Genomic DNA, 142,384 nt, shown 5'->3' with positions numbered 1-142,384 from the left:
TCGGGGGCCCGCGCCCGCCCCCTCACCGCGCCCCCCAAGACTGACCCTCCTCTCCATAACGATCGAAGATGTCCCGTTTGCGCGGGTCGCTGAGCACGTCGTAGGCCTCGGCGATCTCCTTGAATTTCTCTTCGGCGCCGGGATCCTTATTCTTGTCCGGGTGATAGCGCAACGCCTGGCGCCGGTAGGCGCGCTTAATCTCCTCGTCGGAAGCTCCGCGGGACAGGCCCAGCGTCTCGTAGTAGTCCTTGCCCATCGCTCCCGTGCCAGCCGGCCCTCGATCACCCCCCGCTCCCCGCCACGGCCCAACCGTCCCAACGTCGTCCCGCACTCGGCCTCCGCCCCCTTCTCCGGCCCTATATACCCGCCCGGAGGAAGCTTCCAGATTCCGCCAGCCCCCACCGGAACCTTCCGCCCCGCCCCCTTCCTCGCCTCGGCCAATCGCCGGCGGCCGAGCGGGCTGAGGGGGCGGGGCCTGGCCACTCAAGTCCGCCCGCGCGACGCGTCTGGCCACTCAGAGCGCGTGTCCCGGCGAAGCCCCGCCCACCGGCGAGGAAGCCCCGCCCATCGACGGGCGACTTTGTGACTCTCCACGCGCCGGGAAGTATCCGACTTCGGGGTCCCCCTCCCCTCCCCACTCGGGAAACCCACCTCTCTCGCAACGATAATACGAACAGTTCAAATCGTGCTCATTTATGGTTATTACGCCTGTCCGTTCATTCAATCGTATTTGAGAAGCAGCGTGGCTCAGTGGCAAGAGCCCGGGCCAGGGAGGCAGTGGTCACGGGTTCTAATTCCGCCCCGTTAATAATAATAATAATAATAATGTTGGTATTTGTTAAGCGCTTAGTATGTGCAGAGCACTGTTCTAAGCGCTGGGGTAGATCCAGGGTCATCACGTTGTCCCACGTGAGGCTCACAGTTAATCCCCATTTTACAGATGAGGTAACTGAGGCACAGAGAAGTGAAGCGACTTGCCCACAGTCACACAGCTGACAAGTGGCAAAGCCGAGAGTCGAACCCATGACCTCTGGCTCCCAAACCCAGGCTCTTTCCACTGAGCCACGCTGCTTCCCTAGGTATAATGTTGGTATTTGTTAAGTGCTTACTATGTGCCGAGCACTGTTCTAAGCGCTGGGGTAGATACAGGGTATTGTCAGCTGGGTGACTTTAGGCCAGTCACTTCACTTCTCTGGGCCTCAGTTACCTCGTCTGGAAAATGAGGATTATTCATTCAATAGTATTTATTGAGCACGTACTAGGTGCACTGGACTAAGCGCTTGAAATGGACAATTCGGCAACAGATAGAGACCATCCCTGCCCATTGACGGGCTCACAGTCTAATCGGGGGAGACAGACGGACAAAAACAAGACAACTTCATCACGATAAATAGAATCAAGGGGATGGACACCTCATGAGGACTGTGAGCCCCACGTGGGACACCCTGATGACCTTGTACCGCCTCCCCCCCCCAGCGCTTAGAACAGTGCTTGGCACATAGCACCCAACAAATGCCAAAATTATTATTATTTGTTGGGCCCTTACTGTGGGCGGGGCTCTGTACTGAGTGCTTAGAAAGTCCAACACGACAATAAAGAGAGACAATCCCTGCCCACAATGGGTTTACCAGTCTGGGTTGGGGGTGGGGGTGGGAGATGGACATCAAAACAAGTATGGAGATATACATATATACATAAATGCTGTGGGACGGGGCGGGGGGAGAGCAAAGTGGGCCAGTCGAGGTGACGCGGAAGCGCTTACTATGTGCCAGGCACTATTCTGAGCGCTGGGGTGGATACAATCTAATCTGGTTGAACACAGTCCCTCTCCCATGTGGGGCGTGGCTCAGTGGAAAGAGCCCGGGTTTGGGAGTCAGAGGTCAGGGGTTCTAATCCCGAGTCCCCCACTCGTCAGCTGTGTGACCTTGGGCGAGCCACTGAACTTCTCTGGGCCTCAGTTCCCTCATCTGCAAAATGGGGGTGAAGACTGGGAGCCCCACGTGGGACAAGCTGATGACCTTGTATCTGCCCCAGTGCTTAGAACAGTGCACATAGTCACATAGCGCTTAACCAATACCAACATTATTAATAAAGGTGGTCCTCCCTTGCCCAAGCCCCCTCTGCCTCCTGAACTGCCTATTATTGAGAAGCAGCATGGCTCAGTGGAAAGAGCCCGGGCTTGGGAGTCAGAGGTTGTGGGTTCTAATCCCACCTCCACCACTCGTCAGCTGTGTGACCTTGAGCAAGTCACTTAACTTCTCTGTGCCTCAGTTACCTCATCTGTTAAAAAGGGGGATGAAGACTGGGAGCCCCACGTGGGACAACCTGATTACCTTGTACCCCCCCAGCACTTACAACAGTGCTTGGCACATAGCACCTAACAAATGCCATCATTATTATTATTATTATTACTCCCCTAGAGCGAACGGCACAGTACTTTTCCTTCTGGCTACCAAAGTCCCCGGTCCCCGGGCCTAGCCTCGACCAAATGACACCCAAGTCCAGGCGCGATTATCTGTTTCTAGGCTTGGGGGTTAGAAAAGCAGCTGGTTGGAAAGATTACATCCCCCCGAGAAAGCACTATGCCACTCTGAGACTTTTGGAGGGAGTACGGGTTGCTTTCAGAGCTGTAATGTGCACGACCTTAATCTCGTGCTCTTCAAGTTCAAGTTCAAGTTCAAGACAGTACTCAGCACTCAATAAAACAGTGTGTTCAATAAGCACCATTAATTGCTTGATTGACCGGAGCGAAGGGGCCCATGAAAATTGATGCCGACTTAATCTGGGATGCCACTAGCGAAGTTTGCAAGGTGCGCGATTCAGTCATTCATTCAATTGTATTTACTGAGCGCTTACTGTGTGCAGAGCCCTGTACTCAGCGCTTGGAAAGTACAGTTCGGCAACAAGTAGAGACAAACCCTACCCATCAATGGGCTGGCAGCCTAGAAGGGGCGGATTAATTGGAGGGAAAGGGTCTTGAGAAGCAGCGTGGCTCAGTGGAAAGAGCACGGGCTGGGGAGTCAGAGGTCATGGGTTCTAATCCCATCTCTGCCGCTTGTCAGCTGTGTGACTTTGGGCAAGTCACTTCACTTCTCTGGGTCTCAGTTACCTCATCTGTAAAATGGGCATTAAGACTGTGAGCCCCACGTGGGACAACATGATCACCTTGTAGCCTCTCCAGTGCATAGAACAGTGCTTGGCACATAGTAAGTACTTAACAAATGCCCTTATTATTATTATCATTATTATTAATGGTGTTTAGGAGATTATTATGGGTATATCCCCAGAGATCAGGTGTATACCCCCCTCCAATATATTGCGTGGACTGCTTCCTTCTAAATCCCACCCCAAGAAATCGACACCCCTGCCTGTCTCCACTTCAGTGCAGGGGGGGATGGGTACCGACCATAATAACTGTAGTATTTGTTAAGCACTTACTATGTGCCAAGCACTGTTCTAAGTGCTGGGGTTTATAATCAAACCCGATGCAGTATCTGCCCCATATGGGGCTCATAAGGGAGAGACAATAGGTATTTAATCCCTGTTTTACAGATGAGGAAACTGCGATTTAGAGAAATTGATTTGCCCCACCAATCAGTCAATCAATCACACAGCAGGTGTGAGCTCCCCCTCTGGATTGTGAGCTCACTGTGGGCAGGGATTGTCCCTCTTTATTGCTGTACTGTACTTTCCCAAGCGCTTAGTACAGTGCTCTGCACACAGTAAGCGCTCAGTAAATAAAGACTGAATGAATGAATGAAGTGAATGGCGGAGCTGGGATTAGAATCCAGGTCTCCTGACTCCCAGGGCCTTTCCCCTAGGCCGTGCTTCTTCTCACATGTGACAAATATTCATTCGGTCAGTCATATTTATTGAGCGCTTACTATGTGCAGGGCACTGTATTAAGCGCTTGATGACACCATGCGCGTTACACCGGGCACACAGCTTAACATGATGGCAGCATATACCCAATTTAGCTGAACTACTATGATTTGGCTTGCTTTTACTAGGTGGCCTTGGTTTGTGGAATACAACGTATGCACGCTTAGGAGAAATAATTTCCCTGGATGCATCGATTGCAGTAACTTTGGCAGTACATCAAGCTATAGGGCTTAAGGTAATGTGTTTTCATTTTTTTAATGGTATTTATTACGCGCTTACTATGTCAGACACTGTTCTAAATGCTGGGGTGGATTGGCTTTCAAAATTGCTCCAAATCACTAGTGTTCAGTTATCATAGATGCTTATTTCCTCATAAAAATTCAAATTCCTACATGTTGGGTAGTCTCACTTTGTTTCTTGGTCATAGGTTAGACATAGGGCCCCCTTCTAGACTGAGAGCCCATTGTTGGGTAGGAATTGTCTCTATCTGTTGCCGAATTGCACTTTCCAAGTGCTTAGTGTGGTGCTCTGCACACAGTAAGCGCTCAATAAATACGAGTGAATGAATGAATGAGCACTTCGTAAATCTCATTAACAAGGTATTCTAACGATGAGAAACGGGTTAACCACGAGTACTTCTTGGAGGAATAATCATTCTGTAATCTTTACTGCGAATGATGTCTGCTAATGTAATTCCCATTTCTGAATGAAAATTGAATCAATAACGAATGTAGCTTTGAAGTCAAGTAGGTAAACCTCTCCCTGCAAAATGAGTTCTATGTGTTTTGGTTATGTTCCAATTAAAGTAATATTCTGTAAGCCCCCACTGGTTATATCACAATAGGCTAGGCACTGAGGTGAGTTCAGAGCATTAATCAGTGGTAACAATAATAATAATAATAATGTTGGTATTTGTTAAGCACTTACTATGTGCAGAGCACTGTTCTAAGTGCTGGGGGAGATACGGGGTAATCAGGTTGTCCCACGTGAGGCTCCCAGTTAATTCCCATTTTACAGATGAGGGAACTGAGGCACAGAGAAGTTAAGTGACTTGCCCACAGTCACTCAGCTGACAAGTGGCAGAGCCGGGAGTCTAACTCATGACCTCTGACTCTGAAGCCCACGCTCTTTTCCACTGAGCCACACTGCTTCCCCGTGCAGAGCACTGTGCTAAGCACTCAGCAGAGTACAGTACAGCATGGTTGACATGATCCTAGTCCACAAGGAGCTGACAATCTATCAGGGAAGACAGGAAAATAACTTACAAATATGAGAAGCAACAGGTCATAGGGCTACATGCGTAAGTGCGTAGGGGGTCCAGACCCAACTTCTTAGGAAACAAAAGGATGGAGGGCGATTAGGGTGAGGAGGCGAGAAGTTAGTCAGGGAAGGCCTCCTGGAAGAGATATGATTTTGATGATGGGGAGAATGGTGGTCTATCAGCTATGAAGTGGGAGGGAGGGCTAAAGGTGAGAGTGAGGTACACCAAGTAGGTTGGTGTTAGGAGAGCAAAGTCGGTGGGCTGGGTTGGAGTGGGAAAGAGTGATTATAGGTAGGATCAATCAATCAGTGGCATTTATTGAGTGCTTACCATGTGCAGAGCACTGTATGAAACACTTGGGAGAGTAGTCAATCATATTTATTGAGTGCTTTTTCTGTATTGAGCACTTGGGAGAGTACAATATAGCATTATAGCAGATACATTCCCTTCCCACAACGAGCTTACGGTCTAACAGAGTTGGTACATGTATTCCCTACCTACAGTGGAGAGAGCTGATTGCTTTAAAGCCAACTGTAAGGAGTTCCTTCTGGAGGGGAGGTGGATAGGCAACCGTTGGAGGCTAGGACTCGGGAGATGTGCGTAGAATGGTTTTTTAGCACACAGTTGGCTGTTGGTAAATACCCTAACTAATCAACCAGTATAGAACTGTTAGTGGAATGGAAAGAAGGTGCTTACAGAGTGAGAGTTCATCCATGTGTTTGAGTTTAGTCACACTGTACATCCATAAGAGTAGCAGAACACCTTTTTGAAGCTCCTCGAAGGCACGGATTGTGTCTTCTAACTCTCTTATACTCTCCCACATGCTTAGTACAGTGCTGTGCACACAGCAATCAATACATATGATTGATCGATTCTAGCTCCTGCCCGCTTGGGGTGAGCAGTGCGTTCCTACCTAAGACAGCTTAGGCCTTAGAGACATTGCCAAAAGGCCAAAAGGGAAGGCATCTATCCTGTTGGTAGCAGGGCATGAGCTTGATTTGTTTTTCTTTCTTTTTTATTTTTTTAATGGCATTTAAGTACTCAGTATGTGTGAGACACTGTTCTAAGCTCTGGGGTAGATACAAGTTAATTGGGTTGGACACAGTCTCTGTCCCACATGGGGCTCACTGTCTTAAGTAGGAGGGAGGACAGCTATCTCCATTTTACAGTTGAGGAAACTGAGGCACAGAGAGTTAAGTGATTTGCCCAAGGTCACAAAGCAAGTAATTGGCAGAGTTGGGATTAGAACCCAGGCCTGTGCTGTCTCCACTGGGCCACGCTGCGTCTCTTTTTCCAGTAGTAGTAATGGGTTGTGCTCCATCATCTCAGTTGTTCCCTTGTGATCAATAAAACACCCTGTGAGGTGGATGGCAGAGGTTGTGGGTGCAGACTGATTAAAAAACAGATAAACTTAGATTGCCTCAGCAGCAAGCGCAGCTGCCCCTCACCCACTTCATGAGCCACTGATTAGTGAACAGCTCATGGTAGTCAAACAAGGGGTTGACATCTTCCCTTCTTGGTAAAACGAGCAGCTATGACATTCTAAGGAAATCAATCAATGGTATTTATTAAGTGCTTACTGTATACAGGGCACAATACTGAGTGCTTGGGAGAGTATCCCAGCTCCGCCACTTGTCAGCTGTGTGACTGTGGGCAAGTCACTTAACTTCTCTGGGCCTAAATTCCCTCATCTATAAAATGGGGATTAACTGTGAGCCTCATGTGGGACAACTTGATTACCCTGTATCTACCTCAGCGCTTAGAGTAGTGCTCTGCACATAGTAAGCTCTTAACAAATACCAGCATTATTATAAGAGGTCAGTTCAGCATGGAAGCAATTTGGAGAGGAAGAGGTAGATTGTAGAGATACGGTGTAGGTAGATCCGACAGGATTTGGCGACTGACTCTAGAAACCAATTTATGCATTACATGAGCGTAAAATGAAATGAACGTTCTCTGAAGAGTTTGGAGAGGTGCAAGGAAAAAAAAATGGGGTTCTGTAGGTGCTTAAGAGTAGGGAATTTTTTTCTTGCTGTAAAATTTTCTTCTCCCCATTGCCCCCAATCAATCCTCTACTTCCTCATTCCATACATGGAGTCACTTAACTTCTCTGTGCCTCAGTTCCCTCATCTGTAAAATGGGGATTAACTGTGAGCCTCACGTGGGACCGCCTGCTTACCCTGTATCTCCCCCAGCGCTTAGAACAGTGCTCTGCACATAGTAAGTGCTTAACAAATACCAGCATTATTATTATTATTATTATATTATTATTAATCCTACAATGTTTCCTTTGGGGGGAAATCCCTGGATCCCATCATCCCAATTTGCTCCAATGCTTTTCCAATCCCTTCCCAATCATGTGAAGTTGAATGTCACTGGGGAAACAAAAAAAAAACTGATATAAAAGCACCTGGTATTTTATCAGCACCAGGAGAGGCCAGCTGAAACCTGGACTGTCCACCGTAAAGTCAGACAACTGGCCATCTTAGCCTTGAGTAACACACTTAGGCTTCTGGGCTAGATTATTATGAGGCTCCAGCTCCCTCTGTGCATTTCAACAGAAAGGAGGGAAACCATGGGAACGGGGACAAGACCTGAGGTGGTCCCAGCAACTGGATTTATTCCCTCCCATCCCACAGCATAATAATAATAATGATAATAATGCTGATTGCATTTCTTAAGCACTTACTATGGGTCAAGCGCTGTTCTAAATGCTGGGGTAGATACGAAATAATCAGGGTGTCCCACGGGGGCCTCATCGTCTAAATCCCCATTTTATAGACGAGGTCACTGAGGCACAGAGAAGTGAAATGACTTGTCCAAAGTCATATAGCTGACAAGTGGCGGAGCCAGGATTAGAACCCACTATCTCTTAATCCCATGTACCTAAGCATATCAACAGAAACAAATTCACCCCAGATTCTCTGGATTTAAATGAACCAGGCTACTCCTGTTTCCTCCTGCCTTTAGGCAGTTCTTTCTCACCCCTGGGAGGCAGGTGATAATTGTGGTATTTGTTAAGTGCTTACTATGCGCCAAGCACTGTACTAAATGCTGGGGGTAGATACACGATCATCAGATCCCACATGGGGCTCAACAGTCTAAGTAGGAGGGAGAACAGGTACCGAATCCCCATTTTTCAGATGAGGTAACTGAGGCATAGAGAAGTAAAGTGACTTGCCCAAGGTCACACAGCAGGTAAGTGGCATATCAGGGATTAGAACCCACATCCTCTGACTCCCAGGCCTGGGCTCTTTCCACTAGGCCACATGCTGCTTTCCCACCAGATTTTCTGCCCTGAGCCAACCTGATTATCGGGATTTCTGGGTTTTTTAAACATTTCCACATGTTGCCCATAGCCCCAGGAAAGAAAGAAGCCTTAGATTTCAGTGGTTCAGTCTCAACCTTAATTGGATTGTAACCCCTTAGATCGCAAGTTCCTGGAGGACGGGAAAGGAGCGTGGCTCAGTGGAAAGAGCCCGGGCTTGGGAGTCAGAGGTCATGGGTTCTAGCGTGGCTCAGTGGAAAGAACCTGGGCTTCGGAGTCAGAGGTCATGAGTTCGACTCCCGGCTCTGCCACTTGTCAGCTGTGTGACTGTGGCAAGTCACTTAACTTCTCTGTGCCTCAGTTCCCTCATCTGTAAAATGGGGATTAAAGTGTGTGAGCCCCACGTGGGACAACCTGATTACCCTGTGTCTACCCCAGCGCTTAGAACAGTGCTCGGCACCTAGTAAGCGCTTAAATACCAACATTATTATTAATCCAGGCTCCGCCACTTGTCAGCTGTGTGACTTCGGGCAAGTCACTTAACCTCTCTGTTACCTCAACTGTAAAATGGGGATTAAGACTGTGAGCCCCACGTGGGACAACCTGATTACCTTGTATCCTCCCCCCCCAGCGCTTAGAACAGTGCTTGGCACATAGTAAGCGCTTAACAAATGCCATCATTATTATATTATCGTTCAGACTGTGAACCCGTCATTGGGCAGGGATTGTCTCTATCTGTTGTCAAATTGTACATTCCAAGTGCTTAGTACAATGCTCTGCACATAGTAAGCGCTCAATACTATTGAATGAATGGTGTCTCTTTTATTGTATGGTTTCAAGCGCTCAATACAGCATTCAGAAAATGGCAGGTGCTTAATAAAGGCTGCTACTGGGGTCCTCTCAGGCCATCTTCAGTTTACCCTAAAGTCCTTAAAGACGGGGACTGCATCTTGCCCTCTGCAACTCCTCTCGGCCCCTAGTAGAGTGACCTGAACACGAGTGTCCAGTAAATATCACTGAAAATATCATTTTCCATTACAGGGCCTCTGACAGGCTTATGGAGCATTACAGGGCAATAACATTTCCTTTTGTTGGAAAGGTAAATCACTGCACCCATACAAGTCTGCACAAAGACGCTGAAAACAAGGCAGCAGTGGACAGGGGCAACAGCCCTCCAGGGCTCCTGACACAGCATAAAGTATTTACACGCCCTAGCTTGTTTCTCTCCAGCTTCACCTTCCCTCTTGCTGCTACAAACCTGGGCCACTGCAAACCCCAAAATGCCGAGTTCGGCTTAGAAAATCCAAATCGAGTTTTGCACGCGGGTGCAAATCGGGAGTGGAGTCCAAGAATGATGACATACGATCGATTGATGGTATTTATTAATCATAATAATAATGATGATGGTATTTGTTAAGCGCTTACTACGGGCCAGGCACTGAACTGAGCGCTGGGGTGGATCCGAGCAGTTGGTGTCGACACGTTCCCTGTCCCATGTGGGAGCTCGCAGTCTCAATCCCCGTTTTACAGATGAGGTAACTGAGGCACTGAGAAGAGTCACACAGCAGAGTCCTTACTACGTGCAGACCACTGTACTCTGCGATGGGAGAGTGCTAATTCTGCTGCATTGTAGACACGTTCCCTGCCCATAGCAATAACCCAAGGACCATGTGAGCTCTTGTTCTCAGAATGAGGTGTCAGTGGTAGATTTGGTAGTCATAGTAATATAATTTAGCATTTCCTAGCCGGTAGGTAAAGCAGAGACAAAATCGTCCCAGACCGACCATTCATCAGTCGTGTTTACTGAGTGGTTACTGTGTGCAGAGCACCATACTGAGAGGAAATCACGCAGGGTAAGAATTCACCTTCGACTTGAGGAGAAACATCAGGTGAATTGGATCGCATACACAGAACTGGATCTTGCTGCCTCCGGGAAGAGCGAGGGTGCGTTTGGGGGACGGCGCCTTAATTTTCGGCCTTCTTTGGAAGGTTTAAGACGATTCTCTGGAGTCCAGCAAGGCTTTGGAGCAGAGTGCACCTCCGTAATGGAAACCCTAGCACATTCTTTCCTGCTGCATAATGCTTAGCTTGTTCGGTTTCAGGCAGTAGGCGATTGAGGCAACCGCCTCGGGGTGTGACCTCAGATGGGTAGTGGCATAAGGATGGCGTGGCAGTTAAGAATGTAAAAATGCTCCTCCTGAGTTGGCAGAAGTGCCTGGGTGAGTAGGGACCTAGAGGGCAATTCAGTGGTTTGTAAGGGGCGGGGCGGGGGTTCATTCATTCAGTCGTATTTATTGAGTGCTGACTTTGTGCAGAGCACTGTACTAAGTGCTTGGAAAGTACAATTTGGCAACAAATAGAAACAATCCCAACCCAAGAAGGGGCCCACAGTCTAGAAGGGGGGAAGGGTGGGAGTCAAGGGCTGGGGGAGGGCGGCGCTGAATGGACTTCTAGTTAGATTGAAAACTCTTTAAGGGCAGAAATCATGTCTAATAATTCTATTGAACTCTCCAAGCACTTAGTTCAGTCAGTCCCTCAGTCAATCGTATTTGTTGAGTGCTTACTGTGTGCAGAGCACTGTACTAAGGGCTTGGAAAGTACAATTTGGCAACAAATAGAAACAATCCCGACCCAACAATGGGCCCACATTCTAGAAGGGGGGAAGGGGGGGAGTCAAGGGGTGGGGGAGGGCGGCGCTGAATGGACTTCTAGTTAGATTGTAAACTCTTTAAGGGCAGAAATCATGGCTAATAATTCTATTGAACTCTTCCAAGCACTTAGTTCAGTCAGTCCCTCGGTCAATCGTATTTGTTGAGTGCTTACTGTGTGCAGAGCACTGTACTAAGCGCTTGGAAAGTACAATTTGGCAACAAATAGAAACAATCCCGACCCAACAATGGGCCCACAGTCTAGAAGGGGGGAAAGGGGGGGGGGTCAAGGCCTGAGGGAGGGCAGCGTTGGATGGACTTCTAGTTAGATTGTAATCTCTTGAAGGGCAGAAATCACATCTAATAATTCTATTGAACTCTCCCAAGCACTTAGTTCAGTCAGTCCCTCGGTCAATCGTATCTGTTGAGCGCACGCTGTGCTAAGCTCTTGGGAGAGTACGATAGAACAATATAATCGACACGTTCTCTGCCCACAGCAATCTTACACTCAAGAATTCTGTGGTTGGCAGAGATAGCAAAAACTGATTGATTGATTGACACCATTACATCTCATTCTTGATTCTATTTATTGCCTTGATTCTATTTATTGCCATTGTTCTTGTCTGTCTGTCTCCCCTGATTAGACTGTAAGCCTGGCAAAGGGCAGGGACTTTATTCATTCATTCATTCAATAGTATTTATTGAGCGCTTACTATGTGCAGAGCACTGTACTAAGCGCTTGGAATGGACAGTTGGCAACAGATAGAGACACAGATTCATTCAATAGTATTTATGGAGCACTCACTATGTGCAGGGCACTGTACTAAGCGCTTGGAATGGACAAATCGGTGACAGATGTATACATATGTGCTGTGGGCTAGTTATGCATTTATTAAGCACTTATTAATCCTGTGCCTTATTGAAGGCACGCCTCCTCCAAGAGGCCTTCCCTAATGAAGCCCCTCCTTTCCTCTTCTCCCAATCCCTTCTGCGTCGCCCTGACTTGCTCCCTTTATTCATCTCCCCTCTCAGCCCCACACCACTTCCGTCCACATGTGTCATTTATTTATTTCTATTCATGTCCGCCTCCCCCTCTAGACTGCAGTGGGCAGGGAACGTGTCCAGAGGTCATGGGTTCGAATCCCGGCTCTACCACCTGCCAGCTGCGTGACCGTGGGCACGCCACTTAGCTTCTCTGTGCCTCAGTCACCTCATCTGTAAAATGGGGATTAACTGTGAGTCTCACGTGGGACAATCTGATGACCCTGTATCTACCCCAGCGCTTAGAACGGTGCTCGGCACATAGTAGGCGCTTAACAAATACCAACATTATTATTATATTGCCGTATCACACTCTCCCAAGTGCTTCATACGATGCTTTCCACACAGTAAGTGCTCAATAAATACGACGGAATGAATGAAGAATGAATGAAGAGTGGGGATTAGAACCCAGGTCCTTCTGACTCCCAGGCCCGGGCTCTAGCCACTAAGGCATCTGTCTGGCGTGTGACCCTGGGCAAGTCACTTCCCTTCAGTGGGCCTCAGTTTCCTCATCTGCAAATTAGGGATCCAATGCCTGTTCTCCCTCCTACTTAGACTGTGAGCCCCATGTGGGACCTGTTGTACCTGAGAAGCAGTGTGACCTCGGGTGAGTCACTTCTCTGGGCCTCGGTGACCTCATCTGGAAAATGGGGATGAAGACTCGGAGCCCCACTTGGGACAACCTGATGACCTTCTATCCACCCCAGCGCTTAGAGCAGTGCTTGGCACATAATAAGCGCTTAACAAATTCCATCATCATTAGTGGCAAGAGCCCGGGCTTGAGAATCAGAGGTCTTGGGTTCTAATTCCCCCTCTGCCATTGTCCGCTGTGGGACCTTGGTCAAGCCACTTAACTTCTCTGAGCCTCAGTGACCTCACCTGAAAAACGGGGATTCATTCAATAATATTTATTGAGCGCTTACTATGTGCAGAGCACTGTACTAAGCGCTTGAAATATACAACTGGGCAACAGATGAAGACTGTGAGCCCCACGTGGGACAACCCGATGACCCTGTATCCACCCCAGCGCTTAGAACAGTGCTCGGCACATAGTAAGCGCTCAACAGATACCGACATTATTATTATTCCCTACCCAGGTGCTTAGCACATAGTAAGCGCTTAACAAATACCACAATCATTCAGGCTTTGAAGGTGGGGAGAGCGGCGGTCTGGCTTATAGAGCGCTCTCTCTCTCTCAGTACAGAGCTTAGCGTAGTGTTGGAACACTGGGTACAGCGCTTCGCACACAGTAAGCGCTCAATAAATACGATTCGATGAATGAATCTCTCCTGGAGAGCAGCGTGGCTCTTAGTCACCACCTCCGGGCAGGTGATTTCAAGACCCTAAACCTCTCCCTTGCAAACTCCAAGTCTGGTTCATCTCGCAGCGGAATGGCCCGACTTTCTAGGGTCAAAATCAGGAAAGTCAAAGCAACAGAGTCTGTTACTGATTTTTACATTCCAAGCGCTTAGTACAGTGCTCTGCACATAGTAAGCGCTCAATAAATACTATTGAATGAATGAATGAATGAATGAATGAATATCACTGTAGGCATGAGCAACATAATGGAGTGATGTCATACAGGGGTGGGGGATTCTTTTTCCCCCCTGCCTCAGGGTGACCAAACATCCGAAAGCAGCCTTGGCGCCTAGCACCATTGTGGGTTTTCAATGCATATTAGCTGAGAATGATTAATTGTGAATAGAGCCTGGAACCCCAGGGAAACCATCTAATTCATTCCCTAGCCCCAAGTATCCCTGATGTTCCATTCATTCATTTAATCGTATTTATTGAGCACTTACTGTGTGCAGACCACTGTACTAAGCGCTTGGACAGTACAATTCAGCAGCAAATAGAGACAATCCCTACCCCACTACCGGCTCACAGTCTAGAAGGGGGGAGACAGACATCAAAACAAGTAAGCAGGCATCGATAGCATCAATATCAGTAAATAGAATTATAGATATATGCACATCATTAATAAAATAAATAGAATAATAAACAAGTACATATATACACAGCGATCAGGCAGGGCTTCCAGAAGTCTCCATAGCTCAACACAGGTGATTCACCGAAGGCAAGAAGACTCACTCCCTGTGTGAGTCAGTGTGCTTCCTTTGCTGATTTCTCTTTCTGATTAAGTTTTATTGCCAAGCCCTATGGCTCTCCTTCTGATAACTCCCACTCACTGATTGGTTGATTGCCAGCAGAGGGAAAGAAGTAGTCAGAAAAAGGGAGTTTCTCCAACCACAAGGCTGTTTAGTCCCCACAGCAGATCCTGCGGATTGCCTCCGGGGTAATATTACCCTGAAGATAAAAGATATCACAAGAGAAAATCCAGGGCCACAGATGGTTAATGGTTACCTCCCATAATGCACTTCGCAGGAGAACTAAATGGTCACCCGGCCTCCCCATCGATGGATCAAATATATGGGTTGAATGAGAGAGAGGAGTCAAGGACAATGCCAAGGTTACGGGCTTGTGAGACTCATTTGCTCTCACCGCTTCAACTATCATCTCTATGCAGATGACACACAGATCTACATCTCTGCCCTGTCCTCTCCCCCTCCCTGCAGGCTCATATCTCCTCCTGCCTCCAAGACGTCTCTACCTGGATGTCTGCCCGCCACCTAAAACTCAACATGACCAAAACTGAGCTCCTCATCTTCCCTCCTAATCCCTGTCCTCTTCCTGACTTCCCTATCACCGTGGATGGTACGACCATCCTTCCCGTCTCTCAGGCCCGCGACCTTGGTGTCATCTTTGACTCGGCTCTCTCGTTCACCCCACACATCCGATCCATCACCAAAACCTGCCGGTCTCACCTTTATAATATCACCAAGATCTGCCCTTTCCTCTCCACCCAAACGGCTATCTTACCGTTACAGGCTCTGTAATATCCCGGCTAGATTACTGTGTCAGCCTGCTCTCTGATTTCCCTTCCTCCTCTCTCTCCCCGCTCCAGTCTATTCTTCACTCCGCTGCCCGGCTCATCTTCCCGCAGCAACGCTCTGGGCATGTCACTGCCCTTCTTAAAAACCTCCAGTGGTTGCCCCTCGACCTCCGCACAAGACAAAAACTTCTCACTCTAGGCTTCAAGGCTCTCCATCACCTTGCCCCCTCCTACCTCTCCTCCCTTATCTCTTTAATAATAATAATAATGTTGGTATTTGTTAAGCGCTTACTATGTGCCGAGCACTGTTCTAAGCGCTGGGGTAGACATAGGGGAATCAGGTTGTCCCACGTGGGGCTCACAGTCTTAATCCCCATTTTACAGATGAGGTAACTGAGGCCCAGAGAAGTTAAGTGACTTGCCCACAGTCACACAGCTGACAAGTGGCAGAGCCGGGATTTGAACTCATGACCTCTGACTCCAAAGCCCGTGCTCTTTCCACTGAGCCACGCTGCTGCTCCTCTTTCCACTGCCCACCCCGCACGCTCCACTCCTCTGCCGCCCACCTCCTCTCCGTCCCCCGTTCTTGCCTACCCCGCCGTCGACCCCTGGGCCACATCCTCCCGCGGTCCTGGAATGCCCCCCACCTCCTCCAAGAGGCCTTCCCAGATTGAACTCCCCTTTTCCCTCTGCTCCCTCTGCTCCCCCTTCACCTCTCCTCAGCTAAGCCCTCTTTTCCCCCCTTTCCCTCTGCTCCTCCCCCTCTCCTTTCCCATCCCCTCAGCACTGTAATCGTCCACTCAACTGTATATATCTTCATTACCCTATTTATTTTGTTAATGAGATGTACATCACCTTGATTCTATTTGCTATTGTTTTAATGAGATGTTCATCCCCTTGATTCTATTTATTGCTATTGTTCTTGTCTGTCTGTCTCCCCCGATTAGACTGTAAGCCCGTCAAAGGGCAGGGACTGTTTCTATCTGTTACCGATTTGTACATTCCAAGCGCTTAGTACAGTGCTCTGCACATAGTAAGCACTCAATAAATACTATTGAATGAATGAATGAAGGATGGTTGTGCCGCAAGGTCACACAGCAGACAAGGGGCGGTGCTGGGATTAGAATCCATGACCCATTCTCATTCACCCCACACATCCAATCCGTCACCGAATCCCGCCGGTCTCACCTTCACAACATCGCCTAGATCCGCCCTTTCCTCTCCATCTAAACTGCTCCAACGGTAGTACAGTCACTCATCCTGTCCCAAATGGATGACTGCATCAGCCTCCTCTCTGACCTCCCAACCTCCTGCCTCTCCCCACTTCAGTCCACACTTGATTCTGCTGCCCAGATCATCTTTCTACAGAAACGTTCAGAGCACGTCACCTCCCTCCTCGAAAAGCTCCAGTGGCTGCCTATCAACCTCCGCATCAAACAAAAACTCCTCACTATTGGCTTCAGAGCTCTCCATCACCTTGCCCCATCTTACCTCACCTCCCTTCTCTCCTTTTATATCTCAGCCTGCACACTTCGCTGCTCTAATGCTAACTTTCTCACTGTGCCTCGATCTCGCCTATTTTGCCACCGACCCCTAGCCCACGTCCTGCCTCTGACCTGGAACGCCCTCCCTCCTCAAATCCGACAGACAGTTGCTCTCACCCCCTTCCAAGTCCTACTGAAGGCACATCTCCCCCAAGAGGCCTTCCCCGACTAAGCCTCCCTTCCCCTTCTTCCACTCCCTTCTGCTTCACCCTGACTTGCTCCCTTGGTTCTTCCCCCATCCCAGCCCCACAGCACGTATATACATATCTATAATTTATTTATTTGTATTGGTGTCTGTCTCCCCCGCCTCTAGACTTTATATGTCTGTTTATTGTATTGTACTCTCCCAAGCACTTAGTACAGTGCTCTACACACAGTAAACACTCAATAAATACGATTGAATGAATGAATGAACTTCTCTGGGCCTCAGTTACCTCATCTGTAAAATGGGGATTGAGACTGTGAGCCCCTTGTGGGACAGGGACTGTGTCCCACCTGATTTGCTCGTATCCACCACAGTACTTAGTATAGTGCCTGGCACATAAAAAATGCTTAACAAATACAACAGTTTATTGATTTTTTTTAAATTTAATCCATCAATCAAGAGTATTTATTGAGCACCTACTGTGTACACTAAGTACTGTACTAAGTGCTTGGGAGAGTACACCAGAAGCAAAAGACACGGTCCCTACCCTCAAGAGGGGAAGAGAGGCGGACATAAATTATTGACAAATAGTGGGAGCAGCAGGAAGAAAAAAAGATATAATAGGTAGAGACATGGGTATGTCGGGATGAAATAGCTGAATAAATAATTGAATGTACAATGGACTATACTTAGCAATTCATAAGTAGTACTTAATGCATATCTACTGTTTGCCTAGCTCAAGGAGCTTTCAATCAAATGAAAGAGAGACACAAAATGATTTACAAATAGAAGGAAAAAGGAGAATGGAAGGATGGAGAGGTGGAAAAATAAGGGCTAAATAGTAAAGCACCTAAATCAAATAGCTACAAAAATGCCACGGGCAGCTGTGAATGCATAAATGTTGAGGCGGTAATTGGGAGGATGTGATCTGGGGAGAAGGAAAATAATCGGAGAAAGCCTCCCAGAGGAGGTGGACTTTCAAGCAGGCTTTGAAGATGGAGAAAGTTGTGGTGTGGCTGATTTGAAGGGGAAAGGGTATTCCAGCCAGGAGGAAGGGCGTGAGTAAGGGATCAGAGGTCAGTCGAGAAGAATAATGTTGGTATTTGTTAAGCGCTTACTATGTGCAGAGCACTGTTCTAAGCGCTGGGGTAGATACAGGGTAATCACGTTGTCCCACGTGAGGCTCACAGTTAATCCCCATTTTACAGACGAGGTAACTGAGGCACAGAGAAGTTAAGTGACTTGCCCACAGTCACATAGCTGACAAGTGGCAGAGCCGGGAGTTGAACCCATGACCCCTGACTCCGAAGCCCAGGCTCTTTCCACTGAGCCACGCTGCTTCCCCCAATACATGAGATGAGATACAGGGTGCAGTGTAGCCCAGTGGAAAGAGCACGGGCCTGGGAGTCAAAGGACCTAGGTTCCAATCCTAGCTCCTCCGCATGCCTGCTGTGTGACTTTGGGCAAGTCATTTCACTTCTCTGGGCCTCAGTTACCTCATTTGTAAAATGGGGACTCAATAGTTGTTCCTCCTACTTAGATTGATATCTATAATTTAATGGATTACACCTGTAATTTATTTATTTATATTAATAATAATTAAAAATAATAATGGTCTTTGTTAAGCCTCACTGTGTGTTAAGCACTTTTCTAAGCGCTGGGGTAGATACAAAGTAACCAGGTTGGACAAATCCCTGTCCCACATGCGGCTCACAATCTCAATCCCTCTTGTACAGATGAGGTAACTGAGGCCCAGAGGAATTAGGTGACTTGCCCAAGGTCACACAGCAGACAAGTGGCAGAGGCAGGATTAGAACTCACGACCTCTGACTCCCAAGCCCGTGCTCTTGCCACTTGGCTATGTCTGTCTCTCCCCCCACCCCCACCAGACTATCAGCTCGTGGTGGGCAGGGAATGTGTCTGTTTATTGTTGCAATGTACTCTCCCAAGTGTTTAGTACAGTGCTCAGCACACACTAAGCGCTCAACAAATATGATTGAATGAATGAATGAGCCCTAGAGGGGACCAGGACTGTGTCTGACCTGATTGTCTCGTATCTCCCCCAGTCCTAGAATGGTGCTTGGCGCATAGTAAGTGCTTAAATATTACAATTATTACTATTGTTGGGGTGAAGGAACCCCTTGAGAGGAATGGAGAATGCGAGCTGGGGTATAGCAGGAGAAGAAACCTGAGGAGAGAGAGAGAGTTGATGGAGGGTCTTAAAGCCAAGTAGTCAAGAGTTTCTGCTCGATAGGGAGAGAAATGAATAACCACTGGAGGTTTTGGATGAGTGGAGAAACACGTGTCAAGCAACATTTTAAAGAGAGTGAAGTATGGACGGGAGAGGGAAGAGGAATGGATTTGGCAGGGAAGACGAGAGGTAAGTTTTAGACATACTGAGTTTGAGGTACCGACAGCAATTTCCATATAGTTGTAGTAGTATTTATTGAGTGCCCCCTGGATGCAGTGCACTGAATGTACTAAGTTATTTATTTATATTAACTGATTCATTAATAATGGTACTTATTAAGCGCTTACTATGTGCAGAGCACTGTTCTGTGTGCTGGAGTAGACACAGGGTAATCAGGTTGTCCCATGTGAGGCTCACAGTTAATCCCCATTTTACAGATGAGGGAACTGAGGCACAGAGAAGTGAAGTGACTTGCCCACAGTTACACAGCTGCCAAGTGGCAGAGCAGGATTCGAACCCATGACCTCGGACTCCCAAGCCTGGGCTCTTTCCACTGAGCCACGCTGTCAGGTTGGACACAGTCCCTGTCCCACATAGGGCTCACAGTCTTCATCCGCCTTTTACAGATGAGGTAACTGAGGCCCAGAGAAGGGAAGGGACTTGCCCAAGGTCACACAGCAGACACGTGGCGGAGCCGGGATCAGAACCCATGACCTTCCGACTCCCAGGCCCGTGCTTTAGCCACTAAGCCACACTGCTTCTCTGTATTAATGTCTTTCTCCCACTGCTCTAGAATGTAAGCTCACTGTGGGCACGGAATGGGTCTCTTTATTGTTGTAGTGTACTCTCCCAAGAGCTTAGTACAGTGCTCTGCACACAAAAAGCACTCAATAAACTGCCTACAAGGATCTTACATTCTAATGGGAGGCTTACCCTCTAACATAGACATTCATTCAATCGTACCATTTCTCTTAAACTCCTAAGGCAGGCTTTCTACACCTGCTGGCTCCAGTTCCTCTCCTCCAATTCTCTCCTTGATCCCCTTCAATCTGGCTTCCGTCCCCTTCGCTCCACAGAAACCGCCCTCTCGAAGGTCACCAATGATCTCCTTCTTGACAAATCCAACGGCCTCTACTCCATCCTAATCCTCCTTGACCTCTCAGCTGCCCTTGGCCCTGTGGACCACCCCCTTCTCCTGGAAAACTTGGCTTCACTGACTCTGTCCTCTCCTGGTTCTCCTCTTATCTCTCTGGCTCTGAGTACAAATTTGAAAGTGCTTTGGGGTTGATGCACCTTGGAGTGGGGTCAACTAGAGAAGGATTCCTGGAGGAGATGGAATCTCAGAAGGGCTTGGGAGAGCTGTGGCTTTGTAGATGGGAAGGAAGGGCAATTCCAAGCAGGTAGAATAGTGTGAATAAAGGGTCTGAGGTGGGAGAACTGAGAGCCAGGTACAGTTAGATGGTGACCTTAGGAAGAGTGTAGAATATGAGCTGTTGAGAAGCAGGTGAAAAGAGTCAACATGTAAGTTGGAGAAAGGTGATGGGGGACCTTGAAACCAATGGCCAGGAGTTTCTGCTTGACATAGAGGGAGATAGGTAATAATGAGAGTAATAACTGTGATATTTGTTAAGGGCACGTTCCAGGTGCTGTATTAAGCACTGGCCGGAGTAAATACAAGATAATCAAGACAGATGCAGTCCCTGTTCCACATGGGGTTCATAGTCTAAGGGGGAGGGAGAGCAGATATTAAATAGCATGGCCTAGTGGATAGAGCACAGGTCTGGGAATCAGGAGGACTTGGATTCTAATCCTGACTCTGCCACTTGCCTGCTCTGTGACCTTAGGAAGTCACTTAACTTCTCTGTGCATTGGTTACTTCATCTGTAAAATGACGATTGAGACTGTGAATCCCATGTGGGACAAGGACAGTGTCCAACCCGATTTGCTTGTCTCCACCCCAGAGCTTAGTACAGTGCCTGGAACACAGTAAGCGCTTAACAGATGACACAATTATTATTATTATATTGAATCTCCATCTTACAGATAAGGAAACAGAGGCACTGGGAAGTTAAGTGATTGGCCCAAGATCAGTTGGGCAGGCAAGTGGCAGAGCTGGGATTAGAGCCCAGGTCTCCTTGCGTTTGAATATGCACCCTTTATTCACCCCCTCCCTCAGCCCCACAGCACTTACATTCATAGCCATAATTTCTTGATTAACATTAATGTGTCTCCCCCTTTAGAGTGTAATCTTGTTGTGGGCAGGGAATATGTCTACCAACTTTGTTATATTGTGCTCTCCCAAGTGCTTAGTACAGTGCTCTAGACACAGTAAGCGCTCAACAAATACGATTGATAGGTCTCCTGATTTCCGGCCCGCACGCTCTGCTCCTCTGGTGCTAACCTTCTCACTGTGCCTCGATCTCGCCTGTCCTGCCGTCGACCCCTGGCCCACGTCCTACCTCTGGCCTGGAGCGCCCTACCTCCTCAAATCCGCCAATCACTGTTCCCCCCTTCAAAGCCCTGCTGAAGGCACACCTCCAAGAGGCCTTCCCAGACTAAGCTCCCCTTTTCCTCAGCTCACCCTCCTTTCCGCGTAACCTCGACTCGCTCCCTTTGCTCCCTCTGCTGCCCCACAGCACTTATGTATATATGTATATATCTATAATTCTATTTATATTGATGCCTGTTTGCTTGTTTCTATGTTAATCTATAATTTTATTTATATATATATTGATGGTTACTTGTTTTGATGTCTGTCTTCCCCCTTGTGGACTGTAAACCCGAGATGGGCAGGGATGGTCTCTATTGATGAATTGAACTTTCCAAGTGCTTAGTACAGTGCTCTGCACACAGTAAGTGCCTAGTAAATACGATCGAATGAATGAATGACCTTCTGACTCCCAGGCCCATGCTCTATCAATTACACCATGCTGCTTCTCAGGGGGTCAGGCTAGGGGGAGCATTAACTTGGCACTAAAAGGCTAGTCCATGGAGATGAATAGAGGAGGGGACGTGGGTGAGAAGAGTTAAGGGGTTTGAGCACAGGTAATACAAGGGCTGAGGAAGTCTGGGAGCAACCTCTTGTTGTTCTGAGACTGAGGTATCCCAGGGAAACAGTGCTGCCCTTCAAGTCAATCCATCAATGGTATTTACTGACCACTTACTGGGTACAAAGCACTGTACTAAGTGCTTGGGAGAGTACAGTGCAATAGAGTTAGTAGACACATCCACCTCTGTATCAAACAAAAACTCCTCCCCATTGGCTTTAAAGCTTTCCATCACCTTGCCCCCTCCTACCTCACCTCGCTTCTCTCCTTCTACAACCCAGTCAGCACACTTTGCTCCTCTGGTGCTAACCTTCTCACTCTGCCTCCATCTCACCTGTCTCACCGCCGACCCCTGGCCCACATCCTACCTCTGACCTGGAACCCTCTCGCTCCTCAAATCTGCCAATCACTCTCCCCCGACTTCGAAGCCTTACTGAAGGCACATCTCTTCCATGAGGCCTTCCCAGACTAAGCCCCACTTTTCCTCATCTCCCACTCCCTTCCATGTCATCCTGACTGGCTCCCTTTGCTCTCCCCCCTCCCCCCAACGACCCCGAGCCCCACAGCACTTATCTATATATCTGTACTTTTATTTATTTATATTTACGTCTGTTTACTTGTATTGATTTCTGTCTCCACCCCTTTAGACTGTGAGCTCAATGTGGGCAGGAATTGCCTCTCTTTATTGCTGTTTTGTACTTCCCCAAGTGCTTAGTACAGTGCCCTGCACACAGTAAGTGCTCAATAAGCGCACAGAAGCAGAGTGGCTCAGTGGAAAGAGCCCGGGCTTTGGAGTCAGAGGTCATGGGTTCGAATCCTGCTCTGCCACTTGTCAGCTGTGTGACTGTGGGCAAGTCACTTCACTTCTCTGTGCCTCAGTTACCTCATCTGTAAAATGGGGATTAAGACTGTGAGCCTCACGTGGGATAACCTGATTACCCTGTATCTACCCCAGAGCTGAGAACAGTGCTCTGCACATAGTAAGCGCTTAACAAATACCAACATTATTATTATTATTAATAATAAATACGGTTGAATGAATGAATGAGCTTACAGTCTAATAATGATCATTGTTATTATGGCATTTGTTAAGTGCTTACTACGTGCCAAGCACTGTATTAAGCGCTGGATAGTACAAGATAATCAGGTTGGACACAGTCCATGTCCCACATGGGGCTCACAGTCTAAGTAGGAGTGAATAGAATTTAATTCCCATTTTAGAAGTGAGGAAACTGAAGTACAGAGCAGTCAAATGACTTGCCCAAGGTCCAAAAGCAGGCAAGTAGCAGAGTCAGATTTGGAAACCACGTCCTCTGACTCCCGGGCTGGGCTCTTTTCATTAGGTCATGCTGCTTCTCAGTCAAGAGGGAGAGGCGGATATTAAATAATGCCCTTCTCCAAATCAGCCCTCCCTGGCTTCTTCAAAATTGTTTTTAAAAAATATGACTTGTCCCAAGTGAAAAATAGGATTTAAAGAGAATGAACTTATTGCTGGAAAAGTCACGAGACTAAAGCAGTGGTCTTGTCTTCCTAAGGTATATTTTATTCAATTTTTTGCTCTAATCTGCCTGGAGCAAACCTAAAACGACATAATATGCGTGGGGATTTCACTAAGGAGGCAGCAGTAGTATTTTGGGAGTGACATAAATACTATTGAATGAATGAATGAATGTGGCCAATGTCTAATCTGCACAGGAAGATTTTGTGAACAGAATGAAAATGATACTCAAATTCCAGACATTAGATCTGTCATAATGTACTCTTCCAAGCGCTTAGTCCAGTGCTCTGCACAAAGTAAGCACTCAATAAATACAATTGATTGATTAAAATAAATTATGACTATGTATATAAATGCTGTGAGGCTGAGGGGGTGAACATTAAAGCGTGGCTCAGTGGAAAGAGCACGGGCTTGAGGGTCAGAGGTCATGGGTTCGAATCCCGGCTCTACCACTTGTCAGCTGTGTGACTTTGGGCAAGTCACTTCACTTCTCTGGGCCTCAGTGACCTCATCTGGAAAATGGGGATTGAGACTGCGAGCCCCATGTAGGACAAGCTGATGACCTTGTATCTACCCCAGTGCTTAGAACAGTGCTTAGCATATAGTAAGCATTTAACAAATACCATCATTATTATTATTAAAAGCGAGAGACCAAGTCTTCAGAACCTATTCATTCATTCAATCCTATTTATTGAGCACTTACTGTGTACAGAGCACTGTACTAAGCAGTTGGGAGAGTACAGTACAACAATAAACAGACATATTCCCTGCCCACAACGAGCTACGACGGAGACTGGCAAAGGGAAGGTAGAATTCCGGAATACGTTCCTCTCTTCCACAAAATCAGGTGCCAAGGAAGCGAGCAGAGGAGAGGAGGAAGGTATATCTTCACAGCACTTATGTACATAATTCTGCTTATTTATATAGATGCCTGTTTACTTGTTTTGATGTCTGTCTTCCCCCTTCTAGACTCTAAACCCGGTGTGGGCAGGGACTGTCTCTCTTTATTGCTGAATTGTACTTTCCAAGTGCTTAGAACAGCAAGCACTCAGTAAATACTATCGAATATCCTTGAACTCGGTTGCTTCTCTTACCTGCAATTTACTTTAATGTCTGGATTCCCCGTTAGACTGAAAGCTCCTTGAAGGCAGTGGTTGGGTCTACCAACTGTATAAAAATAATAACAATAATATTTGTTAAGGAGTTACTATGTGCTAAGCACACAATCAATCAATTGTATTTGTTGAGTGCTTACTGTGTGCAGTTCACTGTACTAAGCGCTTGGAAGATTTCAATATATCAGAGGTGGTAGACACATTTCTTGGCCACAGAGAGTTTACAGTCTAGGGGGGAGACAGACATTAATATAAATCAATAAATATGGCTAGGTACATCAGTGCTGTGGGGCTGAGGGAGGGGTGACTAAAGAGTGCAAAATCCAAGTGCAAGAGTGATATAGAAGGGAGTAGGAGAAGAAGAAATGAGGGCCTCGTTGGGGAAGGCCTCTTGGAGGAGATATGCTCTTAATAAGGCTTTGAAGGTGGCGAGAGTGATCAGGATATGAGGAGGGAGGGCGTTCCGGGCCAGAGGCAGGACGTAGGCGAGAGAGAGGTCAGCGGAGAGATAGATGAGATCTAGGTACGGTGAGCAGGTTGGCGTTTGAGGAGCGAAGTGTGTGGGCTGGGTTGTAGTAGGAGAGTAGTGAGTCGAGGTAGGAGGGGGCAAGGTGATTTACTGCTTTAAAGCCAATGGTAAGGAGTTCCTGTTAAATGGGGTGGTGGATGGGCAACCACTGGAGGTTCTTGAGGAGGGGGGAAATACGGACTGAATGTTTTTATAGAAAAATGATCCGGGCAGCAGGGTGAACTATGGACTGGAGTGGGGAGAGACAGGAGGCAGAGAGGTCAGCAAGGAGGATGATACAATAATCAAGTCGGGATAGGAAAAGTTTGGATTAATGTGGTAACAGTTTGGATGGAGAGAAAGGGTGGATTTTAGCCATGTTGTAAAGGTTGAACCGGCAGGATTTGGTGACAGGTTGAATACGTTGCTTGAATGAGAGAGACGAGTTGAGGATAATGTCAAGGTTTTATGGGCTTGTGAGACAGGGAGGATGGTGGTGCTGTCTACAGTTCTGGGAAAAGCACTGTTCTGAACACTGGGGATCCCCTCTCAGGGTCACACCTGGAGAGTTTCTAGTACTCTACTGGTCTCAACTATGAGAGGGAGAGTTAAGCAGAGACATATCCATTCCGGTCCTAGCCTGGATAGTGGCTAACAAGCAGAAGGCAATCCACTACTAGTCAAAGCTCACCTGTGCTGGACAGCAGCGGCATGGGAGAGAGTGGAAGGCGGAGACTCAAGTTTACTGCACTGAAGGAGGTAGTGGTAAACCACTTCTGTATTTTTACCAAGAAAACCCTATGGATCCACTACCAGAACGATTGCAGATGGAGGTGGGGAGTTCTGGGAAAGATGTGTCCATGCCGTCGCTATGGGTCGGAGACGATTTGACAGCATAAGACAAGACAAGCACTGGGGAAGATACAAGTTAATCAGGTCAGATACAGTCCCTGTCTCACCTGGGACTCACAGTCTAAGTAGGAGGGAGAACAGGTATCAAATCGCCACTTTACAGATGAGAAAACTGAGGCAAAGAGAAATGAATTGATTTGCCTAAGGTCCCACAGCAGGCAAGCAGCAGAGCAGGGACTTGAACCTCTGACTCTGGGGATCATGGTCTTGCCACAGGCCCTTCCGCTTCTCTGGTTCTCGCCTGGCTGCTTAGCACAGGGCTCTGCACAAACTGATTGCTCAATAAATGCTTGAGCCTAGACCTGGGAGTTAGAGGACCTGGATTCTAATCCTGCCCCTGCCAGTTGCTTGCTGTGTGACCTTGGGCAAGTCACTTAACTTCTCTGCGCTTCAGTCTGCTGTTCTCCCTCCTACTTATTAATTCAATCGCATTTACTGAGTGCTTACTGTTTGCAGAGCACTGTACTAAGGGCTTGGAAAGTACAATTCAGCAATAAAGAGAGACAATCCCTGCCCACACTGGGCTTACAGTCTAGAAGGGCGAGGAGAGACATCAAAACAAGTAAACAGGCACCAATATAAATAAATAGAATTATAGATATATGCACATCAAAACAAGTAAACAGGCATCAATGTAAATAAATAGAATTACAGATAAATACATATATACACAAGTGCTGTGGGCTGGGGAGAGGGGGTAGAGCAAAGGGAGCGAGTCAGGGTTGAGGGGAGGGGGAGCTGAGGAAAAGGGTATCTTCTCCAGTGTTTAGAACAGTGTTGGACACATAGTAAGTGCTTTAAAATATACCTTAAAAAATGGATTGATTGAGTGAGCATGGCATAATGGAAGAGCATGGAGACTTAATAATAATAATAATGTTGGTATTTGTTAAGCGCTTACTATGTGCCAAGCACTGTTCTAAGCACTGGGGTAGACATAGAGGAATCAGGTTGTCCCACGTGGGGCTCACAGTCTTAATCCCCATTTTACAGATGAGGGAACTGAGGCACAGAGAAGTTAAGTGACTTGCCCACAGTCACACAGCCGACAAGTGGCAGAGCTGGGATTCGAACTCATGAGCCCTGACTCCAAAGCCCGTGCTCTTTCCACTGAGCCACGCTGCTTCTCTGGTCATCTCGGAGGGAAAAGGAAGATGTTTTTGACAGTACCTTCTGGTGGATTTCCCCAGAAGCAAGAGTCCTACTAGAGTCTTGGGTCTCATCTGTTAGAAGGCTTATCCTGGGAAGGCCTCTTGGAGGGGGTGAGACTTCAGTAGGGCTTTGAAGGGGGGAAGAGCGATTGTTCGGCAGATTTGAGGAGGGAGGGTGTTCTAGGCCAGAGGTAGGACGTGGGCCGGGGTCGATGGCGGGACAGGTGAGATCGAGGCCTAGTGAGAAGGTTAGCACCAGAGGAGCGGAGTGTGTGGGCTGGGATGTAGAAGGAGAGAAGGGACTGATCCCCATAAGGGACAGGGAATGTGTTCAACTGAATTAATTTGTATCTACTCCAGGGTTTAGAACAGTGCTTGACATATAGTAAGCGCTTTAAAATATACCATAAGAAATGGATTGATTGAGTGTGGCATAATGGAAAGAGCATGGGTTTGGAAATTAGGAGACTTGGGTCTCATCAATCAATCTTATTTACTGAGTGCTTACTATGCTCCTTACCTTACCACCCAAACCCTGTCCTCCCCCTGATTTTCCCATCACTGTAGACAACAGCACCATCCTTCCTGTCTCACAAGCCCCTAACCTTGGTGTTAGCCTTGACTCCTCTCTTTCAACCCACATATTCAATCTATCACTAAATCCCGTTGGTTCAACCTTCACGACATTACTAAAATCCATCCTTTCCTCTCCATCCAAATGGCTACCACATTAATCTAGGCACTTACCCTATCCCACCTTGATTACCGTCTCAGCCTCCTTGCTGACCTCCCTGCTCCCTGTCTCTTACCACTCCAGTCCATAGTTCGCTCTGCTGCCCGGATCATTTTTCTACAGAAGCATTCAAGACATGTTTCCCCACTCCTCAAGGACCTCCAGTGGTTACGCACCCACCACTGCATCAAACAGAAATTCCTTACCATTGGCTTTTAAAACATCGAACAGAAACTCCTCACCTTTGGCTTTAGTCAGTCACCTTGCACTCCCCTACCTCAACTCACTACTCCCCTACTACAACCCAGCCTGCACACCTCGCTCCTCTAACACCAACCTACTCACCCTATCTAGATCTCATCTATCTCTCCGCTGACCTCTCGCCTACATCCTGCCTCTGGCCCGGAATGCCCTCCCTCCTCATATCTGACAGATGATCACTCTCCCCACCTTCAAAGCCTTATTAAGAGCACATCTCCTCCAAGAGGCCTTCCCTTAGCCCTCATTTCCTCTTTTCCCACTCCTGAGTTGCCCCAACTTGCTCCCTTTATCCGCCCCCTCCACCCCAGCCTCACAGCACCTATCTACATATCCGTAATGTATTTATTTAGATTAATGTCTGTCTCCCCCTCTAGACTGTAAGCTTGTTGTGGGCAGGGAATGTGTCTGTTATATTGTTGTGTGGTACTCTCCCAAGCACTTAGTACAGTGCCTTGCACACTGTAAGTGCTCCATAAATATGATTGATTGTAGAGCGCTGTCCTAAGTGCTTCGTAAAGTACAGTACAACAGAGTTAGTAGGCACGTTCCCTGCCCACATCGAGCTTATGGTATAGAGGGGGAGACAGACATTAATATAAATGAATAATTTATAATAATAGTAATAATGTTGGTATTTGTTAAGCACTTACTATGTGCAGAACACTGTTCTAAGCACTGGGGTAGACACAGGGGAATCAGGTTGTCCCACATGGGGCTCACAGTCTTAATCCCCATTTTACAGATGAGGTAACTGAGGCACAGAGAAGTTAAGTGACTCACCCACAGTCACACAGCTGACAAGTGGCAGAGCTGGGATTTGAACTCATGACCTCTGACTCCAAAGCCCGTGCTCTTTCCACTGAGCCACGCTGCTTATAGATATGTACATAGATGTTGTGGGGTTCAGGGGGGTGAATATCAAATGCCCAAAGGGGCATCCGGGGATGGTGTGAGGAAATAAGTGAAATAAGTAATGCAGTAGCGCTTTGAAAAATAAAAGTGCTATATAAGTCAAGATACTATTATTATTTATTCATCCCTCCCTCATCCCCAAAGCACTTAGGGAAAGTATTCATAATTTATATATTTATATTGATGTCTGTATCTGCCCCCTGCCCCAGCCTAGACTGTAAGCTTATTGTGGGTAGGTAATGTATCTACCAACTGTTATATTATACTCTCCCATTTGTACAGTGCACTGCACACAGTAAGCACAGTAGATGGAACATGGGCCTTAGAGTCAGAAGCACCTGGGCTCTAATCACGGCTCTGCTGCCTGTCTGCTGTGTGACCTTGGCAAGTCACTCCACCTCTCTGGGCCTCAGTTACCTCATCTGTAAAATGGGGATTAAGACTGTGAACCCCACGTGGGACAGGTACTGTGTCCAACCTCACTGACTTATGTCTACCCCGACACTTAGAACAGTGCTTAGCACATAGTAAGTGCTTAACAAGTATGGTAATTATTATTAGAGAGAAGCAGCATGATGTAGTGGATAGAGCACGGGGCTGGGAGTCAGAAGGTCATGGGATCTAATCCTGGCTCCGCCACTTGTCTGCTGTCTGACCTTGGGCAAGTCACTTCTTTGTGCCTGTTACCTCATCTGTAAAATGGGGGTCAAAACTGTGCGCCCCACGGTGGGACGGGCACTGTGTCCAACCCGATTTGCTTGTAACCACCCCAGCGCTTAGTACAGTGCCTGGCACATAGTAAGCGCTTAACAAATACCATTATTATTGTCCAACCTGATTATTTTGTATCTGCCCCAGTGCTCAGAACAGTGCCTGGCACACAGTAAGTGCTTAACAAATACCATTATTATTATTGCCCAACCTGATTATTTTGTATCTACCCCAGTGCTTAGAACAGTGCCTGGCACATAGTAAGTGCTTAACAAATACCATTATTATTATTATTGTCCAACCTGATTATTTTGCATCCGCCCCAGTGCTCAGAACAGTGCCTGGCACACAGTAAGTGCTTAACAAATACCATTATTATTATTGCCCAACCTGATTATTTTGTATCTACCCTGGCGCTTAGAACAGTGCCTGGCACCTAATAGGTGTTTACCAAATACCATAAAAAATGATTGATTGACTGATAAGGCACAAGACAGCTCCTCATACTGGGCTCTTGGTTGGAGTTATCTCTAGGGACTCTGCACCCTTAGAAAACTGCTGATGGAGAGCCTTTTGACTTAGCAGACAAGTGGCGGAGCGTAGATTGGAACCCAGGTCCTTCTGATTCCCAGGCCCGTGTTCTACCACTAGGCCACACTGCTTAAAGAAGCAGCATGGCTCAGTGGAAAGAGCATGGGCTTGTGAGTCAGAGGTCCTGGGTTTGAATCCCGGCTCTGCCACTTGTCAGCTGTGTGAATATGGGCAAGTCACTTCACTTCTCTATGCCTCAGTTCCCTCATCTGTAAAATGGGGATGAAGACTGTGAGCCTCCCGTGGGACAACCTGATGACCCTATATCTACCCCAGTGCTTAGAACAGTGCTCTGCACATAGTAAGCACTTAACAAATACCAACATTATTATTATTATTATTAACTTCTCTGTGCCTCAGTTACCTCATCTGTAAAATGGGGATTGAGACTGTGAGTCTCACGTGGGACAACCTGATACCCTCTATCTCCCCCAGCGCTTAGAACAGTGCTCTGCACATAGTAAGCACTTAAACACCAACATTATTATTATTTGGGGCTGCAAGTTCCCTGTGGACAGGAAACGTGTCTGTTGGACTGTTAGCATGGACTCTCCCAAGCGCTTACCACGGTGCTCTGCAATACAGTAAGCGCTCAATAAATACGGCTGACTGCTCCCCTCGACTATACAGCTACTTCCCTACCGCCATGTTAAGTGCAAGTCTTTCTCTTTCTCCAACTACCGTTCCCTCCGACAGCAGCTGTCACTTCGTTTTGGTTTCCAGAGGGAAGCTTGGGGGAAGAGGCAGGAGAGGGAGAGGGAAAAAAAGGAAAAAAAAGTGGAAAAAAAGGAGCTCCTCTATTGTCTTTTCCCCATTGGTGGGCTGGCCGCTCTTTTCCCGCCCCTCCCTCCCGGCTCTCCCCCTCCGCGCGCCTCAGCGCTCGCGCTTTTTCCTCGCGCTTATTGGCGGGCCTCGTGGCGCGAGGGGGCCGCCGCCTGGCGCCGACTGGTCTGTCTCGCGGCGCGAGGCGTGCCGGGGATTTCCCGCGCGCTGATTGGTCATCGGAGCGCGCTCTGGGGGTGGGGACGGGGGGGGTTGGTACCTCGCGCGGGCGCGAGCTGAGGAGACGGTCGGTCGCGGTGTCGCGCGCAGGGGAGCAGCAGCAGCAGTCGCCACAGCCACGACAAGAACGGGTGGGTAGCGGCTGCTGTGCGAGGAACCATGAAGCACTACGAGGTAAGGAGACGGGATCCGGACGCGCGGATCAGGGGAAGAAGATATGGACCTTGCAGGTATCGCGGTCGTCTCTCCCGAACCTGGGCTTGCTCGGGGAGAAGGCGACACCCGTCCGGGTCCCATGCCCTGAGGGGAGAAGTATGCATGCGCTTTGAGCCGCCCTCTGCCCCCCCCCCTTTTTTTTTCCTTTCGGGGGGTTTAGTACGCATGTGCCGGGGAGATATTTATAACAGTATCAGATGCACGTTTTGGGGAAAGAGAATGTTTCGGGGGTGGGTGTGCAGACTGGGGATTGCATGGGGCAAGGCGAGGCAGTTTGCGTGCACCTTGCAATCCCATCCTGCGAAGGAGCAGGATTTCCTCACCCTTGTGTTTCAGGGTTGCGGGCACCTCGTGCCCCTCTCCCTAGCGGGAGGGGATTTGCATAAATTTTGCAATTTGCGGCCTTTTCTAAAAGAAGAGTTTGGCGTCGACCTTTCACCTGCACGGCCTTTGTATACCTTGTCGTGCCGTCGCTCCCTGGGCCAGGGAATATGTTTGCGCTGTGTAATGATAATGCTAATAATGTTGGTATTTGTTAAGCGCTTACTATGTGCAGAGCACTGTTCTAAGCGCTGGGGGAGATACAGGGTCATCAGGTTGTTCCACGTGAGACTCACAGTCTTATTCCTCATTTTACAGATGAGGTAACAGAGGCACAGTGAAGTGACTTGCCCACAGTCACACAGCTAACAAGCGGCAGAGCCGGGATTCGAACCCATGATCTCTGACTCCCAAGCCCGGGTTCTTTCCACTGAGCCACGCCGCTTCTCTATGTGATTTGCTCTCATCGCCTTGCATCTCCCAGGTTAGGGTGGGTGTCATCAGGGGATCAGTCAGTCAACTGTATTTATTGAGCGCTGACTCTGTGCAGAGCACTGTAGTGAGCGCTCGGTAGAGTCCACGCTAACAACACAAAGGACACATTTCCTGTCCACAAGGAACTTGGAGCCCCAAAGCAGCGTGGCCTAGTGGATAGAGCACGAGCCTGGGAATCAGAAGGACCTTGGTTCTGATTCCCACCCCGCCACTTTTCTGCTATGTGACCTTGGACAAGTCACTTCACTTCTGTGCCTCAGTTACCTCATCTGGAAAGTGGGGATTGAGACTGTGAGCCCCATGTGGGACAGGAACTGTGTCCAAACTGATTAGCATGCATCTACTCCAATGCTTAGTACAGTGCCTGGCACATAGTGAGCATTTGATAAATGCCATTAAAAAAAATGCTGCTCCATCTAATCACTTTTGTTTGTGTTCTTTATGGGGATAGTCCCTGGGAAATAAGCTTCTCTTACTGAATTGTACTCATTAAAGGTGGAAGAAACTTCCCTCACTTTTTTTTTCCCTTTTCCTGTTTTACAAGGCTGTATACCCGGAGTCATGCTTTTGTTAAGTCCTAGGAATAAAATATTCTCTCTTCGAATCTTGACCTTAACATCCGTTAAGACAATTTGATGCAGTGCTGCAAAGTTAAACGTGGATTTGAAAACGTGAGACGAAGTTAAGGTTTTTTAAATGTCTACCTGATAAAATCAAATTAAATGAGTGTATTCTGCTGGATGGAGCCTTGAATAGGCATGTCCTACTAACTGGATACCATGCGATATGCTGTGGAAAGGAGCATCAAAAAACACCATCTCCTGTAGTCAGACCCAAAGGTTCTGGGAAGCAACGTGGCCTGGTGGAAAGAGCATGATCCTGGGAGTCAGAGGATCCTGGCCTTGCCACTTGTCTACTGTGTGACTTTAGGCAAGTGACTTAAATTCTCGGTGCCTCAGTTACCTCATCTGGAAAATGGAGATAAAAACTGTGAGCCCCAAGTGGGTCAGGGACTATATCCAACCCAATTAGCTTGTATCTATCCCAGTGCTTAGAACAGGGCTTGACGCATAGTAAGCACTTAACAAATTCCATCATCATCTTACTTAGACTGTGAGCCCTACGTGGGACCTGATTATCTTGTGTCTCTCCCAGTGCTTGGCACATCGCCCTTGACAGATACTATTATCATTATTATTATTATTATTACAGCCTTCCTGAAAGAGGTTTCACGGTAGCTGTATAAATGGCAGAATTTTAAAGCCACCCGTGGTTTGCTATTTTCACCTTCAGGATCCTCAACTACCTATTAGTGAGAGTCCACTCAGACCGTGATACTGTTTTAACTGTTAAAGTTTAGAAAAGATCCCTCAACTACCTTTTAGTGAGAGTCCACTCAGACCGTGATACTGTTTTAACTGTTAAAGTTTAGAAAAGATCCTTCAGTGTTAAGAGATATCTAGGACTCACTTGAATCGTGGCAATCAGAATGAGAGGTGTTTGAGAGGTGGATGCAATGAGCCTTGTGGATTTACTTCCATCTCTAGTGTCAGATAGGGACAAATAAAACATGGCTGACTCAGATGTACTTGAATCCTTGGGACTTAATCTGTCAGTTAATCGGTGGTATATATTGAGCACCCACTGAGTGCAAAGCACTATATTAAGCATTCAGGAGAGGACAACTAAAGCAAAGCTCCTTAAAGGAATTTACATTGTTGAGGGGAAACAGGTAGATTAAAATCTCACTGAAGGCTGGAGTAGGGGTGAGGGGAATCTTTGATCACCTTCCCATGTCACAACTTTCAAATGAGCCTGCAATAATACTAATAATTATCATTATTACTATAAATAATAAAATAGAATAACTTTCTTTGATTTTTATTGATCTCTGCTTATTCCCATAAGGATAAAAAATAATAACAGCAATAAAAACAGCTTGCTGTGTCTTGTTAAAAAAAAGAAAAAAAGAAAGCCTGTAATCTTATCCCACACTCCTGCATTCCAAATTTTGGGTCTCAGACAAGATCAATCCCTATTCTGTTCTCCAAATTACAGGTTTCATTGCCCCATTAGGCAGCAGCATGAAGTTCTTATCCTATTTTAAGTAGTAGTTACAGTATTTATTAAGCACCTACTGTGTGTAGAACACCCTACTAGGTGCTGGGAAAAGAACACCCAGAAAAAAGTTAGACGTGATCCCTGAAACTCAAGGGGCTCAACAATCTAGGTGCTGGGAAAAGAGCACCCAGAAAAAAGTTAGACGTGATCCCTGAAACTCAAGGGGCTCAACAATCTGAGAGAGAGAGATGAGTTCAAATTCAAATTTTCTGACACTGAGTAAAAATCAACTTTGTTGCCCTAGACCTAGGAATGGAAGCCCGCAGCACCTTAGAATTGACCCCCATGATAGCTTCCTCCTGTTCCTGCCGGGGTAGTTTCCTCATGTAGCCTCCTGTGTCTCTTACTGATTTTTTTTATGATACTGAAGCGCTTACTATGGGACAGGGACTTAATTATGCGCTATAGATACAAGGTAATCAGGTTGGACACAGTCCCTGTCCCACATAGGGTTCACAGACTTAATCCCCATTTTACAGATGGGGTAAGTGAGGCACAGTGAAGTCAAGAGACTTTGTCAAGGGGTCATGGCAGGAGAGTGGCCGGGTCAGGGATCAGAACCCAGGTTCTTCTGACGCCCAGGCCTGTGCACAGTACTCTGCACACAGTAAGCGCTCAATAAATACGATTGAACAGGCCAGGCTGCTTCTCGATGCGTACTAATGCACCAACTAGCCACTCAACTAGGAAAAGAAAGAAAGACACCAGTAGACTTCTCCAAAGGACTTGGGAAGAGAACTTCTGAGGTAAAGATGCAGCATATTTTTTAAGGGAGGGGTTTGTTTTTTTTGAAAATCTTCCCTTTGAGGTGGAATGCAGCAGGTCCTAGTGGAAACAGCACAGGATTGGGATCTTGGAAGCCTGAGTTCTAATCCTGAGTCTGCGATTTGCGTGCTGTGTGACTTTGGGTAAATCATTTCACTTCTCTCTGTGCCTCAGTTTCCTCAACCGTAAAATGGGGATTCAATACGTATTCCCTCCATATAGCCTGGGAGCCCTACGTGGGACAGGGACTGCCCCCTACTTAATTATCTTGTGTCAACCCCAGCGCCTAGCACAATGCTTGGACATAGTAAGCGCTTAATAAGTACCACAATTATTAATGGTTTTGATGAATTTGGACATGCACTATAAACTAAATTCCAGTCCTGAAAGCAAATTTAGTAGAATCTACTGAAGCCTTATAATATAATGATAGTAATTATGAAACTTGTTAAGTGCGGGAGTAGGATAGTCACAGGATAGTCAGTTTGGACATAGTCCCTGTCCCACATGAGGCTCACAGTCTAAGGAGGGAAAAGAGGTATTGAATCCCCATTTTACAAATGAGGAAACCGAGGCATAGAGAAGTGAAATGATCTGCCCAGCGTCACAGAGCAGACAAGGATAAGAGGCAGAGCTCAAGGACAAGTGGCAGAGCCCATGCTCTTTCCACTAGGCCCCCCAGCTGCTTATGCCCTGAAGCCCCTTGTTGAGATCATCTCTTGATTTTATTCTGGGCCTTAGTGTGAGAATTTAGGGAATGCTAAACCAGATCCATTAACCCTGAGATGGAAAGTTTGATGTGATTTTGCTGAAGGTGTTATGGTTATAATTTCTTTTGTTTCAACTCTTTCCACTTGGCAGAGATGTCAGACTTTTCATCCCCTTCTCCTCTTTCACATTGGGGTCAAATTGTTGCACTTTCACATTGGGGCCAAATTGCCTCATCTGCCAACTCCTCACTTTCCTCCTTTATTCAAAATGCATGGGATGGGACAAGTAGGTAGAAATTTTCTGTGTTTTTAGGTCTTTAAACCCTACTGAAGGTAGGTTTGGAAGCTTTGCCACTTAATATTACCCCACACTGCTTTACTAAATCTGGTGAGATCTAAAAATGTGGTAGGTTCAGATAATAATGATAATGATGGACTTTGTTAAGCGCTTACTGTGTACCAAGTTCTAAGTGCTAGGTTAGATACGAGGTAATCAGGAAGATGGGAGAGTAAAACCAGGCAGCTTGTTCCATTAGTTGGGACGTTGGGCTTTTTCAGAAAAAGGTCATTGGTTCCCAGTGAGGGGATTTAGTTGACCTTGGTTACTTTAACTAGTTTGTTAGATTGCAAGCTCCTTGTGGGCAGGGACCCTGCCACTTGGTTACTCTGTACTTCCCAAACATCTACTACAGTGCAACGTACCAAGTAGCGCCTGGCACATGGTAAGCGCTTAACGAAGACCGTAAAAAAAAAAAGCGGGCACTCAAATACTACTCATCCCTACTGTCCGTGCAAGCCTGTATTCTAGCAGCTCTGTTGACTGCAAGTCTTCATCCACAACAGCCAGGCACAGCTTTAATTCCCCTGGGGTAGTCCTATTCTGATCCTGACATGCTTGGGTCTTTTCTAAAGATGAGAGATGGCGAAATCCATCTGTGTCAGTGGTGCTGGTGGGGTTATGTAATATTTCCCATGGGCATTGGATTCGGACAGAATAATGCCGTTTGGTTCCAGTGTGAAAGTGCAAAGCGGGCAGGGACTGGATGAAAACCCATTTCCCCGAGATGACATAGGCAGGCCGAAAAAGACCATTTTTCAGTTTCTTCAGGCCTGAGCTGGATCGGAGTCCAAAACCAGAGAATTTGGATCTTCTTCCATCCCCCGAGGCCAGCCATCTCCGTGTTTAAAAATCTTTATTCACATTGTGGCTGTGTGCCTGACAAGAATGTAGGGACGAGGGAATGGGCTGGAGATTTCCGAAACGACGCGGTTGTAGCCGTGTGGACAACTGCGGGAGTCTCCTGGCCTCGATTGAGCTGGAAGATTCTCTCCGAGGGGGTCCCTCCATTGGGCAAGTCACTTAACTTCTTGGTGCCTCAGTTATTTCATCTGTAAAATGGGGATGAAGACTGTGAGCCCCACGTGGGACAGCTTGATTACCTTGTATCTACCCCAACGCTTAACAGGGCTTGACGCATAGTAAGTGCCTAACAAATGCCATCATTATTATTATTTCTTTTGGGTCCTTTAGGAGTTATCAGCCCACAGATAAGTTTCTGGTCTGTGGTTGCTCCTTTGTTGACTTGACAGGTAGGTGACGGTGTTTCCCAATATACCCTTTCTTAAGCTCTTGGGGCTGAGGCCAAGGAAAGGGTGCTGGTGACATTAAGGAGGGGGCAGAAGAGTGGCAGAGGCTGAATAAGAACGCGTAGCTCATGGAACAAGGATTCCTGTGTTGTCGGAAGGCCCTGAATACAAAGATCAGAGCCGACATCAAGAGGCCCTTGCAGCTGTCACTTAACCTGTAAACAGATCTTTGTGGGGATATTAATATTGGTTCTCCCCACTGCTGCCCCCGAGAGCTCAGGAGCATTTCCCAGTGTATAGAATCTTTAACTCCTACTAGGGCATCAAAGGGAGCCGAAAGGGTATTTTATAGTCGGAAGCATCTTCTATACGCGACTGAGATCTTTCAACTTGCGGAGCCCCCTGCCCCGGCCGGTCTCTGGCCCACCGCTATACTTCCCGTACCAGTAGGGAGAGCAGGGTTGGTTACATCAGGAAAGGCTGTGATCCTTTGGCGGGTTAGTTAAGTTCAGGACTGGGCTTAGCACCCTCTCTTTCCGATATTGACAATGGCAGCTGAAGACTCGGGATCAGGCTATTTAACCCTCAGAGCCTGCTTTCCTAAGAGCAGGAGAGGCATATAGATACTTAAGGTGGATTATCTAACTCTATGGGGTTAGTTATTAGGGTAAAAATAAAAGGAGTTGCTAAGAAGCTTAGTCTTTCTTCTGTTTATCGCTCTTTTGGCTGCTATCTGGCAGAGTCGGAACGGGAAAGACAGTATCTCCTAGAGCCAATATGCAGGCCTAGAACTGGGAAGCAGCATGGCGTAGTGGATAGGGCACGGGCTTGGGAGCCAGAAAGTCATGGGTTCTAATCCCAGCTCTGCCACCTGTCTGCTGTGTGGCCTTGGCAAGTACCTTCACTTCTCTGGTCCTCAGTTACCATATCTGTAAAACGGGAATTAAGACTGTGAGCCCTATGCGGGACAGGGACTGCGTCTATCCCAGTTTGCTTGTATCTACCCCAGTGCTTAATGCAGTGCCTCAGTTATCTCATCTGTAAAATGGGGATTAAGATTGTGAGCCCCATGTGAGACAACCTCATTGCCTTATATCTACCCCAGCGCTTAGAACAGTGCTTAGCACGTAGTAAGCCCTTAACAAATATCGCCATTATTATTACAGTGCCTGGCACCTAGTAGTCACTTAACAAAATACTATATTATTATGTGCGGAGGACTCAGTTCCCTTTTTATTGATTTGAATTGATTAAAAACATAGTGCAGTCACTTCTCCTATAATGCAGGTTTTCACTACGCCTTTCAGGTAAAATGCTGTTGAAGGATTAATGAGGTTATTTAAGTGCTTACTATGGGTCAAGCACTGTGCTAAGCATGGGGGAAGATAATCAGCTCAGGCCCAGTCCCTGTTCCACAGTGTAAGTGAGAGGGAGAACGGGTATCTTCTCCCCACTGTACAGATGAGAAAACTGAGGCACAGAGGAAGTGAAGTGACTTGCCTGAAGTCACACAGCGGGCAAGTGGTGGATCTGGGACAAGTACCCGAGGCTCTTTCCACTAGGCCTGCTGCTTTCTCATGCTCTTCCCCCAGTGCAGTGGGACAGAATGGGGTGCAGTGCTAGAAGAAATGGTTACGTGCACGTGTGTGGCACCAGTATATTCTCTACTAGAGCGTGAGGTTCTTCGTGATCTCCTGGGTTATAGGAGAACGGACTGTAATTTTTCCTCCCACCTTTGAAAAGCCCCAGTTATATGGAGATAGTGATATAACGGCTGACAAAAACTGAGCGGCAGAGTTGCTAATAGGATCCAGGGGGCACTGATCATGTCCCTGCTTGAATCATACCGAAACCTTGCTGGCTGTTCAGATATAACAGGAGGAGGAGGATTTTCTTAGGCCTGAAGCTACTGATTTGTCTTAATCAATCAGTGGAATTTATCGAGGGCTAATGGTGTGCAGAGCACTGCACTGTACTTAAGTGCAAGATTGACTGTACTTGGAAGAGTACAGTACCACACTGTAACAAATACATTCTCTGCCCACAACGGGCTTACAGTCTAGAAGGCGAGCTTGCCCACCCTATTGGGTTTTGTTTCTGCCCTTCTGCAGAGCTAAGCAGAAACAAATGGCTCTTTGTTCAGACAAGAGTTTCTTGGCCCAGGAGGTCTGGCCACTCTATGCTCCTATTGGCATTCAGGAGCTGGAGCCTTCTGTACCAGCCTCTGTATTTGTTACCTAGTCACCAGCCCACACATCCTTACTAGGCCATTTGACTCAGGCTTTTTGATCAGCTAACACTTGTATTTCTGGATGAAAATAATATGGAGGAACATTAGTGTACCACAAAACGCATCCCACTCGAAGTAGAGTCATCTAGGCAGATAAAAGGTTGAGGTGATTATTATGGCCATTATGGCAAAAACTCCCTGAATTTTTTTTTTTAACCTGAATCTGTGGGGTAAGTGCTTCAGTCCTCTGTATTGCTAGACTTGTAGGGATACAACCCATCTCATCTGATAAGCATTTCTGATTGGGACTTTTGAATGTGGTTTGGTAGGTTGGCTGAGCATTCGGTGTTTAAGTGTTTACTGTATTTGATAGTCTACCATAAAACTCGTACATTTAATTCCATCAGAATATTTTTAAGAGTCTAGCTAGATCTGGGCCATTTGCTCTTTGCTCGCTTTTTAGGATAACAGAGTGGTTTTAAAGTTAGCATTCCTCCCCCCACCCCCAATCTCCTGCACTAAAGTAAACTGAACTCTGGTTTCTAGTCTCAAGATATGACACACAGTAAACAGAGATCAAAAGAAACCAATAATACTTCACTCTTTAGGTTTTATAATTTGGAACACTTTGTAAAGTAGCGTGGCCCAGTGGAAAGAGCCCGGGTTTGGGAGTCAGAGGTCGTGGTTCTAATCCCGGCTCTGCCGCTTGCCAGCTGTGTGACTTTGGGCAAGTCACTTAACTTCTCTGTGCCTCAGATACCCCATCTGTAAAATGGGTATTAAAACTGTGAGCCCCACGTGGGACAACCTGATCACCTTGTATCCCCCAGCGCTTAGAACAGTGCTTTGCACATAGTAAGTGCTTAACAAATACCACCATTTATTTTTTTATTTTTTTAAAGTGTCTGCCTAACAATTACATTGTACTTGCACTGTATTTGATGCCCGTAGTTGAATGTATACTTATATTTAAGATAAATATGCCCTATGCTCAAATACCCTTGAACGATAAATCCATTTGAGGCCTTCTGGTTGGTCTTGGCTTTCACAGCAGGGCAAATAGGGGAGGCAGCATGGGCTAGTGGAAAGAGCAGAGGGCAGGAGACCTGGGTTTTAATCCCACTGTGTGACCTTGGTCAAGCCCCTTAAATCTTTATGAGCCTCAGTTTCTGCATTTGTTAAATGGGGACAAGCTCCCACCTCTTCTCACCTCTTAGTTTGGGAGTCCTGAATAGGGCAGGCCCTGTGCTGATCTGTCCCCTATCGCTTAGCACAATATGGTGGCTGGCGTGTAGGAAGCTGTTAACAAATACCATAGGGATTGTTATTACACAGCCAATTTTTTTTGTCTCTCTTCTCCTTCCCTTTCTACTATCTGGGAAGAGAGTGTGGGAGAGGAAGTTGAGAATTTTTGATTTCTATTCTTCTTCTGCCACTTTGATTTGAAAGTTATTTCTCACTTCCTCCTGTAATTTCCTCTTCAGTAAAATGTGCATGGAATGTTGATCTCTGTTTCCCAAAAATGTGTGAGGCTAACAGTTTGCAGGAATTGGATATATATTCTAGCAACAGATAGTGTGTGTGTCTGTGTGTGTGTGTGTGAGAGAGGGAGAGAGAGAGAAATATACAACCATTTTTTAATCTCCTGATCTAAAAATGCCACCGTTGTGCCACCTGACTCAGGTGAGAATTTTCTTTCTCTTCCTCCCCTTCACCAAAGAGAAGGTCATTGCTCAATAAATAACTGGGCCCTTTACAAAACCCTTGGGGATGGTGGGGGTGGGGTTCTCAGTTGAGCAAGCCCCTTTGTAAAAATTCTCAGGTCTCACTGAGACAGGCAGCTGGGAATTTCACATCTTGCTTTGAAAATAATTGTGCACAAGTGCAGGATTTACCTGTAATGAAATGTTGTTCTTCTAAATTAAGGTTTGCCCTTGCAGGCTAACTGCTAGCAACCTGCAAAGCCCTGATTTGGGGGTGTTTTTATAAGGTGCCAATTTTATTTTTTAATTGGTATTTGCTAAGTGCTTACTATGTGCCAGGCACTGTGCTAAGCACTGGGATAGATACAAGCGAATCAGGTAGCACACAGTTCATGTCCCACATGGGGCTCACAGTCTTAATCCCCATATTATAGATTAGGTCACTGGGGCACAGATGTTAAGTGATTTTGCCAGAAGTCACATGCCACACAAGTAGCAGAGTTGGGATTATAACCCAGGTCCTTGTGATTCCCAGGTCCGTGCTCTATTTACTAGGCCATGCTGCTTCTCATACTTGTTTGTTCACCATTTGCTTCTCTTAATGGTTCATTTGTCATTTGCTTCTTATATTTTTTTTGTTTATGGTATTTAAGTGTTTACTATGTGCCAGGCACTGTAGTAAGTGCTGGAGGAGATACAAATTAATCAGGTTGTATGAGTCCATGTCCCTCATGGGGCTCATAATCTTAATGCCCATTTTACAGATGAGGTAACTGAGGCACAGAAGTGTGAAGTGGCTCGCCCAAGGTCACCCAGCAGACAAGTGGCCGAGCCAGGCTTAGAACTCAGGTCCTTCTGACTTCCAGGCCTGTGCTCTCTCCACTAGACCACACTTCTTCCCATATTTGTTCATTGGATTTGTCATTTATAAAGGAAGATGGAGTTTGCAGAAGAGAAAATAAATGTGCAAACTCTGATCCAAGCATTTGTTACTTGTTCGCACGAGAGCAAGTTCAAGGAATTTTTGGGGGCAACAGTGAAGCACTGCTGCAAGGGAAGCAGTGGGCTAGTGGCTGGAGCACGGGCCTGGGAGGCAGAAGGACCTGGGTTCTAATCCTTGCCCTGCCACTTGTCTGCTGGGTGACCTTGGACAAGTCACTTCTGGGCCACCAGTGACCTCATCTGTAAAATGAGGATTAAGACTGTGAGCCCCATGCAGGACAGGGACTGTGTCCAACCTGATTAACTTGGATCTGCCCCAGTGTTTAGTACAGTGCCTGGCACACATAGTAAGCGCTTAATGAATACCACAAAAAAAAAATAATTTAACATTATCTCCGCTCCACTACTCAGTCTACCGGGCGTTCTCAGGAAACCCTCCATGTCTCATCCTTCAGAGAGCTCAAACTGTAATCATCTAATGAGCACCCAAACTTAATAATAATAATGATAATGTTGGTATTTGTTAAACGCTTACTATGTGCTGAGCACTGTTTTAAGCGCTGGGGTAGACATAGGGGAATCAGGTTGTCCCACGTGGGGCTCACAGTCTTAATCCCCATTTTACAGATGAGGTAACTGAGGCACCGAGAAGTTAAGTGACTTGCCCAAAGTCACACAGCTGACAAGTGGCCGAGCTGGGATTCGAACCCATGACCTCTGACTCCAAAGCCCGTGCTCTTTCCACTGAGCCACGCTGCTTCTCTGGGTTACTTGTGGACTTTTAAATATACTTGGAACAAGAGGGTTTTCCTTCTTATTATTAATTAATATAATGAATAATAATTGTGGCATTTGTTAAATGCTTACTACATGCCAGGCACTGTAGTAAGTGCTGGGGTGGATACAGGCAAATTGGGTTGGACACAATTCCTGTCCCACATGGGGTTCACAGTCTCAGTTCTGGGGATTAAGACTGTGAGCCCCACGTGGGACACCCTTATATCTACCCCAGTGCTTAGAGCAATGCTTGACGTATAGTAAGTGCTTAACAAAATTCCATTATTATTATTATTATTATTATTTTACAGATGAAGTAACTGGCATAGAGAAGTTAAGTGACTTGACCAAGGGCACATAGACAAGTGGAGGAGTCAGGATTAGAACCCAGGTCCTTCCGACTCCCCGCCCTGTGTTCTGTCCACTAGGCCACGCTGCTTCTCTGAGTTTCTCTAAGCGATTACTGAGCCAGCCGATCACTTGGACCTAAATAGTAGCCCACCAAGTCTGTTGGATTGTTGTCTCCCGAGCGATTAGTCAGTCAGTCATACTGAGCGCTTAGTACAGCGCTCTGCATACAGTAAGGGCTTGGGGGAGTACATCAGGCTCATTCCCTGCCCGCAACGAGCTTACTGTCCAATGCTGTGCTTATTAAGTGCTTAGTAATTATCATTGGCTGATTGATCTAAGTTTGGATCACTAGACTGTAAACTTGTCTGCAGGGAATGGGTCTCCCAACTCTTTTATATTGTACTCTTCCAGGCTCTAATAATAATAATACTAATAATAATGTTGGTATTTGTTAGGGGCTTACTATGTGCAGAACACTGTTCTAAGCACCTGGGTAGATACAGGGTAATCAGGTTGTCCCACGTGAGGCTCACAGTCTTCATTCCCACTTTACAGATGAGGTAACTGATGCACAGAGAAGTTAAGTGACTTGCCCACCGTCACACAGCTGACGAGTGGCAGAGCTGGGATTCAGACCGGTGACCTCTGACTCCCAAGCCCATGCTCGTTCCACTGAGCCACACTGCTACTGTGCTCTGCACACAGTAAGCACTCAATAAATATGATTGATTGAGCATCTGGCAGGGTGGAAGTGAACTTGAGTGTGTCAGGTGCATATGCTATGTCAGGGGATGGGGTTGGGTGTACTTTTCTCCAGTCAAGCAGTTGGGAAAAGACAATATAACAGAGTTGGTAGACACATTCCCTGCCCAGAACAAGCCCCCTTTTCTTCACAGTAATAATAATAATACTAATGATGGTATTTGTTAAGCTCTTGCTATATCCTGAGTGCTGGGGTGAATACAAGCAAATCAGGTTGGACACAGTCCCTGTCCCATGTGAGCCTCACAGTCTCAATCCCCATTTTCCAGCTGAGATAACAGGCACAGAGAAGTGAAATGATTTGCCCAAGGTCACACAGCAGACGTGGCAGAGTTGGGATTAGAACAAATGACCTTCTGATTCCCAGGCCCTTGCTCTATCCATTATGCCATGCTGCATGTCCCATCTTCTCTAATATTCCTGATTTGAAATTATATATATATACACACCCACACCACACACATATATATGAAGGAGAAACTACCTGAGGGATTTCCTTTAAGTGTATTTTCTCTCTATTCTCTTAACCGTATGCTCATGTCTAGACTGTAACCTCATTGTGGGTGGGGAATGTGTCTGTTATATTGTTGGACTCCCCCAAGTGTTTAGTACAGTGCTCTGTGCAAAGTAAGCACTCAATAAATACTATTGATTGACCGATTCTGGATGATTTTTTTTTTAAAAGAACTCTCAGAAGAGTTTTGGCTATAACCACTACATTGCATCGGTGCTAAATCATTTGGCCAGCAAAGTTCATCGATCAGGACTATTTTTCAGGCAGTCAGTGCAGGTCATTCTGATAGTAAGTAATGATCAGAGTAGCAGAACTGGTTATATGTGTCTGCTGGCTACCTGTGTCCTCCCCCTCTCCCCCAATCCCTTAAATAACCCTCCAAGGGTAATTTGACACCTCCCTTCAGGGATGGCTATCTTTTCCTTTACCCTAGAGTGGGGAAAGAAAAACATATTAGCAATTCAAATACTCAAACTACTGGAGGCAGTTGAAACAGAAGCAGCAGTTGCCTCATGGCTAGAGCCTGGGAGTTGGAAGGACCTGAGTTCTAATCCAAGCTCTGCCACTTGTCTGTTGTGTGACCTTGGGCAAGTCACTTAACTTCTGTGCCTCAGTTCCCTCAACTGTAAAATGGGGATCAGGACTGTGAGCCCCACGTGGGACATGGACTGCGTCCATCCTGATTAGCTTGTATGTACCCCAGAGGTTAGTACAGTCCCTGGCACATAGTAAACGCTTAACAGATACCATTAAAAAAAAAGTTAAAGAAGGAGCATGGAATAGCTTTGCCTCAGTGGTATCTCTTTGATTGTAAATCAGCACAGTAGCTTCACCTCTTGGAAGATTCCTCTTTGGGTGGAATTAGTGGGTAGAATTTAACAACAACAAAAAAAATTTAAAAAAATCCTCCCAAGTTAGGTCCTGAATGATACTGTTGTTCATGTCCTTCCTCTAGCCTGGAACTCCCTCCCCTTCATATCTGACAAACGAACACTCTCCCCACCTTCACAGCCATATTAAAATCCCATCTTTTACAATGAGGCAACTGAGGCACAGACAAGTTAAGTGGTTTACCCAGGGCTATGCAGCAAAGTGGCGGAGGTGGAATCGAAAACCACTAGGCTATGCTGCTTCTCCTGAGACTAAGGTTGTCTGTGACCCCCATGTGGGGCAGGGACTGTATCCAATCCTATAGCCCTGTTTCTACCCTAGTGCTTAGTTCCTGGCACATAGTAAGCACTTAACAAATACCACAGTTATGTGGTATGTGGTAATTGTGATATTATCATTATCATCTCCAAGAGGCCTACCTCTACTAAACCCTCATCTTCCCTACCCCCTCTCCCTTCTGTCACCTTTGCACTTGGATTTGTACCCCGTATTGACACCCCCCCCCCCAGCCCCGTAGTATTTATGTGCCGTCACCAATCCTATCAGTTCAACCTTCACAACATTGCTAAAATCTACCTTTGCCTCTTCATCCAAACCACTACCACGTTAATCCAAGCAAATATCCTATCCCGCCTGGAATACTGCATCAGCCTCCTTGGTGACTTCCCTGCATCCTGTCTCTCCCCACTTCAGTCCATACTTCACTCTGCTGCCTGGATCATTTTTTCTACAAAACCGTTCAGTCCATGTTTCCCCACTCCAAAAGAACCTCCAGTGGTTGCCCATCCACCTCCGCATCAAACAGAAACTCCTTAGCGTCGGCTTTAAACCTTACCCCCTCCTACCATACCTCCCTGATTTCCTACTACAATCCAGCCGGCACATGTCACTGCTATCATGCCAACCTACTCACTGTACCTCAGTCTCCTCTATCTCACCCGCTGACCCCTCTCCCACATCCTGCCTCTGGTCTGGAACTTCCTCCCTCTTCATATCCCACAGATGATCGCCTTCAAAGCCTTATTAAAAGCACATCTCCTCCAAGAGGCCTTCCCCAACTAAGCCCTCATTTCCTCTTCTCCCACTCCCTTCTGTCTCCCACTCCCTTCTGCATCACCCTTGCCACCTGTGTTTGTGCCCTTTATTCACCCCTCCCCCAGCCCCATAGCACTGAGGTACGTACATGTAATTTATTGATTAGTGTTGGTCTCCCCCTCTAGACTGTAAGCTCAATGGGGGCAGGGAACGTGTCTCCCAGCTCTGTTACATTGCACTTTCCCAAGTGCTTAGTACAGAGCTCTGCACACAGTAAGCGCTCAATAACTGTGATTTATCAGGTATCATAGCTACTGTATATGGAAGGTAAAGATTTTGGGGCTTTATGTATATGAATGGAGCAGTAACTCAGTTTTTTAAATTCAGGTAAAATACCATTTAAATTTCAAAACTATGAAAATTTTTATTTTTACAAATTATGCCAAACACAATCTGCAAAGAAGAGCATTTTTTGGTAATATTATTCTTTTCCATTATTTGCCATTGGCTAAGCAAAAACCTCATCATTGCTAGCTATACTCAAGGCAGCTGTTCTTATGGATTAATTTAGGATACTGGACTCCAGCACCAATCCAAAACTCAATAATATCCAAATTTTGGTTTGGAGGGGAGGACATAATATTAGAATGAAACAAACAATGGCAATCGCTAGATAAGCAACAAATAGCCCCAGGTGCCAGTTACCCAAGAAAGCTAAATTTCCATAGGAGGGGAAATATTTGTGACATTTGAACATTTGAATATTTGAACATTTGAACATTAAAAAGTTCAAAACTGTACCAATATCACATGACAAAATAACATGCTAATTCTGTTGATAAAGTTAGAGACGTGGACAATGGTTACACAAACCTATTAAATGGATCTTGTCAGCGGTGGCAGAATTAGGATGATTCATTAATTGGATTCATTTTTAAGACATTTATACCCAAATGAATTTAAGATTTAAAAAATGGAATCAAATTACATTTTAAAACTAGCCTACAGGAAGAGACAGACATCCAAGTAGAGATGTTCTGAAGAGTGGAGGAAATATGAGACTGCAGAGAAAGAGAGAGGTCAGGGCTGGAGATGTCGATTTGTGAATCATCCGCATAGAAGTGGTAGTTGAAGCCCTGGGAGTGGATGAGTTCTCCAGGGGAGTGGGTGTAGATGGAGAATAGAAGGGGACCCAGAACTGAGCTTTGAGGGACTCCCACAGTTAACGGGTGGGAGGCAGAGGAGGAGCCCGCAAAAGAGACCGAGAGGGAGCGGCCAGATGGTTTCTCCTGAAAGTTATTTAAAGTCAGATGTATTAAAACTTGTATTGAGACTAGAATTTCTCCCACAACTGATTCCCAAAGCACAATTGTTCAAAAATGCATTTCTGCAACTTTGGAAAGCATTGAGACTTGAATTTATCCTACAACTGATTCCCGAAGCACAATTTTAAAGATGTATTTCTACAACTTTGGAAAGCAGCATTGCCTAACAGATTAAAGCCTAGCCCTGGGAGCCAGAGGACCTGGGTTCTAATCCTTGCTCTGCCACTTATCTGCTGTGTGATTGTGGACAAGTCACTTCTGTATGCCTCAGTTTCTCCAGCTGCAAAATGGGGCATCAATACTCAGTCTCCCTCCCACATGACTGTGAGCCCTGTGTGGAACAGGGACTGATTCCAGCCAGATTAACTTGTATCTACCCTAGCACTCGGACAGTGCTTGACCTATAGTAACAAATACTACTACAAAAGGCAAAAAGAGAATAGAATTATCCTAAAGGTTGATGACTTTTAATCTCCTGCAGCTGAAAGCCACAACAGATTCAGTAAACCAAACTCTGAAGTCTGCTGTTGAATTACGAAATAAATACCATTCACTGATACGTTGGGTTTGGGAGTATAGGTTAAAGACAAGAGTGGACATGTTCTAGGCCTGGGAATATGAGCGTCAGGTGTGGGAGTCTCTGCTCAATGCCACGGTGACCCTCCTTTCTCAAGCACTATAGATTTGCACATCTGTAATTCTGTGGTGGCTGCAAGGAGAAATGAGGTTTTTCTGGGCAAGCAGGTGCTACTACTTATTAGCAAAGGCCTTGGTTTTATTGCTAGGAAAAACACTAAGGGCTGACACAAACTTTCTGGCAAATTATTTCGAAGTCTGTTGGTTCTGACCAAATGAAAGAGGCTACAACCTTGATTTTTAACTCCTCAGGCATGAAGTATGGAAGTGCTGGGTTTTTTTGGGTTTTTTTCTTAAATGGGGATTTGGGGTCACCATTCTGGGAACTCCAGAACCTGGCCTGCAGTAGAGAAAATGGGCAAGTGCCGTAGGTGCTGTGATAGTCAAGTTTTAAGGTCTAATTTTGGAAACTCTGTTACTAAAACCCTCTGTTCTGACAGCTTTCCACCTGACCTTTGGATTTCTGGAGGGAGTTGGGGCTGGCAGATTGGAAGGGAGTTCCAGGTGGGGGAAAGGGCATGAGCAGTCCTCCTGGATTCAGGAGAACTGAGAGCAAGGCCCAGTGAGAAGGTGAGCTTGCTTGGGATGAGCAGACAGTAGTGGGTAAAGGGTAGGAAGGGGAGAGCCTCCAAGCCACTGGTCAGAAGGTTCTGCTCGGGGTGGAGGGAGACTGTTAACCATCTGCTGTGTGACTTTAAGCAAGTCACTTAACTTCTCAGGGCTTCAGCTACCTCATCTGTAAAATGGGGGTTAAGCCTGTGAACCCCCCGTGGGACATGGACTGTGTCCAACATGATTATCGTGTATCTTACCCTGGCCTTTAGTACAGTGCCTGGCACATATTAAGTGCTTAAATGCCATTTAAAAAAAAAGTCAAGATTTTTTGAGGAATGGAGAGGTATGCTTTGGCATGAAAATGGGAAACTGCATGGCCTGGTGGAAAGAGCCTGGGCTTGGGAATCAGCGGACCTGGGTTCTAATTCTGACTCTGTTGTTGCCTGCTGTGTGACCTTGGGTAAGTCACTTAACTTCTGTGCCTGTTTCCTCAAGTGTAAAATGGGGATTCAATTCCTGTTATCCCTTATACTTTGACTGTGAGCCCCAGGTGGGACAAAGGACTCTGTCCAACCTGATTGATTTGTATCTATCCTAGTGCTTAGAACAGTGCTTGACAGATAGAAAGTGCTCCTGGACCCTTACAAGTGGTGTTGGCATTTGTTCAGTGCTTAGTATGTGTCCAACACTGTATTCAGCATTGGGATAGATACAAGATAATCAGATTGGGCACACTCCCTGCCCTACATGGGGCTCACAATTTAAGTAGGAGGGAACCATTCTTAGCCAGTCTCTAGAAGCAGCATGGCTCAGTGGAAAGAGCCCGGGCTTGGGAGTCCGAGGTCGTGGGTTCTAATTCTAGCTCTGTTGCTTGTCAGCTGTGTGACCTTGGGCAAGTCACTTCACTGGGCCTCAGTTCCCTCATCTGTCAAAATGGGGATTAAGACTGTGAGCCCCACGCGGGACAACCTGATCACCTTGTATCCTCCCCAGCACTTAGAACAGTGCTTTGCACATAGTAAGTGCTTAACAAATGCCATTAACTTCTCTGTGCCTCAGTTATCTCATCTGGAAAATGGGGATTAAGACTGTGAGCCCCATGTGGGACAATGTGATTACCTTGTATCTCCCCCAGCGCTTAGAACAGTGCTTGGCACATAGTAAGTGCTTAACAAATGCCATCATTATCTAATACTCAGCTATGGTGTACAAAATGGATGAAGGCTCTGTGGTGTGTGCTTCTGATAAGGCCTCAGAAAGATTCTCTTCTCTTCCTTCTAGACTGTAAGCTCGTTGTGGACAGGGAACATGTCTACTAACTCTGTCATATTGTTATATTTGCTCTCCCAAGCGCTCAGTAAATACGATTGATAGGCTGTCTCGCAAAGTGAGCCGCTGGGTACAGTGAGACTGGGTGAGAGAGTGTGAATGGCTCATTGCGAGCCATCTCCACTTCTGCAAAACCAACTCAAGGGCACTGTCCTGCTGATGGTGAGATCTTCCTTTTCTCTCTTCACCCTTAGTGTCTGAGCAATGCTCACTGCAAATAGTGAGGGGACAGAAAAGGAGCACTGCTGAATCTCCAAGGACACTGTGTGCAAGACTCTTACTAGCACTCATGGAGGCAGTCTTGCTCTCAGTCCATCCATTGGTCACTGGTATTTTTTGAGCAATTATTGTATGCAGAGAATTATACTGAACGTTTGGGCGAGAATAGAGTTGGTAGACCCAATCCCTGCCCTCTAGGAGCTTACAATCTAGTGTAGGAGACTGGCACTAAAATTAATTACATTAAAATGAATAGGGGAAGCAGAAAAGAATAAAGAGAGGTACATAAATATTGCAGGGAGGCTGCCATCCTACACCCAAAAGACAACTCATCTACTATTATATAAACAAAAAAAAAAAAAGAAACCTGGACCCATCCTAATGACGTAGGTATTCGTTAAGTGTTTATTATGTGTCAGACATGTTTCTTGGCACTGGGATGGTTACAAGTTAATCAGGTGTTCATTTGGTTTTCATCGAATCAACTGTTTTCATTTTGCCTTTGAGTATATGAGTATAGTACAGCAGTGGAGGTTGGGGTAACAGGTTGAGAAAGGTGATATGTGACAACTTGCATTTGCCTCCTCCTGCTTAACCCCAGGCATCCCTTACTGGTCACTGGCCTGTTAACCCCCTTGTATCAGGGACCTGGGTTATGTTGTGTTTTGATGACATTCTTCCCAGATTCAGGTGAGGATGTGGCAATTCCCCCTAAAAGTCTGTAATTGGAGCCAGGTGCTCTACACTGGGGGCCAGAGGGTTCAATTAGATTTATTTGCGATACTGTGTTTAGCAAGGAAGGTTTTCAGCCAATTTGGGTGTGCATTAAGCGTTGTTTAAAATGGTCTTTTTCCAGTTAAAAAAAAGCTTCTTAGACTTAAAAGGCCAGTTGGCTTTGGAGATTGTATGTGAGAAATGTGAGGGTTTTTGTTTGTGTGTGTGTGTGTATGTTTTGCGGAGCGGGGTGTGTAAGTATTTCAACTTGGTTTTTCTGCTTCGAGCTGTCGGCCTAGCATCACTTCAGATTAGTTTGTATAAGGTAAACAGCCAATCTGGGAATGCAACTACCTTTTTAAATTTTTTAGTCTGTTCATTTATTGTGTCCACTGTGAGCATAGCACAGTACTAGATACTAAGGAGGATACCGAAGAACAGGTGAAGGGCTTAAAAGACACAAACTGTTCAGAATCTGAAATTGTATATAATAATCCCCAGTGGATGCTTCCGGGGTAGGGAAATAATCAGATGTGTAAGTAAACTTAAAGCTTTAATAATCAAATACAGGTAGGGAATTTTTCCATATCAAGGAGGCGTGGCAGACGTTTTTCTCATCATCTTTTTAAGGTAGAGTGCTGTAGGTTTTGGCGGTGGGAGTTTGCAGTCTCTAGACTGTCAGCTCGTTATGGGCAGGGAACGGGTCCACTAATTAATAGTAATGGTATTTGTTAAGCGCTTATTATGTGCCAAGCACTGTTCTGAGCACTGGGAGAGAAACAGAGTAATCAGGTTGTCCGTGGGGCTCACGGTCTTAATCCCCATTTTCCAGATGAGGTAACTGAGGCACCGAGAAGTTAAGTGACTTGCCTAAGGTCACTTAGAGAAGCAGCGTGGCTTAGTGGAAACAGCATGGGCTTGGGACTCAGAGGTCATGGGTTCTAATCCCGGCTCTGCCACTTATCAGCTGTGTGACTTTGGGCAAGTCACTTAACTTCTCTGTGCCTCAGTTACCTCATCTATAAAATGGGGATTAAGATTGTGAGCCTCATGTGGGACAACTTGATTACCTTGTACCAACCCCAGTGCTTAGTACAGTGCTTTGCACATAGTAAGCGCTTAACAAATACCATAATTAATTAAGGTCACACAGCAGACAGGTGGTGGACCTGGGATTAGAACCCTTGTCCTTTGACTACCAAGCCTGTGTTTTTACCAATAAGCCACACTGCTTCTCTAATTCTCTAATTCTGCTTCTCTAATTCTGTCGTACTCTCTCCCAAGCACTCAGCACAGTACTCTGCACATAGTAAGTGCTCAAGAAATTCCACTGATTCCAATCGCCCTCAAATCCTGTTCTTAATTGTGTTGCTAGGGATAACGCTGGTAGTATTAAATGCCTCTAGGGACCCTACTGAAGCCCAACAGAGCCCCAGCCCCTGACTGCCCACCAAAAGGAGAGCCTGCCCAGCAGCTCTGCTTCCTGTCAGCCTGGAAACTGCTTTCCAAATGTGCTTTCCAAAATTGCTTTCCAAATGATTCCCAGCCCAGGCCTGGGAATCAGAAGGCTGTGGTTCCTAACCTAAGTTCTGCCACTTGTCTGCTGTGTGACCATTGGCAAGTCACTTCGCTTCTCTTTGCCTCGGTTACCTCATCTGGAAAATGGGGGTGGAGATTTGCTTTTATTGCTTATACCAACCCAATTTGCTTATATCCACCCCAGTGCTTAGTACAGTGCCTGGCACACAGTAAGTGCTTAACAAATATCATTATTCTTATTATTCTTATTGTCTGCCGGGTCCTTTCTGCTCCTTACTAGGGCAGGGTAAAAAAAAAAAAAAATATCCAGGTTAATCTTAAACAGGCCTGCGCTGTATACCAATCTGAACTGAGCTCAGAGGGAGGAGGGATGGGCCCTACATTAAGTGATAACAGTTGAAAAGAAGCTGATTTAGATCTGGGAGCATAGGTGCCAATTCTTCCTTTTTGTTTGATTTGATTTTCATTTCCCTCTAAACTGTAAGTTCTTGCATGTAGGGAATTTGACCGTTATATTGTCGTGGTGTCCTCTCCCAAGCGCTTAGTACAGTGCTCTGCACATAGCACTCAATAAATTTGGTTGATTGATTTTTGAGAATGTGGGGGGAAAATGGAGCCAGGTGTTTCCTCCCCCTCCCCCCCCCTTCTGAGTTCTTAGGAAACTGGGAGGGGACAGGCTCTAAAGAGTTAATGGACCGGAAAACCACCATTTTGGATCTTTTCAGTCCTGACTGGAAGCTCTCCAGTCTGGTCAGAGACCTGAAATGAGTGAAGGGCCCGCAGCTCAAATTGCTCTGGGAGCCACACTTCCCCTGACTGTAGTGGAGTTGGCAATTCTGTCTGGGACGGATGTCGTTTAATTCCACTTTATGGTCTTTAGAGCAGGTTGGCTCCACGACCGCTTCTACAGGTTATTTTTGTGCTTCATCCTCCTCTCTTTTTCACCAGAAAGTTCTATCTCCGGGGTGACCTTTGGGCCCGGCCACGCGCCATTTCTTTTTCAAGCCGTCCAAAGAGAAAAGAGAAGCCAGAAGAGGGCGACCTACCCTTCCTTCCGGCCCTTCAGATTCCCTGCCCCACTCTCCTGAAGGAAAGGGGTCGCTTCAGCTGCGTCCTTTCAGTTTCAAAACTGTGATGAAAGCAGCAGGGCTTGGCATTTTGTGTTTGTGTGTGTTTGTTTATTATCTTTGTCTATCCCAAGGTGAGATTGGACCCGTTGAAATTGAGAAGCAGCGTGGCCCAGTAGAAAGAGCCCCGGCTTGGGAGTCAGAGGACCTGGGTTCTAATCCCGACTCTATATACCTGCTGTATGACCTTGGGCAAGTCACTTCTCTGTGCCTCATTTCTTCCATCTGCAAAATGTGAATTCAATACCTGTTCTCCCTCCTACTTAGACTGTGAGCCCCATGTGGGACCTGATTGTCTTGTATCTACCCTAGCACTTAGTACAGTGCTTGGAACATAGTAAGCACTCTATTATTATTACCACATCCATGGTGGGAAGCTGTCCATGTCCTGCAAAAAGGATTTTAGTACAGTCCTAAGGGAAAAAATGTCCTGGAACCCACAGTTTGCTGTCTTCATGACTGTAAATTGTGCTCAAAGGGGTCTGCGCTGTTTGCCTCTAAACTCCAGTCCCCTACCTTGTGAATTGATAAAAATCTCAAACTAGTCTGATATAAACCCCATAAGGGACAGGGGCTGTCTGATCTGATTTTTTTGTGTCTACCCAGCACTTAGTTCCGTGCCTGGCATAGAGTCAGAGATTAATAAAGATGATGATGATGATGATTATTATTCCTACCTCTCTCTGAAATGTTGCTTTCTTTGGTCCTCATTCTAGTCTGCACCATTTTTGTTGTAAATATCCCACTGCCACATTGTTGGCCATCATAGATGATATTTTAATTAATCGTAATTATTGAGCCCTTTGGGCAGAGCACTGAACTAAGCACTTTGGAATGTACAATAGAGTTAATGATAATGAAAATAGTTGTATTTGTTAAGCACTTACATGGGCCAAGCACTGTAATAAGCACTGGGGAAGATAGAAGATAATCAGGTCGAACACAGTTCTCGTCCCACACGGTGCTCACGATTCAAGGGGGAGAGAGAATAGGTATTTTATCTCCATCTTTCAGATGAGGAAACTGAGGCACAGAGAAGTCAAATGATGTGCCTAAGGCCATAGAACAAGCAGGTGTTGGGGCCCGGATTAGAACCCAGGTCCTCTGACTCCCGGGCCCAGTCTCTTTCCACTAGGCTGTGTTTCTTCAGCAATAGAGTTGGTAGATGTGATTCCTCAAGGAGTTTATAATCTCGTGGGGGAACCAGACACTGAAGTACATTACAAAATAGGGGAAAGCGGCAGAATTTAAAGATAGGTGCCTAATTGCGGCGGGGAGGAGTCCTTAGGGACACTTAGAGGATGAGGACTCAGGCATATAGGTGATGCAGAAATTGGCAAGACAGATGGTCTGTAGGATATGGAAAGTGAGTGAGTTCCAGCCAGGGGGGAGGTTGTGAGCAAGAGGTCAGTGAGAGAGACAAGAGTGATTGTCTCTCTTTCTCTCTCTCTAGATATTACAGTCTAATCCCCCCGATTAGACTGTAAGCCTGTCATTGGGCAGGGATTGTCTCTATCTGTTGCCAAATTGTATATTCCAAGCGCTTAGTACAGTGCTCTGCACGTAGTAAGCACTCAATAAATACTATTGAATGAATGAATGAAAGAGTGAGGCACAGTGAACCGGTTGAACTAGAGGAGCGAAGCATGTGGGCTGGGTTATAATGAGAGAGGAGCAAGGATAGATAGTGGGGAGAGAGCTGATTGCTTTTAAAGCTGATTAGGAGTTTCTGCTTGATGTGGAGGGGATTGGGCAGCCATCACAGGATTTGTTTTAGGTTCTACCACCGATCTGGCATTTGAGCTGAAGGCATTGGAAATTGAAGGAAAAGAAACTATGGACTATTGTCACATAGCCTCGAAAATTTATGACTTTAGACCACGGTGCCACACAATAGATAGGAACTTTACAACACAACATATGCAGGAGAAGGCTGTGTGTGGGTTTAGACTTCACAGCATTATTTGGTACCAGAAGTTGACCTTGGCTTTGGTAGCTTCTAAGTCATTTTGGCCATTCTGAGATTTTAAGACAAGGAAGTGACATTGCTTAAAATCCCTAAAATGGCCAGTCATTATTCCCCAAAACCGACGTAAACTTGTAAAAGCCTCAATCATTGAAAAACCGATTGAGGGCCAGGACTCAATATTATTAATCGATAAAATGAGTGTTTAGGTTTAGAGATAGGATTGGTACTAGGACAGGTATGGATGTCAATGGTTAGCTATGTTAAGGGATTAGATTGTTGGCTGCTGAACATTAACTGATGGATATCTCAACAACTGACCTATAGATACTTGTTTTTGATAGTTATATTATCACTTTAAAGCTGTTTTTGATGGGTGTGGCCATCCCAATTGGTATGGTAACAGTATTTTTTGTTTTTAGTGCTTACTGTGTGTCGAGGCACTGTACTAAGCACTGGGGTAGATACAAGATAATCAGATTATACACAGCCCAGATCCCACATGGGGCTCAGTCTTAATCCCCATTTTCCAGATAGGTATCATAGGCCCAGAGCAGTGAAGTGACTCGTCCAAGGTCACACAGCAGACAAGTGGCAGGAGCTGGGATTAGAAGAACCCAGTTCCTTCTGACTCCCAGTCTGTTGCCGTATTGTACATTCCAAGCACTTAGTACAGTGCTCTGCCCACAGTAAGTGCTCAATAAATACGATTGAATGAATGCTCTAACCACAAGGCTGTGCTGCTTCTATTTATTGAGTGTTTGATGTGTAGAATGTTGTACTAAGTGCTGCGAAAGACTACACAGTGGATGGCACATAGTTGAATGTGCCTTCTCTGGCCCTTTTCCCACCACCAATTTAGAAAGGTTGTGTATTATGTGGTCCAGTTGTTCAATTTATCCTATGTTGCCAATCTTGAGAGTACAAGAAGGGGCCTGTAAGGTGGTGTTAGATTCTTCTCCTGGTCTTGAGGAAACTCTCAATTCAACAGTCTATGAGTATCATTTAAAAAGGTCCTTGAGTAAGTCATCCAGGAACAGCTACAGCTACCGAACAGATTACTGTGCTCGTTCAGCGCACACACACACACATACATTATGCACTGTTTTATAGAGATAGCACGGTGATTAGGATTTATTGAAAAGCTCAAAGATTGAGGTTATGTCCCAGTGGGAAATCCTATTCATATCTGAAGATAGTGGACATAACTGAAGGCTGTCACTGATTTCTGTTACCTAGGCAGGACAGAGTCCAAAGATGCTCTTACAGACAAGTAGGAAATCAAATGCAAGGGTGTGAGATGGTGGGGGGGTGGGGGCGGGGTGATGAGAACTGGGAGGGGATGGCTGTCAAAGAGCTAATAGGCCAGAAAATCACCAGTTGGAGTCTTTTCAGCCCTTTTGGGAACTATTAGGTCTGGTTAGAGTTCTGAGATGAGCAGGGCTGAGGGTCTAGCTCCAAAAGTAGAGTAGGCACCCCGTCCACATTTCATTGGGAGAGTGACAGAACGTGGTGGTGCCAAAGTGACCTCAAACCTCAGACCACACTGGAGGTTCACCGAGCGCTAGTGCTGCCCAGCCTTTTATATGGCTGGAGACCTGGGCCTTTCGCAAGTGTCACATGCAGCTTCTCAAGCAATTTCATCTCTGTCACCCACAAGCCATATTTGAAATCAGATGGCAAGATGGGATCACAAACCACGAGGTCCTGGAATGCAAGTCCACCTGCAACGAAGCAGTGCTCGTTCCAGCACAGCTTTCCTGGGTGGGGCATGCGAGGAGCCTGGGTGACAGCAGGAGACCTAAGCAGCTGCTGTGTGGTGAGCTGAAACGGACTGACTGTAAACAAGAAGGGCAGAAAAAAGATGTAGTGACGTGCAACCTCAGGCGCTGAAGCGTGTCAGTAGGCTGGAGGGATTTGCAACAGCAGAGCAAACCAAACTGCACGGTGGCAAGCGGTGGAAAAGCGGTTGCCCGCCGAGGATTTGAGAGGATTGTGGTACTAAAAAGACCCGAAAAGTGCCAGGGGTGCCGCCAAGATCCCTTCAGCAGCAATCAGTGAATCGTATTTATTGAGCACTTACTTGTGCAAAGCACTGTACTAAGCGGTTGGGAGGGTAATAATAATGGTGGTATTTGTTAAGCGTTTACTTTGTGCAAAGCACTGTTCTAAGCGCTGGGGGGATACAGGGTGATCAGATTGTCCCATGTGGGGCTCACAGTTTTAATCCCCATTTAATAGATGAGGTATCTGAGGCACAGAGAAGTGAAGTGACTTGCCTAAAGTCACACAGCTAGCAAGCGGCAGGGCTGGGATTCAAACCCATAACCTCTGACTCCCAAGCCCAGGCTCTTTCCACTGATCCTTGCCCACATCCTTCCTCGGACCTGGACTCCCTCCCCACTCATATATGACAGTCCACCACTTCAAAACCCTCTTAAAATCACATCACATCACCTCCTATAGACCTTTCTTGACTAAGGCCCCATTTACCCATCCATCCTCCCCACTGTGTCGACTCTGTACTTGGCTGTGCCATACAAAAGAGCAGAGTTGGTCGATATATTTCATGTCCACAAGGAGCTCCCAGTCTAGACAGTGAGATAGACATTAATATGAAATAAATTATGGATAAGTACCTAAGTGGGGCTGAGCGAGGGAGCCAGTCAGAGTGATGGAGAAGGGAGTTGGAAAAGAGGGTTTAGTCAGGGAAGGCCTCTTGGAGGAGATGTGCCTTCAATAAGGCTTTGAAGTTGGACAGTCTTGGGTGGTCAAGTTCATCCCCGTGGATGAAACTCACTAGGCCCCTTCAGTCAATCCGTGGTATTTTTTGAGCACTTACTACATGCAGAGCACTGTACTAAGCGCTTGGGGGAGAACGATACACGTAGCTCTCTGTGCCTGTAGAGATCTGGCCTTGACACATGAAGCCGCCAATGAAAATTTGGTGGTTTTCAGGGTCGGGGAGTGGTCGCCACAGCGGGATCGGAGACGGAGAGAGTTTTTGTATCTATTTTACTCCCCATTGTGTCATTCAGGATTCCGTAAGAGAAGCCCTCCAGGGGATTCCGCACACAGAGCCAATGCCCCCGGGGTAATTGTAGCTAGGTGCTCTTTGCCAGGGGCTTCTTGGAGTGCCTCAGCTGTTCATAAACTGCCTCATAAACCCTCCGCTCAGGGTGAGACACAGCTCCTGGATTTTGCAACATGGCTGGGGCCACCTTGTGCAAACTCGCTCTCTCTGCCTCACCCAACCCGTCCCTGGCCCAGAATGACTCTAGGGAAAAGTCCCTTTGTTCAGATTGACTGCGCTTTAATTAGTAGCTCTGGTGGTAATAAAACCCTCCGTTGAATTGTAAGCACTTGACTCATTCTGACAGCCCTTCTGGGAGAAAAAAAAAACCTGTAGCTGAAGTAGATTTTTCTGCCCTCCGAGGGTGTCTGTGCTGTGAATTGACTGCCTCCCGCCCATTGAACTCTCTAGTTTAAAGTCTCCAAGCCGCGGGGGGTGGTTCAGTGTATTGAATTCGTGGTACCACGAGTAAATGTTGGCCATCGACTGGCATTTCAGGCCTTTCGGGTGAGAATTCTTCCTGGGCTATAAGAACTGTCATCAAGTAAAACTCACCTCTCACCAGCCAGACTTCGTCAAATGTCTTTGTCTTCTACTCTGTTTTTTCCATCTCACCGTCTACAAAAGGGACCTGGAAATCTGGTACGCGTTGCTCTGACCCTTCTGGAGGGAAGAGGAAAATAAAATGAATATGTGCCTTTCTCTTTCCAACACTTACCAGCCCACAGAACCCTCCGCTCTCGGCCCCCTTCCTTTCCTGCCAGAAGAGCATGAGAGGTGATTCCTTACGCCGCAGTTTTACCATGCTCGGTGATGACTGTGGGTTTCTTCCTCCTCGGGGACGGTGGGCAATTGTAGCCCGCTGCGCTGAGGAAGTGTTGTCTTTCTCACCCACCCTCTTCAGCACACCCTCTGATGGGATGGCTGACTGGCTTTTAATAATGTTGGTATTTGTTAAGCATTTACTATGTGCAGAGCACTGTTCTAAGCTCTAGGGTAGATACAGGGTAATCAGGTTGTCCCACGTGAGGCTCACAGTCTTAATCCCCATTTTACAGATGAGGTAACTGAGGCACAGAGAAGTGAGGTGACTTGCCCACAGTCACACAGCTGACAAGTGGCAGAGCCGGGATTCGAACCCATAACCAGACTGTGCCCAACGTGGGGCTCGAACCCACTACCCTGAGATTGAGTCTCATGCTCTACCGACTGAGCTAGCCGGGCTTTTCTTTGGACTACTCATCAGCTCTTTTATCCATCTCTAAGCCTTGGTGATGGCTTCTGCCGAGTAACGATCTAAATCGGCCGTCCCGGTCAGTCAGTAACCCGAGGGCTCTTCTAAAGCAATCATCCCCCTCCTTTCTCTCCCCGCACCTCCCTCCCTCTTCCCTTTTCCTGATGAGTTGAGGAGAGAGTGGTACTTTCACTCACAGGAGAAAGCCAGAGGGGCAAAATGACTTACCCGGCATCACACAGGAAGTCGGTGGCTGACCGGACCCCGGAATATCTGTCCACCGTTCTGTTCTGACCCATGCTCTGCTCAGAGTAGGTGCACAAACACAGCTGAAGATGAAATACTCAAGGGATGACATTTCCCACAGAATATTCTCCCTCCTCCCCCCTTCTCCTGGGACACTATTTCAAAGGCTTTAATAGTGTGTGCCAGCAACTTTTTTTTAATCCCTTTTTTGGGTATCATTCCATTAGTCTTACTTATCTTGCTCGAGCAGTGACTAGGGTGACTCTAGGACGGAGGAGGAGTCAGAATGGGGGAGGGGTGGAGGCAGCGTGAACATAGACCTAACCTCTCAACTCTTTGCTTCTCCTTCTGCCCACCTTCCTCCCCCTATGGCAGTAAACTCTCCCAGCCTTTTGGTTTGACTGTTTTCACTCCGATGATTTAATCTGGAGATGGTGCAAGGCAAATCTCAACTGGGTTTATCCTTCCTGAGAAATAAAGGGGACCATATCTTAGCTCAGGAACTGGAGTGCAGCTCATTTTGCGTGCCTTTACTTCAGCTTGTTTTCACAAAGAGCTGGGTCTCGGATTTCTCGGTCCACACTTTTCGGTGTCAACAGGGGCGTTCCTTACCTTTCAGTGACCACCTCCTCTATGGATCTTGGCTGCCCTTTTCCTGTCCAGGTTGTGGTATCGTCGAACAATTCACCTGCAAGCTTCTTTTCTGACAGACCTTTCTCTCTTCTTAATCGTCCGAGCCCCTCCTCGCCATATGCCAGAGACCCCGAGCGCTTCGTGCTACCAGGCTCTTCCTTCCGGCCCATTCTTTGCCTCTTCCCCGGTCTGCCTTCCGGCGCCATGGCACCGCGACCCCGGTCTGCATTTCACCTTTGCGGTTGGCCGGGTGAGAGTGCGTCCAATTGTATTTTAAGATGTTGAGTGGCTCAGCAGGAACTCCAAAGCCTCCTTTCCTGGGTGGTCATTTTTGGTGTGGTCCTGTTGTGTTTCTAAGGCTCCGGAGGCATGTGGGCAGCAGACACAGCCCCCTAGAGCAGAGTGACTATTAATACACCTGCTGGCCACCGTCTCTGCTATCTGCTGAGAGGGCTGAACCCATTCCCAACGGAGGCACTGCCCTGTGTCAAGGAGCCTAGGGCTATTCTGTTTCCAAACAAATAGCCCTCTTGGAGAATGTCAGCTTGTAAATGAGAATGAGGGAACAGCAGATTCTTCTCCTGTTGGCTTTTGAATAGGGACAGAACCAAGCGGTCCAAGTGGGTCTCAAAATATCTTCCAAGAAGTTGAGCCCAAATATCTCCCCTCTTTTGGACTTAACCAGGACCAAGTGAAAAGTTCGAGGCCTTCTCTCGGCCACTAGGAAGGTGCTCTGGCCAAGCAGACTGAGACCTGGGAATGCAGCCTCCTGAACCCTAATTCGGGGACGTGCCCTTGAGTCTGATTGTTGGGGGACCCCATCGGTCCTCTTCAGGCCCCACTGTCTGATCTGTACTTGTCACTCAGTGTGTAAGGGTAGTTAGAACATATGTCAACGGGACACTCTCGCTTGTTTTATGTGGGCCTTGCCAGTGAAAGGGGAATCCGTGTAAAGTGAACTCAGTGTTAGATAGTAAAAGAGGGGTTAGGGCTCCAGACCGAAAGTAAGCAGTGTGATTTTTGTTAAAATTTAATTTAATTTTTTTTTTAATTCAAAAGCTAAAAGGATGGCTCCTAAGGGGTTGCACAACAATCTACATAAAAGGATGGGGCAAAAAACTGCGACTAGGGCTTCAGATGCCTTTACTTTTTCTTGAGGAGATATTGAGAATAGTGTTTGAAAAGCACTATTGAGCTCATTGATAAAAGACCAACAGGTGTCTTCTCTTTGCTTCTGAGACAAGATGGAGTCTGTGTTCGTGGAGCCCAGTTGGTCATAATAAACAGAGGGTTTGGTACCAGGTCTTCCCCCTACCCCGTCCTCATTCAAGTATGAATCCATGTAAAGAGAGAGATTGTGCTGTGATGTGTTGAATCCCAGGGGTTTTATGCTGAGGTCAGAGTCTTTTTTAACATTTCCTTCTAGTTTCCTGTTGCCTCCTCTCCCTGCTGAGCTCAATTGGAGAGTGCCAGGGTAACCTGAGTGTCCTTCTCTCAGGATCCGGGGTGCCCATTCTACCATCGCAGCTTGGTGGATTTTTACGAGGCAGTCATTAGGGCATTTAAAGGGGGCTAGAATGACATTCTGGAGAAGTGGCAATAACGGACGTTATGTTTGATTTTACATTTTGACCCTTTCCATAATAACTCGGGACTGTTGTGACCCAGTTTGCTGCCTTCCTGCCATTTTCCTCCTCCCTCTAGCCTCAGTCAGAGTTTCTTAATTTAAGAAGACATAGGAGGGGAGGTTGTGTGTGTGTGTGTGAAAGAGAGAGAGACTGCAGATTGTCTGAAACATCCACTTTTCATGTTTAGCAGACTCTCTCAGGACGAGTAACTACAGGAATTTGTCACCTCCCGAATAACATATGCTAGGGAGAAAAATAATCCAAAGTGTCTCTTGACACTCAGAAGGGGAAATGGGTTAAACCACCTTGCAGATTTTCAAATAGCTGGGATTCCTCAGTCCCCGGAAGGGCCCCGACAAATCCTCCCCGCTCTCTGGCGTCCCTTGAAGGGTGCGGCTTTGAGTCGCAAGCCCAGCCGTGGCATGTCAAGCTGTGGAGGGATGCAAGGAGGAAGGTAAGTCTCAGAGAAGACTGAAACCTGGGCCTGGTTCTGTGCTTGCTCCAGGTTCCGCTTCTCTCCTCCGGGATCCGGGCCGCTGATGTCATTTCCCCCATCCTTCTCCGGCTCTCTCGGGCATTATCAACTGCCACCGGAAGCAGTAACGGAGGGGCTGTGACTTTTGACGGTCTGGCCTTGCTGTTTGTCTGGATTTGGTTTCCGGGTCACTCTCCCTTCCCGCTGTGTCTTGCCCCGTTTTCCAAGGAGGCAGGTGCCCTGTGGCCTGCCCCAGCGCTTAGGACAGTGCTTTGGCACAGAGGAAGAGCCGAGTAAACTCCACGATGCTTCTTTTTATTATGCCGTTGGCGTACCATCTCCTTTTCCCTGGCTAAAGCGTCACCCCCCCCCCCATTGCAGCTGTAAATCAAAAAAGTAGATCATCCTCAACCCTGTTCTGCATATCGAGTAAGAACTGACCTAAGAACCCTGCTGCTGCTGGGCAAAGGATAGGATTGCCATGCCCAAGATTCCTGGTTGAAGGGCCGAGAGACAGGCTCCCACATCATCTCTGCTTTTCTGGGTGGCGAGAGCTCCCCTTTCAAAGGCAAGGTTTAGCCCCCTTCCCCCTTCAGCTCTCGGCAGAGACCGTCTCGCCAGAGTTGCCGCAAAACTGTGACTCGTCAGAGTTGCCGCAAAACTGTGACCCATTGGGGAGAGCCCCTGGCCTCTTGAAGTGCCTTGTTCCTGTCAGTGGGGAGACCTGGGGTGACAGCACCTCCCCCCGGAGAGCACCCCTTGAAAGAATCAGGGCGCTGGAGCTGCCCCAGAGAAGTGTTGGGCCGGACTCGGTTTTATATTTAGCCGAAAACAGTAATGGGTCAAGTCGGTGGGCTATCGGATTACACCTGGGAGTGAGAGGCTGGAAGGGCAGGGAGCAAGGACCAGCTCCCTTCCTAACACAGCGGCAGAATTTGATCGGGCTGCAGGGGCCGTCTCCAAAGTCGTTTTCAAGCGGAGAGATCTGTTTTGGGCAACCAGGGAGTGTGGCGCCGTGACTGGGAACGGTAGCCGGGGCCAGCCCCCACGCCGGAGTGTGGGAGGCTGCAGAGCCCCTTTGGCCGGGGCACTGCCGTGCAGCGGACAGACAGGGCGGCGGGCCTCCCGGCGCCAGACAGGCCGGGATCATGGATATGAACATGGTGGCGCGGGAGGCCAGCCTGGCGCTAGCCCCGAGCTTGAACAGCATCCCCCGGGCCGTTGCCCCCAAGGCTGCCAAGAAACCTAAAAAGGCTGTTCTTTTTTTTGAGGTGGAGATTCTGGATGCCAAGACCCGGGAGAAACTGTGTTTCTTGGATAAGGTAAAGCTGCACATCTTCCTCGCTGGCTGGCTGGCTTCCTTCAGCCTTCCTTCCCTAAAAACCCGAGACTCATTACTCTCCCGTTGGGTGTGGGGTGGGCCTCCTCTTCTGGCCCTTTCTCGGAGGGGGGAGTGTGGGTCTGCACTGGTACTATAAAGCATTTCCTTCCTCAACGTGCGCCTGCTCTCTCTTCCCCCAGCTTGTCTCCCTTCCCCTTCTAAGTCTAGGATGACAGTGCCCTCCATATACCGCAGCACAACTCTTCCCCGGGTTTGCCCAGATGCCAGTCTGTTCCACCTCTGCTTTATGCGGTACCAGGAACCCTCCCGAGAGGTGGTGGGCCCCGGATAAGGACAGAGTTTTTGTTGGCTGCAGACCTAGCTACTGTTTTTTTTTGTTCCCCCCTCCCCCCTTCTTTGCTTCAGTTTTTCCTATCTGTCAGATGAGATGCCCTTTCACCTCCTTATCGATGACAAGGGATGCAGGAGGTATTTGTAAAGTCTCTTGAGTTTCTTGGAAGAAAAGGGAGAAGACAGCCCTAAAAGTGTAGTGTTTTCTGCCAGGGGAGGCTTAGTGTGGCTGGTCCCACATTGTGAGCTCTGGGTGGAGGGAAGGATTTTGCTTGTCCTAGATTGTGCCCTTGGGGAGGATACTTGGCTAGAGTCCAGGGAGTGGATTGGAAATATCCCTGAAGGCCAGTTATTGCCTCTGGAGCCCAGAGATTGTCATCCTCAAGCCCTTTCCCCAGTAACCCCTCCACAGAGAAACGGAGAATGCCCCATTTCCCACAGCGCACTCTCTCTCACCTTCTCCCCCCTGCCCCCTCTCTCTGCCCACCCTCCCCGGGTCCTCTCAGGAACATTCACACCTTCAAATCCTCTCTGACAGCTGTGACTTTGCGACAGATTTTCTCCCAGAGCTGAGAAAGTCCCAGCGCAGCCCCTCAAGAACAGTGCTTCTTTACCAATCCAAAGACTGGATCCCTCACCTGCAGGGAGGGTTAACTGACAGCCTGCCTGACTCCGGTGGGCCTTCCCATTTCTCCCCGACCCTCTGCCTAAATGGCTCTGGCCCTGACTCTGTGGCTTCAGAGTGGAGGTTTTGTTTTTTTCTTACCTCTTGGCAGCAAGAATCACTTTTAATAAATGAATGCAGTGAAACAAAGCAGGAGAGCGTTGGCGGATAAACGGTATTAGGTGGGGGTGGAAGTTGTCGCCATCCGTCCAGAAGAAAGCAGCGGCAGCAGCAGTGAGGGTAGCCAGCAAAAGACAAAGGGAATCTGCCCAGCTAGGACTGACGGACAAAGCCCCCAGGCCTTTCTGGAGCCGAGATCTTTGGCTTTTTAATAGTCCCTGACGGAAAGCCAAGTTGGGGGGAGGTGGAAAGTGTCACTGCTCAACTCAAAGGCCTCACACCTCCACCCAGCCAATGGGGACAACCTACAGACCCTCCGGAGAAGCAGAGGACATTCAGTTCACTATGGGCTGCTGAGTGTCCCTTGGCTTCGCTCTCATAGGGAGATTCTGACCCTCCCTCTTGATGGTCCCTGTTGTACCTGGAACCTACGACTGATGGGTTGTTAATAATTGTGGTATTTGGTTAAACGCTTACTATGTGCCAAGCACTAAAGGAGAAACATTACAATCAGGACGGACATGGTTCGAGAATATGAGGGAGAATAGGTATTTAATCCCTTTTTTACCGCTGAGGAGAGGGAGGCACAGGGCAGTGAAGTGAATTGCCCAGGGTCTCACAGCAGGCAAGCGGCCAAGCTGGGATTCGAACCCAGATCCTCTGACTCCCAGGCCCATTTTCTTTCTACTGGGCCACGCTGATTCCTCTTAGGAACTTACAGCTCGAAGTCTGGCTGCAGGTCACGTGGGGCACAAGTAGGCAGGGTCTGAGACGATCGCAGGGCTAAGCCCTTAGATATGGAGGCCAGCAACAAACAAGCCTAGACGCAAGGGGGTGGCATATTGGGGCGTGAGCCTCCCCTGGCAGATCTGTCAAGGGATCGGAGCCCAGTCCTTTCCAGATCCTGGGATGGGCACTGCCCTGCTGGTTATTTCCCTTGGTCCCCTGGGCCTGGGGCTGCTGAATACGTGGGTGAATCCTCACTTGCTCGCTTGACTTCCTGACTGACCCTCCGGTTTGGCTCTTATGCGTGTCGTTAATTTCTATCTGGATAACATTCCACTCAGTGTAATTAGTCACTTTGCTGCCTTGTAAATTTCATTACCTCCTGGGCCTCTGCTTTGGAGATGCTAATCCCACTCAAGCCCCTGCCACTGGGCCAAGACCCAGGAGCCTTTACAGGCTACGCTGCCTCCACCTCCTCCACCACCCCGACCGGGCCTCCGCCCCCGCCTCGCCTGGAGGCTTCTTCTGTCTCCCCTTCCTGGTAGGGAGCCGGACATGACTTGGAAAACCCGAGGGAGTCGGTTGGACCGGCTTAGGGTAGAATCATTCCCTTGGAGAGCCGTCCTTCCTGGTAGCTTTTTGAGCCAGTTCTACCCTCCCTCCCCTACGTGCTGTTAGCTCGAGGGACTGGTGGTGGTGCTGAGCAGAAGAGGCAGAGGGGAGATGGCCTGTAGTCCGTATCTCCCTCCGCCCCCCCAACCGTCTCCCCAGTCTTCACCCTTCTCCTGCAGCTAACACTGTTGGGTGTGCTACTTCCCAGGTGGAGCCCAATGCCACCATTGCTGAGATCAAGAACCTGTTTACCCGATCACGTATGTATTGTAGCCCACTTGCTTGTGAGAGTGGTTGGTGGGGAATAAGCCCCTGAGCTACCTCCTCTCAGCCAGGGGCAGAGGGCCAGGAAAGTTAGTCAAGTGTTGGGCACTGACAGGGTGAGGCACTGTTCTTGGACCATGGGCCTTGTGACTTTTCTCCCCTCACCCAATAGAGGAGGAAAAGGAGAGAGGAGTATTACGTGCCTACTATGTGCAAAGCACTGTACTAAGTGCTGGGAAAGAAAGGGCTCAAGGCCTAAGAAAAATGTTGGCCGGGGTGGGGGCAACGGGACGGAACTGGAAACAGGTCCATAAGGGAAGATGATGGAAGCACATATCCCAGTGGCTTTCTCTGTCAGTCGACAGTATAGAGCACTCACTGCGTGCAGAGCACTGCGGTGAACACCTGGGAGAGGATAATCCGATTGAGTTGGCAGATGCGATCTCCGCCCCTTCCGCACCCCCCCCCCCCCACCACCAGGAGTTCACAGTCTGCTCTTCCCTCCTCAGATCCCCAGTGGTATCCTGCCCGCCAGTCCCTCCGCTTGGACCCTAGTAAGTTGGTGGATCCTCTTCCAGTTGGGTGGGCCAGCGCAAAGCCAAACCTGATTCAGCCTGGCTGGGTTGTGGCTGGGGACCCTCTCAGCCCCAAGCCCCCACCCCCCTCGTTAGGAGAGTTTTTAGGTCTGGGAAACTGCATTGCTTCAGCTGGGGCATAGCCAGAGATGTGCACTGTAGACTTGCACATAATGTGGTGGTCCTTTTGGCCATTGGGACTATTGGTTTCCAGCAGCCTCTGGGAGCAACTGTACCTGTGGGGTAAGGCCACATCTAATTCGGCCAGGATGCCTTTGCTGTTGGGCACCATGCGAGCCAGCGGGGCCAGGGGCTGCACTCGGGCACAGGTCTGCGTCTTTCTGGCCTTTGCAGGGCCCCACTCCTCTTTCTCTTTGCAGAGGGCAAGTCCCTGAAGGACGAGGATGTCCTGCAGAATCTGCCAGTGGGGACCACAGCTACCCTGTACTTCCGGGACCTGGGGGCACAGATCAGCTGGGTGACGGTGGGTACCAGAACCCCTTCCTCCTGTCCTGAGCCTTCCACGCCCGCTGACCCGCCCCCTTCCCCCCAACCCCTCACTCGCTCTTCTCGGACTTGCAGGTCTTCCTCACGGAGTACGCCGGCCCCCTCCTTATCTACCTTCTCTTCTACTTCCGAGTGCCCTTTGTCTATGGCCACAAGTATGACTTCACTTCCAGCAGGCACACCGTGGTGCAGTGAGTATCCTCTGCGAACACGCGCAAGGGAGCGGCTGGAGCCCCGTGGTCCGCGCTCGTCTTCCTGCCGGCTGACTCCGGGCCTCAGTGTTGGGCCCGGGCAAAGTGAGCCCTGCCTCACCTTCCCCCTCTTGTTTGTACTTTCAGCCTCGCGTGCATCTGCCACTCATTCCACTACATCAAACGCCTGCTGGAGACCCTGTTCGTGCACAGATTCTCCCATGGGACGATGCCCTTACGTAACATCTTTAAGGTGAGACTCCTGGCGATGGAGGAGAGGGGGCCGTCGCTGTCGCTCGGGCCAGGAGTCAGATTGCTTCCCTTGGTTATGGACCCTCTGCCATCCCTGCAGCTCACCGAGGCCTCAGGGTTCTCGGCGTCTCGCTGGAGTGGCCCAGCGTGGCCTGGGAAGAGGTAGTACGGGAAGCCGGCCGTCGTCCCCTGTGAGGTCAGACAGTGATAGGCGCAAGCTGGCTTCCCCGAGCTGCTGGTCCCGGCCAGCTCATTGTGGCCCTGCCGGTTAAGGGTCTCTGAACGCTGCATTTTGTCCCTTCCCGTTTCAGCGCTCCCATTCAACCTCTTCAGCTGAGGGCCGGGGAGGGGCGGGGGGGAGGATGGGGATGGGGGAGGCGGGGCTTCTGGCCTTGACTCTTCCTCTGTCCTTGTTTGGCCCCAGTGCGAGCCAGCCCAGCTCTCAGAGCTGAGCTGATGTGTCCTCTCCAAGGAGTTCTGGGCCAGGCATCATTTTGAGTTCTGTCTGTGGTGAGGGTCGGTTTTTTTTTTTCCTCCCCCTCTTCTCTGTCGAGGAGGCTGTGCATCCCCCACTTTTCCAGGCCACAAAAGCAAGCCTGTTTTGGAACCTGTTTTTCTCAGCACTGATCCCAGGACCTATGAGGAGCAGCATGACATAATGGATAGAGCACAGGCCTGGGAGTCAGAAGGTCTTGGGGTCTAATCCCGGCTCCTCCACTTGTCTGCTGTGTGACCTTGGGCAAGTCGCTTCACTTGCCTGTTACCTCATCTGTAAACGGGGAGTGAGACTGTGAGCCCTATGTGGGGCAGGGACTATTGCAACCCAATTTGCTCGTAAGCACCCCAGCACTTACTGCAAGGTCTGGAACATAGAAAACCCTTAACAAATTCCATAATTATTATTATTACCCCATCCTGGGATTCGTTCTAGGTGCAAAAGTGTTGGAGGCTTGGGCTCTGGCTAAATAATAATTATAATAATTATAGTATTTGTTAAGTGCTTACTATGTGCCAAGCACTGTTCTAAGCACTGGGGTAGACATGAGGTAATCAGGTTGTTCCACGTGGGGCTCACAGTCTTAATTCCCATTATACAGATGAGGGAACCGAGGCCCAGAGAAGTGAAGTGACTTGCCCGAAGTCACCCAGCAGACAAGTGGCAGAGTCGGGAGTAGAACCCGTGAATTTGACTGCCAGGCCCCAAGGAGGCCCCCTGGCCGTCTCTCTCCCGGGGAGCCCGCAGTTCCATGACTTGGCCCTGACCGGGTTGCATGATGTTTTTGATGTTTCAGAACTGTACTTATTACTGGGGTTTTGCTGCCTGGATGGCCTATTACATCAACCACCCCCTCTACACCCCACCGAGTAAGTGATCTGCCCCTCCCCTTCCCTCGGGGCTCCTGCAGGCTGGCTTCCTGCTCCAGAGCACCTGTGCATCTCAGTCCCTACCTGAGAAAACCAACCCCAGCACTTGGCGGTCCCCCTGGGTGACGGACGCCTGTCTCCGTTCTGCTTCCTCCCCCTGCCCCCCCCCACAGCCTACGGCAGCGAGCAGGTGAAGCTAGCACTCATCATCTTCCTGGTAAATAGGGGTGGCGTCGGTGGTGGGGGAGGGAGAGAGGGAGTGTGCTGCTGAGCAGCCCAGGCCAGAGTGGGAGGGAAGCACTTAACCGTGAAGCTGTCAGGGAGGTGGGGGCTGGAGTCTCCTGGGAGAGCAAGGAGCTTGCGGGGGTGGGGGGGTGCCCAAGAGCCATGGGGCCCCCCAGGACTCACTCTTATGCTCACAGCTTTGCCAGCTGGGCAACTTCTCCATTCACATCGCCCTGCGGAATCTGCGCCCGGCTGGTGAGTAAGGACCGGAGGGGGAAGGGAACTGCCCAAGGCAGGCAGGTCAGGGCACTGGGATGTCCCAGGCAGGAAGGAGGACCAAAGGAGGGCAACCCCTCCGCTGTCTCTGGCCTCCCTCTAATCCTGCTCCAAGTGCGGGAGGTGGGGAGCTGAGCGCCCAGCTTGGAGTGCTGACGGCTGACCGCTGCCTCCCTTTCCTCCTCCCAGGCTCCAAAGCCAGGAAGATCCCGTATCCAACCAAGAACCCTTTCACGTGGCTATTCCTGCTGGTATCATGTCCGAATTACACCTATGAGGTGAGAGCCTACTGGCTTGCTCGTGCGCCCGCTGTCACCTCCCCCAGCGGAAACCAGGGCCTCTGGCTGCTGGGCTCTCTGGGCAGTCAGCGGAGGCCGTTCCTTTCGCTCTAGCCGTCCGTCCGTCCCTCGGGCCGGGAGGGTCCGGTGTGTCCGTTTCAGTGGTCATTCCCCCCCGCCCAACCCCAGGTTTCTTTCAAATCACAGTCGCCACCTGGCAGCTCCAGTAATGTAATCAACTCTCTACTGAACGGATGTCTCCCTAGTCGAGCCCCTGGGGCCCCAGGAAGAGAGGGGTGAGCGCAAGGCCCTGCCCCTGCGGCCTCCCCGGGGGTGGGGAGCAGCTGTTGCTGCCGTGGCACCTGCAGTGTTCGGCCCCTGCACCTGTCACTGAGCAACAAGCCCCCGATGGCTCCTCTTTCCCCTGAACCCATGGCAGAGCTAAGATTTCCTGCCCTGCAGGCTGAACCCTCCCCAGACTATTTTAGCTCCTCCACCAGAGAGTCAGGTTACAGTGGTGGCAGAGGGCCCGGGAAGGGCAGCGTGCCCAGCCAGAGGGGCCGCCGACAAACTGGAGGTCGGCAGGGGCTCTTGGACTGGTTCCAGCTGGGCCCAGGCAGGAGGGACCGGTTAATTTCTTCCCAGAAACTGGACTTGCTGCCTCAGGAGAGCAAAGAAAAGGGGACTGTTGTCTCCAGTGTCCAGTTTCCCGCTTCCCCCTTTCCTTTTGTCTCTGAGCACCTGGCCCCAGAAGCCGGGTCTGGGGGCCTGACTCCGGGCTCTGAGCAGGCCCACCGAAGGTCACGAAAACGCTTGGCGAGGCTCATCCCACAAGTGGGGGCGAGAGGAGGGGGCGCTAAAGGCCACGATGGGGGCCTTGCTTCGGAGCCCAGAGGTGCCGCCTCCTTTCTGTTGAGGCGGCTGTCGTCCTGTCCCAGGCTTGAGCTGTCTGTTCTCGGCCCACAGCAGCAAGGGCTCAGTCTTCTGTGGGTGACAGACTGGTTTAGTGTCTGACTGGTTGCCTGCCTCAATGCTTTTCAGGTGGGCTCCTGGATCGGGTTTGCCATCATGACCCAGTGCCTCCCAGGTGAGCCTTCTGCCTTCCCCAACCCCTTCCCCCTTCCTTCCCCTGCCCCCAGCCAGCCCCCTTGTGAGGTGAGCTGCAGAGGGGGGCTCTAAGTGAGCAGGGGCCTACAAGGTCCCCAGTGCCCGTTATCCCCTTCAGGCCACAGCCTGGAAGGCCGCTCCCTCTGCCCCAACTGATGTTTAGCCAAGGCGTGAAATAACTGGCCCCGGGTGGGGAAGTGGAAGGCGTCTTGCACCTCTTCCCTCCTTCTGTTCAGAAATAAGACAGAGGAAAGGAAGGAAGTCCCAGAAAACCATGAGAGCCGTGGCCTGCCTCTAGGCCACCAGAGCTCCCCCCCACCCTCAGCTTCCCCTCCACCCCCTCCCCTCTCTCTGCAGTGGCCCTCTTCTCTCTCGTCGGCTTCATCCAGATGACCATCTGGGCCAAGGGGAAGCACCGTAGCTACTTGAAGGAGTTCCGTGACTACCCCCCTCTGCGCTCCCCCATTGTACCCTTCCTGCTGTGAGTGGCCCTGGCACAGGGCAGGGAGGGGGACTGGAGGCAAAACAGCTTCTGCCCCGACCACATTTTTACTTTTTTGCGGGGCAGGGGGAGGGATTTTTGTTTTCTAACATTACGAGCAGCTGCCAGAACCGCCTAAAGCAGGGACACAGCCAGGTCCCTGCCCTGATGGACACAGCACATGGCCTTCAGGGGCTAAGGCCCCTCCGTTACTTCTTTCCCAGAAACCTCTGCCACTCTAAGGGCTCTCCCATTCTCCTGCCCCCAAGGCAATTTTCCTTCCTTCTGCTGAGACCTCCCTCTACTTGAGTCACCGGCACCCTCTGGCAGCCAGGGTGCTCAGAGTGGCTGTACCTGCTCCTCTGGCTCCTGCCACCGTTAAAGCATGGGGATGGGCTGTGGAGCGCTCGGAGTTAACTTTGATGGATGGGAGAGGCGAGGGTCGAGCCTGAGCCTAAGCCACGGTTTTGCCTCTTTCCCATCTTAACCCCAACTCTTGTCCAAACTGTTAGGTGCAGCCATCTCCTCAGAAGCAAGGGCCATGTGGCCAAAGTCCTGGCTGAGAGAGGAGGGTGGATGCTGGCCCAGGGAAGCGGTGGGGTTCTGGGCTGCTTTTCTGGATGTAGGAATAAACACAAACCTGGCACCAGACACTCCTGACTCGGTGGTTCTTTAGTGTGGGCTGCAGGGGGGGAGGGGAGTTGGAGACATGGGGGAGGGCAGGAACAAACTAGACAGGGGGCGGTAATAATAATAATGATGTTGGTACTTGTTAGCGCTTACTATGGGCCGAGCACTGTTCTAAGCGCTGGGGTAGATACAGGGTAATCAGGTTGTCCCACGTGAGGCTCACAATCTTCACCCCCATTTTAGAGATGAGGTCACTGAGGCACAGAGAAGTCAAGTGACTTGCCCACAGTCACACAGCTGACAAGTGGCAGAGCCGGGATTCAAACCCACGACCTCTGACTCCCAAACCCAGGCTCTTTCCACAGAGCCACGCTGCTTCTCTATGTCCCCTGACCTTCCTCTAACAACTTAACTGGGCTCAAAGGGGTCCAGGGATCTGGGAGGGGAAGAAGAGACTTAGCCCAAGCTCTACGCTTCCCCTTTTTCCTCCTCCATCTCCCCGCCAGGGGAAAGCAAGTCCCCGGCACTATCCAACTTGGAGCTTCCCCTTTTTCCTCCTCCATCTCCCCGCCAGGGGAAAGCAAGTCCCCGGCACTATCCAACTTGGACCACAGTCTGAGAGTGGGGGGAGAGAACAAGGGCAGGGGGATGGCAGCTGCCACGTAGGGTAAAAAGGGTGCCACAGCAATCTTTCTACTTTAGCTACAGGAGAGCAGACTATCCATGCCCCTATGCCCGTGGGCCTGGGGAGGGGTGGGAGGAGGTAGGGCCGTGACACCACACACAGGGGGCACCTGGAACACTGAAGAGGGACCGGGTCCCGACTTCCCTGGAGCCGTCTCCAAAGAGATGGGCACAGATCTGACAGCGGGGGCTGCGAGGGGTTCATGTTCAAGGCCATTGGGTTTATTTTTCCAACTGTCTTACACACGCGTGGGTCCAGCCTCTGGCCAGACCAAGCCTGGGCCACGTGGCCCAGAGGACCCCGGTTCCCCATCTACGCTGAAAGCTGTGCTGCTTCCTTCAGCTCCCGACGTTTCTTCCTGGCCAGCAGGCGCCTCTCCCGCTCAAACTCCTTCATGCGACTCACGTAACTGGGGAGGAAGGGGGCGGGTTAGAGCAGGAAGGTTGGCTGTCATTTGGCGGTCCCCATTTTAGGGCTCTCCGAGGAATGAGTGGCGGCATTGGCCGACTGAGGGTGCGCAGTTGTCCCCCCCAGGGGGGCTGTTGGGATGTTTTTCTTTGAAGGGTGGGGAGTGGGATGGGGCCGAAACCTAGGCGTGGGAACGAGGCTCACTGGAACTGGGGGTCAGGAGGGGGATCCAGCTAGTGGCTGGTTCCATGTACCAGTATTGCCCCCTGCTGGCCAGAAGACTGACTGAAGACCCTGAAAGCTGCACCCCGAGCCCCCTGACCATATAGAACTTGAGGGACCTCAGGTCACAAGGCTCAGAGAACTCAGGGAGAGGCCCCCGGCCAGTAGTGCCAGAGCACCTCTGCTACCTGAACTCTGCTGGTTTCCAAACCCAAATCCCCGCTGCAGCATACCCCGGGCCTGCCTTCCCCGAACACTGTGATAATTGGCAGCCCTACCTCTTGTCTTGTACTAGTTGCCCCCCATCTGCAAAAAACCCTCTTGCTGAAGGTTGGATTAAGTGGGGGATAATAATTACGGTATTTACTAAGCGCTTACTATGTGCCAGGCACTGTACGAGGCGCTGGGATGGAAGAAGATGACAGGTTAAACCCTCACCATTGACTCCTTAGGGTGGAACTAGGATCTAGCCCAGCTCCAAAACCGAGCAGCTCCTTTACCCTGTGCCCTCTCCTTTGGGGTAGAAGAAACAAAACTGGCTCATTCACCTGAGGTTACAAAAAGGAAAGAGATGTACAAAGTCAGCACCACAATTAGAACTTGGGAAGCCACGTGGCCTGGTACATAAAGGCCTGGGAGGCAGAGGACCCAGGGTCTAATCCCAGATCTGCCACTCTTCTGCTGTATGACCTTGGGGAAGTCACTTAACTTCTCTGGGCCTCAGTTCCCTCATCTGTCAAATGGGGTTTAAAACTGTGAGCCCCATGTGGGATGTGGACAGTGTCCAACCTAATTAGCTTGTACCTACCCCAGCATTTTGTACAGTGCCCGGCACCACTGAGCACTTAAAATACCGTTTCAAAAGAAGACCTGGACACACTGTACCCGTATTCCTTCACCTCCCCTGGAGTTGGGCTTCTCTCCCAGAGTAGATGTGGACCCAGCAAGTTAACACCAGCCCTGGAGGCTCAGATCAAACAAGGTGGCCTGTCTCAACAGGCTATTTGGGTTTAGGTTCAAGATTCATGAGCAGACCCAGCTGGGCCTCGTCCTTAGGGACAAGGGCCCAAGGCACTCCACATACATGGGAATTAACATTCATGTGAACACACCACACAGAGCGGTTTCCCTACAAAGCTGCGACCTGGGCCACCTCCTTGCCCTCATCAGATCTGGGCCCAGACCAGGGTTCAGATCAAGTCAGAATCCTGTCAGTCCTACCTTCCCAACATCGTTAAAATTCCCCCTTTCCCCTCCATCCAAACTGCTATTAAATTAACAGAGTCACCCATCCTATCCTGCCTGGATTACTGCAACAATCTCCTGGCTGACCTCGCAGCCTCTCGTCTCTCCCTGCTCCAGTCCATATTTCACTCTGCTGCCCGAATTGTTTTTCTACGGAGACGTTCAGGACATGTCACCGCACTCCTCAAAAAACTCCATTGGTTGACCATCTGCCTCCACATCAAACAAAAACTCCTTGCCACTGGTTTTAAAGCACTCCACCACCTTGACCTTTCCTACCTCAAAAACTCCTCACTATTGGCTTCAAAGCTCTCCATCACCTTGCCTTTTCTTACCTCACCTCCCTTCTCTCCTTCTATATCCCAGCCCACACACACTCTCCACTCCTGTGGGACTTTGTCACTGTGCCTTGTTCTCACCTGTCCCGCTGTTGACCCCGGCCCACATCCTACTTTTGGCCTAGGAATACCCTTCCTCCTCAAATCCACCGAACTAGCTCACTTCCCCACGTCAAGGCCTTATTAAAAGCTCACCTCCTCCAGGAGGCCTTCCCAGACTAAGCCCCCTTTTCCTCTGCTCCCCCTCCCCATTGTCCCGACCTGCTCCCTTTGCTCTACCCCACTCCCCGCCCCTCAGCACTTGTGTATTTATGTACATATTTATAATTATAATTCTATTTTTATTGTGCATGTATCTATAATACTATTTATAATGATGCTACTGATACCTGCTTACATGCCTTTCTCCCCACTTCTAGACTGTGAGTCCATTGTGGGCCGGGATTGTCTCTGTTGCTGAATTGTACTTCCCAAGCGCTTAGTACAGTGCTCTGCACAGAGTAAGTGCTCAATAAATACAAATAAATACCTCACTACTCTCCTTCTACAACCCAGCCAGCACACTTCGCTCCGCTAATGCTAACCATCTCACTGTGCCTTGATCTTGCCTGTCTCAACGTCGAACCCTGGCCCACGTCCTGTCTCTGGCCTAGAACGCCCTCCTTCCTCAAATCTGACAGGCAATTATTCTCCTCCATCCCCTTCAAAGCCTTAGTGAAGGCACATCACCTCCAGAAGCCTTCCCTAAGCCCCCCTTTCCTCTTCTCCCACTCCTTTCTGCGTCGCCTTGACTTGCTCCCTTTGTTCTCCCCCCCCAGCCCCACAGCACTTCATTCAGTAGTATTTATTGAGCGCTTACTCTGTGCAGAGCACTGTACTTTTGCAGAGCATTTATGTACATCTCTGCAATTTATTTGTATCAATATCTGACTCCTCCCCGGCCCCCCACCCCAGCCTGAAAACTCATTGAGGTCAAGGAATGTGTCTGTTTATTGTTGTATTGTCCTCTCCCGAGCACTTACTACAATGCTCTGCACAGAGTAAGTGCTCAGTAAACACAACTGAATGAATCAACGAAGAATGGGGATTTTCCAGGTCAAACAATCGCCAGTCTGGCCTCTTCTGGAACTCATCCTCCTGGGGTCCCTGAATCAGTTTTACTTGTCTAGCTTATCCTAAGGGAAACAGGTCTGGAAGTAGGCAGTAGGAAGGACCTAGATCCAAGGAAGCCTGCACCCCGCCTGTGCTGCTTAGGGCCAGGCACTAGGTCCAGACCCAGTTAGCCCTCAGGGTCAGTGCAAACTGAAGTGGAAATGTGATCCGGTCAACCCTGAGGGGCATCTGGGTTCATTTCTGGTGTGTGAGTGGGGGACCACATTGGGAGATGGGGTCCTAACAGCCCAAGGGACAACTGCGCACGGAAGCCACAAGGCAGGGGAGGGACTGGGGCGGGCCGGGAGTTGTCCCGACACAGCCCTGCACACGGGCAGGGCTCACACCCCGACTCCGGTTCTCCTCGGAGTCCGAAGCCATCTCTGGACTCTTGGAGGGGCTCCCTGTAACCGCCACACCCTGGTCCCATTCCCCTTTGTGGGCACAGCCACGGGGTTGGTTGGGCCGGTGGTCGGACCGGGGTCCCAAGCCCTTACTCCAGGTGTTCGCAGTAGTCCCAGTCATGCCGCTCGTGCTTGCAGGCCAGGAAGTTGGGGAAGTTGTCCCGTTTGCATTTGAGCAGTTTGATGAGGTAATGGGCGCAGTAATCCCGCTGCTTCAGCAACAGCTGCGCGTCGGTCATCTCCTTCTGCGTGGCCACCATCACTGCGGACGGGGAAGATGGGGGGAGGCAAGGGGGGGGCCCATGGGGGCGGCGGCGGAGGACCTCTCCCCTGTCTCTTTTCCCTCCCCTTTCCCCTGCGCGGCTCCCAGCTCCGCGTGGCCTACCAAGGAAGGCAGGGCGGAGCTGGCCTGGCCCCGTGGGGGCGGGGAAAAAGCCTCCTTCGACTCTACCTCCTGGGGTCCTCTGCTTTCTCTCCCACCCATCCCCAGAAGGCCCCGATCCGAGCCGGTCCCCGCTGCTTATCTGAGCTCACCTCCTCCAAAAGGCCTTCCCAGACTGAGCTCCCCCCTTTCCCCTCTGCTCCCCCTCCTTCCCCTCAGCTGAGCCCCCTTTCCCTCCGCTCCTCCCCGTCCCCTCAGCACTGTACTCATTTGTATATATTACTTATTACCCTATTTTGTTAATGCAGCCTACATCCCCTTGACTCTATTTATCGTGATAATGTTGTCTTGTTTCTGTTTCGTTCTGCTTTGCTCTGCCGTTTGTCTCCCCCGCTTAGACTGTGAGCCTGTCACCGGGCAGGGATTGTCTATCTGTTGCCGAATTGTCCATTCCAAGCGCTTAGTACAGTGCTCTGCACATAAGCGCTCAATAAATACTACTGAATGAATTAATACTCCCATCCGTCCCCCTCCCCCCGGCTACGACCCCACTCACCCCGTTCCTTGCGCTCTGGCAAGCCGTACTCAGGGGGAAAGGTGGGCATCTTCAGGGGGTCGGGCTCCACCTCCGCATCGCCCCAGATATAACGTCGCCCCAAATGCGCCCCCATTCTCGCTCGACCGGCCGGCACCGGAGGTCACCTCACCCTGACCCGGAAGTCCTAGACCACCGCCCCCGTCCACTTCCGGGGCGCCCCGCGGAACCATAGAGCTGGAGAGGCCGGAGAGCTGTCTCCTTGGCGCCCCCTGGCGGCGGGAGGTGAGTAAGGGCTTCCAGAAGGTCAAACCCTCCTTGGCGGGGTGCTGGACTGGCCAGAAGGGGAGAGACAAAGACAGAGACCCACAGAGGCAGAGACACGTGGGAACTTAAAAGGGGGTCTTTCATTCAAGGCCGTCATTCTCCTCCCTCTCCATGTACTACTACTACTACTACTAATATTGCTGTTTGTTAAGCGCTTACTATGTGCAGAGCACTGTTCTAAGCGCTGGGGGAGATACAGGGTCATCAGGTTGTCCCACGTGAGGCTCACAGTCTTCATCCCCATTTTAATAATAATGTTGGTATTTGTTAAGCGCTTACTATGTGCCGAGCACTGTTCTAAGCGCTGGGGTAGACATAGGGGAATCAGGTTGTCCCACGCGGGGCTCACAGTCTTAATCCCCATTTTACAGATGAGGGAACTGAGGCCCAGAGAAGTTAAGTGACTTGCCCACAGTCACACAGCTGACAAGTGGCAGAGCCGGGATTCGAACCCATGACCTCTGACTCCCAAGCCCGGGCTCTTTCCACTGAGCCAAGCAGTACACTACAACGATAAAGGGACACATTCCCTCCCCATAGTGAGCTTACAGTCTAGAGCGGGGAAGACGGACATTAATACAAATAAATTACAGGTCCGTACAGTAAGCGCTGTGGGGCTGGGAGGGGGGAAGTACAAAGGGAGCAAGTCAGGGTGACACAGAAGGGAGTGGGAAAAGAGGAAAGGGGAGCTTAGTCAGGGAAGGCCTTTCCTTCTAAATCCTCAGCTCCTCATAAAGGTATAACTGGTAATTTTGCTGCCCGGCAAATTTCACTAACCAGATCCCGAGGTGTTTGACTTTGCCTCCTCTCCTCCCAAACTGTCTTCCGTAATAATAATAATATCTGTTGATGAGGTTGATGATGATGGTATTTGTTCAGTGCTTACTATATGGGCCAAGCACTGTTCTAAGCACTGGGGTAGATACAAGGTAATCAAGTTGTCCCACGTGGGGCTCACAGTCTTCATCCCCATTTTACAGATGAGGGAACTGAGGCACACAGAAGTGAAGTGACTTGCCCCAAGTCACAGAGCTGATAAGTGGCGGAGCCGGGATTGGAACCCACGACCTCTGACTCCCAAGCCCGGGCTCTTTCCACTAAGCCATGCTGCTTAAGTGCTACTTCTGTACCAAGTACTGTACTGAGCAAAGGGGGAGATATGAGATTGTCAGGTGGAACAGTCTCTAGCCTACATGGGGCTCACTGTCTTGGGGGAGGGAGAACAGGTATTTGATCCCCATTTTACAGAGGAGGAAACTGAGGCACAGAGCAGTTAAGTGACTTGCCCAAGGTCACATAGCAGACAAGTGAGAAGCAGCGTGGCCTAGTGGAAAGAGCACGGGTTTGGGAGTCAGAGGATGTAGACTGTGAGCCCCATAAAAGACAGGGACCATGTTTAATATCCATTTGTGTACTTTCTCCCAGCACTTGGTACAGTGCTTTGCACTCAGTAAGCACTTAATAAATACTATAACTAAGACCTGGGTTCTAATCCCAGCTCCGCCACTTGTTTGCCATGTGTTGTCCACAAGAACCGACTGGCAGCCAGGCCTATGGAGCAGAACTGAGAGGACAAGAGTGACTCCATTTTAGTGAATCCAGGACTTCCTTCCATTTTATGATCCCCTCCAGTTTGTTTTATGATCCCCTGAGTTTGTGAAATTGTCGACCCCCAGACAAGAAAGATAACCACAACATTCTTTTGACTCCCATGTCAAGAATCCGTGATCACTTCATGTTGTTAACCCTGACCGCAGCTGCTAATTGTCGACTGCACATCTGCTTATCTCCGGAAAATAGGAACTGAACCCAGGAACTGATGGCGAACTCCCTCATTCCTCCCTTCCTCACTAATTGGCTATATGCTTCAATAAAGGCAATGTTCTGAGGGAGCCTCGGGGCTACACGCAACTCGTATCCCACCGGGATGAATGGACGTGTAGCCACTTTCCTCCTTTCTGCGCTATCCCGACTCCTGTCTCCGAGTCTTTCTATCTATATCACCACCTGGGGTAATTGAACCCTATGATCGGAATTGCCAATCTTCACTCTGACACTTTCAGGTTATTTTTCGAGGACACCATGTGATCTGGGCAAGTCATTAAATTTCTCCCTGCCTCAGTTACCTCATCTGTAAAATGGGGATTAAGACTGTGAGCCCCACATGGGACATAGATTGTGTCCAACCTGATTATCTCATATCTACCCCCGGGCTTAGTACAGTGCTTGGCACATAGCAAGTGCTTAACAAATACCATTATAAAAATAAAAAGTGGCAGAGCCAGAGTTAGAACCCAGGTCCTCTGATTCCCAAGCCTGTGCTCTTTCCACTAAGCCATGCTGCTTCTCAGATGCACTACAGATGATGTAACTAGACTGTAAGCTCACTGTGGTCAGGTAACATGTCTATCAACTCTCTTTTATTGTACTCTCCCAAGCATTTAGTATTCAATAGTATTTATTGAGTGCTTACCATGTGCAGAGCACTGTACTAAGCGCTTGGAATGTACAAATCGGCAACAGATAGAGACAGTCCCTGCCCTTTGATGGGCTTACAGTCTAATCGTGGGAGACAGGCAGACAAGAACAATGGCAATAAATAGAGTCAAGGGGAAGAACATCTCATTAAAACAATGGCAAATCTACCCACAGTAAGCGCTCAATAAATACGATTGATTGATTGGAATTAATTCATTCATTCAATGGTATTTATTGAGCGCTTACTGTGTGCAGAGCACTGTACTGAGTGCTTGGAAAGTACAATTCAGCAACAAAAAGAGAGACAATCCCCACCCATAGCGGGCCCCCAGCCTAGAAGGGGAGAGACAGACATCAATACAAGTCAACCGGCCTCGATAGCATCAATAGAAATGAATAGAATTAGCGACATCTATACACCACAGAGCAAGTAAAACAGGCATTAATATAAATAGAAATAGAGAGAGGCACATAGATATACAAGTGCTGTGGGGCGAGGAGGGGGTGGTAGAGCAAAGGGAGCAAGTAGGGGCGAGGTGGGAGGGGAGGGGGAGCTGAGGACAAGGGGGAATAGGATTGATTGATTGATTGATAATTCCATTTCGTCATCCTGCACCCTACCTTGGAATCACCGCGACTACTGCTGGAGCTGTTGCGGAACATCTCCTGGGGTAGTTGGTAGGAGATTGGCAGGGCCAGAAACATGGCAGGGCCAGAGGAATGGCAGGGCATCAGTCCTGCACTGCTGCCCTGTAGCAGTCTCCTTCTCTCATTACATTGTAAACCAGGCCCCCTTCCTAGAGATCAGGCCTGGCCCACCTGTCAATCCGTCAATCCTATTTATTCAGCGCTTATTGTGTGTACTGAGCGCTTGGGAGAGTACACTATAACAATATAACAGACACATTCCCTGCCCACAATGAGCGGACAGTCTAGAGGGGGTGACAGACATGGCTAGAAATAAATGTGTATAAATTTATATGAATACAATTACAGATAGGTACATAAATGCTGTGGAGGGAGGGGTTTAGTTCCTTAGGTTTAGCTCTTTTTAATAATAATAATATTGGTATTTGTTAAGCACTTACTATGTGCCAGGCACTGTTCTAAGCGCTGGGGTAGATACAAGGTAATCAGGTTGTCCCACGTGGGGCTCACAGTCTTCACCCCCATTTTACAGATGAGGGAACTGAGGCTCAGAGAAGTGAAGTGATTTGCCCAAACTCACACAGCTGACAGGCGGCAGAGCCGGGATTCGAACCCATAACCACCGACTCCCAAACCCAGGCTCCTGCCACTAAGCCACGCTTTTCCTCCCTCCACTCCCATCCCTCCAGTCCCACGCCTTATCCTGCCTAAGGTAATAATAATGTTATTTGTTAAGCGCTTACTATGTGCCGAGCACTGTTCTAAGTGCTGGGGTAGACACAGGGGAATCAGGATGTCCCACGTGGGGCTCACAGTCTTAATCCCCACTTTCCAGATGAGGTAACTGAGGCACAGAGAAGTTAAGTGACTTGCCCACAGTCACACGCTGGGATTCGAGCTCATGACCTCTGACTCCAAAGCCCGGGCTCTTTCCACTGAGCCACGCCTTGAAGGTAATCAGGTTTTTGGTCACCTCAATCATAATGATAATTATTGTTACTAATATTATGGTACTTGTTAAGCACTTACTACATGCCAAGAACTGCTCTAAGTGCTGGGGTAGATACAAGTTAATCAGGTTGGACACAGTACCTGTCCCCACATGGAGCTCACACTCTTCATCCCTATTTTACAGATGAAGCCCAGAGAAATGAAGCGACTTGCCCAAGGCCACACAGCAGGCAAGTGGCGGAGTCGGGTTTAGAACCCAGGTCCTTCTTACTCCCAGGCCCATGCTCTATCCACTAAGCCACACTGCTTCTCCTTAATTCAAATTCACATCTCCCTGCTCTGGCTTGGTCTCATCTCATTCTTTTTTTTTTTCTTCTCTGTGCAGCCTCATCCATCTGGACCAGTGCTGAGCAAACCAGAGTTCACGGGGGCCAGATCTGGCTTGGCTGAGCTTGGAATCTGGCCCCTGGTGCTGGGCTCCAGGCTGCATATGGGTTCTGAGGCCTTCTGACCTCAGTGCCCCATAGGACCAGATAGAGGGTGAGTGAGTGAGTGAGTGAGTGAGTGAGTGAGTGAGTGAGCCAAAAGGTAAGGTCATTGTGGGCAGGGAATGTGTCTGGTGCATTGTTATATTGTACTCTCCCAAGTACTTATTACATTGCTCTGTACAAAGCAAGAACTCAATAAATTCGATCGACTGACTGACTGACCTCCCCTTGATCTAGACCAATTTTCCCCTACCCATCTAATCCACTTCCCCTTGCCCCTCCTCTACATAAGCTCTTTGAAGGCAGAAATTCTGTCTACCAACTCTAGTCCGCAGTTCTCTAGTTTATGGTTTACGAGAAGCAGCGTGGTTAGTAGATAGAGCACAGGCTTGGGAGTCAGAAGGACCTGGGTTCTAATCCCAGCTCCGCCACCTGTCTGCTGTGTGATCATGGGCAAGTCACTTCACTTCTCTGGGCCTCAGAGATGGGGTTTAAGAGTGCGAGTTGGGATTAAAAGTGCGAGCCCCATGTAGGACAGGGACTGTGTCCAACCTGATTACCTTGTATCTACCCCAGTATTTAGAACAGTGCTTGGCACTTAACAAGCACTTAACAAGTACCATTATTATTATTGTTATTATTATTATTACTCTCCCAAGTCCTTAGTCCAGTGCCTGCACTCACTAAGCATTCAATTAATAGCTAAGAAGCCCTTCCCTTGGAGATTGCCTCAGACCCATCAATCAATGGCAGCGTGGCTTAGTGGCAAGAGCCCGGGTTTGGGAGTCAGGTTGTGGGTTCTAATCCCGACTCTGCCACTTGTCTGCTGTGTGACCTTGGGCAAGTCACTTAACTTCTCTGGGCCTCAGTTACCTCATCTGTAAAAATGGGATTAAAAAAAAATGTGAGCCCCACATGGGACAATCTGATTACCCTGTATCTACCCCAGTGCTTAGAACAGTGCTCTGCACATAGTAAGCACTTAACAAATACCATAATTATTATTGAAGCTTGTTTTTTAATTAATTCATACATACAATAGATTAGGAAAACGACTTCTCTGCCCGCAAGGAGTATACAGTCCGGAGAGGGAAACACATGAAAATAAATTTTGGATATGGACATAAGGGTGGTGAGGCTGAGGGTGGGGTAAATATCGAGTGCTCGAAGGGGACAGATCCAAGCGCTTGGGCGACGACCTTGGATCCACCCAGGACAGATTCTGGAAATCTGGAAACCCTCCGGTCCAGCTGGGTCCCACATAGCCCCGTCAGCTGACGGAGAAGGCAGCCAGTCCCCTCCTCATATCCTACCTCCTCAGGAGCACGGGCAGAGGCGGGGGCCAAGGCCTGAGGTTCAGCCCCTAGAGGCCATGTTGGGTTCAGGATATTTGTCAGGGGAAAATTCAGTGTGTTTTTCTCCCTTCTTAATGGTTTGATGAGCATGAAAATAGACTGTGGGTGTGGCAGCAAGTGGGTAGTCCCACAAGTGGGCAGAAAAAAACCCAAGAAAAACAGTTACACATCTGGTCCCCAAGGACCGGGGCAGGCCTCAGGCTCCTCCTTGTAGAAGGTAGGAGAAGGCCCCAGTCACGTGACTGAGGGCTGGGAGGCTGGGGCAGCCGTGTCAGGCTGGGGAGATGGATGGGAGAGGGGAGAGGCTGGGCCAGGTGCCGCGAGGAAGGAGTAGGGAGATGGGGGAGTGGGGGTGGGGGGAAGTGGATCTGCAGGGATCAGGAAAAGCTGCAGGGCAACAGGGAACATCGAGAGAGCTGAAGGAGACACAGCAAGGCTGCCCCAGGATGGGAGCAAAAGTGGTTCCCCATAGAGCTGGGAACTGGGAAGGGGAGGACTGCCATCCATTCACAGCGGCATGGTGTAGTGGATAGAGCATGGGTCTGGGAGTCCGAAGGACCTGGCTTCTAATCCCAGCTCTGTCACTTGTCTGCTGTGTGACCTTGGGCAAGTCACTTCACTTATCTGGGCCTCAGTTCCCTCATCTGTAAAATGGGGATTAAGACAGGGAGCCCCACGTGGGACAGGGACCGTGTCCAACCTGATTATCTTGTATCCACCCCAGCGCTTAGTACAGTGCCTGGCATATGGTAAGCACTTAACCAATACCACAATAACAATAATAATAATAGACTGTCAGATCCTTGAGGGCAGGGATTGGGTGTCTACCAACTCTTTTGCACTGTTCTCCCAACAGTTTAGTTAGTCTAGTGCTCCGTCCAGAATCAGCACTCAATAAATACTATTTATTTTTTTTGAAATGGTATTTGTTAAGTGCTTATCATATGCCAGGTACTGTACTAAGCGCTGGGGTGGATACAAGATAATCAGGTTGGACACAGTCCCTGTCCCAAGTGGGGCTCCCAGTCTTAATGCCCATTTTACAGATGAGGGAAATGAGGCCCAGAGAAGTGAAGTGACTTGCCCAAGGTCACACAGCAGACAAGTGACAGAGCTGGGATTAGAACCCAGGTCCTTCAGACTCCCAGGCCCGTGCTCTATCCACTGGGCCACGCTGCTTCACTGATGGATCTGGGATTAGTCTGGGCAATTCTGGAATGGCCTGCTTGCCGCAATTCAAGCGAATGGAAGGACCGTGTGTTCCATCTCCAGGTAAAACATGGGCAACATACACCAATCCCCTGTGTTTTCTCTATTTCTGTCCAGGAATTTTCATTGCAGAGTTAGCCATGCTAGGAGGGGTGCCGAGGAAGCTGGATTTGCATACTGCTGCCCTCCGAGAGCAAAGAGGAACTGAAATGGGGCAAGCGCCAAAAAGGGAGCAACCTGACTGGGGTATGAGAAGACCTGGCTACCCTCTCTGCTGACTCTGTGTTCGGCTATGACCCTGTCCAGCCAGTACGGAAATTGGTTTTCATTTCGCAGGGGCCGAACAGGTACGACTCTGAGCTGGGCCTAGGTGGTGGCGGGGGCCGTTCACTTGGTAAACTTCAGGGTTTCTTGGCCTCGGTTGCTTCCCACTTCTGAGACATCTGCTCTGTACTACTCAGATGTTGCTCCGGGACAGTTACTGCTGGGTTCCTCCCTAGAAGTAGCTAGGAAATTTGTTGGTGGGGGGTAGGGGAAGGGTATGGATGGTCCCAGGTAGGTGGGGTTAAGGGCACCATGAACCCTGGATGGGAAAGGCTGGGGAACCAGGCAAGATAATTTGAGGAAAGCAGGCTTTGGGCAGGCTTTAGAGTGGTGGGTAAAGGGCTGTGTATTGGGATAAGGGTCTTGGTGGGTATCTGGGAGTGTGTTTGTGTGTGTGTGTGTGAGAGAGAGAAAAAAAAAGAGGGTGAAGAGTTTGGCTGCTCTCCCGACACCCCAGCAGCTTTTCCCTGCTCTCCTGGGCAGCCTTGATGGGCATTCCTCAACCTCTCCACCCTACAGCTCAGGGATTTGACCTGATTCTGGGATTGGGAAGGTGAGGATGGGGCGAAACTGACTCTTCTCTCCCATGGAAGGAGCGGTAGAGGACATGGGGGATGACGATGACTACGAGAATGTGAGCCCGACCAACGAGGCTCCCCCCGTCAAACCTGGGAAGAGGAAAGCCCAACGTCCAGGTGGGCCCATTCTCTGGGATACGGGACCGGGGTAGGCTGGGACTGTTTTTTAATTTTTTTTTTTAAGTGTTTTTTGTTAATTTTTTTAAATGTTATTTGTTGTGCTTATTATGTGCCAGATACTGTACTAAGCGCTGGTGAAAGCTCGTTGTGGACAGGGAATATGTCTGCTTATTATATTGTACTCTCCCAAGCGCTTAGTACATTGCTCTGCACACAGTAAGTGCTCAGTAAATCCGATTGAATAAAAGCTAATCAGGCTGGACACAGTCCATGTCCCTCATGGGGTTCACAGTCTTAATCCCCATTTTACAGATGAGGTAACTGAGGCACCGAGAAGTGAAGTGACCCACCCAAGGTCACACAGCGGACAAGCGGCCGAGCTGGGATTAGAACCCAGGTCCTTCTGACTCCCAGGCCCGTGCTCTATCCAGTAGGCCACCCAGCTAACTCCCTGGTCGCATACTGTTTTCCCCCAACCCAATTCCTGGAGCAGAGGCCAAGGCAATCCAGTCCAGTCAATGCTCCACTTAATGATGATGATGATAATAATAAAGATAATTTTGGTATTTGTTAAGCTCTATGTGCCAAGCCCTGTGCTAAGCCCTGGAGCAGGGCAGATCGAATACAGTCCCTGTTTCACATGGGGTCACAGTCTAAGGAGGGGAGGGAGATTGGGAAACTAAGGCCCAGAGAAGTGAAGTGCCTAAGTGGTGGCGGGGGGAGTTCAAGAAGGAATCGGAGGGCGTGAGCACAGAAGAAAATAACCAGTTCACGTAGTAACCCCTCAGGGTTCCTTGGCCTTGTATCAACCCAGAGTAGTCTACAGGGCAAACTAGGGGGTGGATTCCACCTAGGACTGGAATCTTCCACTTGGGACTGGAATCTGGGGGAGGGCACCCTGGAGGTGCCCAGTGGCCTTTGAAGTAGGATGTGAAATGCAATAAATAGGAAGCGAAACTAGCCATCTGAGTTTCACTGTCTCCAGAGAGCAGGCCAAGGGAAAGTGGGTAAGTAAACTGTCTACGTCATGGATCACTCCCGCTTCCCCTCTCTCCTCTAGGGTCCATAGCTCCCCCGAGACCACCCCGAGCTGGTGAGTTGGGTTTTGGACGGTTCTCCGGTGGTGGGGTTGGGAGGAAACCTCCCCTCACAGTCTCTGGGCAGATGATGGGCCGATGGCAGGTGGATGGCTGGGAAGGGCCAGTGGACCCAAATCCCCTCCTGGCCCAGGTTCAAGGTCCCTATTTCTCTCCCCTACAGGGCGGGGCTTGGCAAAGCCAACTCTCCCTGATAAATCCCCAAAAGAAGGTAAGTGCTGGACTTCTCCCTCTCTTGAACCCAAGCAAATACTGCCCTGGGTAAAAATCCTCTCCCTCTCTCTCCTTCCAGATCTGACCCTCACCACTGTGTCCTGTCCACCCCCACGTTTGGGTGAGTAGTGGGCAAACCAGGTGAAGGATTCTGGGAGAAGGCATCAGGAGGATTAGCCAGAATGCCAAACCTCTACCTAACCTCCCTGATAGGATTCAATCCTTCTTGGATATTGGGGGATCTTTTTCCTAGCCTGACCCTGTGTCCCTAGCTTTCCTGGTTTCTCAGGTGAGCAACTGAAACTGGAAGAAGGGAAAGAAGGGACTGGGCCCTTGCCCTGCCCAGGTGGAGTCGAGCCTGACCCAAATCCGGAGCAGGAGGGACCGGTACCTAATCTGAGGAAAATGGGTGCGGAGGAAGGGGAGAAAAGGGGAGAGGGTCACTCAAGCATATTGACTAGCACAAGCACATCTTTTCATGGGGGCTGATGGGATTTGTTGCTCCAGTGGGTAGGCACAGTCCTTCATGCACGCCTAACGGTGCCATAGACCCCGGTTATGACCTCGGACGAGAAAGGGAATGTAGAGGGCCTGGACCACCCTGGGTCTAGGCAGGACTACGGGGGCACGTTTGGGAGGAAATGGGCTCCCCCCATCCTTTTTTTGCCTGAAGGAACCTCTTCTCCTCCAGGGCTAGATCTGAACTCCACAGCCGTTGCAATGGCTTTTGAGCCTCCCCAGGATGGTGAGTCAACGTTCCCAGCTCCAGCCCCTGACCCCGCCTAGATCCTACCCAAGCTTGGTGTCCCGGCCTCCCCCGGGTGCGTCAGAGGGTGGGGCTCCTCAACCCACAGTTGGGGCCCGTCAGTCGTGAAGGCGCTTATCTCTGAGGCTGGGTCGACCCCACCTCTGGGCCCAAGGGGCCTAGAGAAACCGACCACATGTGACGTTAAGGAACCAAGGACTTGATCCGTAGTTCCTGTCCTCTCTTGCCCTCTTCTCTTCAGGTGTTACCTCCTCTTCGAACGAGAGGCAAATGGGTTTTGGTCCTTTTTTTTTTAGTGGGAGCAGCTTAAGCAGGCAACATATGTGTCAGTGTATACAGACACACAGATACACACACGCACACACACAGAGTTCCTGCTCCAAATCCAAACCTCCTCCTGGTTGGTTTCTGAGATACCCTGCCTGTGAGATGACTAAGGAACCTGGGAATGTCTTCTTCCTCCAGACAAAGGACCCATGAGTCCTCTCCTCTCTGTCTTTGGGGGCTCCTCTCTCTTGAACTCTAGCTGCAATCTCTCTTGCTCTCCACAGTTCCTCCCCCAGCACGGTTCAGCCAAAAGGGGAAGATGGTGGTGTCTCTGTGTGTGCTGGTGGGAACTGCGTTGCTGCTGGGCTTGACTGGGCTTGCTCTAACTCTGCTGAAGTGTAAGTCTGAGCTGTGACTCTGGAGGCTGGGAAACGATTCCCGGTCCAGGAACGCTGGCGCTTCCGCAAAGGCCAAAGAGCTTGGGGAAGTCTGGAGAGAGAGCTGGGAGTCAAGGGACATAGCAGGACTGTCAGTAGTAGGCCTCTCTGAGGAATCTGAATCCTCCCTGAGAGGGATCTGAGTTGTCCCAGAGGCTGCCCATCTTGGGAGTCTCGCGGGCTGGTCCCGTGAGCCATGGCCCCGTCACAGAGAGGTGAGCCAGAGGCATCTTCCTCGGCCCCTTCCTCAGAGTCAGCCCGGCCACATCTGCTGTCCCTCCCCAGCGCCATAGGCTAAATTCCTGGAGGGAGGGAAAGAGGCAGCAAAGGGGGCAAGCTCAGGGCCAAAGCTGCAGTTCTCTTTTCTCCAGACCAGGAGACTGCACAGGAACTGAGAATGTTAACCCTTCAGCAACTGGAATGGGTGATGAACGGTGAGTCCTGGAGTGGGGTAAGGAGGAGGAGAGAGTGGGGCGAGAGGAGTCCGGACGACTCCAGACGAGCTTGACCACCTGGTGGTCATCTACCTGGACCAGACCCTAACAGGGCGGGCCATGGACGGGGTGGCACCGGAGATTGGTTTCACCTGGCCGACTCCTATTTCCTGCCCCACGGGGGGCTGGTACTGAGGATGCTTATGGTTCCAGTGTCAAAGGTGACAGCGGAGGCCAAGAGGGATCGGGAGGCAATCCGAGCTGATGCCAGGAGAGAGCTGGCCAATCTCTGGGCTGTAGTCCCAAACGGTAAGAACCGATCGACCCACTGTCTCTCATCTACTGTTTAAGGGGAATGACTAGGGCTCTAAAACTTGGAGAGGAACTAAAGAATACTGGAGATAATAATAATAATAATAATAATAATGATGGTATTTGTTAAGCGCTTACTATATGCAGAGCACTGTTCTAAGCGCTGGGGTAGATACAGGGACCATCAGGTTGTCCCACGTGGGGCTCACACTTTTCACCCCCATTTTACAGATGAGGTAACTGAGGCCCAGAGAAGTTAAGTGACTTGAGCCGGGTCACACAAGTGCGGGGTGGGATTAGAACCCACGTCCTCTGACTCCCGAGCCTGGGCTCTTTCCACTAAGCCACTGCTAGAGTAGTAGTAAAGGAATTGGAGGGACAGCTACCGAACCACTTAGCACAAGCTGAGCAATAGACACCCAATCAAGATAAAGGTTCATGGAGGAGTGGAGTGACCCATTACCTCAAACCAAATCACTCAAAATCAACCCACTGCTAACCCCAATGGCCCCAAACTTCATTCGAATTAGAAAGAGGGCTAGGATTAGGGCCAAGATTAAGGTTGCAATTAGATTTTGGGTTGAGCAAGAGCTCAGCTAGAGTTCAAGGTTTGTTTTTTGGCTGTCCATTGGGCTGCTGACAAGTGGTGATGATTTTGCTGCTTGTTGTCGACATCCAGTTCACAATTGTCAAACAGAGAACTGGCCATGTCCAAATCATTATCCATCCATCTGTAGGTGCCTGTGAGGCATAGAGACATGGCCTAGTGAAAAGACCACCGGATTGGGAATCAGGGGTCCCCATCCTGACTTCGCCATTTGCCTGCTGCATGGCCTTGGGCGAGTTGCATAATAATGATGATGATGATAACTGTGGTATTTGTTAAATCAGGCACTGTACTATGCACTGGGATGGGTACAAGCAAATCAGGCTGGACACAGTCCCTGTCCCACATGGGGCTCACAGTCTCAATCTCCATTTTACAGATGAGGGAACTGAGGCACAGAGAAGGGAAGTGACCGGCCCAAGGTCACACAGCAGACAAGTGGCAGAGCTGGGATTAGAACCCATGACATTTTGACTCCCAAGCTGACTACGACTTAACCTCTGGGTACCTCGGTTTCCTCATCTGCAAAGTGGGGATTTAATAGCTGTTCTTCCTACCGCTTAGACTGTGAGCCTCAGGTTGGAGTGGGACTGCCTCTGATCTGATTATACCATAGCATCTTTGTGCTTGGCACCAAGTAAGTGTGGAACAAATGCCACAGTTATCATTACTATTCCAGGGAAAAAGTGAGTGTTGAGGAGGAGCCAGGAGTTCCAGCGGAGAATAATTAGGAGAAAAATAAAGGGGCAGAGAAAGAAGGTAGGGAGGGAACGGGAAACAAACCAAGAATTTGGGGAGGCAGAGGAGAGCTGTTGTCTGGGCTGGAGTAGGCGGGAATGTTTTGTGTTTGGGGAGATCTCACTGCTTGATGAGGCCAACCTCTGTGCTTCCAGTTTCTGAGATAAGGAAGGACATTGAACAGATCAAAATGGATGCCAATAGGGCTGTGCAGGAGCTGCGAGACATGTTAGGTGAGCTCTGGCCTGGAATGCCCTCCCTCCTCAAATCTGCCAAACCTGCTCTCTTCCCTGCTTCAAAGTCCTACTGAGAGCCACCTCCTCCAGGAGGCCTTCCCAGACTGAGCCCCCCTTTTCCTCTGCTCCTCCTCCCCTCCCCATCATTCCTACTCCCTCTGCTCTACCCCCTTCCCCGCCCCACAGCACCTGTGTATATTTGTGCATATTTATAATTCTTTTTATTAATGATGTGTGCATATCTATTATTTTGATGCTATTGATGCCTGTCTACTTGTTCTGTTGTCTGTCTCCCTCTTCTGGACTGTGAGCCCGTTGCTGGGTAGGGATTGTCTCTGTTGCCAAATTGAACTTTCCAAGTGCTTGGTACGGTGCTCTGCACACAGTAAGCACTCAATAAATATGATTGAATGAATGAGAGTTGAGGAAGACAATGAATGGCGGGCAAGGGTAGTATCGGGGAACAATTCAGGTTCCTGGGAAGAGGATCCTGAGTTGGACAGTAAGGTGGGCTCATCCCATTCCACAGGTTGTCCCTGCAACTTCTGCCCAAAGAACTGGCTCCCTTTCAAGGGTAAATGCTATTACTTTTCCACCATCACCAAAACCTGGGAGAATGCTGGTCGTTTCTGCATGGAAAACCTTTCACACCTAGTCACCATCAGCAACACAGAGGAGCAGGTAAGCCACTTCTCCCACCCAGTCCTCCTCTCATCTGCCAGGAATTTAGCCCTGGGATTTAGACCTTTCAACAGCCTGGGGATTAACACTTCAAACACAAAGTCGTTTTCTTTAGGAGCAAGCCTCTTTGTCCCTTCCTATGGTTAGCTAGACGTGGCCACAGTGTGGGTATAGAATGCTGAAGGTGTCACCGGCTCAGACGCCCCTAATGGATACCATTTTTTTCTTTTAAAAAAAGGTTCAAGTCCTGCCCAAGTTTTGTGAAGTGCCAGGAGCCTGGTGGTTTTCCCGAACCAAGCTTAAAAGAAGCCCACAGTGCCCAACTCTTTGTCTAGCATAAAAGTAAAGGCAAATTTAAAATGTTTGCATTCCAGGCCATCACATTTGAGTAGTGGATAAAGCACGGGCCTGGGAGTCAGAGGGTGATGGGGTCTAATCACAGTCCTGCCACTTGTCTGCTGTGTGACCTCGGGCAAGTCACTTTACTTCTCTGTGCTTTAGTTACTTCATCTGTAAAATGGGGATTGAGACAGTGAGCCCCACAAGGGACTGCATCCAACCTGATTTGCTTGTATCCACCCCAGCGCTCAGTACAGTGCCTGGCACGTAGTAAGTGCTTAACAAATACCATCATTATCATTTCCAGGCCGATGAATAATTGTCCTTTTGTGTTGAAAGATCATAGCACTTATGGTGAAATCCTCCTCAGGCATGTGGATGGGGCTGAAAAGACTGAAGTATGATCAACGATCCATTCCATCCTGGGGAAAGATAGACTCTTGTGGGAGGGGTGGGTTTGAACCTTGCAGTAACAGGTGGTTTTTTTGCCTAACTTTTGGGTAGGGTAGGGGAGGAGTTGCCCACCATCAGTAGGCTCTGCATTTGCCTTGTTTTTCTAGTAGTGGGTGTGACTGGTGCTGGACCACCAACACTTTTGTATCTGGTCCTCTAGTGGCTAACGACAGGCATGGAGAGGTAGGTGAGGGCCGCAGCCCATTGCCTTGGAGCTGGCCGTGCTGCTGTTCCCTCATCTGCTTCCTACAGTATCGTAGAGAATAGCACATACCTCTACCGTTAGGGTCTTCGGAAAGTAGGTGGGCTTGTCATCCCACAGAAGCAGCCTGGGATGAGTCCGAGATAACAGGACAAGGCAGATGACAACACACACACACAAATAAAAAGGGAGGATAATCCCAGAAAGAGAGGGGAGAGCAGAATCAGGAATGTCTGTTCCCAGGGATTCTGGGAGAGCACAGAATCTCAGGGGAAGGCTGTCACAGACACTGAGTCTTCAAGAATGAGCCCATCAGAGAGATAAGGAAGGTTATTCCAGATACAATGGATGTGGAGGGACTGGTGGATTTGTGTGACCTGGACCTGAGCTTACTTGAGTCTCCACTTGCAGAAGTTTTTGGCTAAGGTGCATGGCTCTCCCCGGATATACTGGCTGGGCCTCAGTGACAGACATCGTGAAGGGCAGTGGCAGTGGATGGATGGCTCTCCTGTGTCCTTAAGGCAAGTCCCTTTCCCTAAAATGCAGCTTGGGATACCCGGGTTGGAGGTTCCCCTCTGATTCCTTCGTAGGGTTGGGGCTGAGCAGGCAAGGAAGCTGAAGAAAAATCTCTCTCTCTCTCTTTCCCTTTCTCTCTGTATTTCTCTCTTTCTGTCTCTCCAATCAGATCAATGTTACGTTAGATACTCACCACCCGTTCAGTCAATTTGAGAGTGATTCTCTCAGCGTGGCCTAGTGGATAGCGCATGGGCCTGGGAGTCAGAAGGACACGGGTTCTCATCCTGGCTCTGCCACTTGTCGACTGTGTGACCTTGGATAAGTCACTTAACTTCTCTGGGCCTCAGATACCTCATCTGCAAAATGGGGATTAATGTTGTGAGTCCCATGTGGGACAAGGACCGTGTCCAACTTGATCAGCTTGTAACTACCCCAGTGCTTAGAACAGTGCCTGCCACAAAGTAAGCCCTTAAATTCCATCATCATCCTCATCATCATGAGCTGGGAGGGCTCAACAGTGTTCTTGATGCCAACTCCTTGGCGGGGCTTGATAAACGCTGCCTAGAAGGAGTAGGCATTCAAGAGAGAACTAGGAGGAGCTCGTGGCCCAGAGGAAATTATTCCAGGTGGAAAAGATTATTTATAGAGGAAAGAAAAGGACAAAGGGGGGGACTAGGAGGAGAGGTCAAAATCCTTAAAGTGTACCCTTATAAAGGTCACCATCCAAAGAAGAACGTGTTCATTGAAACCTGAAGGTGGTCAGTTCAAAAATAAAAGAAAACACTTTGTGTACTGCAAGCATATGGGATTTGTTTTCAACAGAAGTTATGCAGGCCCAAAATAGCAATAGTTTTAAGAAGGGTTTGCATAAATCAATGTCTGAAAGGACAATAATAGTTTATTAGAATGCTCAGTTATGGTATTAGAAGATATGTCCCTAACCACAAGTGTGGATGTGAAACAGGGCAACTATCCCCACTCTTTCTCCAAGCCTCTTCTGGTGCCCTGTCAGAGAAAGAACACTAGGTTGGAACGAACCATTAATCTGAATGACTAACGTGACCCCTGAACCGATTAATTTTAATCTTCGTCCCAGGTTCTAGTCCCTTACTGCCCCATCAGTACTTCTGCACCCTCTCACACACTCATTTACTCACAACACTCACAAAGTCCATTCCATCTTACGTACCCTAGTATTCCTTAAACCCTCATTCATCTACATAGCCACTTTTCCCCTTGTCTTCCTCCTTCCTATCCATAAATTACTTTAGTGTCTGTCTCCCCTAGCTAGACGCAAGCAGCTTGAGGGCAGGGGACCAGGTCTACTGCCTCTACTGTGCTCTTCCAAGTGCTCAGTGTGGAGCTCAGCACGCAACAGACTCTCCATAAAGGCTGCTGATTGATTGACAGTAATCAATCAATCACTAGTATTTATCGAGCACTTCCTGTGTGTACAGCACACTGTTCTAAGATCCTGGAATAATAATAATGATAATAATAGTACTTGTTAAGCACTTATTATGGGCCAAGCACTGTTCTAAGTGCTGGGGTAGACACAAGTTAATCAGGTTGGACACAGTCCCTGTCCCTCATGGGGCTCACACTCCTAATCCCTATCTTACAGATGAAGTAACCGAGACCCAGACGCGTTAAGTGACTTGCCCGAGGTCATACAGCAGACACTTGGCAGAGCCGGGATTAGAAACCTGGTCTTTCTGACTCCTAGGTCCTTGCTCTACCCACTAGGCTACGCTGCTTCCACAACTGAGAACAAGTTTTCAACATAGGCCCACATATCTAGGGGACCCATATCTAGTGGGTCCAGCCATCATGGCTGGCAATGGGGACAGTAAATAGAAACTTTGGGTGGCCTAGCAGGAAGCAGCAGTGACAGGAGTGAGTGGTAAGTGGGGCTTATTCAGGACTCGAGGCACACAAGAATTGTTTTTTCTTGTTACACGAGTTGGTTGCTGCTCTTCTGCGCTGCAGTAGAAGGGAATAGTTTCCCCTGCAATACGGCATCTCTCAGATTCTTAGATGGTGAATGATGGATTTTTCTCAATTCCATATTTTCTCCAGCTTCTGGCAGCCGGGTGAGCCTAACAACCGGAACGGGGAAAACTGTGGCGCTATGAGCCAAGATGGTTCTTGGAACGATCTGGACTGCGACCAGACGACATACTGGATTTGTGAGAAGCAATGCACCTGCTGACTCCCGCTGGTTAAGCCTTAGAGGGAGGGGTTGGGGGGAAGGGGAGGGGAGACTGGTTACAAACTGTTTCAGAGCTGTGCCGCCTGGTTTCTTGGAAGAGACTCTTGCAATTCTGTGGGCCTGTCTGATGGTCTGCAGCACTTTTGGGCATTACACCAGTGCTATAGTGGCCTTACTTCCAGTCCTCGCTTTACTGATTTCCAACCAGATGCAAGTCAAGATAATGTGTGACTTCGCCTGTGAGCTCCATGTGGGACAAGGACTGGGTCCAACCTGAATAACTTGTATCTACTCCAGCACTTAGAACAGTACTTGACACAGAGTAAGCGCTTAACAAAATAGTCACCGGCAAAGAACTAGGTCTGAGCAGCCAGCTGTTGAACGCAGCACCAAAATGCACTGGGAGAAACGTGTTGGGGGAAAAGGCCTCCCCTACTCTTCCCCGACCTTGGTAAGTGATCCAGATCTGAACCAGCCTCTTGTGAGAGAATTTGAGTTAGCTGGTTCCCTCACTATGGAACTTCCCAAACATCCTAATGTTATGTGTCTGTTTATTGTTATATTGTATTCCCAAGCGCTTAGCACAGTGCTCTGCCCACAGCAAGCGCTCAATAAATACAGCTGAATGAATGGCATCCCATGTCGGGTGACAGAGCTCATTCTTCAGAGACGTTCATCCTACAGAACAGCTGATCCCAGGCCACAGACCCAGGCCAATGTCCAACCTGGCAGGATCAGCCAACTCTGTTGGGGTGGTCTCACTCCTACTGTAGATAGTATCACTCTACCTGTCTGAGACAGACTGTAAAGATAAAACATTTAGTAATTAAATTAATTCTCGGGGGCTCTACCTCAGCAATGGCTACTGTAATTTCACTCATTCCTTCTTTGAATGGTATTTTTCGAGCTCTCGCTGTGTTCAGAGGCACTTTTTTAGTGACTTCTAGAGACCCTAGGTTAGAATTTCATCTGGCAAATTCTCTAACATCAGATGGCCAGAGAGAGACTATTCTATTTAATAGTATTTATTGAGCACTTACTATGTGCAGAGCACTGTACTAAGCACTTGTAATCCACTCACACCGTCTCCATCATAGCCACGGCAATGGAACTGATGAAAGCTACTCTCGGGGTTGGGGGGTGGGCATGACCAATTGGGCACGAACAAGGAGGGGATCTGGAACTAGATTTGCCAGTAAGCCAGCTAGTTAGGCAGGGGACTGCTTGAATGTCCAATTCTCTGCACAATTTTGTGCTCACCAACACAAATTCTAACAAAGAATCCAGAACTGTCCATCACAGAAATCTTGCAGGCCATTTTTTGCTGACGGCTTTCTGCTGTTGGCTGTATGCAGTTGTTAGGTGCATGTGGAATCCCAAAAGCACAAAGCTTTTCAGCAGAGTAAGCTCAGATCAAGTGAATGTCTAAGAAATGTGGAGGAAGAGGAAAGAGAGAAAAAGAAAATGTGTATGTTTTGGGGGTAAACATGCCTTTTCCCCTTTCTGGAATTCTGCAAGGAAGTCTCTCAAGGACTCCATTAAGGGAAGACAGTGGCAAACTGTCCCAAAAACAACCTTGATGCCATCTTTGACTCCTCACCACCTCATTAACCCTCATATTTGGCCTCTCTCTAAATCCTGGATCTCTAAATATTTCTTGGATCTCTCCACCCTACCTCTCCAGCCAGATGGCCACGACCCTGATTCGGCTTTTGTCACTTCTTGAATAAAATACCACATCAGTTTCCTCCCTGGTCTACCTGTCCCCAACATCTCCCCTCTTTGGTCCATGCTCCATTCTTCTGCACAGATCAATCAATCTTATGTACTATGTGCAGAGCACTGTACCGAGTGCTTGGGAGAGAACAGGGTAAGAGTTGGTAGACAAGTTCCTTGCTCACAAGGAGATTACAGACTAGAGGGACAGACATTAATATAAATTGTAGATATGCACATAAGTGCCGTAGAGCTGAAGGTGGAACAAATAAAGGAGTACAAGGACAATTCAGAGGGAATGGGAGAAGAGGAAATGAGGGCTTAGTTGGGGAAGGCCGCTTGGAGGAGATGTGCTTTTAATAAGGTTTTGAAATGGGGAATGTGATTATCTGTCCTACCACGTTAATACAATCACTCATCCTATCCCACCTGGATTACTGCATCAGCCTCCTGTCTCTCCCTACTCCAGTCCATACTTCACTCTGCTGCCCAGATCATTTTTCTACAAGAACTTTCTGGACATATCACCTGGCTCCTCAAAAGACTCCAGTGATTGCCCATCCATCTCTGTATCAAACAAAAACTCCTCTCCATTAGCTTTAAAGCACTCCATCCCCCCTACCTCACCTCGCTTCTCTCCTTCCACAACCCAGCCCGCATACTTCGCTCCTCTAGTGCTAACCTTCTCACTGTGCCTCAATCTCACCTGTCTCACTGCCGACCCCTAGCCCACATCCTGTCTCTGGCCCAGAATACCCTCCCTCCTCAAATCCTACAATGTCTCTCCCCTGCTTCAAAGACTTATTGAAGATATATCCCCACCAGGCCTTCCCAGACTAAGCCTGACTTTTCCTCATCTCCCACTCCCTTCTGCGTCACTCTGACTTAATCCCTTTGTTCTTCCCCCCTCCCAGCCTCAAAGCACTGATGTACATATCTGTAACTTTATTTACTTGCATTGATGTCTGTCTCCTCAACTCTAGACTGTGAGCTTATTGTGGGCAGGGGATGTCTCTGTTATTCTTGTATTGTACTCTCCCAATTGCTTAGTATAATGCTCTGCAGACAGTAAGCACTCAATACGAATTTATGAATAACTGAATGAAATGAGGCATGATGACTTGAGAAAATTGAATGGGGACAAAATATCGGAAGTGTCTGTTGGGGAACAAGACAGAGTTGTGGGGGAGGGGGTGTGTGGGAGAGAAGGCAGGTGAGGTGGTTGTGGTCAGATAGAAGGTTCTCAGAGTTGGAGAGGGTAGAGATCGTATAGTGATTAGAGATGATAAGATTGAGTGTATGTCTAAGTGGTGACATGTTCTCTGCCCTCCAGGAGTTTATTTAGAAGAGGAGACAGACATTAAAATACATCACAGATACGTACATAGATGGTGGTGGGGAGGTGGGGGGTGAATATCAAGTGCTTAAAAGGAACAACTTTACTAGTAGAAGCCAGAGTTGGCTTAAAATAAAAATCAAGGCTGGGCATGAGAGTAGATGGTCAGACTAATTAACAGATCTGGGGAAAAAACAAACCAAAAACCAGTTTAATTCATACTAAGCCATTACAATTTGCAGCCATTTTCCCCAGCATGTTTGAGTGGCTCTTGCTTGAGACAGAGATCGAAAGACAGACTCCAAAGCAGGCGGCTTCCCATTAATTCCCAAATAACAGAAAATAGGAGAAGGGCATACTTTGAGTATTTGTCAATTTTCTCTCTCTTCCGCCTGCCTGCCCCCATCCCCAGGTCCGAACGGGCCCCAGTATGGTCTGGTGGGCCTCGTCATCGGAAGGATTCACGTAGATATGGAACTCCCCAAAGATCAGCTTAGGGATGGAGGAGAGAAGCAATGGGAGAAATGCCTCTAAATGGTTCTGAAATGGGGATTTTGGGTCTGGGATGATGACAGATGACAATAGCCAGTAATTCTCATTTTGATCTTACTCAACTGATTGATCAATGATCATATTGAGCACTTGCTGGGAATCTACCAGCCCCTCTCAACCCCCTGCCCCTTGCCCATGCCCATCCTATGCCAACTCCAGAGTGTAAGGGTTGGAGCCCGGGTCTTCACCTCTAAGGGACTGAGCACTGAGGTTTGAGGTGCCAGGGTTGGTCTTCCTAACTCGAGGATGAGGGGGGTGGGTGTGTATATGTAATAATAATGATATCTGTTAAGCGCTTACTATGTGTCAAGCACTGTTTTAAGTGCTGGGGTAGCTACAAGGTAATCGGGCTCACAGTCTTAATCCCCATTCTGTAGATGAGGTAACAGGCACAGAGAAGTTAAGTGACTTGCCCAAAGTCACACAGCTGACAAGTGGCAGAGCCAGGATTAGAACTCACCACCTCTGACTCCCAAGCCCGGGCTCCTTCCACTAAGCCATGTTCTTCCTCTAAGTCAGCCCTGAGGAGAGGGGGCAACAGATGTCAGTCCCACAGCAGGGAAGGAAGAAAGGGAGGTCCTTTCCCTACCTCTGTTTCCACAAACCCTCTGGCTAGTCTGGACACAAAGGTACAATTAGGGAACGCTCTTCCAACAACACGCGTCCATCTGGACAGAGTCTACTAAACTGGCTTCGATCCCAGCTCATCCTCCAGTGATCTTTCTGCCCTCTGGTTTTCAAACAACCCTCTCCGGGGAACTGGCATTTGTGTGTCAGGGAAGTTGGGGAGGACGGCTTCTGGATCGTGACCACCTCCCAAGTCTGACTCGGGAGTTATAAATTCGGCTCTTGGCCTGCCGGGTGGGCAATTTGTGGGGAGCCGAACCTGAGCTGTTAGCTCTAATCCAAGGGTCAAGCCCCCATCCCTGGAATGACTGCAGCAGACATATGACCACACCCTCAAGGGAGTACTTTTCACTGGCGGGGCATCACCCACCCTCTCCCCCAGGCCTAGTGGCCTGAAAGTCCCCTTCCCTGCCATTTACAGCCTTTATTTATTCATTCATTAGGATGTACTGAGTGCCTATTATGTGCAGAAAACAATACAAAGTGCTGGGGGAAAGATGACTACAGAGGATGAATGGGACATGGCCCCTGGCCCACATCAGGGCTCACAGTCTAGGAACGTGGGACAAAGAGGAGGGAGGTGACCGACACCCAGGGAAAGAATGAAAACCAGAACAAGTATTTGTGGTGGCAGACATAGTATTTATCGAGCACCCATGGGGTGCAATGCCCTGTTCCAAGGGTGAGACATATTCCCTGCCCACGAGAGGCTCATGTTCTTAATCGGGGTGGGGGAGAAAATGTAGAGACACAGACATAAAACTATTTAGAAGCAGAGGAATAAGAACAAAATTACTGAATGTACATTTGAATGGACATACGTTCTGAGGACGGGTACAACCATGAACGCAATGACAGTAATAGTTACTTATTCAGGGCTTTCTAGAAGCCAAGCACTACATTCTAGGGCACTAAACAGAAGAGGCAGCAAAAGCCTGACTCCCTCCATGGTGTCTATTCCACTCCTGGGGGACAATGTGTTTAGTCTGGGCTAAGAGTAGCATGGCCACTTCTTGGGTCAAGCTTGGGAGGTTATGTAGCTGACTCCACTATCAATCCATTACCCAGTGAAAAAATCAGTGGCACTGATCAAATGTTTACTATGTGCAGCGCACTGTTCTAACCGCTTGGGAATGTAGAGTATAGTTAGTAGACATGATTCCTGCACACAAGAAACAAGCTTTTTTAATAATAATGCTGACAATTTCTTATTTAAGGATAATTTTAGAGAGAGAATCTAGAGGGCACCTCCTGGGGTCAGGCATTGGAGAGATCAACTCTTGTCAAATGAGACACTTGTCTTCCTAATTTAGAATGAAGAATGATGGGAAGAAATGACCTCCCTTGTTCCTAGTCTTGACAGCACTGAAGAAAAAAGAAAAAGTGCTTTTATTTCTGCAAACTCTAGAGGGTTTGTTTGCCCGACCTGGATTTACAGACCCAGATTTAGGGATCCCAGACTCGGGAACTCCAGATCAAATCAATCAACCAACCAATGGTGTTGACTGAGCACTTACTATCTGCAGAGTCCTGTACTAAGTACTTGGAAAAGTACAATGCAACAGAGGTGGTAGTCTCAATCCCTGCCCACAAGGAACCCAAAGCCCCCAAATTCAAGACCGCCCGAGGAGGTCCTCAACTGCCACCTGACGCCAGGTGAAGGGTGAGGAGGCAAGGAGTGTGGTTAGACAACTGCCCCTCTGATTACAAAATGGATCAATGGGAAAAAAAATGTATAGATGGACACTATCTGTTTCCAAACTCTGGGTCACAGCAAAACTTCCACTGACTTCTCCCTTGATTCCATAGGCACAGAGTAAACAAGGGGCCAAGTCTGATCGGGCAGGGCAATGCAGGCCAACAGGAAGACGAGACTTCCAGGGGTAGCACAAGGCTGTAGAAGAGACCTTGGAGGAATGTATAAATGAGCGGCCTGGAACAGAGTAAATTCTGACACACGTGTTGCTTGGGCCAGAAAAAGCAGGGAGACACAGAGAGACAGAGTCCCCGGACAAAGAATTAAAGACTGGGTTGCTAAGAAGATGGAGGAGGGCTCCTCGACAGCATTTTGTGGTTTGGTCTGGGAGATTCAGTACCAGAAACACTGCTGATCGTAAATTCAGGAGAAGACGGCCAACGAGCGGGGCTAAAGTCAATGGGATGGGGAGGCTAACGACAGACTCGACAACAACGCCCAGAGTAATGCAGCAACAAACTGTTGGGAACAATGTAGATTCCGACGTGTGTGGTGTAGGCCACCAAGAGAATGGGAGAGCGTGCGAGTGTCCCTGAGTCCAGAATGGGAGACTGGGTTATTAGAAGAGGGGTCTGGGCTCTTTGAAGGGCTTTCCCTGGATTTGGAATGTGGGGGGGGGGCAAAGCCTCTCAAAAAGAGAGGGGGAAAAAGGCACCCAAGGAGTAGAGGTGCAGAGCTTACCGAGGAGCATCCACTTGGCAAACCAGGGGCCAAATAAACTGAAACAAGGGGAAGGTCTCCGCCATTCCTGCCGGTGACCCAGGATCTACCCGGGAAAGGGACCTCGAGCCCTCCGGCCCCTCCTCTCATACCAGAAGCCTAAAATCGAGCCAGAGAGAAGGGCTGCTCCCCATCCCAGTGTCTGTTTGGCAAGCCACGGGCCAAAAAAAGCTGAAGCAAGAGGAGGGTCTCCAACACCCCTCTTTATTCCTCCCCTCTCCCCAGATGGCTGGGATCACCCTAGAAGGAAGGGTCGCCCTCTGCACGTGAGTACCTGAGGACTGAGCAAAGGGGAGCATCGCCTCCCCGTTGCCCGGTCCACCGGAGGCCCGGGACTACCCAGAGAGGAGAGACCCCCACAGCCCTCCCCACCTCCACCTTCCTGCCCACAAGCACGGGGGGCCTAGAACTGCCTCGAGGGAGGGGACATCGGCACCCTCATTCCCCCCTCCCTCCATCTGTGCACCAAGGACTTGGGCCTGCATGAGAAAAGAATCACCAATCCCCCACCCCACCACCCCTCTGCACACCAGGATCCAGATCCACTCCCCAACAAAGGAGAAGGACAGTGACTCACTAAGGAGATGTGTCAACAGTGACCTATCAACAACTAAGGACTTGATAACAATGCTCACCCATTCACTCCAAAGGGAAGTTATCCTTTATAACGAATACATAGTGAGAGAAGCTGGACTGGATAAAGATGAATGGGGAGTAAAGACTGGAGGAAAGAATATAAACAACCTTCCTTATGCTGATGATACTACCCTACTAGGCAATGAATAAAATCGACTGCACTTAATAACCTTAATGACTCACTAATGGCAGCTCAGAATTTGTAGAATCCCCCCAGGTGGGAGCTGCTGAGTCACCCTCTAATAGAGCAATTTGTCCCCACCCACTGGGTTTACTGATCAGAACTTTCTTTCGCTTCCACCATGAGCTTTCAGTCCCCTTCTTCTGGCCTCCCCTCCCTCCTGCCCCAGCACCCCCTTTTCATCTGCCTCCCCAGTCAGCCCTCAGTGCACTCCCATCCAACCCCTCCCCATCCCATCCCCCTCACCCTGACTCAGTCCCATCCCTCATCCCCTTCCCTCCAAACTGACCCCTTCAGTCTCCCCACCCTGGCCTGTTCAGTTCACCATCTCCACCCACGTACCCTCCCAACAGAAAGTTTCCCTTCATCCTTGACCTGTTTCTGACCTTCACTGCTCCTCCTCACCCCCACTGAAGCCTGGCTCTCCCCTGCTGCTCTCTCCAGAGGGGGCTTCATCTTCTCCCACCCCAATGTCACTTTCGCACCATTTACATCTCCCCCATCCCTTTCTTTCCCTTCCTTTGAAGCCCATATCATTCGCCTCTATCACCTACTCCAGATTCTAGTAATGGTCATCTACTGCCCCCCGCCCAGGTCCCACCTTCGACTTCTTGAACCATTTTGATCCCTTTCTCCCACACCTTTCTCCATGCCTATACTGATCCTTAGGTACTTCAAGATCCACAGAGATGTTCTTGATGACCCTTCCGCTCCCCGCCCTATATCGCTCTTAAGCTCCACTGACCACCCACTCATCAACTTGGACACACACTTGATCTCATCTCTATCCTCACCAACTCTGAAAGCCCTCTTTAAAAAAAAATAAATATAAAAAAAATTTGTTTGTGGTGAGCCCCAAGCAAGCTGCTTTACTAATGACTGTTTGTAATCCCACGAACAATGAAGAAGCAATTCGCAAAAGAACCAGGTGCTCTACTCCAGGACAGGTCGCTGCTGGCTCTTGGGGGTGGGACACAGAGGTGTGGGCTTTCTCATCCTGCCCTACCAAGTAAAGGGCCTGGACCAATCAACAACTGCCACTGAGAGCCGCTGTGACACTTTAGGAAGATAAAAGGCGGTCACTTTGAATCATGAGCGGGGAAGCAGTGTGTGGAGGAGGCTTGTGTCAGCACTCCGTGACACCAGGAACTTCTCCCAAAATTCCGCCGCGGGACTGACACAATGGGCCCCCTTGATCAGCAGACTCTTACTGGACCCTTGGTGGAGTGGGCGTGAGAAAGAGTGTGTATGTGTCGTTCCCCTGCACGTTGGTAAAAACTGAGTAAAGCTTTCCACGGTAACCTTAATGGTTTGGTTTCACTATTATGTGTCACGGAGACTAACCCAGTCTAGGAAACTCCTGAGTGGTACAAGCTGGGGGCTCATGACAAATTGGCAACAAGGATGGGATCATTAAATATAGGACATTATGGTCTGGTGTTTTTTGTGTTCCGGACATATAACTCCCTCCTCAGGCCCCCTGTTCCTCCCCCTCCTCCATCCCTCCGCTTCCTTGGAGCCGTGCTATCAGTCCTCTATGACCTGTCCCCGGGCTTACAGTCAGCCCTGCAACCCGGACCTCTGCACCCCCACTCAAGGACTCCGACATTAAGGATACCACCCCCCCTTGCCCCTGCAGACCCCCAGCCACCAGCTCCCACTGTGCTCCCCTGCTCGGGCCTGGGGACATTGTGCTCCCCTGCTCCTCCCACCCCGGGCCTTGGGACCTTGTGTTACCCAATTGCCCTTCCCCAACTCCACCCGAAGCAGCCATTTTGGGAAGCCCTCACTCTCTCTCCCCACCCCCCCCGCCCGTGAGGTGACTGATCTCCCCCAGCCCAGGCGACGATGTCCTTGTTCTCACTGTGTTACCTTACCTTAGCCGTCACCTACACCTCCAACCCACCCTGGACATCCTCAGGGCTCCCGCCGCCGCCTCAGAGACATTTGGACATGAGCCCCGGGGCTCTCCTTGCCGCTGGCCTTTTGACTTTGATTTTGATCAGGTCGACCCTTAGTCAAGTCAACCCCCAACCCTGGTCATCACCCGCTTATTAATACTATTTTATTGTATCATGTTACTAGATTACCGCTTTCACATGTTATCATTAATTGTTCTCTCTGCTGCCACCTACCTCTCTGGCCTCACCATGTCTTTCCACTCCCCCTCCTCCCATCTGCCCATGCCAATCCTCTCCTTCCCCTTCCCCTCTCTCACCCAGCTCTTCCCCGCTCTCTCCTCTGCCTCCTCCCCCCTACTCTCCCCTGCCCTAGAACCCCACTTAACCAGCACCACCCCACTTCCAACCCCCTCCTCCCACCCCCCCTTCCAACCCCCTCCTCCCCCCCCCCTCCAACCCCCTCCTCCCACCCCCCCCCTTCCCTCTTCCCCACCCACGCCCCATCCCTGTCCTCCTGTCCCACCGCTACCCCTCCTCCCCCTCTCCCCGTCCAGGGGCCCGCCACCTCGTTCCCATCCAAACCCTCCCCTCCCCCCGCTCTCCCCCCTCTTGCACCCACAGCTACTTTCAAGTGTGGCCTCTGGAACCCCCTCTCCATTACAGGTAAACTACCTTTCATCCTTGACCTTTTTCTTTCCCGCTCTCTCCCCCTCCTCACCCTTACGGAAACCTGGCTCACTCCTAAAGACACGGTCTCCGCCGCTGCTCTCTCCAGCGGAGGTCTCTTCTTCTCCCACTCCCCCAGACTCACCGGAAAGGGAGGAGGCATTGGCTTCCTCCTCTCACCCCGTTGCTGCTTCCGCACTATCCCTCCTCCCCCTTCCCCCTCCTTCCCCTCCTTTGAAGCCCATATCATTCGCCTCTACCACCCCATCCAGATACTTGTAGCTGTCATCTACCACCCTCCTGGTCCCACCACCGACTTCTTCAACCACCTAAACCCCTTTCTCACCTTCCTTTTCTCCTTATCTCTGCCCACTCTGATCCTCGGAGACTTCAACATCCACATGGATGTACCCGATGACTCCTCTGCCGCCCGCCTGCTATCCCTCCTCGACTCTGCCGACCTCCTCCTCCACCATACCGCGCCCACTCACCGACTCGGTCACACCCTCGATCTCGTCATCTCCTACCGCTGCACTATCTCCTCCCTCACCAACTCTGAAATCCCTCTCTCTGACCATAACCTTCTCACCTGCCTCATCTCTCACACTCCCTCCTCCTGCAAATCTTCGCTACTGCCCCACAGAGACCTCCGCTCTCTCGATCCCATCCGTCTTTCCAATAGCATCTCTCCTCACCTTGCCGCCCTGTCCTCTCTTCCCACTCTCGACGATCAGGTCTCCGCTCTCAACTCCACCCTCTCTACTCATCTCGACTCTCTCGCCCCCCTTTCCCTCCGCCACTCTCGCTCCACTAACCCACGGCCCTGGATCACCTCCTCCGTCTGCCTCCTACGCTCCTATGCTCGAGCTGCTGAGCGCTGCTGGCGAAAGTCCAAGCACCAAGCCGACCTCACACACTTCAAATTTATCCTTTCCTGCCTTAACTCTGCCCTCTCCTCCGCCAGGCAAAGCTTCTTCTCCTCCCTCATCGACACCCATGCCCGTCACCCCCGCCGATTGTTCCGGACCTTTAACTCTCTCCTTAGGCCCCCTGTTCCTCCCCCTCCCCCATCTCTCACCCCCAATGATCTGGCCACCTATTTCCTCACGAAAATCAACACGATCAGGTCTGAGCTCCCCAAAGTCACCCCTCCGCCTCTCCCCTCCCCCCCACCAACCCCCTGCCCTACTTTCCCATCCTTCCCTGCAGTATCCTCAGAGGAGATCTCCTCCCTCCTCGCAAGTGCCACCCCCTCCACCTGCGCCTCGGACCCCATTCCCTCTCACCTTATTAAAACCATCGCCCCTGCCCTCCTCCCTTCCTTAACTTCTATTTTAACCACTCAATCTCCAAGGGCTCCTTCCCCTCTGCCTTCAAACATGCCCACGTCTCCCCCATCCTAAAAAAACCCGCTCTTGACCCCACTTCCCCCTCCAGTTATCGTCCTATCTCCCTACTACCCTTCCTTTCCAAAATCCTAGAACGAGTCATCTACAATCGATGCCTAGAATTCCTTAACTCCCATTCTCTCCTAGACCCCCTCCAATCTGGCTTCCGTCCCCTCCACTACCGAGACTGCTCTCTCTAAGGTCACCCATGACCTCCTTCTTGCCAAATCCAATGGCTCCTACTCCATTCTGATCCTCCTTGACCTCTCTGCTGCCTTTGACACTGTCGACCATCCCCTCCTCCTCCATACCTTATCTCACCTTGGCTTCACGGACTCTGTCCTCTCCTGGTTCTCCTCTTACCTCTCTGGCCGATCATTCTCGGTCTCCTACGCTGGAGCCTCCTCCCCCTCCCATCCTTTAACTGTTGGAGTTCCTCAAGGGTCAGTTCTTGGCCCTCTTCTGTTCTCCATTTACACTCACTCCCTCGGTGAACTCATCCGCTCTCACGGCTTTGACTACCATCTCTACGCAGATGACACGCAGATCTACATCTCCGCCCCGTCCTCTCCCCCTCCCTTCAGGCTCGCATCTCCTCCCGCCTCCGGGACGTCTCCACCTGGATGTCGGCCCGCCACCTAAAACTCAACATGAGCAAGACTGAGCTCCTCATCTTCCCTCCCGAACCCGGTCCGCTCCCAGACTTCTCTATCACCGTGGATGGCACGACCATCCTTCCCGTCCCGCAGGCCTGCAATCTCGGTGTCATCCTTGACTCGTCCCTCTCGTTCACCCCACACATCCTATCCGTTACCGAGACCTGCCGGTTTCACCTCTACAATATCGCCAAGATCTGCCCTTTCCTCTCCACCCAAACGGCTACCTTACTATTACGGGCTCTCGTTATATCCCGGCTAGACTATCGTGTCAGCCTTCTCTCTGACCTCCCTTCCTCCTCTCTCGCCCTGCTCCGGTCTATTCTTCACTCCGCTGCCCGGCTCATCTTCCCGCAGAAACGATCTGGGCATGTCACTCCCCTTCTTAAACAACTCCAGTGGTTGCCTATCGACCTCCGCTCCAAACAAAAACTCCTCACTCTAGGCTTCGAGGCTCTCCATCACCTTGCCCCTTCCTACCTCTCCTCCCTTCTCTCTTTCTACCGCCCACCCCGCACGCTCCGCTCCTCTGCCGCCCACCTCCTCGCCGTCCCTCGGTCTCGCCTATCCCGCCGTCGACCCCTGGGTCACGTCCTCCCGCGGTCCTGGAACGCCCTCCCTCCTCACCTCCGCCAAACTGATTCTCTTTCCCTCTTCAAAACCTTACTTAAAAATCACCTCCTCCAAGAGGCCTTCCCAGACTGAGCTCCTCTTCCCCCTCTACTCCCTCTGCCATCCCCCCTTTACCTCTCCGCAGCTAAAGCCTCATTTTCCCCTTTTCCCTCTGCTCCTCCACCTCTCCCTTCCCATCCCCACAGCACTGTACTCGTCCGCTCGACTGTATATATTTTCGTTACCCTATTTATTTTGTTAATGAATTGTACATCGCCTTGATTCTATTTAGTTGCCATTGTTTTTACGAGATGTTCTTCCCCTTGACGCTGTTTATTGCCATTGTTCTTGTCTGTCCGTCTCCCCCGATTAGACTGTAAGCCCGTCAAACGGCAGGGACTGTCTCTATCTGTTGCCGACTTGTTCATCCCAAGCGCTTAGTACAGTGCTCTGCACATAGTAAGCGCTCAATAAATACTATTGAATGAATGAAATCGATCGGTTTCCTGGGCTGAGGTAGCCGTTAGACTGCAGGCTCCTTGAGGGCAGAGATCATGTCTACCAACTCTGTTATACTGTACTCTTCCAAGTTCTTTGTGCAGCGCTCTGTACACATTAAGCATTCAATAAATATCACGGATTGTTTGATTGGTAACAAAATCCTTCCAGGGCCCCCTGGCTACAGAGACTGCCCTGGACAGAAGCCCTCTTGCCCTATCCTAGTGCTTGTCTAGGGAACTGTAAGCCCGTCACTGGGCAGGGACTGTCTCTATCTATTGCCGATTTGTCCATTCCAAGCACTTAGTACAGTGCTCTGCACATAGTAAGTGCTCAATAAATACTATCGAATGAATGAACTAAAATGAATTAGTTAATTTGCTTGGTGCCACTCAGATCGAGTGCAATGTCAGTGCCTACCCAGGGTCCCCGGTGGACGGGCCATATAGACATTTCAAGGTGAGAGGAGGCAAGCATCATTAGAGAAGCAGCATGGCCTAGTGTTTACAGCACGGGCTTGGGAGTCAGAAGGACCTGGGTTCTAATCCCAGCTCTGCCACTTGTCTGCTGTGTGACCTTGTGCAAGTCACTTCACTTCTTGCTGCCTCAGTTACCTCTTTGGTAATTTGAGGATTAAGACTGCGAACCCCCTTTGGGACAGGGATTGTGTCCAACCCAATTTGCTTGTATCCACCTCAGGGCTTATTACAGTGCCTGGCACATAGTATGTGCTTAATGAATACCACAATTATTAGTATTATCACTGGTTTAGGCCACCTCAGCCACCTGGCATCAGCAGGTCACTCTGGCTGCCCTACTCCCCATCTTCACCCCTTCCTTTACCCCCAGATCACTTCTAGACAGACTGGCAGCATGGAGCAAAGGGCAAGGTTGCCAGCACACTGGGCATCAGATGGGCCCCTCGGGTCAATGAGGAGGAAATCTAATCTTATTATCATCATCATCAACACAATTATTATTGTTATTAATGATAATAAAGATACTGGTATTTGTAAAGCACTTACTATGTACGAACATTGAATTAAGCACTGGGGTAGATACAAGATAATCAGATCGGATGCAGTCCTGGTTCCACGTGGGGCTCAGAGATAAGTTAGGAGGATAGGTATTGAATCCCCATTTTACAGATGAGAAACCTGAAACACAGAGAAGTGAAGTGACTTGCTCAAGATCACCCAGCAGGTAACCGGCAGAGTCGGAATTAGAACCAAAGGCCTCTTGATCCCAGGCCTGGGCTCTTTTCGCTGGGCCACGCTGTTTCTCTCAAGCTAAAGATGGGTCCAAATGGGATCAAAAACTCCAGTTACGGGAGTGAAAATGAGGCTGGGGACTCATTAAGCAGATTGCAGAAGTGTCTCCAATGCTTTATTTTTTCCAACATGTTGTGCAGTTTGCTTCCCACGAAAGAGTCAGTCTGACCCAATTGTTCCCAAGGAAAGATTGGTTAAATTAGATTATTTCTTCGAGTCATGATTTCTTTGCATTTAGAAAAATACTTCTGGAAAAATAAAAAAATGAGGCAGCATCCTTCCCCCACCGGGCCTGACACCAACCCAACCGAGCCTGGATCTCCTGAGCCTCTGGACTCCAGCCCGACGGAACGAACTTGGCCAGGTTTCAAAACCATTTAGCAATTTGATTTCTCCTAAGTACCATCACACCACTGATCTCATTCTCCCTTCCTAATTTCCCTGGAAGGAAGAGATCATTATCCCCATTTTACAAATAACGAAACTGAGGCCCAAAGAGATTCGGTTTAGGGATGCATCCTTTCCTTTTATGGTATGTTCCCATAGCATCCAGTAAAGCTCTTTGCCAAAATATAGTTGATTCTCACCCTGCTGAACCTCTTCCAGAATGTCTCTCAGTGCCCCTGACAACACACCTGGCAGATTAGAACAACATTTCATCCTGCTTCCTATCCCCTTCCTGGGAGTAAAATAGTTTAAATATAATCTCTACCTCTCACCCTGCACCCATCTTGAGAAGTCCCAGGTGAGAGGGAGAGGAGCCCTGTGCCAAGCTAGACTAGGATAAAGTAGTTGTACAGTGCAACACAACAGGTGCCCAGTCTTTACATGGGAAAAATCCATATCTGGATTCCAATTAACCAGAGAAAAAACGACAAAACAGTTATTTGGGCTTCTCTGGGCAGCCCAGGCTTTTGCCTGGTCGATGAGGACTTTCATGTCCTGTCTCTCTGAACGTAGATTTGTCTCTGTGGCCCGGGAAGATTAGGTTCTGTTAGAGCCAGTACTCAAATACCACTGAATGATCTGGAGTGAACCTGGCAGGGCGCAGTAATGGACTCTGGCAGAGCTCAGCGATGACTTTAAAGGGCAACACAGAAAAGGCAGCTCTTCACCTCTAGACCAGAGGGATGGTTCTGGGGTTTCTGTGAGTCGGCTTATTTACAGACACGCCATAAAGGTGATATTATTTCAGTAAAATACAAAACTCAACCAGCCAGAACATCAATCGATCGATCTTATTTCTTTATCCCATATCCTCGATACCAGGCAGTCTGGACTGTACCGGTGCCCCGGAGTTAGGCATTGTTAGGGAGGCCCTGCGCTCTTCCGGATGCAATAGGGAGGAGCCGTCCAGCCTCCAAAGAGCCCAGAGAGGAAACAGGAACGGAGAGGGTGGCCCAGGGTCACACAGTAAATCCAGAGCCAAGAGAAGAACCCAGATGCAGGCTGCTCACATCCCAATCCCACTAGTTGGCTCTTAAGGGGAAACTGAGGTAGAGGACAGGGTGAGATGGACTTGAGACAACCCAGGAGTCTCTACTAGCCCTTTCTGCCCTCCCATCTGGTTGGGAAAGGCTGGACCACCAGCCCGGCATCTCCCAGTCGGGCTGCCCGCTTCGCCTCCCGCCACCCCGCTTCCACCTCTGCCCCGAAGGTCACCGCCAGCTCCGTCCTGGGAATTGTGCTGTGGCTTGGACTGGGAAACAATGGCCTGGCCCCTGCCGGGCGGAGCACGTGGGCCAGCCTGGAGGCCAGCACGGCCCCCATGCATCCTGGGAGGAAGCAGGGCATTGTTCAGGAGCCGGCTTCCGTCCGCCCCTCGCCGGAGCGCGGCACAATGCGGAGCCGGGCGGCGGGCTCAGAGTCATTGACATCCAGGGGCTTGTTTATGGCTCTAATTACCCTTGGGCTTGACGAACCTGGAAACAGACCTGTTACGGAGCGGAGACGGCTGGCGTGGCGCCCGGGGGAAACCTGTCGGGCCGCGACTCCCCCGGGGGTGGCGGGAGAGGGGGCGGCCCGGTGGTGTGTGGTCTGAGGTAGAGAGAGCCGGGGATTGAAATCCCTCGGTTTGAACCCCGGGACCCTACAGGGAGTCCAAGAGCGGCCTGATGCCATTCGGCTCTCGGCTTCAGGCTTCCGTTGACGCCACCCGAACGGGCCTCCGATCTGCCTCAGGCCTGGTGGCAAACATCTCACGCGTACTCTACCCAGGCTCGGGCCCCGATAAGGAGCTCTAGGGCTTCAGGCCCCTTTGGGGGCTTCGGACCCCCTCTGGGGGCTCAGGCCTCATACTCTCTCCCACCCTGCCACCAGAGGGCACTGGAGGTGGAACTGGAAGGACCACCTAGTCTACTACTGAGTGTGGACGCCCAGTGGGGTGGAGTTGGAGAGGGGGACACCCTCATTCATTTATTCATTCATTCAATAGTATTTATTGAGCGCCTACTATGTTCAGAGCACTGTACTAAGCGCTCGGAATGGGCAAATCGGACCCTCCATATCACCCCACACATGCCAATGCAGGCCCTGAATGAAGGACCGAAGTCAGGATGAGTTCAGTGGAAGTGGGCACTGGTCAGTACACGGACAGTGATATTCCCTCTCGGACAGGGTCCACCACTGAATCAACCTCAAGAATTGTGATTATTCTCCTCCGAGATCCCGAGTTTCCCCTGGTTCTGCCCCTAGCAGGCTCTGGGGGGGGGCGGCAGTGGCCTTGGAAGAGATAGGCCTCTTTACCACCCCTACTTATCAAATAGTATGCTTATTATTCCATATATGAAGAATGTGGAAATAAACCCAGGCTTAAGAAGAAAGATGTAAAGATGGAGGGAAGAGGAGACACACCCATGGCTTCCGGGGGGACCCCGGAATTTTGAAGAATTCATTTTGAAGAATCCAGGAGGGCTAGCAAGGAAAAACAGGCTTCTAGGGCAGCTGGTGGGATTGAGGCTAGGCTTCCCAAAGATCTTCTCAGCTGGCAAGATTATTTAAATGGATCCCGTAGAATCTTTCTCCACACAAGTGACGGAACTACTCTAATCTGAACCGGGAGAGGGGAAGCCCTGCCCAGAGGCAGGGAAAGGGAAGAGGTGATCTCTAGAGTCTATATAATCCCTGCCCGATGAGCTTGCACTTCCAAAGAAGTAGCAATAAAATGATGCAATCAAGCAATCGATCATTTATTAAAGTCCTGCAGTGCAACGTGTGACTAGGTGCTGGAGATCCTGCAGTAAAGTTAGAAAAGACATGATCTTGGCCCATCCACATCTCACAATCACCTCTGATTGATCTTGATCAATCAGTGGTACTCATTGAGTGCTCACTATTCATTCACTAGTATTTATTGAGCGCTTACTATGTGCAGAGCACTGTTCTAAGCACTTGGAATGTACAAATCGGCAACAGATACAGTCCCTGCCCTTTGACGGGCTTACAGTCTAATTGGGGGAGACAGACAAGAACAATGGCAATAAATAGAGTCACTATGTGCACAGCACTGAACTAACTGCTTGCGAGAGTATTTACAACAGGAAGGTGGATGTTGTGGAAGATATGTTTTACACAATTCTCCCAAGAATCTTGTTGCTATTGTTGGAGTCAGAATCCTGGACTGAACCGACCAATCTGCAACCTCACCCAGTAACGACACTACTTTCAGGTTAATGTTTTTAATAACAAAGATCTTAGCAAATACCTAAGAAACCAAAGGGAGAGAGCTGAGACTATTCCAGCTGAACACTGGCTGTCTGCATCCTAGATTCAATTGGTTCTTTCAGATACAAGATGAATTTGGTGTCACCAGTGACAAAAAGGGTAGGGGACCGGCTGAATCAATCATCAATCAATCAATCATAATTATTGAACGCTCACTGAGTGCAAGTACTAAGCATTTGGGAGAGTGCAACATAACAGAATCGGTAGTCACATTCCTTGTCCACAAGGAGCTTACAGTCAAGAGGCTAAAAGGACTCCTTTCACTGTTCAGGAAATCCACCCCACAAAGAGGAGAAAAAACTGGTAGTTCTGCAGAGTCCAACTCTTCCGATCAGTAGAGGGGTATTAAACTGAAAAGAACAGGCTTCAAGAGATCAGGATTGCTTAGTTGTATCACATTGAACTACAGCTAAAAATTATAAAAATAGGCACCATCCTACGTTCGGGGCTATCAAGGAGGACAGAAAGAGGGGTTAGAAAAAGCCTTCAGGATTCTCTCGCCTGATTCCGCAAAAGCCTCATCCAAACTAGATTCTCAGACACAGCAATGACCGTAGTTACCGTTGAATTAGTTCTCAGTTGGTACGAATAGCAGTTGAGAAATAAAAAGTGCTTGCCACCAGAGATTATCATATAAATACACAGAGCTATTGACCGTGTGCTGGGAGTCACAAGGTCAAAAAACATGGCCTAAGGCTTTTTTACTTGAAGAAGAGAGAGGAAAAGTTTTTATCATTATTATTATTCTTTTATTTGTTAAGCCTTTACTCTATGTCAAGCACTGTTCTAAGTGCTGGGGTAGACAAAAGCTGATCAGATCAGACACAGTCCCTGTCCCACAGTGGGCTCACGGTCTAACTAGGAGGGAGAACAGGCATTAAATTTCCATTTTACAGATGAGGAAAATGAGGCTTAGAGAAATGAAATAATTTGTCCATGGTCACATACTAGGCAAGTGGCAGCCAGGACTAGAACCCAGATCCTCTGACTCCCAGGCCTGGGCTCTCTCCACTAAGTCACGCTGCTCTTCTGAATTAGCTTTAAACTAATAATCATAATAGTATTTGTTAAGCACTTACTATGTGCCAGGCACTTTACTAAAAGCCAGGGTGGATACAAGCAAATCGAGTTGGACACAGTCCCTGTCCCATGTGGGGTTCATAGTCTCAATCCCTATTTTACAGGTGAGGTAACGGAGGCCCAGAGAAATGAAACAACTTGCCGGAATAGACAAGTAGCAGAGCAGGGATTAGAATCCATGACCTTCTGACTTCCAGGCCCTTGCCCCATCCACCAAGCCATGATGCTTCTCTAGTCTCCTTTACTGAGATATAGACAGCTTCAGCAGGGAGAAATAACCTCCTCGAACGGAAAACTTCTTGCAGCAGAGTCCCAGGCCAGAACAGATCGAGGAGCGGGGGGGCAGAGGAGCCAATGGAAGCCAAAAGCTCCGAAATGGAGATTTCCCCCAGAGCCATCCCTGAGGAGGACCAGTTCAGTTCTGAGGGGGAGAGAGCTCTTCCATAATCTCCTCCCAGGGAGTCGCTTTGCTCCCTGCTTCCTCTAGTTCTAATTGTCCTTTCCTTCCCTGCAATTCTCTTGCCAGCTTTCAGACCCATCTGGAGGGGTATTACAGCACACTGTTTTGGCGGTGCTTTAACCATTAAAACTCCCATCCCTATGGCTTTGAACCAAAGACCTCACCTACCTTGGCCCATCAGTGTGGACACACAGTTACCCTTGACTCTTTGGCCTCCAGGTATAATAATAATAATAATAAACTTCACGTTATTTAAGCTCTTACTAAGTGTCTAGCACTCTTCTAAGAGCCGGGGTAGATATAAGAGATTCAGGTTGGATACAGTCCGTATACCACATGGGGATCACAACCTTAATCCCCAATATACAGATGACGTAACTAAGCCCCAGAGAAGTTAAATGACTTGCCCAAGATCACACAGCAGATAAGTAGAGGAGCCAGCAATAGAACCCAGGTCCTTCTGACTCCCAGGGCTGTGATCTATCCACTAGGCCTTGGATATCTCCACTGAGACAGTCCACTGATGCACCCACTCTGGGTGCCAGCTGATTCTTTGCCCTTGAGGTTGTCCTTGTCTTTTTTTTATGATATTTGTTAAACGCTTACTATGTGCCAGGCAATATACTGAGCACTGGGGTAGGTGCAAGCTAATCAGCTGGACACAGTCGATGTCCCACATGGGGCTCACAGTCTTAAACCCCATTTTACAGATGAGGTAACTGAGGCCCAGAGAAGTGAAATGACTTGCCCAGGGTCACACAGCCAGCAAGTGGCAGATCCAGAATTAGAAGCCAGGTCCTTCTGAGTCTCAGCCCAGTGCTCTATCCACTAGGCCATACTGCTTCTCAACCAACGTACAAGATAAACGCCTTTACTTTTTGTACAACTACTGTGGGACCCCTTGGCCTGAGACCAAACTGCTAGACCGTCTCTCTAGGCTTGCTTATTCCAGTCTGATGCCAAAATACAATAAGAATTTAATGGAGGTTTTGTATGGAAAGAGGTACTCTATTACCAGTCGAACACTCCGAGTCTCAAGCAAAGGAATTGAAGAGAAAGATCTGTGTTATTTCACTCCATCTAAGAAATAATCTGACTAATAAGAAATAAAAGAATTCAGTGCAAACCATAAAACAAAATAGGAGAATGAAACAGAAAGAGTGTTACTCTGACCCAGTGCCAAAGGACAGCCGAATAAGGTGAAAACAAAAAGCAATAGACAAAGTAAATCCAAGGACTAATAACAAGAAAACAAAAGAAGACTAAACCTAATACTCTCAATGAACGGCAAGCGAAGTAAACCTAAAAAAAAAAATGTCCCCCAAACCCAATGGACCCCATGAACAGTGAGCAAAATAAAACTAAGAAAACAAAATAAATCCAAGTGCAATATACCCAGTGATCAACAAGCACACCAGAATTAAGGGAGAACAATACAAAACGCAGAGGCAGTGTTTGAACATAATCGGAGAAAGAGCACAGGATGGAACCAGAAGGGGGTCCTGGAGACCCAGGCCAGAGAAATAGAAGGATGTCTCAGGAGTGATCTCAGCGTGCATGTTGGAGGTGGTTGCTATATAAGCTTCTGAGTTTTGGGGTACGAATGATAGATTGAGCCAAAAAGGCAGGGTGGAGGGATAACATGAAAATAGCAGCGACTGGAAGGAGATTATCTTCTCACAAAAGGTTTTGGGGTAGGGGGTATGATCATAAGATTTTGAGCCAGCAAGGACAGGGCGAGGGATAATATGATTATCTCCCGACAATGGGAAGACCCCTCCCCCCGCCTCCATCACAAAGGGATCAAAGGGGATTATCTTTGGACAATGGAAAGACTGCAATTATGAAGAAGCAGAAACGTGAAGAGGTGCTCCCCACCCCCTTCGGTCCAGCCCTCTGTCCCTGGACTGTCCGATAAGGGGTTCTCTGAGCACGAAGGTCGTAACAGCTGAATTGATAGTGACCTTTTGGAAGGACTCTGTAGAATCCACAAGGAGAGTGAGGCAGGGTGACAGGACGATCGCCCCCTCTGTATGTGACCCACTGCCAGAAACACTCTAAAATATGGAAGGAAATCCCAGAATATGCAAGAACATCCCACGCTGTCCAACAGATGAGGTCAAAGGGGAAGAGACCCATTTTTGGGGTGGAATCAGGGAGGAGGGTGGGGGGAGATTGGAGAAGGTGGAAGGGTGGTTTAGGGGACAATGTCCTTCTCTCCTAAATTCCGTGGGATTGGAGACCACCCGTCAGCATGCGGGTGGAGGATAGACGTATAACCTGTGAGGAATGTTGCCTAGTGGAAAGAGCCCGGACTTGAGACTCAGAGGACCCGGCTTCTAATGCTGGCTCCGTCACTTGCTTGCTGCGTGTCCGTGGGCAAATCACTTCACTTTTCTGGGCCTGAGTTTCCTCATCTGTAAAAATGGGGATTCAAATACCTGTTCTCCCTCCGACTTACACTGTCAGCCCCTTGTGGGACAAAGATTGTGTCAGTCTGTCAGTCAGTGAGTCAGTTTTATTCACTGAGCACTTACTGCGTGCAGAGCACTGTACTAAGCGCTTGGGAGAGTACCTGATCATCTTGTGCTTACTCGGCACTTAATAACAAGTACTTAACAAATACCACAAATACTATTATCTGTTAAACTGCACTGCTCAGGACTTTGTGGTACGATGAGTTTATTCTTTGGCTAACTAATCTTCTGTGGGGGATTGTAGCTACTGCAGGTTCCCGTGCGGGGACCCGCACAGGGTACGTTGTCATTCATTCATTCAATCGTATTTACTGAGCGCTTACTGTGTGCAGAGCACTGTACTAAACACTTGGGAAATACAATTCAGCAACAAATAGAGACAATCCCTGCCCACAACGGGCTTGCTGTCTAGAAATAATAATAATGGTATTTGTTATACATTTACTATGTGCCAGGCACTCTTCTAAACTCTGGGGTGGATACAAGGTAATCAGGTTGTCCACAGTCCCTGTCCCACATGGAGTTCATAGTCTTAATCCTCATTTTGCAGATGAGGTAACTGAGGCCCAGAGAAGTGAAGTGACTTACCCAAGGTCTCACAGCAGACAAGTGGCAGAACCAGAATTAGAACCCATGACCTTCTGACTCCCAGGCCCGTGCTTTACCCATTACGCCATGCTGCTTCTCATGTCAAATGAGGGCAGTTGGCAGCAACAATAGCCACAGCAGCTGATCACCGCAGACTAGCTCAGGGGAGAGTGCTCTTGCTCTGGGTGTCCAGGAGACATCGTGGCCTTGTGAATGTCTGCAGAGGGGGGCAGCTCTCCAGAGTGGTCCTCGAGGTCCAGTTCGTGGAGGCTTCTGAAGGTATAACTACCTCCATCTTTCCTCCACAGTCTCTGGGAAGCAGCGTGGCCTAGTGGAAAGAACACAGGCCAGAGACTTAGAAGGACCCGGATTCTAATCGCAGCTCCGCCACTTGTCTGCTGTGTAACCTTGGGCCAGTCAGTTAATTTCTCTGTGCCTCAGTTCCCTCATCTGCAGAATGGGGATTCAATACCTGTTCTCCCTCTTGCTTAGACTGTGAGGCCCCGGGGGCGCCTGATGATCTTGTATCTACCCCAGGGCTTAGTACAATGATTGGTACATGGTAAGCCCTTAACAAATACCACAGTTATTATTATTTTGAGGGACTTGCTCTCTGATTGTTGATAGCAAAGTGAGGGCCAGATCTTCCATCTGTAATGGGGGGCGGGAGGGAGTCGGAGCCGCCCCTAGAGTAGGAATAGGGGCAAAGGGGGTGGTCACCGCCGGGCCCGATTGGCTGCTGGAAGCAGGATGGCGTAGTGGACAGAACACGGGCCTGGGAGTCAGAAAGTCATGAGCTCTAATCCCGGCTCTGCCACTTGTCTGCTGTGTGACCTTGACAAGTCACTTCACTTCTCTGTGCCTCAGTTACCTTATCAGTAAAATGGGGATTAAGACTGTGAATCCCATGTGGGAAAGTATAAAACCATCAAGCGGCATATTCCCCACCCACCAGGAGCTCCTACTCTAATGGGGATGATTGACATAAAAGTATTTACAAACAGAAATCCGAATAAATAATTGAATGTGCCACTGAATTGTTTAAATCTCTCACCATAGACCTCTTGCTCATGCCATTCCTCCCTCCTGGAACTCCCTCCTGCTTCACATTCTATAGACCATGGCTCCCCCAATCTGCAAAGCCCTTCTAACATCCTCCAGAAGGCTTTCCTTGATTGATTTCTCATCATCTCCCCAGCCTATGTCCTCCTGTACCTGGGAAAGTATAATAGAACAATAAGCAGACCCAATCCCTGCCCACAATGAACTGCCATTCTAGAGGGGGAGACAGACATTAGTATAAGTAAATAAATTACAGATAAGTACGGAAGTGCTGTGGGGTAGGAGGGGGGTTAAATAAAGTGAGCAAGTCAAGGCGACCCTCAGAAGGGAGTGGGAGAAGAAGAAAGGAGGGCTTAATGAGGGAAGGCCTCTCAGAGGAGATGTGCCTTCAATAGGACTTTGAAGTGGGGGAAAGTAATTGTCTGTCAGATGCTAAAGGTAGGGCCAGGCCAGAGGCAAAATGTGAGCAGGAGTTGGTGGAGAGATAGAGGAGATGCAGAGCACTGTACTAAGTGCTTGGAAGGTACAATTCGGCAACAGATAGAGACAGTCCCTGCAGTGAATGCTGACACTCCTATTCCTTTCCCCCCTTTCCCTCTGCTCCTCCACCTCCCCTCAGCACGGTGCTCATTTGTATATATTTTTATTCCCCTATTAATTTTGTTAATGAGGTTTACATCCCCTTGAATCTATTTTTTGCGATTAAGATGTCTTGTTTTTGTCCATCTGTCTCCCCTGATTAGACTGTAAGCCCGTCGATGGGCAGGGATTGTCTCTATCTGCTGCGGAATTGTACATTCCAAGCGCTTAGTACAGTGCTCTGCACATAGTAAGCACTCAACAAATACTACTGAATGAAAGGAGATGTAGGTACAGTGAATAGGTTGGCATTAGAGGAGAGAAGTGTGTAGATTCTGTAGGAGACTAATGAGGTGAGGTAGGAGGGGGCAAGGTGATTGAATGCTTTAATAAAGCAGAGTTTAAGGAGATTCTGTTTGATGCGGAGGTGGTTGGGTAACTGCTGGAAGTTCTTGAGGAGTGGGGAAATATGAACTGAACATTTCTGTAGAAAAATGATCCGTGCAGCACAGTGAAGGACTGGAGTGAGGAGAGACAGGAAACAGGGAAGTCAGGGAGGAAGCTGATAGAGTAATCAAGACGGGATAGGATAAGAGCTTGGATCAACATAGTAGCAATTTGGATTGAGAGGAAGGGGTGGATTTTAGCAATGTTGTGAAGGTTGAACTGACAGGATTTAGTGTTAGATTGAATATTTGGGTTGAAGGAGAGAGAGGAGTCAAGGATAATGCCAAGGTTATGGGCTTGTGAGACAGGAAGGATGGTGGTGCTGTCTACAGCAATGGGAAAGTCAGGGAAAGGACAAGGCTGGGTTGGAAGACAAGGAGTTCTGTTTTTGACATGTAATTTGAGGTGACAGCAGGACTTCCAAGTAGAGATGTTCACCTTGATTAAACTTCTCTTAAGTCTGGGTAAAGACAAACGTTTTAGGGGGTTTTCTTTTTGCAGGGGGTTCAAGGATGGGATCATAGTTATCACCTTCGGAGTGGCTTGCCCCAACTCTCACTCTATATTGTCATAATGATTTAGGGGTAATTGGCTGAGTCCCTGGCCTGAAGTCTAAAATTCCTGCTTTAGAGCAGGTTTCAATTGGGAAAGGGACAGGTGTGGCTGTAATGGTGGAAAATACTGAAGCTGAAATTTCCTCTTCAGCATCTATCTTTGAATCTGAGGAATCCTTAATGGCATCCCTCCTCCTCCTAGTCCCTGGGGGTTTATCAATCAATCAATTATGTTTACTGAGCACTTACTACACGCATAGCACTGTACTAGGCACATCAGAGAGTACAATACAACAGAGTTGGTAGACACATTAAGGGTTTACTGTGTGCAGAGCACTGTAGAAAGTGTTTGAGAGAATGCAATATAATAATCAATCAATACTTTTATGCTATTGGTAAAGTGATTACTATGTGCCAGGAACTGTACTAAGCACTGAGGAAGACACAAGCTAATCAGGTTGGACACAGTCCCTATCCCACATGAAGATCACAGCCTTAATCCCCTTTTTACAGTTGAGGTAACCGAAGCCCAGAGAGGTTAGGTGACTTACCCAAGGTCACCCAGCAGACAAGTGGAGGAGCCATCATTAGAACCCAGGTCTTTCTGACTCCCAGGCCCATGCTCTATTCACTAGGTCATGCTGCTTCTCAATCAGTAGTATTTATTGAGCACTACTGTATGCAGAACACAGTACTAAGTGTTTGGGAGAGTAGAACAGTACTAGGTTATGTCAACTCCCCACAAGTTTACAATCTAGAGAATAGCATTGATACAATAGAGTTGATAAACATAATTCCTCCTCTCAAGGAGTTTACAATCTAGTGGGAGTTTATAATCTAGTGAGAGTTTATAATCTAGTGGGAGGAGTTTATATTCTAATAGGAGTGTATCTACTGTTTTATCTCAGTTGCCAGGTGTCTCTGCCATGCTGTCTAACTTCTTCTGCCTGATTAATTCTCTCGAGAGTTCAGAGGTCAAATTGACCAAATTTCCTGGTGAATTTTATCCCAGTGCCCTCAACACTGTAGCCAGGCCTAATTGCATGTCATTCACTTTTTAATCTGTCTTCAACGGCCTTTGGGAAATTGCCTGGTATCTATCAGCTACAAACTGGTTCATGGTTTAGTTAAAACTCTGATTAGTTAGTAATTCGTTAACTTTAGAGCTGGCAGAGTTCTGGCTGAGCAGAAATACCTCCCTCATGTTCTTCCCCGATCAATCAAGCAGTGTTATTTATTGAGCACTTAATGTCTGCAGAGCACTGTAATAATAATAATAATGATAATGGTATTTGGTAAGCGCTTACTGTGTGTCTAGCACTGTTCTTAGGGCTTGGGTAGATACAAGGTATTCAAGTTGTCCCATGTGGGGCTCACAGTCTTAATCCCCATTTTACAGATGAGGTCACTGAGGCACAGAGAAGTTAATTGACTTGTCCAAAGTCACATAGCTGACAAGTAGCAGAGCCAGGATGAGAACCCACAACCTCTGGCTTCCAAGCCCGTGCTCTTTCCACTAAGCCACATTAAAGCTCTTGGGAGAGTACAATGCAACAGAGTCCGTAGATACGTTTCCTGACCGCAACGAGCTTACCTTCTAGAGAGGGAGATGGATAGAAAAAAAAATTATAGATATGTACATAGCAAAGATCTAGCAAAGTGGTAACCTCTCCCTTTGAACCTGAGTCTTGTTGCAAAATTCTGCTACTCAGAATCTGGGGCTAGCTTTGGAGAGCTCTAATTCATCACGCTGTTGCAACTGAAGCCACCTCTGCTGCATTTTTTTTCCATTTGGTTAATAGGAATCTCCAGAGATGTTACTAAAATTCTCCAGATCCTGCATCTTTTCCTGAAGAGTAGAGGAAACTCACCCACTGAGGGAGGCCAAATTATTAGGCTGAGAAGCACAGCTTCATGAAATTGGCATGGTTTAGCTGTGTTATACTGATCAGGGCTAGAGACCATCCTACATTCAGAGCTATCCAGGGAGAAAAGGGTAAGAAATATACAAAGCTTATGGTCATTCTAGTTGAACTAGATTCTCAAACAGAGGAGTAGTGTGGCCTAGTGTAAAGACCACAGGTCTGATGGAAAAGCCACTGGAATTCTAATTCTGGCCCTGCCAGGTGCCTGCCATGTGACTATGGGCAACTCAATTTCTCCGTGCCTCAGCTTTTTCAACTGTAAAATGGGGATTAAGTGCCTGTTGTCTCTCCTACTTAGACTGTGAGCTTCATGTGGAAGAAGGACTGTGTCCAACCTGATTAACTTGTATCTACCCCAGGGCTTAGGACAGTGTTTGAAACAAAGTACTTAAATACAATAATAATTCATTCATTCAATAGTATTTATTGAGCACTTACTATGTGCAGAGCACTGTACTAAGCGCTTGGAATGTACAAATTGGCAACTGATAGAGACAGTCCCTGCCCATTGATGGGCTTACAGTCTAATTGGGGAGACGGACAAACAAAAACAATAGCAATAAATAGAATCAAGGGGATGTACATCTCATTGACAAAATAAATAGGGTAATAAAAATATATACAAATGAGCAGATGAGCACAGTGCTGAGGGGAGGGGAAGGGAGAGGGGGAGGAGCAGAGGGAAAGGGGGGAAAAGGGGCCTTAGCTGAGGGGAGGTGGCTTCAAGGCTCTCCATCACCTTGCCCCTTCCTACCTCTCCTCCCTTCTCTCTTTCTACCGCCCACCCCGCACGCTCCGCTCCTCCGCCGCCCACCTTCTCACCGTCCCTCGGTCTCGCCTATCCCGCCGTCGACCCCCGGGCCACGTCCTCCCGCGGTCCCGGAACACCCTCCCTCCTCACCTCCGCCAAACTGATTCTCTTCCCCTCTTCAAAACCCTACTTAAAACTCACCTCCTCCAAGAGGCCTTCCCAGACTGAGCTCCTCTTCTCCCTCTACTCCCTCTGCCACTCCCCCTTTTACCTCTCTGCAGCTAAACCCTCTTTTTCCCCTTTTCCCTCTGCTCCTCCACCTCTCCCTTCCCATCCCCACAGCACTGTACTTGTCCGCTCAACTGTATATATTTCCGTTACCCTATTTATTTTGTTAATGAATTGTACATCGACTTGATTCTATTTAGTTGCCATTGTTTTTACGTGATGTTCTTCCCCTTGACTCTATTTATCGCCATTGTTCTCGTCTGTCCGTCTCCCCCGATTAGACCCTAAGCCCGTCAAACGGCAGGGACTGTCTCTATCTGTTGCCGACTTGTTCATTCCAAGCGCTTAGTACAGTGCTCTGCACATAGTAAGCGCTCAATAAATACTATTGAATGAATGAATGAAAAGGGGGGGTAGAGGGGCAGCAGAGGGAGCAGAGGGAAAAGGGGAAGCTCAGTCTGGGAAGGCCTCTTGGAGGAGGTGAGCTCTAAGTAGGGCTTTGAAGAGGGGAAGAGAATTAGTTTGGCGGAGGTGAAGGGGGAGGCCATTCCAGGACAGCAGGAGGACGTGGCCCAGGGGGCGACGGCAGGATAGGCGAGAACGGGAGACGGTGAGGAGGTGGGCGGCAGAGGAGCAGAGCGTGCGGGGTGGGCGGTAGAAAGAGAGAAGGGAGGAGAGGTAGGAGGGGGCAAGGTGATGGAGAGCCTTGTAGCCTCGAGTGAGAAGATTTTGTTTCGTGCAGAGGTTGATAGGCAACCACTGGAGGTTTTTAAGAAGGGGAATGACAAGCCCAGAGCGTTTCTGCAGGTAGATAAACCGGGCAGCGGTATAAAGAATAGGGCAGCGGTATGAATGATGATACTAATAGGGGAATGGTCAAAGTCAATGTTTAATCAATATCATAGTTGGAGATATGTGGAGAGATAAAGAGGCTGAGGGTTTGTCATGGTAGACCCAGAGATCATCACAGAAGTACACAGAACTATACAAAACTACCAACCGTGAGCTGGGAGTCACATGTTTTTTTGCTTGGAGAAATAAGAGGGAACCATCTCACCCTTGTCTGCTTTACCGCACGTATAAGCTTAAGCAGAGAGAAAATAATCTCATCACATGGAAAACCTCTAGCATAAAGTCCCAGGTCAGAGCAGGAAGTAGGGAAGCAGAAGTCAGAAGTGTCCGGAAGACATGGAACCTTCCCCCAGATTCATCCCTGAGGAAGACTCAGATCTGTCCTCAAGGGGAGACGGCGCCTCCGAGATTAGTAGGGGAGGCAAACTCCTCCCAGAAGGCCCCAATAACCTTAAGGTGATCAATCAATGATATTTATTGAGTACTTTGCACAGAGTGCCATATTAAGTGGTTGGGAGAGTACAGTAGATCAGAATTATTAGACATATTCCCCGCCCTAACCAGCTAGAGAGGCAAATCTCTTTCGCTCCCTGCATCCTGTAAATTTTCTTACCTTTTCCTTCCCTGCTTGTGAGCGTTCAATGAGACTCATCTTTTGTTTTTAATTTTTAATGGTATTTAAGCACTTACTATGTGCAGGCACTGCACTAAGTGCTGGGCTAGATAAAAGCTAATCAGGTTGGACAGTGTTCTTGTGCCATATGGGGCTCACAGTCTTAATCCCCCCCAAGAGGATTTTGCCAGCAAATGGTCAAGGCTGCGGTCTAGCCGTCTAGCAAAACAGTATCCTGCGGCGCTACTGAGGGAGGGCACCCTCTCTTTACCCACCCCCCTGCCTCATTCTCCTTGATAGTGAATGTGTGCCTGCTTCTACACATTCTACAAAAACTTCTACAAGTTTTTTCTCATTAACATCATTCGTCAAGCAGCCTGAGGAGATGCAGCATGGCCTACTGGTAAGAGGCCCGGCCTGGAAGTCAGAAGGACTGGTTTCTAATCCTGGCTCCACCACTCTTCTGCTGTGTGGCCTCAGGCAAGCACTTCACTTCTCTATGCCGCAGTTACCTCATCTGTAAAATGGGCATTAAGACTGTAAGCCCCATGTGGGACAGGGACAGGGACAAGCGCTTAGAACAGTGCTTGACACATAGTAAGCGTTCAACAAATGCCATCATCATCATCGTGTAACCAGAGAACAGAGTTAAGAAGCCATCTTCTCTCCAAACAGCTTGCATTTGCCTTTCTGGAACCCAGGATCTGTATTCAGGGAATTGAGTCTGAGGAGACTATTTCACTGAAGTTAAAGTAGGAGGTGGGGGTGGGGGGTATCTTCTGGGGAATGGGACCAAAGGTTTTAGCAGTATGAGAGGAAATGTCAGAAGAGGTAAATAGAAGAGATATGACAAAAAGAGAATAAGATGGAAAGAGAGGTAGTTTCCTCAATAGGTGTGGTGGACACACCCACCCACACCCATTCTCACCAAGATGGCAGGAAGCTAACAGATGCAACAGGAAAGGGTGAGAGAAAGGAAACTTTGGCTGAATTATAATAATAAACAGCTTTTCTTTTCCTCTTTCCCCTCCCACCCCACCTCCAGAGGACACCCTAGGAGCTAAAGCAGTGTGATACTGGTGGTTTCATAATCATCATCATCACAATCATCGACAGCTGTATTTATTGAACACTTACTGTGTAGAGCACTTGGGAGAATACAACAGAGTTGTCAGACACTTTCCCTGTCCACAGTGAGTTTACAGCCTAGAGATGAGCTTACACCTCTGGTCACCAAACTGCCCAGATCAGGCCAATGTGGTAGAGAGACCCTTCTGCATGAGACCTCAGAGAAGAGAGTGGAATCACCAGTGACTGAATGTCTTTGCAGCCTGTGGGAAGAAGAGGATTAAGCAATTTTCTGGGTAATTCAGGCCAGAAAAAAAATAATTCACTTTGGGGCTTCAATCAGTTAACTAGGCTGCCTACATGGAGCAAATCAACCAGATAATGGCTCGATCCTACCCTTCCCTCAGGCTTTCCAGATCCAGCCAGTGTGTGCAGACTCCCCAGACAATATCGGAGAGTAAACAGCCCAAGAGAAGACATCTGGTTTCCAAGGCTCCCCTCTCACGTCTGGCCTGTAAACAAACTGTCCTGAGGTACGGGGTGAAGAGAGCCCTAAACCCACCCGATTTAAAAACCAGCTCTCTGAACAGCTGTCTCCACCATCCCGGTTTCCAGCATAGACCAAGAGTTGGAATGTGGCTCTCTGACCTCCACAGGAAGCTGGGAAAGGAACAGCCTCTGGGGAATTAGTATAAATCACATTCGGCTGCAACAATAAAGATCGATTATCAGCTAATTACACCTCCTGATGCCAAGGTCCCAGGGTATCTCCCTCTTCCTCATCCTCCCTCAGGGTTGAATGAACCTTAGTCTTTGGACTAAGGCAAGAGAAAAGGAATCTGCCAATTATTAAACCAGTAATTGTTTTCCATCTGAAAGGAGGGAGCAGAAGAGTAGCTGGGGATAACCCACCGGGAAAACCCCAGAGGAGGGAGACCCAGAGAGCAGTGGGAGGGAGCTGGGATAGACCACAGACTGAGCAGAGAAGGCCATGAATGGAGAGGTACCCCCTTAAGACCTCAGGGGTCCTGGTTCTGTTACTACTCCTGTGGCCAAGAACTAAGAGGTCCACTGACTACTAACAGGGAGGGAGCTGTGGCTGAAATGAAGAGTCCAAGGAGCAAGTGGTCAGAGCCTAGTCGCCACCCCACTCCATAGAATGAGGACCTTTAACCAACCAACCACCCACCTGCTGGCCCAGAGAGTCCACTGTCCTCAAGGTGAACGGTCCAGGATGTTGATTTCATTCCTCTTCTTCCCTGGGGGCTGGTAAACACCTCTTGAGTTATCTGCAAGGTCACCTGAAGCCCCTAGCTTATAACACCACTCCTAGCAATTAATCAATCAGTTAATCATATTTACTGAGGGCTTACTGTGTGCAGTGTTTGGGAGAGTACAAGATAGCAGAGTTGGTAGAGATGTTTCCTGCCCACAATGAGCTTACAGTCTAACAGAGACTCAGTTGCTCCTGGAGGCTCCCAGGAGGAGATGGCAGATTTCCAGGCTGCGGTTCGGGCTGCTGGTGTGCCTGGATTCCGGACTGGAGCGGCGATCCCTGTGGGATCCCCTGACAGAAGCCCTCAGTATGGATGAGAAATTGCCTTCCTAATTTTCTCAGGTGCATTTAATAGGCAAGAAGGCCCAGCCTCTGATACTCTACTCGAGGGTATCCTTGAGCTAAATAATCTTCAGTCAGATGCCTTGTGAGAAAGCCTCAGGGGAAGTCCCCTGGGGCTTGGGAAATAGGTAATGGTTAATCAATAAGTAGTATATGCTGAGCCCCTACTCTGTCTAGAGTACTGTACAGAGCACTAGGAGAATACAATTGAATTAATAGACATGATCCTGACTCTCAGGGAGCTTCCAATCTACTAGGGAGACAGGGAGGGCCTCAGCTAGGTACCTTGAGCAGGGAGTTAGTATGTCCTAGTTCTATCCTTGCGCAGAACTGAGGGGAAGACTGTTCCTATAAGAATTGCTACTTACATCGAGGGCCCCGTAGGGTGGCTCCTTTTTTTTTAATGGTACTTGTTAACTACACTGTACTAAGCTCTAGGGTAGATTAAACATAATTAGGTTGAACACAATGCCAGCCCCACAAAGCGCTCACAGTCTAAATTCCCATGTTACAGATGAGGTAACTGAGGCACAGAGAAGCTAAGTGACTTGCCCAAGGTCACTTAGCAGACAAGCGGTGGAGCCAGGATTAGAACCCAAGTCTTCAGACTCTCAGCCCGGTGTTCTTTCCACTAGGTCAGGCTGTTTTTTCCCTCCATTCTCCTCCAGCTCTCCATCCTTTCCTCTTCCTGATCCCCAAATTCTCCAGCCTGCATGCCAGTCCAGGAATTACTTCCTGTCCAATTCCTACTTGTCCCACAGGATACAGAAGCCAGTAATCAGGCTCCCTCCCAGGTCATTCCAGTTCCAAGCCAGTGGAATAGCCAGGGAGAAGCTTTTCCTTCCTGGCTCCAGGAGAAGCTGGGGAGAAGTTTCTCCTTCCTGGGTCTGGGAACAGCTGGAGAGAAGCGTCACCTTTCTGGCTCCTAAAGCAGCTGGGAAGAAGCTTCTTCCTGGCTGTGGGAACAGCCAGGGACAAGCTTCTCCTTCCTGACTCCGGGAGCCACAGGGGAGAAAGTCATCCTTCTTTGTTCCAGGAGCAGCCGAGGGGGGGAAACTTTTCATTCCTGGATCTGGGAGGAGTGGGGGAGAAGCTTCATCCTCCTGGCTCTGGGAGCAGCTTTGCCTAGAACCAGAGGGCACCCTGCGGGAATTTCTAATGAGCCACCCAGGCTCCACCAGCCCAGAACTCCTGATGGCTCCCCTCTGTGTGGGAGGAAAGATGGGCAGGGATTGTCTCTATTAGTTGCTAAATTGTACTTCCCAAGAGCTGTGTACAGTGCTCTGTACACAGTAAATGCTTAATAAATACGATTGAATGTGAGTGAATGAATCTCTCACACTCCCTCCCCCTGCAAATCTTCGCTACTGCCCCACAGAGACCTCCGCTCTCTCGATCCCATCCGTCTTTCCAATAGCATCTCGCCTCACCTTGCCGCCCTGTCCTCTCTTCCCACTCTCGACGATCAGGTCTCCGCTCTCAACTCCACCCTCTCTACTCATCTCGACTCTCTCGCCCCCCTTTCCCTCCGCCGCTCTCGCGCCACTAACCCACAGCCCCGGATCACCTCCTCCGTCCGCCTCCTACGCTCCTATGCTCGAGCTGCTGAGCGCTGCTGGCGAAAGTCCAAGCACCAAGCCGACCTCACACACTTCAAATTTATCCTTTCCTGCCTTAACTCTGCCCTCTCCTCCGCCAGGCAAAGCTTCTTCTCCTCCCTCATCGACACCCATGCCCGTCACCCCCGCCGATTGTTCCGGACCTTTAACTCTCTCCTTAGGCCCCCTGTTCCTCCCCCTCCCCCATCTCTCACCCCTAATGATCTGGCCACCTATTTCCTCACGAAAATCAACACGATCAGGTCTGAGCTCCCCAAAGTCACCCCTCCGCCTCTCCCCTCCCCCCCAACAACCCCCTCCCCTACTTTCCCATCCTTCCCTGCAGTATCCTCAGAGGAGATCTCCTCCCTCCTCGCAAGTGCCACCCCCTCCACCTGCGCCTCGGACCCCATTCCCTCTCACCTTCTTAAAACCATCGCCCCTGCCCTCCTCCCTTCCTTAACTTCTATTTTTAACCACTCAATCTCCAAGGGCTCCTTCCCCTCTGCCTTCAAACACGCCCACGTCTCCCCATCCTAAAAAAACCCGCTCTTGACCCCACTTCCCCCTCCAGTTATCGTCCTATCTCCCTACTACCCTTCCTTTCCAAAATCTTAGAACGAGTCGTCTACAATCGATGCCTAGAATTCCTTAACTCCCATTCTCTCCTAGACCCCCTCCAATCTGGCTTCCGTCCCCTCCACTCTACCGAGACTGCTCTCTCTAAGGTCACCCGTGACCTCCTTCTTGCCAAATCCAATGGCTCCTACTCCATTCTGATCCTCCTTGACCTCTCTGCTGCCTTTGACACTGTCGACCATCCCCTCCTCCTCCATACCTTATCTCACCTTGGCTTCACGGACTCTGTCCTCTCCTGGTTCTCCTCTTACCTCTCTGGCTGATCATTCTCGGTCTCCTACGCTGGAGTCTCCTCCCCCTCCCATCCTTTAACTGTTGGAGTTCCTCAAGGGTCAGTTCTTGGCCCTCTTCTGTTCTCCATTTACACTCACTCCCTCGGTGAACTCATCCGCTCTCACGGCTTTGACTACCATCTCTACGCAGATGACACGCAGATCTACATCTCCGCCCTGTCCTCTCCCCCTCCCTTCAGGCTCGCATCTCCTCCCGCCTCCGGGACGTCTCCACCTGGATGTCGGCCCGCCACCTAAAACTCAACATGAGCGAGACTGAGCTCCTCATCTTCCCTCCCAAACCCGGTCCGCTCCCAGACTTCTCTATCACCGTGGATGGCACGACCATCCTTCCCGTCCCGCAGGCCCGCAATCTCGGTGTCATCCTTGACTCGTCCCTCTCGTTCACCCCACACATCCTATCCGTTACCGAGACCTGCCGGTTTCACCTCTACAATATCGCCAAGATCCGCCCTTTCCTCTCCACCCAAACGGCTACCTTACTATTACGGGCTCTCGTTATATCCCGGCTAGACTACTGTGTCAGCCTTCTCTCTGACCTCCCTTCCTCCTCTCTCGCCCTGCTCCGGTCTATTCTTCACTCCGCTGCCCGGCTCATCTTCCTGCAGAAACGATCTGGGCATGTCACTCCCCTTCTTAAACAACTCCAGTGGTTGCCTATCGACCTCCGGTCCAAACAAAAACTCCTCACTCTAGGCTTCAAGGCTCTCCATCACCTTGCCCCTTCCTACCTCTCCTCCCTTCTCTCTTTCTACCGCCCACCCCGCACGCTCCGCTCCTCTGCCGCCCACCTCCTCGCCGTCCCTCGGTCTCGCCTATCCCGCCGTCGACCCCTGGGTCACGTCCTCCCGCGGTCCTGGAACACCCTCCCTCCTCACCTCCGCCAAACTGATTCTCTTTCCCTCTTCAAAACCTTACTTAAAAATCACCTCCTCCAAGAGGCCTTCCCAGACTGAGCTCCTCTTCCCCCTCTACTCCCTCTGCCATCCCCCCTTTACCTCTCCGCAGCTAAAGCCTCATTTTCCCCTTTTCCCTCTGCTCCTCCACCTCTCCCTTCCCATCCCCACAGCACTGTACTCGTCCGCTCAACTGTATATATTTTCGTTACCCTATTTATTTTGTTAATGAATTGTACATCGCCTCGATTCTATTTAGTTGCCATTGTTTTTACGAGATGTTCTTCCCCTTGACGCTGTTTAGTGCCATTGTTCTTGTCTGTCCGTCTCCCCCGATTAGACTGTAAGCCCGTCAAACGGCAGGGACTGTCTCTATCTGTTGCCGACTTGTTCATCCCAAGCGCTTAGTACAGTGCTCTGCACATAGTAAGCGCTCAATAAATACTATTGAACGAATGAATAAGGTAGAGGAACTGTGGCTGGCCTCTGTCTTGTCAATCCTTGAAGAAGCAGCATTCATTCAGTAGTATTTATTGAGCGCTTACTATGTGCAGAGCTCTGTACTAAGTGCTTGGAATGTACAAATCAGTAACAGAGACAGTCCCTACCCTTTGGTGGGCTTACAGTCTAATCACGGGCTTCTGACCTAGTGGAAACAACACAGGCCTGGGAGTCAGAGGCCCTGGGTTGGAGAAGCAGTGTGGCTCAGTGAAAAGAGCGTGGGCTTCGGAATCAGAGGTCATGGGTTCGACTCCTGGCTCTGCCACTTGTCAGCTGTGTGACTGTGGGCAAATACCGTGGCTCAGTGGAAAGAGCATGGGCTTTGGAGTCAGAGGTCATGAGTTTGAATCCCAGCTCTGCCACTTGTCAGCTGTGTGACTGTGGGCAAGTCACTTAACTTCTCTGTGCCTCAGTTACCTCATCTGTAAAATGGGGATTAAGACTGTGAGCCCCACGTGGGACAACCTCATTCCCCTGTGTCTACCCCAGTGCTTAGAACAGTGCTCTGCACATAGTAAGTGCTTAACAAATACCAACATTATTATTATTATTATTATTATTACTTAACTTCTCTGTGCCTCAGTTACCTCATCTGTAAAATGGGGATTATCTGTGAGCCTCTTGTGGGACAAACTGATTACCCTGTATCTGCCCCAGCGCTTAGAACAGTGCTCTGCACATAGTAAGTGCTTAACAAACACCAACATAATTATTATTATTATTATTAATAATCCTGGCTCTGCCCCTCATCTGCTGCGTGACCTTGAGCAATCACTCAATTTCTCTGTGCCTCAGTTACCTAATCTGTAAAATGGGAATTAACACTGTGACCCCCCGCCGTGAGACATGGACTGCATCCAACTTGATTCGCTTGAATCTACCCCATTGCTTAGCACAGAGACTGACACATAATAAGCACTTAAAAATACCGTTAAAAAAAGATCAGTTATCCTTGGGGTGGAGGATCTCACGGCAAAGAGAAATACAGTATGAAGCCAGGGAGCAAAACCAATCTTCACAGCACGCTTGTCAACCTGGCCCTCGCTGTTCTGACGGGAGGCAGTGGAGGTTTGGGTTGTAGGTGGAGTTATGAGGCTGCCTTCCCAAGAGAGGGGTTGAGAAGGAAAAGGCTCTCACATTATTCTGCCAAAGAACCTGGTCACATCATCCAGGAAGAGAGATCAATCAATCAATTTATTGAGCACTTATTATATGCAGAGCACTGTTCTAAGCGCTTAGAGTACTGTACTATGTGCTTGAGATTACAGTACAACAGTTGGTAGACACATTCCTTGCCCATAAGAAGCTCACAGTTTTGTGTTAAAACACACACACACACACATATGCACACATACACATTCATTCATGCATACGTATTCATACACACTCCCGCATACACAGATGCATGTATACAAACATCCTTAAATAGACCCCAAACACAGATATAAACGAATATGTATGCTCCTTGGGCTTCCGCTGGTGAGGTCCTGGGCCCAAAGCACTGTTGGGCTGATTAATTGGACTGGTTAATTCCCCGGAACTTATCTGCAAGGGGTTTTGTCGCTTTATGCTCTGGAGTCAGGGCAGGGTGCTGGGTTGAAAGCAGAAGAGACAAAGGTATTCGCCTTCTGGTGGCTTGTAGAGGACCGCTGAGTACCGAGCAAATCATACCCTGACTTTAGACCCATTTCCTCCAGGAAGTCCTTCACTTATTCACATTGCAGTCAATGAATCCATTAATCATTTTTACTTAACACTCTGAATTCAAGGTATCACTGATTTCCTTAGGGCTCCCAGTCTCCCCACCCTCCGGCGGTGAGATTATGTTGGAGCTGATAGTATTTGAGTTGCTTACTGGATGCAGAGCACTGATCTAAGCACTTGGGAGAGCACAAGTGAATCAGTAGTCGATCTTATTTGTTGAGCGCTTATTGTGTGCAGAGCACTGTACTAAGTGCTTGGGATCCCTGCCTTCAAGGAACTTACAATCTAACTGGGAAAACACAATAAATTGTAGATAGGAGGAAGTGAAGGAGTACAAAGACATGTATATAAGAACTGCAAGGGTGTGTGTTTTGTGTGTGCGTGTCTATGTGTATGCGAGACAGAGTACTTCAGGGTTTAGGTGGCATGGAAGTGTTGAAGTGAAAGTTGTGGAGAAATAGGGTGGAGAGATGAGAGACTAATCAGAGAAGGTCTTCTAGAAGAGATGTGATTTCAGAAGGGCTTTGGAGATGGGAAGAGTAGCGATCTGTCAGATGTGGAGGGAAGGAAGTGGATAGTGACAGGAAAGATGAGAATGAGGCCCATTGAATAGCTTGAATGGAATGAAGAGTTTGAGCTGGATTATCGTGGGAAAAGAGAGTAAGTAGGAGGGAGAGAGCTGACTGAGTGCCTTTAGGCCAGTGGTGAAGAGTTTCTGCTTATTCAGAGAAGAATGGACAGTCACTGAGGGTTCTTCAGAAGTAGGGAGACGTAGGCAGAACAAATTTATAAAAATGTTCTGGGTAGCAGAGTGAAGTATGGATCGGAGAGGCAAGGAGAACAGCAAGGTGGTGTCTCATTAGTCAAGCAGAGATAATGGCAATGCCTATACCAGTGTAGTGGCCATTTGCACGAGGACAGAGCAGGTTATGGAAATGTTATCAAGGAAGAACTGACAGGATTTGGTGACAGGTTGAATACGGGGATTGACAGAGAAGGAGGAATCAAGGATAACGCCACGACTGCGGGCTCGAGAGAGATAGGGAGGAAGGTAGTGTTGTCAAGGATGATGAGAAAGTTAGGTGAAGGAAAGAATTTGGGAGGGAAGATGAGGAGTTCAGTTTTGGACATTTTGAAGTTCACCGATGAACCTGTGAATTCTCTGGAAAGCTGGAGCTAGGAAGACAAGAGGGGACATAGGTAAATGGGGAGAAGAATCTACAATATGATTTTCTCTATAAGAAAAAGTAGGATCTTAGGCATCTTGAGCTACCAAAATCTCTCAAAATATCTTGGAAATATCTCTATCTCCACATATGGTGATCCCTCCTCCAGATCTCACAGAAGGGGTCTTTCCTTCCCTCCAAAGTCTCCCAGAAAGGATAATCCACAAGCTCTCTGGGTCACCTATCCAGTGTCTCACCAAAATTCCTTTTTGTCTCCCCTCCCTCCCTCCCATAGCAAATGCAGCTCCCTTGGTCTGACCTTGCTATGTGTTGTTTAATAAACAACTGGAAACACCTAGAAAATCAACCTGTGAGATAGGCCAACTTGCTAAAGTACCTTGAATGAGAAGCAAAAATCAAAGTCCTCCATCAATCCAAGGCACTCAAAGAAATATAGGTATCAGTGAGTAGGGTCAGGATTTGAATCGCAAGACTTTTGGGGTGAATATTTTTGAGAGGGAATTCCCAGGCACAATAAGCAGCAATAACAATTTACTCAGAGCAGGAAGTATTAAAAAACAAGCTTAAATTCAAAAGCTAAAATTTAATCCACAAACCAAGAAACCAGTCCCTTATTTCTATGGCTAACCACACAAGGATTAAATGTTAAAGAAGATGGAGACTCACTGCATATCCTCAGGACAAGACTGGGAGCAGAAACAGAATCCAGCAGGGCCAGAGGGAAAAGAGACTGAATCTCGGACAGAGATTCTCCAAGAGAATTCTGGGACCTTGGCTCCACCCAAAATCATAATGATAACTGTATTTGTTTAATGCTCACTATAGCCCAAGCCACGCGATGACAGAAGAAGAGTGGATTGGACACGGTATCTGTTCCTCTAGTGGCTCCCAATCTAAGAGGGAGGGAGAAAAGTAATTTTACCCCTGTTTTACAGATGAGGAAGCTGCGACGCAGAGAAGTTACTTGCCAAAGATCACATAGAAGCCAGTGGCACAGCCAACCAATCAATTAATTAATTACTGAGTGCTCACTATGTGCAGAGCACTCTTTTAAGCACAGAATTGGTAGATATGTTCCCTGCCCACTAGGAGCTTATGGTCTAGAAGGGGAGACAGACATTAAAATAAGAACCCAGGCCTCCTGACTTCCAGTCTCATGCCTTTCCCACTAAACCACACTGTCTCACAATTTGTTTGGGGCTTTTTATGGTATTTGCTAGCATTTACTATGTGCCAGACATTGTTCTAAGCACTAGGGCAGATACAAGTTAATCAGGTTGGATATGGTCCATGTTTCACATGGGACCGACAGCCTTAATCCCCATTTTACAGATGAAGTAATTGAGGCACAGAGAAATTAAGTGACTCTCCCAAGGTCACAGAGCAGGCGAGTGGCAGGGCCGGGATGAGAAGCGAGGTCCTTCTGACTCCCAGCTCTGTGCTTTATCCACTAGGCCAAGCCGTTACTGTAACACTGAAGGAACACTAGTGTGCAAAAGTACGGAAGAAAACATGTAGAAAGAGAAGCAGTTGGAGGAGGAGAAGGAAGAGAAAGAAGAGGAGGAGGAGGAGAAGGAGGAAGAAGAGGAAGAGGAGGAGAAGGAAAAGGAAGAGGAGAAAAAAATAAACCAAGGGGGTCTCAACAACTAGTGCTGAGGGAATAAAAGAACTCCCTGTAAACAATAAAACAAGAGAAACCAAGTAGGTCAAAATAGCCAATAGAGAGGAAGCAGCAGACTTGTCTACCAACAATAAACAAGAAAACAAAATAAAACTAGAGAATAATAAAGCCATGGGGGTCACTATATCCAATGTAAAGGATAAAACAAAAATAACAATAAAACAAAATAAACCAAGTGGGTCAAAATAAACAATAAAGAGAGAACAGCTAGAAAAGGGTGCAAAAATAAACAATGAAAGAAAACCAACCCAAAGAACAACAACAACAACAAAAAATGGAGAGGCAGGGGTAAAAAACAGTCAATACAGAAGGAAGACTGCATACAGTCTAAATCAGTGAAAAAAATAAACCAGGAAATAATGACAAAATAAAAGCCAGTGATATCAGCATCAGTACTGCCCTTGCCGTTCTCAGGAAAAGGCAGTTTTCCAATGTTATACTGGAGATCCAGTTGGAGAAAGTGCCTGTGTCACTGACCATCACAGTCTCTGAAGGGTACCTGTCCATTTCCCCCATCTTATCTGCCCATGGTTTCCGGGAGACTGAGGGCCCCATCTTCCTCCCGTATCTGGGGAAGATCCAGAACCGTGTCCTGGGGAGAAATGGTTACTTCAGAAACAGGGGAAGAGAGGTGGAAGTCCGTTCCCGGGGCTGCTGGCTTGATTGAGATGTCCACTGCCTGTGGCTCTCACTGTACCTCTTGACAGTGCCTCGACATGCACTGCAAATCCTGGGGCCTACTGGGAATAGTCTGTTGAGAAATGGGCTCCAGGAAGGAAGGCTGAGTCCAGAGGTTTTCTGGTCCCAGTCTGCTGCCCCGCCTCCAAACAAGCACGGGGAGAATTTCTGTGACTGGATCCACTCCCGCCCTCGCTGGGAATCGAGACGTGCAGAGGCGGATACCCTGCTTGGGCCAGGGTCGTTGGCACTGCAGCTGGTTGTGCACACTGGGCGGGGAGCAGGATCCTGCAAAAATGTTCAGTCCACATTTCTATTTTCCCGCTCAAGAACCTCCCGGGGATGCCCATCCACCTTTGCATCAAACAGAAACTCCTCACCATCGGCTTTAAAGCACTCAATTACCTTGTTCCCTCCTACCTCATTCCCCTGAATCTATCCCAGCGCTTAGAACAGTGCTCTGCACGTAGTAAGCGCTTAACAAATACCAACATTATTATTATTACCTCAACTCGCTACTCCTACTACAACCCAGGTTGCATACTTGGTTCCTCTAATGCTAATCTTCTCACTGTACCTCTAACTTGTCTACCTCGCCGCCGACCTCTCCCCCATGTCTTGCCTCTGACCTACAATGCCCTCCCTCTTCATATCCGACAGGCAATTACTCTCACCACTTTCAAAGCCTTCTTGAAGGCACATCTCCCCTAAGAGGGCTTCCCCATAAATCCCTCATTTCCTCTTCTCCCACTTCCTTCTTTGTCGCCTTTGCACTTAGATTTGCTCCCTTAATTCATCCCTCCCTCAGGCCCACAGCACTTAGGTACATATCCATAATTTACTTATTTATATTATTGTCTGTATCTCCCTCTAGACTATAAACTCGTGGGCAGGGAACGTATCCACCAACTCTATTATATCATGCTCTCCCAAGCAATTAGTACAGTGTTCTGCACACAGTAAGAGCTCAATAAATACAACTGATTTATTGATTGGCTGACCCAGGTTCTCCCGCAGACGGTGTAGTCTGCCTTGGGGTCCTGGCCTAAAATGACAAACCTTCTATGGATGTCACAGTCCTTGAAGTGTGTTACTTCTGATTGCTGGATCTTGCAGGGTTGGGACAGGTGGGGTTGTCGTGACTCTGTCCCCAAGGTCAGCGAGGCACGTGCTGAAAGAGAAGGGTGAGTGGTGGGCTGGACAGTGGTGCCCTGATCCGGCAGCAGGGAGGCCAGATCAGAAAACTTCTTTTCTCCTCCATCTTTACCCTTCCTGGAATAAGAGGTTCAGAAATGGAATCGAGGACCTGGTTAGTGAGGAACGTCACTGAGCCACATCCAAGGGGCAAGCGTAGCACTCTCAATTCCCAGGGGCAGTCTGCACCTATCAATCAATCAATTATCGATATTTATTAAGTGCTTACTGTGTGCAGAGCACTGTACTAAGCCCTCAAACCTGGAAAAAAATGCCTTCCAGCTGGGAACCAGCTGTCACATTCCAATCCTTTCACCCTTAGATCTGGTCCTTTGAGCCTCTGGGTTGCGGTGATCACTCTCCAAGCCAATGGAACACCATCATGGAAAGATGAAACCAACCAATCTGTATAATCCCTCAAGGATGACGATTTTCTTTGAAAATATCTCCTGGAAATTCCGGGTACTGCTAAATTTACTCAGAAATATTGAAATGAAGTGACTCTTCCAATCAATGTTTATTGAGAACTTATTCTGCAAAGCGCTGTACCAAGTGCAGTCCTAAAGGATGTAAACTCACTTTTTAAGGTATTTGTTAAGCTCTTACTATGTGCCAGGCCCTGCTCCAAGCACTGGGGCATGTACAAACTAATCCGGTTGGACACAGTCCCAGGTCCCACAGGGCTCACAATCTCAATCCCCATTTTACAGATGAGGTAACTGAGGCACAGAGAAGTGAAATGACTTGCCCAAGATCAGAGAAGAAGGCAAGTGGCAGAGCTGGAATTAGAACCGTGGTCCTTCGGACTCCCAGGCTCATGCTCTATCCCCTAGGCCACTCTGTTTCTCAAGGGCAGGAATTGCATTTTGTACTTTGCCAAGCACTTAGTACAGAGCTCTGTACACAATAAATCCTCAGTAAACACCATTAATGGATTGATTGATATGAGGAGTGCTTGGACCAGTGTGGATGGAGGGGAAGGGGTAGATTCTGGAGAGGTTTTGGAGGAAGAACCCACAGGATTGGGAGACTTCCTCTCATCGCTCTCTGGCCAAACTCCCATCCTCACCTCACCTCACCTCCCTCTCTGTGTCCTCTCCAGTTCCCTCATTGCCATCCCTCCCCCACATCCCCAAACCCTTTCCTCTCCCACTGGGCCTACCATCCCTCACTCTTCTTCTCCATCTCTGCTTTGTTCTGCCTCCTTGCTCAGAAGGCCGGCCTTTTCATGCTTTTCTCTCTGCCATTTGGGGTCCCACCCTTTTCCCCGGCTATTCACATGGTCTTTTCATCCCAGCCCCCGGTTCCCTCTCTTCTCCATTTGGCGTTGGTCTCTTGTTCCTTGGGTTGCATTGTCTCCTGCCTCTGGTGAATGATCCCAGGATTGTCTTGTTTTAGGCTTTTATTTGGGGGCTGCGTTTTCTCTCTGTCTTCTTTTCCCTTTCCCCTTGTCTTGATGTCCTTTGTTAGGAGGTTCACTTTTATCTCCCTTTGATTCTCCTGGCGGGCTTTGTGAAGGAGGAATCAAAGGGCACAGCTAATTGTAGCATAAGGGGGGTGAGAGGAGCGGAACCGAAAAGAAAAAGAGGACAACCAGAGAGCCCATCCAGAGGGTCCCCGGCCCCTCCCGGTTGCTTTCACAGGAACAGGCCCGGGGAAGGATGGAGCGATGGTGAAGGCCCCGAGGTCCAGCCTGCACCGCAAGTCTCCTTCTCTTTTTCCAAAAGTTTGGCAACAAAATATCCCCAGGCAGGCGGGGCTGGCGATTTCAGGGAGAGAGAGGCAATGGAGCCGAAAAGACAGGTGATTTCATTCCCTTCGTTACCAGGGTCATTTTCAGAGGGAATGTGGGTCCGACCTCTGAGATGGCTGGTCTGCCTTTAGGGGTGGTTTTTCGTCATCCGAAGCAGCAGTACAGCAAGAGAGAGCTAGATGAGACATAAGCAGGAACTTCCAGACTGCATTAAGAAAGAACTTCCAGGCTGTCTGAGAGAACAGATGGCTTAGAGAGGGTCTCTGTCCTTGTGGATCTTTGAAAAAAAAAATACATCCCATCTGCCCTAGATGGTTTACACAGTCCCTTGTTGGGAGGCGAGGGATTAGATTAAATGACTTCTGAGGTCAGTATGAAGCTGCTATAATAATAATAATAATAATAATAATAATAATAATGGTATCTGTTAAGTGCTTGCTACATGCCAGGCACTGTACTGAGCACTGGGGTGGATACAAGCAAATCGGATTGGACCCAGTCCCATCCCACACAGGGCTCGCAGTCTTAATCCCCATTTTACAGATGAGGTAACTGATGCCCAAAGAAGTGAAGTGACTTGTCCAAGGTAACAAATCAGACAAGTTGGCAGAGCCAGAATTACACCCCATGACCTTTAACTCCCAGGCCCGTGCTCTATCCACTATCCCGTGCGCCGAAGTCTGCTATGACTTTCTATCTCATCTGTTTGACTGTAAAATCCACAAAGACAAGGATTGGGCCTCAGACCTTTCCTGCCCCTGGTACCATGTTCTGCTCATTGTGCCCTTTTGATTCATTTCATAATTGTGCCAATGATATGAATATTGGTTTGAAAGATCCATGCACCGTCCAAGAGGTCTTTAAAATTGACTTGCAACTGTGCACCATGGCTTCAGGCACTCAAGCAGCTCCCAACCTATCCTCGCTCCTCTCCCACTACAAACCAGTTCGCCCTCATCGCTCCGCTCCTGCCAACCTACTC

General features: G+C 48.8%; 4 protein-coding genes and 1 long non-coding RNA gene across 6 annotated transcripts in view; 2 read left to right on the top strand and 3 right to left on the bottom strand.

Annotated features, from left to right (window-relative positions):
• DNAJB1 (DnaJ heat shock protein family (Hsp40) member B1) overlaps positions 1-370 on the bottom strand; it is a 4,636-nt gene extending 4,266 nt beyond the window's left edge. The window contains exon 1 of the mRNA XM_001515508.6: positions 46-370. Within this exon, the coding sequence (XP_001515558.1) occupies positions 46-256 (211 nt within the window). The 5' untranslated portion in view covers positions 257-370. The remainder of the gene's footprint in view (positions 1-45) is intronic.
• A 30,982-nt stretch (positions 371-31,352) lies between these two features.
• On the top strand, positions 31,353-73,401 carry TECR (trans-2,3-enoyl-CoA reductase). Its single transcript, XM_001512657.5, has 13 exons — positions 31,353-31,488; positions 64,705-64,755; positions 67,436-67,487; positions 68,001-68,045; positions 68,447-68,550; positions 68,649-68,764; positions 68,912-69,017; positions 70,309-70,381; positions 70,555-70,598; positions 70,804-70,861; positions 71,072-71,160; positions 72,202-72,247; positions 72,625-73,401. The coding sequence occupies exons 1-13, from the start codon at positions 31,474-31,476 to the stop codon at positions 72,750-72,752; spliced, it is 927 nt and encodes a 308-aa protein (XP_001512707.2). The 5' UTR covers positions 31,353-31,473; the 3' UTR covers positions 72,753-73,401.
• LOC103171255 lies at positions 37,119-60,878 on the bottom strand. Its single transcript, XR_003761057.2, has 3 exons — positions 60,680-60,878; positions 59,773-59,880; positions 37,119-37,331 (listed from the first exon to the last, which is right to left on the bottom strand). It is a non-coding gene; the product is annotated as an uncharacterized LOC103171255 (long non-coding RNA).
• Positions 73,402-74,262: 861 nt separating the features above from the next.
• Positions 74,263-78,962, bottom strand: NDUFB7 (NADH:ubiquinone oxidoreductase subunit B7). The gene is made up of 3 exons (XM_029068213.2): positions 78,771-78,962; positions 77,926-78,094; positions 74,263-74,472 (listed from the first exon to the last, which is right to left on the bottom strand). The coding sequence occupies exons 1-3, from the start codon at positions 78,883-78,885 to the stop codon at positions 74,376-74,378; spliced, it is 381 nt and encodes a 126-aa protein (XP_028924046.1). The 5' UTR covers positions 78,886-78,962; the 3' UTR covers positions 74,263-74,375.
• A 7,368-nt stretch (positions 78,963-86,330) lies between these two features.
• CLEC17A (C-type lectin domain containing 17A) lies at positions 86,331-97,274 on the top strand. 2 transcript variants are annotated; one of them, XM_029068552.2, is made up of 13 exons: positions 86,331-86,552; positions 87,123-87,224; positions 88,288-88,320; positions 88,488-88,535; positions 88,617-88,658; positions 89,229-89,282; positions 89,855-89,968; positions 90,379-90,441; positions 90,655-90,750; positions 92,254-92,331; positions 92,864-93,015; positions 94,421-94,530; positions 96,605-97,274. In XM_029068552.2, the coding sequence occupies exons 1-13, from the start codon at positions 86,498-86,500 to the stop codon at positions 96,735-96,737; spliced, it is 1,080 nt and encodes a 359-aa protein (XP_028924385.1). In that variant the 5' UTR covers positions 86,331-86,497; the 3' UTR covers positions 96,738-97,274. The 2 variants fall into 2 exon arrangements, with proteins under 2 accessions (XP_028924385.1, XP_039768720.1); XM_039912786.1 differs by lacking the exon at positions 89,855-89,968.
• The last annotated feature ends 45,110 nt before the right edge of the window (positions 97,275-142,384 follow it).

Source organism: Ornithorhynchus anatinus, chromosome 7, assembly GCF_004115215.2.
Source record: "Ornithorhynchus anatinus isolate Pmale09 chromosome 7, mOrnAna1.pri.v4, whole genome shotgun sequence".
Classification (NCBI taxonomy): Eukaryota; Metazoa; Chordata; class Mammalia; order Monotremata; family Ornithorhynchidae; genus Ornithorhynchus; species Ornithorhynchus anatinus.
This window is presented reverse-complemented; position numbering and strand designations above follow the sequence as displayed.

What these genes read in the sequence shown, in the direction of transcription:
- NDUFB7 (XM_029068213.2), bottom strand. Translation starts at nt 78,885, where the DNA reads ATGGGGGCGCATTTGGGGCGACGTTATATCTGGGGCGATGCGGAGGTG. An exon ending in GCCAGAGCGCAAGGAACGGG is followed by an intron (nt 78,095 to 78,770) that starts GTGAGTGGGGTC and finishes CCCCGTCCGCAG; the next exon opens with TGATGGTGGCCACGCAGAAG. An exon ending in GACTACTGCGAACACCTGGA is followed by an intron (nt 74,473 to 77,925) that starts GTAAGGGCTTGG and finishes CTTCCTCCCCAG; the next exon opens with TTACGTGAGTCGCATGAAGG.
- TECR (XM_001512657.5), top strand. An exon ending in AACTGTGTTTCTTGGATAAG is followed by an intron (nt 64,756 to 67,435) that starts GTAAAGCTGCAC and finishes GCTACTTCCCAG; the next exon opens with GTGGAGCCCAATGCCACCAT. An exon ending in CCCCCTCTACACCCCACCGA is followed by an intron (nt 70,382 to 70,554) that starts GTAAGTGATCTG and finishes CCCCCCCCACAG; the next exon opens with CCTACGGCAGCGAGCAGGTG.
- CLEC17A (XM_029068552.2), top strand. Translation starts at nt 86,498, where the DNA reads ATGACCCTGTCCAGCCAGTACGGAAATTGGTTTTCATTTCGCAGGGGC. An exon ending in CTGTCCACCCCCACGTTTGG is followed by an intron (nt 88,659 to 89,228) that starts GTGAGTAGTGGG and finishes CTTCTCCTCCAG; the next exon opens with GGCTAGATCTGAACTCCACA. An exon ending in TCAGCAACACAGAGGAGCAG is followed by an intron (nt 93,016 to 94,420) that starts GTAAGCCACTTC and finishes CTCCACTTGCAG; the next exon opens with AAGTTTTTGGCTAAGGTGCA.